This window comes from Parambassis ranga, chromosome 13 (genome assembly GCF_900634625.1).
Source record: "Parambassis ranga chromosome 13, fParRan2.1, whole genome shotgun sequence".
NCBI lineage: Eukaryota > Metazoa > Chordata > Actinopteri > Ambassidae > Parambassis > Parambassis ranga.
The window spans coordinates 5087998-5230301 of record NC_041033.1 but is presented as its reverse complement, the minus strand read 5'-3'; the positions used below and the strand labels follow the sequence as shown (position 1 = coordinate 5230301).

The 142304-nt window shown below is 41.6% G+C and overlaps 12 protein-coding genes across 14 annotated transcripts in view; 5 read left to right on the top strand and 7 right to left on the bottom strand.

Annotated features, from left to right (window-relative positions):
* The window catches only part of sirt2 (sirtuin 2 (silent mating type information regulation 2, homolog) 2 (S. cerevisiae)), a 22008-nt gene extending 16491 nt beyond the window's left edge, over positions 1–5517 (top strand). Inside the window, exon 17 of the transcript XR_003671546.1 lies at positions 5497–5517. The gene's annotated coding sequence lies outside the window, so the exon portion shown is untranslated. The remainder of the gene's footprint in view (positions 1–5496) is intronic.
* On the bottom strand, positions 2888–11605 carry meis3 (myeloid ecotropic viral integration site 3). The gene is made up of 13 exons (XM_028418786.1): positions 11329–11605; positions 10905–11012; positions 7868–8004; positions 7426–7600; positions 7289–7339; positions 7154–7204; positions 6918–7067; positions 6671–6776; positions 6296–6441; positions 5590–5666; positions 4693–4751; positions 4506–4592; positions 2888–3917 (listed from the first exon to the last, which is right to left on the bottom strand). The coding sequence occupies exons 2-13, from the start codon at positions 10914–10916 to the stop codon at positions 3718–3720; spliced, it is 1251 nt and encodes a 416-aa protein (XP_028274587.1). The 5' UTR covers positions 10917–11012; positions 11329–11605; the 3' UTR covers positions 2888–3717.
* Positions 11606–18489: 6884 nt separating this feature from the next.
* prss16 (serine protease 16) lies at positions 18490–23518 on the bottom strand. The gene is made up of 13 exons (XM_028419987.1): positions 23458–23518; positions 22879–23054; positions 22333–22432; positions 21901–22030; positions 21324–21447; positions 20495–20572; positions 20238–20285; positions 20026–20145; positions 19766–19930; positions 19423–19564; positions 19160–19339; positions 18932–19086; positions 18490–18561 (listed from the first exon to the last, which is right to left on the bottom strand). The coding sequence occupies exons 1-13, from the start codon at positions 23516–23518 to the stop codon at positions 18490–18492; spliced, it is 1551 nt and encodes a 516-aa protein (XP_028275788.1).
* A 1809-nt stretch (positions 23519–25327) lies between these two features.
* Positions 25328–26668, top strand: LOC114445238 (lysophosphatidic acid receptor 6-like). The gene has a single exon (XM_028420191.1). It carries the CDS (start codon positions 25388–25390, stop codon positions 26219–26221), a length of 834 nt encoding a protein of 277 aa, XP_028275992.1. The 5' UTR covers positions 25328–25387; the 3' UTR covers positions 26222–26668.
* Positions 26669–27116: 448 nt separating this feature from the next.
* lpar5b (lysophosphatidic acid receptor 5b) lies at positions 27117–29178 on the top strand. The gene has a single exon (XM_028419923.1). It carries the CDS (start codon positions 27841–27843, stop codon positions 28678–28680), a length of 840 nt encoding a protein of 279 aa, XP_028275724.1. The 5' UTR covers positions 27117–27840; the 3' UTR covers positions 28681–29178.
* Positions 29179–31193: 2015 nt separating this feature from the next.
* On the bottom strand, positions 31194–35303 carry itm2ca (integral membrane protein 2Ca). The gene is made up of 6 exons (XM_028419583.1): positions 35083–35303; positions 33513–33656; positions 33224–33412; positions 32804–32914; positions 32461–32611; positions 31194–32266 (listed from the first exon to the last, which is right to left on the bottom strand). The coding sequence occupies exons 1-6, from the start codon at positions 35173–35175 to the stop codon at positions 32175–32177; spliced, it is 780 nt and encodes a 259-aa protein (XP_028275384.1). The 5' UTR covers positions 35176–35303; the 3' UTR covers positions 31194–32174.
* Positions 35304–36249: 946 nt separating this feature from the next.
* cab39 (calcium binding protein 39) lies at positions 36250–45137 on the bottom strand. Of its 2 annotated transcripts, none has more exons than XM_028419931.1 (9): positions 44911–45137; positions 41706–41861; positions 41413–41577; positions 40842–40960; positions 39404–39572; positions 39091–39150; positions 38584–38649; positions 38086–38229; positions 36250–37907 (listed from the first exon to the last, which is right to left on the bottom strand). In XM_028419931.1, exons 2-9 carry the CDS (start codon positions 41817–41819, stop codon positions 37719–37721), a joined length of 1026 nt encoding a protein of 341 aa, XP_028275732.1. In that variant the 5' UTR covers positions 41820–41861; positions 44911–45137; the 3' UTR covers positions 36250–37718. The 2 variants fall into 2 exon arrangements, with proteins under 2 accessions (XP_028275732.1, XP_028275733.1); XM_028419932.1 differs by lacking the exon at positions 44911–45137 and adding an exon at positions 43457–44049.
* Positions 45138–48747: 3610 nt separating this feature from the next.
* On the top strand, positions 48748–50005 carry her8.2 (hairy-related 8.2). The gene is made up of 4 exons (XM_028420287.1): positions 48748–48864; positions 48981–49076; positions 49158–49236; positions 49638–50005. The coding sequence occupies exons 1-4, from the start codon at positions 48802–48804 to the stop codon at positions 50003–50005; spliced, it is 606 nt and encodes a 201-aa protein (XP_028276088.1). The 5' UTR covers positions 48748–48801.
* Positions 50006–52838: 2833 nt separating this feature from the next.
* On the top strand, positions 52839–55105 carry her13 (hairy-related 13). The gene is made up of 4 exons (XM_028419998.1): positions 52839–53199; positions 53470–53556; positions 53642–53723; positions 54124–55105. The coding sequence occupies exons 1-4, from the start codon at positions 53119–53121 to the stop codon at positions 54588–54590; spliced, it is 717 nt and encodes a 238-aa protein (XP_028275799.1). The 5' UTR covers positions 52839–53118; the 3' UTR covers positions 54591–55105.
* A 4949-nt stretch (positions 55106–60054) lies between these two features.
* On the bottom strand, positions 60055–77167 carry LOC114444322 (period circadian protein homolog 2-like). 2 transcript variants are annotated; one of them, XM_028418783.1, is made up of 22 exons: positions 77007–77167; positions 72940–73503; positions 71408–71500; positions 71030–71184; positions 70781–70902; positions 70498–70699; positions 69850–69901; positions 69273–69415; positions 65873–65951; positions 65655–65761; positions 65400–65553; positions 65188–65296; positions 64840–65110; positions 64544–64700; positions 64299–64435; positions 63939–64145; positions 63574–63819; positions 62350–63437; positions 62036–62255; positions 61676–61907; positions 61416–61566; positions 60055–61211 (listed from the first exon to the last, which is right to left on the bottom strand). In XM_028418783.1, exons 2-22 carry the CDS (start codon positions 73392–73394, stop codon positions 61056–61058), a joined length of 4536 nt encoding a protein of 1511 aa, XP_028274584.1. In that variant the 5' UTR covers positions 73395–73503; positions 77007–77167; the 3' UTR covers positions 60055–61055. The 2 variants fall into 2 exon arrangements, with proteins under 2 accessions (XP_028274584.1, XP_028274585.1); XM_028418784.1 differs by having other exon boundaries at positions 62350–63428.
* A 5144-nt stretch (positions 77168–82311) lies between these two features.
* On the bottom strand, positions 82312–120159 carry pik3cb (phosphatidylinositol-4,5-bisphosphate 3-kinase, catalytic subunit beta). The gene is made up of 24 exons (XM_028418972.1): positions 119852–120159; positions 111276–111355; positions 101139–101334; positions 99631–99859; positions 97957–98186; positions 95980–96159; positions 95167–95334; positions 93233–93322; positions 92848–93102; positions 92651–92747; positions 92415–92545; positions 92124–92171; positions 91091–91279; positions 90627–90748; positions 90189–90332; positions 89994–90093; positions 89400–89593; positions 89201–89310; positions 88911–88989; positions 87733–87900; positions 87502–87625; positions 87272–87417; positions 84325–84457; positions 82312–83952 (listed from the first exon to the last, which is right to left on the bottom strand). Exons 3-24 carry the CDS (start codon positions 101295–101297, stop codon positions 83815–83817), a joined length of 3234 nt encoding a protein of 1077 aa, XP_028274773.1. The 5' UTR covers positions 101298–101334; positions 111276–111355; positions 119852–120159; the 3' UTR covers positions 82312–83814.
* Positions 120160–127348: 7189 nt separating this feature from the next.
* On the bottom strand, positions 127349–129269 carry foxl2a (forkhead box L2a). Its single transcript, XM_028419172.1, has one exon. It carries the CDS (start codon positions 129042–129044, stop codon positions 128124–128126), a length of 921 nt encoding a protein of 306 aa, XP_028274973.1. The 5' UTR covers positions 129045–129269; the 3' UTR covers positions 127349–128123.
* Between the last annotated feature and the right edge of the window lie 13035 nt (positions 129270–142304).

The window sequence follows — 142304 nt, the reverse complement described above, 5'->3', positions numbered from 1 at the left end:
ATGAAGGTAACACTAGTGGAGCGTGGTCCTTACAGTATGATACAGAATGGGCTGTTGATACAACATTCAACAACATTCAGTGTCTCAATGTTGCACTTTAACTGCCAGCAGTGAAATATTTAGACAAGTTAGTGACAAACTTCAAACTCTCTGCACCACCACTGACAGTAAGCAGTACATTTTTAACATTAGTGGTTTTTGGCTTGCTGTTTTTTTCCACTTCAACTTTTATGCTAAGCTAGGCTAACAAGCTACTACAAAGCAGATAAGATATGTTTATGTTTATTTACGAATTCTTACTAATAAAAAGTGAATTGCTTTCATGGTTGGTACATAATAAAAATAAATATAATAGATTATGTTTCTTACAGCACATTCATGATTCAGTATGACCTCTGAGGATCAGGAACTGGAATATGATGTGAAAATAGTGAAATATTTATTTATAGTATTTATAAAAATGATGATACATTTCCTTCCTTTCCCACAGCTTTAGTCCAAACCAGAGTTCAGTTTCTGATTCTCAGAGGTCAAACTGAGACCAAAGCTGGGTCTGCTTTACATGACAGTGTTGCCAAAAAGATTACCAGGCAAAAAAGCCTGTGAGGGAGTCAGTGAAAGAGTAAAAGTGAGGGGCCCATCCAGACCAACATGGCCGAGCAGGGAGTCCATGGAGGGACAAAGAGAAAAGAAAAGTAGAGGGGTGCTGAGGTCAGGACCTGGGTGCTGGGGAGAACAGCCATTTCCTGTTGACCTCCGTCTGAACTCTGGCCCCTGACCCCCCTCCTGCTCCAGGCCGAATGGGGGCAGGGAGAGGTCGGGGGGGGTTTAATGTTAGTTGTGTGCTTGGGGTGCTGTGGGTGGATGAGGTGGTGGTGTTGCAGCAGCAAGAGTTATGTATGGATGTTTGATAGATAAGAGGATGGAGAGTAGGAGAGAGGTGAGGGTTAGGAATACATTTTGTGCATTACCAGCCACATGCAGGAGCAAAATATATGGGTGGAACTGCCCTGTTTAAATTTTTAGTGTTTGTTCTTGTTGACAGCCAATATTTAAGTGATAAAGTAATAGTAAATAAGAACGTGAGCTCTGGTCTGTGCTACAAAGCAACAGCCTCTTTGCTCCCTGTGATAATCCAGCTGGGGTGACAGATCACTGCAGCTGCAGCCTGAGGCCTCTGTCAGAGATAAACAGATAGTGAGAGCTGTGACAAGACTTATGGCTGTAAAAAAGGAGAAAGATTACACTATTTTTCAAGTAAAGGTCTTATGAACAGCTGTGCTGCTTTTTATGAATGTTTGAGTATCACAGGAATAAAAATGTTTTTAAGCCGTATGGATTGTTGTAGATCGGGAGCACACCAGCCGCTTTTTTCTGTCTTTGGCCATTTTTCACAAGTTTTATTTCCTGATTTTTTTCAACGATTGTGACTGGGATTTTTTTGTGTGTTTTTTTCCACTATGATGATAAAGGATTAGTCTGCAAGTTGGTTTCTTTTGGCGAAGATGTTTGGAAGTGTGTGCCCAGTATGCCTTATGTAGCTGCAGATCATTAAAGATCACACAAAGTGGATACACAAAATGTGTATCAACATATAAAGATACAAATTTTAGAAAATCTGCATTTTAAAATAAATGTAGATGAAGTCAAGGTGCATCTGTGTTTTTCTGAGGTGTGGTCATGTCTGATTAGTGTTGCAGCTCTATAGGTGGTAGAAGCAGATCCATACAACGAGACACAAGATGAACCACCTTTTTATATAATTTTTTTTCCTGTGTGCACAATAACTTTGGTAAATCATAATAAACTACAACTAAACCAGGTTTAAAGTTTTGTTACTTCAGCCTCAATTTTATTGACCCAAGGGTTTTGAATGGCCCAAAGGTTTGGTGCCTTATTATTTACCATCTTTCATACAACATTTATATCATGTTATCCAGATGATACACACACCAGCACAAACCTAAACTGCAGTCTGCATATAAAGTCTGTCAGGCACCTCTGTGTGAACCCAAACTGAGCTCACTACTAAATTTTAGTAGACATACTTCCTGTCATCCTCACACACTCATACTTTTTATTTGGAAGTTGTTCATATATAAAGAAGTCTTACTTTGGATAGAAAACCCGAAAAATTAAACAGGCATTTTACTTAGCACTTCATCATTTTCTTTATAAATGTCTACAATTGAAGAAAGAAGTAAATATTCAAACTTAGATATGGTCTGTTTAATGTTCCTTGTAGAACTGTGTGTTTCAGGAGTAAAACCCCTCAAAGTTTTATTTAAAGAGATTTGTTTCTGGCCGTGGTGTATTTTCTTTTGGTTCTCTTTCTGCTGACATACTCTGTCACAAAAACAAAACTAGACTGAAAGTCTGTTTTTGGCCTCTTCTAGTTTAATGATAATAAAACAAAATGCAGAGTTTGCATTAAATCAGAGAGGCTGTTAGTGAATGTGACTTTTGTTTAAATAACATTTGACTGATTTGATTTTTGACTAACGGTCAATGTATTTATTTGATATTGTTTATTATTGTGAATTATTCCAGAGATCTACTTTGAGGAAAATCAGTTTTCTATCTGTGCGGTGTGCAGATTTAAAAAGAGTTTTAATTCAGTCAACGTCTCCTTGTGAACACAGTTTAACATAGTAACTGACTTCTTGAACACCACCACCTGTACAAACAGACGACCAGTGACCAGTCTTACAAAAAAACATTTTAATACTTTAACTGTTTCCATCATTATCATTCAGAAATACTTCAGCAGTCCGAGCAGAGTGGAGAGAGAGCCGAATGTTTCAAGAGTCCTTTGGCTGCAGCTCCTCTCACACACCACTGTGACAGACAACAATGTACTAGAAATGCTTAAAGAAATGTGTGTGTGTATTGTGTGTGTGTGTGTGCGTGTGTGTGTATGTGTGTGTGTGTATAGGAAGGATCCTAAGGTAACGGACACCTGCCGGCGTCTTAAGGAGGTCAGTGGTACAAGAGCAGAGGCAGACTGGAAGTCATTCATAGTGTTTAGCTTCATGCTGAGGAAGAGCACTAACATTTTAACAAGCTCACATGAAGCTGCATCTGCCAGGAGTGGCACATAAATATAAAAATAGAATAAGAAAAACGTAAAAACAAAAAAGCTTTAAATAAGGTGTGTGTACTGGTGTGTGTATTTTTGACAGTGTGCAGGAAGACAGGGAATTGTAAAGAAGGCGTGTTCACAGGATCAAGTTCATTCTGTAACATCTGTGTGCTGCAGGATGAATCTGTCACTCCGGTCCATCCGAGTCTCTTCCTGTGGTTTAGCAGGCATGATGGGAAGTGTAGTTTAAAGCAAGTGTCTCACCCACAGGACACAGTGGAGACGTTTGAAAAGGAGGAAGCACTTCTACTCTGAAAGAGGTATGGCTTAAACCTGTGGGTCCAGACTGAAGAGTGTGTGATGTTTATGTCTACTGATGTGTGTGAGTGTGTGTGTGTGGGTGTTAATGAGTGGAACAGCTACATTGAGGTCAGTGTCTTTCAGTGGGGAATGTAAACTTTCAGAGCAGTGTGTCTTTTTTTCTTTAAATAGTGTACTGTATGTGTCATTACACATATACAGTCCACACACACACACACATACATATCCCTCCACGGACACATACACACATTCATACAGTAAATTTCTCTCTCTCTTGCTCACACACAAACAAACACACAAACTCGACCCCACAGCTAGTGTGCATGTATGTCCAGTCCTTGGGCGAGGAGCGGCTCTGCGGGGTGTGCATGTGGTGGCGGGTGAAGCAGCATGGCGGGGTGAGGGTGTGGGCCTGGGTACGAGTGGAGGGAAGGTCCTGGGTGGGGAGGGTAGCCCGGTTGGGACAGCAGTGCGCCAGGATAGTCACTCTGAAGAGAGGACATTCCCTGGAGACCTGGTGGGAAAAGAAATGTCAGTTAAATAACATACTTTTGACTGCCCGTATCCACAGTGTTCACATCAGAAACATTCTGATTACACAGAGCACAGAATCCACAGGTTCACACCAGAAACTACTAAAAAAAAACACTATTCCTTTAAAGTCATAATCCACACAAACTTTAACATATCACTAAATAGCTTTCTTTTTGCAAATGGCATAGTGAGCACAAATGTTTATCTATGTTTATAGTTCTTATATAGTTTATGTTCAACTCAAATCCTTTTGTTATTTTTTTAGGACAGTTCTCTGTGCTGACAAAGTGGACTTTAAAGTAACTTGAAGGTTATGTCACCTCCTTACTAGCTCAGCTGTGGCATTAAGCCCTAGTGACCTAAATAGTGCACATTTCTGGGATTATTTTCAGCAAAAAAAAAAACACATATCGGAGTGTTTTCAGCAGCAGCAGTCAGATCAAACATGGTATTTCTTAGGTATTTCATGCCCTCTGGTGTTTTAGCTTTGGGCCATTAATCAGCAGAAGATCAGATCAGAAGATTCCTTATGTGATAGTGAGCGGTATTTCCCTGGAGGCTACCGTACCTGCTGTTCGAAGCCCAAGGTGGGCCTGCCCGTCAAGCCCATAGCTCCCAAGAGCTGCTCCCTCTGGGCTGTAGGGACCACCCTGACCTGTAGGACAAACACACAGCTTCAGACACAACAAACATACAACCCATACTCATCATATACACACCCAGAGGTTCACTGAGCGACCACACAGAGCACTGACCTGAGCGATTGGACTGGTCAATCATCGGCTGGACTATTCTTCTCCTGGCGTTGATGAACCTGCATGCAAGAGAGAGACATAAAGAAAAAATATGTTCAGAGAAAGAGAGAGAGAGAAAAATGGACAAGGCCACCCATTGATGGAGAAAACGGCTGACCAGGAGACTATTAACCTTTTCCCTTTTACAACCACTTAACCCTTTTAGAGGGCAGAGTAAATCAACTTTAGGCCAGAGCAGGTATTGATCACCCCCTTGGATAATTGATTGATCTGTACTGATTGGGTCACTCTGTGTGTGTTGGTACAGCAGGAGTATAAATAAAAACACCGAAGCTATCAAATGACAGCATCTTATTTATCGTGTAATACACACTTCGTGCTTTTCTGAGTTTATGTTTGCCTCACAGATTCTGACGTACGGAAACACGGTGTTCATTTTCCATTCATACATGTGTGCCTGCTGAACAGGTCAACAGGACATTTGGGAGCAATAAATAAGCTGATTATTGAATATTGATTGGCAATTCTGTTTTACGAACATGGAGCAAGGAGATTTTATGATGCTGCAGATTTGAGAAAAATGCCTCGTCGGACATTTCTTCCAATATTACAGGGTGTGCTCCAATAAAGTAGATTATAGTGCTCTCCTAAAGTCTTGTAAAGCTGCTACCTACTTTTTAAATGTGCATTTAATTACATAGATTGTGCACATTAAAAAAATATAAGTGCAGAAAATTCATTTCTGCAGCAGACTAATGTATTAATAAAAAAACACAGCAGCCATGTTGTTCATTTGAAAGTTGATGCTTTACATTTACATCTACAAAGAAGACAGTTTAACAGATTATTGATAAGCCGCAGGGCTGGAATTAGTGTATTGATTAGAGGTACACTGACCAGTTGTTGACCTGTAAGATGGTCAGCCCCGTGTCCTGCGACAGCTGCTTCTTCTGCTCCTCAGACGGGTACGGGTGCTGTGAGAACACACGCAGAGCTGGTGTTAAAAAGACCGCAGGGCGTGAAGTCTGCAGCTTTCTCGCAGATATGTCAGTGAATGCATGCGGCTTTAGCTTAAACCTAGAATAAAGTAACGTCTGTGAACTCTCTGCGTGCATACTAATAACCTTCCTTCTGAATTCACATCTGCACATTTTCAACCTCGGCAACCCCTCACTCCATCTCTGTATTTCTCCTTTACACACACACACACACACACTGTAATAATTGGAGTGAAGCAACATTTGACCTGCCTCATTTAGTAGCTAATTACCAATCTAACCACCTCACCAACAATTACTCACTCCATTTCTATCACTTCCACAATTATTCAATAGCGAGCATATTCACATAATCACTTAATCCCCCCCGATTTTTCATTTAATTTAATTGACCTCCATTATACACTGATTTCCCCCTTCCGTCTATTCTTGTCAGTGACGTTACATCCCACACTAAATCCTCTCTTTCAGTAATTATTCTCTCATGCAGGGCAAATACAATACACAGGCTTCCTTTGTTTGGTTACATGTCTGCAAGGACGCTTTTTAATTACAGTCCTAATTTAATATTTTCACTTTGATGCAGGAACAAGGAGCAGACTCACCGACAGGTGCTGGAAAAGCCACGCTCTCAGGATGTTTGTGGCCACTTTAGGGAAGATGCCTCTCTTCTTGTTGTTCCTCCTGTCTCTGTCACCCTCGTCCTCCTCCCCTGTGCTGGGAGAGGCCACTCCTCCATCGAGTCCATCACCTGCAGGAAGACCATAGTTTGGACCAAATAATTAGATTATTACACATGCAAGTGTTTGAATTATAAAATACTCTGCACGTTTGTGTATGAATCTTGCATGTGTTGTTTGATGCCTCTTGCAGTGCAGTGTAGTGTTTTCTCACACATGTTTTTTTTCCAACTTGTGAGTACATATGATTGTGTGTGTCCATGTGTGTGTGTGTGTGTGTGTGTGTGTGTGTGTGTGTACCTGCATCACTACAGTTGTCTGCTGTGCTGTGTGAAGGCAGGCCACAGGTCCCTGGAGTTCCCAGAGGAGTTGTGGCACATTCATCTGGTTCCCGTAACCAAGCATTCTGCAAGGAGGGAGGTTGGAGGTAAGAACAGCAAGTGAGACAACGAGGAATCATAACGCACAGAGGGGTCATTACTTTACATCTTCAGCGTGCGTGTGAGTGTCGGTGTTGCTGCATGTAGTTTGACATTAAATATCTCACCTGCTCTGACAGGCTGGTGCAGGAGCCGGTGAAGTCCTCCATGTCGGATTTGGAGCCGCCCTCCCGCTCATCCAGGACCAGGTCTGTGGGCATTTTGCCCTTCAGACAGGTGATGTAGCGGTGGCAGAAATTATCACACAATTCGTGCACCTGAGGAGACACATCAGTTGACACCACTTAGTACAGAGAATACATGACCACACTCATAAAATCCATCCAAACGTAGCAGTACCAACCTTCTCTAGCTCCAGTAAATGGAAGCGAAGAACCTGTATTGCTTGGATCATCTGTGGAGAGGAGGATGCAGATTAGGCACAAAGACATCTCATACACTGGAATGTGTGAAAATGTGTGCTGTCGTTGTGACATACCAAGTTGTCCAGCTCAGGATTGGAAGAAAATATGGGTTTCTCTGAACGAATCTGCAACACAAATTCATTGAATTACGACAAATCTGATGACAAACGTTAAACATCTGTCCTCTGATGAACTCAGAGCTGTCACTTACCTGCTTCGCAAAGGCGGCGATGTCGTCATTGAAGGATTCAGAGGAACAGACATCGCCGTGACCGGTCATGCCGGAGAGGTGGGAGGTGGCTGAGAGAGAGGCGGAGTCTCGAGGGGAGCAGGTGGCCAGCTCACACTTCTCAAACACTAAGGCCAGCAGTGGAAACAGTGGGTGACTGTACACACACACACACAGACACACATATACAGTTAACATACTATACATAAACACAGTAACAGTTGACATAATGTACACATGATACATTTACAGGATGTGTTACAGGAAACTTTAAACCACAGTATTTATGAAGCAGACAGCTGTAAACACTTCACATGTATTTTCACATTCAGCATACAAATACACTCCACGTTAATCTGCTGAGAGTGCACGCTGTCTTTTTTTTTTTTACACTGATGACAGGCCACATAAATCACAGTCTCACCCATAGATCTGGTCTTTGTGGTGTTTGAGGGAGTCAGGGATGGTGGGTCCGTACTGTGGGGAAGGAAGCGCCCTGACATCCCCATACCCCCCCATCGACATGCCCTCCGACCCTGAGTAGTGCACCAGCTCTTCATACTGAAACACAATTAGGTGGAAAGACAGAAAACATGAGACACGTTCGACATCTGCGGCTGTCTGACATCAAATCTGACTGTGATTTTATTATGTGGCTGAGCTGTCAGGACAAACACACACACATAGACACACACACACAGAGTTTGAATATCTGGTGTGGTTTTAAATGTGTACAGCTGCTGATTTAGTCTGTGTATGTGCAGCTATATGGTTGACTGTTGCTGCAGATTTGCATCTCAATTTTAAGAAAAGAAACAAAAGTGGTGTTTATCACTCACATTACAAACAAAAAAAACATTTTTGTTTTAGTTCTTAAGAATAGAGTATGGTGCTTATAGGAGAAGAGCAGAGGAGGATTATGCGAGCAAAGATCCTTGGAGAAGCCAGCGAGCCTGTAGCTGCTAATATCCTCTCCTCCCTCCTAAACTCAGACTAGACAGGAGCCGTGCTGAGACGTCCCTCACGACCCGCTGTGACAGCCTCACACACACACACACATTAATACAGTGAATCAGACACACATATGGTACATTCACAGACACAATGACACATGCACATACACTCAGCAGCACTCAGGATATGTCATGAATATACATGTCTGACTCCCATGTTTCACTCTGCGTGTATGTGTGTGTTATGGAGCTAATTTGTGCATCACTGCAGCTTCTTGTCTCTAAGGCGGCACTGCTCAGGTCAGCAGATCTGCTTCTGTTTCTCTTTCTGCTGGATTAAAGAGGGCTCCCCTCACTGTCCCACAGGGCCACAGAGATCACAGACAGACAGCACCTGCTAGGTGGCCTGACACCTTTAACTTCAGTGTTATTTTAAACACACCATAAAAGTTATGATGTGCCGAGATTTTCTGTAGATTCTCCAAGGCAGACAACAGGTTTACATTCTAAACCCTCATATTTATGCCACCATTTGCTCCGAATGACTCAAAGACACTGAGATTTTTGCCCAGATTTCCCTTTTTTGATATTAAATACAGCATAAAGGCAGTTATCTTTGTCTAATGTTAAGCTTTGGAAATTAAATAAAAGAGAAAATATAATTATTTTCATGTTCATGTACTGCCCCTCTGCAGGACCTCTGGAGGTCTCTCCGGACCCCCCTTTGGGAACCACTGTCCTAAATGGCTTATCAAATTGTTGTATTTCAGAGTCCCATATGGCCACCGGGATCACAGAAAGCACCTGCTCTGAGGCCCTCTCCCCGGACACCTTCTAGTTTTTATGGAGGCTGGGCTATTAACACAATCACCGCTATCGGATTGCGCGTCTCCCTTTACGCACGGCCCCTATCGAGTTTCTGTGCGTCAGGCGGATCAAAGCGCACAAGTTGGGATGACAAATTCCGCGAATTTTCCCTTTTTTTGAAAGTCACGGAGCTGGTAAACAGGATTCAGATGGCAAGACAACAGTTTATCTACAAGTTTTAATTGTATTATTTAAACAGAAATATTAAAGTCATGAGACGGCATGTCACGAGTTGAGTTAAAGTTCCACAATAACATCAACATTTATACCAGTTCTAAATTTTATGAAAGAAGTACTCCATTTTCTATCAATAGAGTCAATAATCATCAATAATATGTTACATATAAATTACTTTTTAAACACTTTATTAATTGTAAAAGTTAATATGAAACTGAGTGAATCTTCTATATTTAGAAACAGCAGCCTCCGGCGAATCATTTCAGGCGTTTTCTCGGTGCTCAGTTTAGTGAAAATGTGAAACAGCTCGTAAGTAAATTGGTAAAATACAAACCGAAAAATTAATTTGTGGCGTTGCTTTTCTTTTTTTGACAATAGTAAAAAAAACCACTGGAACAAGACAGCAGGATGTGCGTTGTGTACGTTTACCTAAACATGTCTAGGTTTAATAAGAAATTACGCACTTTCTCCAATTACGCACAAAGTTGCATAAAGTTTTAAATTGGTGACTTGGATCACTTAAACATTTTTGAAAATAAGTAGAAGGATACCTGAATTGAGTACAGTAGATATATCAACCTTAAAATGTTTGTTTACCTCACAGAGCAGAGCTCTGTTTGTTTTTTCAGTTTTAGCACCAGTCTTTTGTTCTTTAATCAGCGTAATTACTGTAGGATAATAACATCCATGCTCCTTCAGACCCATCAATCCTCTTATATAACCTGTGCTTCTGAAAGTACCCATTTTATTATTACAGTAGAATCATCATAAAGTTAAAGCTGTTGTTGGCATACAGGTGGTTGTATGTTTGACCTATGCTCCTCAGCTTTCTCTGTGGCTTCTCTGTTTTCATCCTGCACTGATTTTCTGTCTACATCTCTAATTGTTTTTTTTTCTCCACTCACAGAGGTCTCAGTCCGCCTGCTGCCCCTCAGCCTCTGCCTGTTCCTCCTCCACCACCACCACCACCACCAACAAGCCTCTGAATCACTGTAGCAAAAAAACTGACCTACTTACTGAGTTGAAGAGCTGCATCTCCTCTGCCTCCTAATGATCCACACTCTCAAACCCCTATCTGACATAACATTGTAAACTCCTATTTATTTAAGGAGAGACTGAATCCAAATCAACAGATTTAGGTGTATAGTCTCCACTTCATTTACATTAGGAAGTAGTGGTTCAAAGTTGCTGTTTCTTTACATCATACATGTGCTTAAAACTAACATTTGGTGGTATGTGCAGAGCTTTTCTTTTTGACATTAGAAACATAAAAATAGTCTTTTACTCTAAAACATGCAGTCAGCCTGCTGTGTTTCTACAGGGCCTTGTGTTTGTGTATGGCACCTAACCTCACTGCAAAGAGTACTCCCAACCATGTGCTCCTCACTACTGATATACCAGCGCATCACCACCAGCAGGCAGTTTACTAAATGGCTCTTCTAAAATAAAGCCAGCCAGACCTACCCTCTTCTCCATGCGACCAGACAGCCAGACCCACACCGGAGATGATGATGCGCTGCTCGGCTAGTCCAGCGAGCTCTGCTCCCTTCTTCTGTCTCTGGGGGTCCTGTCCTGGAAATTAAAGTGTATTTGTTTTACATAAGCATCAGTAATTAACCAGTAAACACGATAAACCTGGTGGTTTGAAAACAGTGAAGACCTGCTCCTCCTTCAGTGTGTTTACTCCGAGTCCATCGCGTTTTATATTACCACATAATGATGGGACTGGAGATTTTATGGACGCTGATGCCCTGATACCCTATGTACGCCTAATGGTTTATGATACGCTAAGAGGTAATAAACGCACAATTCTCGCAGCCTATTAAATGATGTTAGCTGATGAGGAGGAGGAATACAAGGCTCCAGTAAACGGAGTAAAATGTCCCACCGAGACGTAAATAATCGCTGTATCCTCCAGTCCTGTTCGGGCCGTGTTCGGTGTAGTCCAAGAGCCCGGTGAAAGGGAGCAGCGGCTTCCTGCAGCGCCTCGCCTCCGCCTGGTGCGCCTCTCGCTCCGGTTCGCAGCGCGTCGGGATGCTCGGTGCCGCTTTGGAAGACAGATAGCCAGCGACCCCCTCTTCCTTTTTGGCTCCTTGCGCTCGCTGTCCGCGCAGCATACGGCGACAGGCTGGAAAATGTCACGGCTGGGAATGAGCGATGGTGTTTTCAGCCTCAGGAGCAGAGAAGAAGAAGGAGGAGGCGGAGGAGGAGGAGTGATGATGGTGGTGGTGGCGGTGTGTGGGGAGGTTTCGGAGGGTCAAAACGCGACGGGGTCTCTTGGCCCCCCTCCCTCCTCCCTCCTCCCCCTTCTTCCCTTACTCCTCCTCCTTATCACACACACACACACACACACACACACACACACACACACACACACACACACACAAACGCCAGAGAAGAAGACCCCCTCGACCGTTTTATCTCCGCACTGAATTCTCTCCTCCATCATCTCTCCATCTTTCCCTCCCTTTGCCCTCATCCTCCCTGCAGCTGCGCTATCGTCCTCTCGGGATAACTTAGGAAAAGAATCTGATAACTGACTCTTACTGTGGAGCATGTTTAACACTCACAGAGAATCCTGACTGATTGCAGTGATCACGTTGTAAATCCCTCACACACTGTCCAAAAATGTAAAAAAAAATAATTAAAAAAGCAAGAAAAAGTGGTTTCGCCGGAGCAAAGTTAATTTTGAGGCTAAAATATAAAAGTTTTATTCAAGCTGGCCCTCATGCTGGGTCATAAATAAGTTTGAAGCGTGCGTGGTGACAAGGAATTTACCGGCTGATAATAGCTTTCAAAGTGTTTTATTGTTTTTGTCGACATCTATTCTCTGGTCGACCTTTTGACGCAGCCCTTTGGCCCTCTTTTTTTGTTGATTTAGAGCAAACAAATCCATTACAGTGAGAAAGTTTAATTTTAACCAGTGACAGAGAAGTGTGAAAAAAACCTTTCACATGTTAGTGGGATAGCTAAACTCCAAGTCTTGTGTTGTAAATGACACCTAAATAACATAATAATTATCCAAAACGCTCCTCTCTACCGGCTCCCGCTGTGAGGGGCCAACAGGCGGCTGCACTTCAATCAGCATCGGCTTCACGGGGATCAGCAGGCCGGGGCAGGCGTCTCCGTGGGCGGCATGGTGTTTGGCCGTGGGGCCGCCTGTGAGGGCCCCGCACTGTCACTGAAGCTAAGGGGTCTTTCAACTCTGCAGGGCGCTGGTTTCCTACAGGGGTGATCACAGAGCTCGACCCCCTCCTACACTGAGCCATGAAGCTGTGTCAATGGGCTGGAAAAGGCGATCTAAGGCGTGTTTTCCCTTTAACAGGTCAAATGAAAAGGATTAACAGTCTGAAGAATTCATGTTTACAGGGATTTCCTGTAACCTTTCAGTTCACAAGCGGATTATTAAATGGTGTTAGAAGTAGGCCTAACTTCAGATTTCCGTGTTTTCCTTCAGATTCTCTAAGTGTTGTTTGAGTTGGACCATAAATCTTTAGCTTATTTAACGTCTCTTATCTAAACAGGTAGATTACAGTCATTTACATCACAAACACTTATAGGACCTGTCAGTTTTATCACATCACCAGCTACTTTTAAACACAGCATAACAACACTTTAAACACAACATATGTTATCAAGCACATGCTGAAAGGTTTTACTGAAGGCACACAGATGTCCTAAACAACTCTCAGGTTAGATTTAAAAAAAAACTCTAATTAAAACAACAAGCTGGCACGATGAAGAGTGAAACACACAATGTTCACTTTAAGAATCTAATGCAGGAAACTCAATGTGATGTAAACCACACTTTTTTGTTAAAATATTTTATCTATTTTGCTAATTTTACAAAGACTGTTGAGAAACCTGATTGAAATGAAAACACCACATATGTTGGAAAAGTTCTAGTTTTCCATTTAAAACCAATAGTAAATTCTGTATGCACGACAAATAATACAATATATTAGTAGTTATTTTATTATCATTAGAAGCAAAGCTTTGATGTCATGTTTTTAAACTTTCCATGGGATTTGAAATTCAACTTGAAAATTGAAAGTTTTCTATTCTTATTGTCTAAAAATATGTTGGAATAAAAAAAAAGTTATATCTTTTTACATTTTGATTATTTATGCTGTTTCATTCACAGTGTACATGTAGGTGTGGCAGCTGATTAAAACATACCGTGAAGTGGAGGCTAACTTCAGCTTTGAGTGGCTGCCTCCTGTTTTAAAGACCATGCTTGTTTTCTGCATTGTGTATCAGTCAGGGCCAGGCAGGTTCACTGTGAGAACACTCTGCATGTCAGGGCTGCTGCAGTTATTTGTCACTCCCTGTCAAGGCTCAAGCGCTCGCTCCTCTGCATCCACCAAGGCCTGGTGAGCGTGAGCACTCAGAGTAAAACATGTGTGTGTGTTCATGGAACACAGGAATGTACTCTGTGTGTGTATGTTTGTGGCATTTACGGCTTCATTCAGCAGGTTGAAGAAAGGCATCTGGACTTGTAGAGTTTTCTTGAAGACGTTTCGCTGCTCATCAGAATCAGAATTCCTTTATTTATCCCAGAGGAAATATTATTTTTAGTTACAGACATGCAGATCCAACCAAGAATCAAAAATCAAAGATGGCATGGAGTTGAAAATATGTAATAAATATCTAAGTAACTAAGTAGCATTTAAATCCCTGAGGTGTATGTAAAGAGAACATATTTACTGCAGTATAAACCTTTACATTATAACGTGCATGATGAGTATACAAGTATGAATGTATAATCTCTGAGTGACTGTTACAGTTCAGAGTTCAGTAGTTTGACTGCGACAGGCAGGAATGATTTCTTGTGTCTCTCAGTGGTGCATCGTGGGAGTCGGAGTCTGTAGCTGAACGAGCTCCTGTCAGCATGTCCAAAGTCCATATAGTCTTTATTTTGCACAACAGCCTCCTCTGCTTGGATGTGTGAAGAAAACTCTACAAATCCAGATGCCTTGCTTCAACCTTCTGAATGAATATGACCTGGATGACTGGGAAACATCTACGTCTTCCTTACTTGTTCGCTTGCATGTTGGACGGTCACTGTCAATGTTCTCTTCTTTTTAGTTGGGCTTACTGCAGGCGATGCCCAGGGCTAGAAAACAGGAAACAACAAGCAGAGAAGTATGTTTGAGTGTGTGAAGCTGTGTAAGTGTGTGTCTGTACAGCTTTTAAACTGGTTTTATAAAGTTCTTAAGTGAATACATAAGGTTTTCCTCTTCTCTTATTCTCAGTGGATTTACCTCAGCTGGATGCTGTTGCTGCAAACATATTGCGACTCATTGCCAGCTGTTGACTCTGTTCACATGGTGATCCATCATCTGCAAGATGAACCACCTCTAAAAAAGTGCTGCTGCCTCCCAGTTCAGTCATCCTGCCACAAAAGTATAGTTTTACTTGACTTTAGAAGGCTATCCAGCCTTGTTGACTTTGGTGACTCTGCCATTAAGAAAATATGGCTGCCATGACCTCTGGGAACCACACTCACAGCCGCCCAAAACATCAGACAACTGTGACCCTCCGCCACCTGCTTCAGAGAGGGCAAAAGCAGAGTGATGGAGGAAAATTAAAGGAGAAAGAGAGGATGTGAAAAGAAACACAGAGAGGTAGGGGGTTAAAAGTGGGGGCAGTCAGAGTGTATTTTTATGAGCCTGTGCCTCTCTAGTTTCTGGGTCGTCTGGCTGCATAGACATAAATTTTCTCTCTCTCCCTCCCTCCATCCCTCTGTCCCTCCATCTCTCCTGTTTTCCTCTGGCACGCTCGCCAAGCAAATCCACCCTTATCGACCTGCTCTTGCAGCATGTTTGCAAACTTTCCCCTCAGTTTCTCTCATTCTCCCAAACCCAGGTCATTCATCTTCCTTTATATCCCCACTGTTTCTACCTGTTTAGGCATGGCATCTCACCATCTTTCCTTCCCCCCTTGCCATTTCTTTTTGTTTACAGTGCAGACCAACACTACCTTTCCTCCTTCTGTTATTTTCCTCTTTTCTTTCCCTCCACCTCCTTTCCCCCCCTTATAGATGGAGATTAACTGGGGAGTGCAGCACCATCCGTCGTCGTGACTGTTTGTTGTTAAGGAGATGGATGGAGGCTCCCTCTGCCAGCCCCACGCAGCCGCAATTACACCAGCCGCCATGATGGATGGAGGGGAGGGAAAGGGGTGGGGGGTGGAGAGAGGGAGATACAGAGAGGGGCATCTATCACGCCCCTTAATCTACCTGTCACTGCACAGGCGTGGATGGGGGGGATGGGGGGGGGCTTTACTCTGACTGCTGGTCAAAGGTTTATTTCTTTACACTGAATTTGTTTTTTTTGCCTTTTCCAGAATTGCGCCTTCAAGTGTTGGACTTATTAAATGTTCTGATCGGCCCAATTGATTCCCCAGAGGTTACTGGATTCCACTGATCAAATGTGTGTGTGTGTACGCTTGAAATATGTGTGTATGTGCGTTCGACAGCCATCAACAGGTAATAAAATACACTTTCAGTTGTAATTGTGAAGAAATGGATGCTTTGAGGGAGGACACATTTTCCCCACACACATATACACAACAAATAAACATGCAAAACTGTGATCAGCACACGCACACACACTCCCACACTGAAGTTGTTTATCATCCCATCTGTAGATATTGCACTCCACCCACACACCTCTGCAGCATCTCATACCTGTTGAAGGTACCAAAGCTGTGACCTATTATTGAGTAAATTTGCATACATCACCTGCAATGCCTCATCATTTCCCCCACAATGCAACAGAAATGTTATGAAAAGTAATCGGAGGTCTCCTACCCTCTACCCCTCCTCCTCCCATCCCCATCTTCCTCCTCCTCATCTGTCCAAAGGAGTGAGAGATGGGATGGAGGGATTAATACTCTTCCGCCCAAGCCAACCCTGGGAATGATAGATGGACAGATGCAGGAAGGGAGTGGAGGAGGAGAGAGAGATTAAAGGAGAGAAGTCTGAGGGTTCATAAATCCAAAGAGGGAGACCTGGTCCGCATCACACTCTAATAAGATCTGCAAGAAATCTATGATGAGGGAGAGAGAGAGACAGAGGTGGAGTGGAGAGGAGAGAGAGAGAGAGCTGTAATAGCATTAGATGTAATCTAATCATGGCAATAAGATGTGAATGGATGAGTGTGAGCATGGTGATTATGCAGAAGAGGGATGGTTGTGTGTTGATGAAGCTTTGAGGTGTGAGGACAGGCCTTGTTATTGGACAACAGAACAGTGTCAAAGTCCTTGTTAGGGAGGTTTCTGCTGCTCAGACTCCACAGAAATACAGTTCATGGTACCTTGTGTCACTATATGAATGTAATGAGTGCCTCAGTTTGTTAGAAATGTGAACCACGAGCAGTATGTGTTAATTGAAATAAATTGTTCTGTATACTGGTTGTGAAACCTGTGCACTCACTTGTGTGTGTGTGTGCGTGTGTGTGTGTGCGTGGCTGCCATCACCATGTTAAAATCAACTATAAGTGCAGTAAGTGCAGTTGTGCAGCCGTGACCTGACTCAGATCAGATAGAGTGCTCCTTCACCTCCCCTCCTCTTCTCCACGACCTCACTACCACCACCATCACCACCACCCCTCCCCTCCCCCCTCTTCTCCAACCTCCCCTCCATCCACAGGGCCACATTTTTCATGGCCCAGCTGTCTGAGGGCCGTGATTGGTTGGCCCAGCAGACAGATAGCCGATAGGCTCTGATTAATAGTTGAGGCCCAAGAACTTCCTCATTGATCAACAGGACAGGCTGCAGGAGGAGGAGGAGGAGGAGGAGGAATAGTGGAGAGAGAAAAAGCATGCCCTGTCGCTCTGCAAGTGCCGGCTGATAATCCGCATAGTGGCTTGTGGAGTTTGTGGAAGTGCGTGTGTCTATTTGTGGGTGTGTAAACAGATGAGATTTGATAGAAACAGCATGAAATAACAAAAAAAAAAGACTGCTTCAGGGTTAACCTTTTCCTTCTGCTGTGCTCTTATTTGCAAAGGTGTGTGCTAGCATCTGTGAGTTTTCCATATAAGTAAACATGCAAACAAATATGTGAAAGGCCTCATGCATGTAACTGACTGTGTGACTGACTCAAACCAATGTGTATCCAAAAGAGAAATTTGGATTTTTAACGATCTTTTTAAATATAATAATTACTTGTTACATTGATTCAAATGTGCTATTAAGGCATTATACACCCAGTATTGTTACAGTATCTAGGTCTGCATGTGTGTGTGTATCTCCTGCTGTTCTGTCCAGCCCACAGTTGATTGATGATCTCCACTCCCATGGGGTCAGCAGGGTCATGACCTCCCACTTTTGACCCCCTATGGAGAGGTTCACACACACACACACACACACACACACACACACACACACACACACATGGAAACAGATGGCCTTGGGTGCTTCCTCACCTTTTTCACACAAACACTCATGACTTCGCTCACTGTTAAAATATAAGTACGACAACGCAACTACCGTGCATCACTTCCACATCAACAGAAACACAGGATCATAATTCAAAATGTGGAAGCATGTTTTCTAAGGGACAGAAATGACAGAAATACATTTGAGCCATTGTTACAGATTTGCAAGTTTATTGCCTTACATAGTAAACAACAGCTAAACCCATCTGAACTTTGTTTTGCACTGCTTCATGTAACAATACCACATCCTAGTGGCAGAACTAGGCAACTGATACTGCTGAAAAAACACACCAACAAAATTAAGCACTGTATGTATATATCCAGTTTTTGTTATTACAAGCATATGAGCAGAAGCAAAAATTAAATAGTTTTATATCTTCATTAACCACACAACTAATCTAAAATAAAAACAGCCTGTAGGAGTGCACAAAAACTGTGCTGCAGGGCTGTGAGACTGTTCTAGATGGAGAGTGAAGAGGCAGAGACTGAGAGAGGAAATGGAGGAGGAGGAGGATGAAGCAGGGCAGGCAGGCCTGATTATTAACTGTTCCTTATCAGTTTCAGGGGATGGTGATAAGAGCTGATCAGGAGGTTATAATGTATCTGATCAGATGGCTTTTTTCTTTATCTTCTCCTGGACGGCTGTCTTCAGCCAGCTGGCCACATGTTTCTTAATCTCCTGAGAGGTGGACAGATGGGAACAGTGAGTTAGAAATGTTTGTTTCTTGTTATGTTGATATATCACCTCACTAATCAGCACACATTTTATTTGTAGAAAATATGGTTTCGAAATGTGGCTGTGAAGTCTGAGATTGGTGTGGGAAAAAAAACATTAAAACATCATGTGGCTTCATAGCAGCTACTTTTAAAACTGAGCAACGTATTTGAGACACAAACACATGCTGCAGCTTTTCCTCCTCTCTCTGACGGTAAGAGTAACGTAGAATAACAATAAGTTTGGTTGCTGGGCAACCAAACTAATTACTCTGTCCATCCCTGCTTATGACATGTGCAGGTGAATATTGTAGATTTCATTGTGCATATTATACCTGTCTGGCTTTTGTGAGCATGTGGCGGTCTGTGACTCTTCCACTCATCATATCAGCACAGTGAGCCGTGTCCTTAATGTAAACTGTCTCAGCCTGCTCTCCTTCCTCAGTCCTGTCCTGGATCACTGACAGCGCCTTCCATGGGTCAATGCCACCTGATAATAAAAACTTTTCAATAGTCAGTGAAGTCCTGCTCTTTTATTATCTGCACAGAGAACGCAGTCTTACCATTAACATAAAGGACTCTGTGTGTGTGTGGGTTGTCTCCACCATAGAAAGTATTCGTGAAGGCAACACGTGCAGGCAGGGAATGCTGGGAAATGCCAAACAGCATGGCACAGAGGTCAGTCTGAGACTGCAAGGTCAACATCCCAGAGAATGGACAAGTGGTGTCCTCACAAGTCTGGTCTACATATAGATACACAAAAAAGGTGTCAGGACATGGAAAGAAAGGTGGGTGAGTTGCTGTGTGTGTGTGTGTGTGTGTGTACAGAATCCAAACTCGGTGCAGGTCTGGTAGATCCACTGTCTCTCTGTCCTCCTGCCAGAGTGGAGAGACGTGTCCATCAGATCCTTCACTGTTTTCTCGTGGGAGATGTCCAGACATGGCTCCTCACTGGTGGAGCGGTAGATCTGCAGAGTGCATAAACACACACACACACACACACATTGGAGACAAAACATAGACATGGTTGCACATTCCCACTTTAACTCTAGGGGCGCTGCAAGTCCTCCTTTTGTGCGGACTTTCTAAAAAATGGCTTAACAGCGACATCTGCTGGTACACATGCTGCATGACAGGGACAAGTGAGGTCATCAGGGTTGTGTTCATACTTGTGAAAGTTTAATGAGGCTGTTGTAACCCTCCATCGCTTTGTCATATTCCTCGCTTGTGTTGGTCATAACGCCACAGAGCTCATTAATAGACATGAGAACTCCCTCTTCATTGTACTGCACAGTTCCCATGAAGATGTCAGCCAAGTTTTGCATCAGCTCAGCCTGTAGGAAGAAAATTGCTTCACTCAACACACAGTTCAAATATTTAGCTCATATAGTAGGTTAATGCTCGGCCTTTCCCCAAACAGATCCATCACCTGATCATCAGCAGCACTGGGGATCTGACAGCAGTCAAAGTCTTTGGCCACCTGGCTGGTGTTTCCAGACATCAGTGCTGCTTCCACAGCAGCAAACGCTTCCCGGACTTTAGCCTGACACTGAGGGGATAAAAGTGAATTTAACACAAAATGTAACAGACTAGAGTTAAATGGCTGCCATATCATGTACAGACAGGTGGCAGCCTTCACACCTTCTCTGAGCCACCAACTGCCTCAGTCGCCAGGCTCACGCCAACTATCTGAAACACAGGAAATGGCAGACGTGCAAGTGAGAGAGAAAGTCAGATCACTAGACTAATTAGAAGCAAGTAACATTTGTGTGTCATGTGTGGGGACGTGGGCACGAGTTAGGACACTGAGGACTCTCACACTGATTTTTGTGTTATACCCAGATTTTCTTCATTCTCTGTGTGTTTTTGTTTTGTAACTATGAATTGTGCTGTTTTACATTGTTGTAGGCAGAAAAGTCCAGCATCGCCTTGACCGGAGCAGAGGAGGCCACAGCACCATACACCAGATTTGGATACTGCAGGAAGGACAGAGGCATGGAAGTGAGAGAGCTCAGAATGAATTCTTATCTATATGTAGTTGCATTTATGTCATTTTTTTTCATTTGGATTCTAGGCTCATTTTAAAGGTATGCAGCAAGAGTTACAGGGCGTCTGCTGATGCTGTTTTTGCTGGCAGTCATGCTTCAAATTTGAGTAGTGAAAGCAGCCCCCCCCCAACAAATAAAAGATACACTTTATTAGATTTACTTTATGTAGAGTAAAAGCTAATATGCCTGAATGATATATTTTCAGTAGGATGGAGCTGCAAACATATCAAAGACAAAGATATTGCTGAGTTCTGTTTTTTCATTTGATTTGCTGGCAATAGGAAAACTACAGAATATAGACAACCCTGTCCTTTAAAAGTCCCACATACAAGTTAAAGTATTGCACGTGTCTGATGTCTTGACAGACAATTCAAGACCTGTCTGAACATCTTGTATTTTCACTAAGTATGAGAGTAGGTGATGAATTCATGTATTGTTTAGAAGGAGATTCAGAGTGACCCTTCTTATCTCAAACTTTATGAAAAATTATTTTTCCTCTATTGTGCAAAAACACGTGACTCACACTGTGGTTCTCCTGGAGCTGCTGATTTCTATCAGTGGGTTTAGTGCAAAGATTTTAGTTTTATTTTTAATGTTTTTGTGTAAAATGAACAAAATAATCTCAGCACTAGGCTAGGATAGGAGTATATATATCTTATATCTGAGCCTTGTACTGCACCTTTCCTCTGAACCAGGCTGACAGAGCTCCAGAGTATGAGCCCCCAAAGCTGATCCAGGTGTTCCTGTGGCTCAGATTGAAGCTGCGGCTGATGTACTGGTGAAAGGCAGCCAGGTCTGCAAGGCTGAAACATGAGGAGAAAAATACAAATGTAAGTACTTCTTACACATACAATCAAACACAGACAACTGTAAATGGGGAAATAGAACACATGCAAACACTTTCTAACACTTACCTATACATAAAGAAAACTGATGAGACAGGATAGGAAAGAGACAGGTTTACATTTACACCTTCTCTGTTTAAGGATGTCCTTATTTATTCATAAAAACTTCTGCTGAGAGTTCAACCCAAAAGAGTTAAACCTTATGAATATGCAATGAGTGGTGTTTTTTTATTGAGTAAGATTACTGAGGTGGAACTAAACACTCACTAAAACAGAGGAAAATATTAAAAGAAAAAGAACTTTAAAAACAGATGAACATGCATATGCAATGAGAGACAGGAAGGAGGGAGAAAGGGGTGAAAGACAACTCTACACACACACACACACACTGGTGAGAGAGCCAACACTAACGCCTGCTGGCTGCTCAGGTCTGCCAGGTTCTCTGTTTTGAGGCCGTCAGGGTTAATGCTGTCACCATAGAAACGATGTTCCACAGCCAGCAGCAGAGCCCCGTGCTCCTTAGCCATGTCAACATGGTGACCTCGGAAAACAAAATATGTTGGGCAAGTTTTATTATTATAAAATTACTGCAACTACAGTATGTGATGCATATATTTCTACTGGGAATACAAATTATTTAACAACACCACTTTTTTCTTGTGTTTTTTCATATATGTGAGGGATGACAATATTTGTTTTGCTTAATAGAGGAAAATTCCAAACAGCTTTCACTCATCATGTTGCACTTTTGTTTCCAAAAAAATCACATATACAGTATGTTTGGGAGTCTGTGCTACCTGCATGCTCATAGAAAGTGTATGGAGACAGGTCAAAACAGCTTACCTGCCAGAACATCAAACTCAAAGATGGGCCCTTCTCCTCCAATGAAGAGAAACACCGGACCATCAGGATGCTGCCAGTGTGCCTCATTCACAAAGAATCTCTAAGACGGACAGATTTATACAGAGAGCATACAAAAAGAAAAGGTTTGCCCAAACCAGCAGCAGTGCACATTCACAGCCTTAGTGGGAGTAATCCTTTACTGCAGTGGACAAATTTGCACTTTGGCAGCCTCAAATGGCTCCGAGAGCTCAATGAAGCTAAACATTTCAATTCATGCTGTCAGGAAACGTCATCTCATCACAGCCTACTGGATTTGGAGCAGTGCAAAGGTTCATCCTGTTTAGAGTTCATGGCATGCAGGGCTCACCCACTGCTGCTTAAGTAAAAAAAAAAATCATCAAAAAGAATATGTGATGCCGGCTTATTTGATGGTTTGAATAAATTGCAGTCTTGTAAGATGTAAGATATGTTTTCAAAGCTGAGTAATTTTTACCTTTACTGAACTCATAAAATGAAACATTATAGAAATGTAGAACATTTTCCTACCTGAGGGAAGGTCCTGGCTTCCTGTCTGTTGAAGTGGTTCAGCGGCTGGTGAATCCATGCCTCCTTTATGTGTTTGTGAGGCTGCCGACCACTGGCAGTGAGAGCCTGGAGGAGCTCCTTGTTTTTCTGCAGCTGGAGATCACGCACACGCTCTTTGATCGTCCTCAGAATCCGCCCTGTCAGCAAAAATAAGAATGAACAGTCAACCTTGAAGAGTGAACAAATCAGCAGTGGCCTCAGAGAGAGTCGTTTGCATCTAGCTCTGTTCTTCTATATGAGTGGCACAAGCAGCTACTGCCTATTCACCAAGTTTTTGTAAGTCCAGCAGACAAAATACTTTAAACTATTCCAATACAATGGGAAGAGATGATATCTGAAGTTTCCCCTGAGACTTACTGTTTGTCATCTGTTTTGTTTTCAACTTTGACAACTGCAAATACGACTAGACTTACAAACAAGTCGAGTCCAAAATATTCTCAGTAATTACAGAGCACCTTAGTCTAGTTTTCAAAAAATATAAATAAATCCTCCAATCACAACTCCTTTTTTACATTCTGTGGAATATTTATATCAACTCACCGGGGTGAACAAAGCTGAAGAGCAGCAGAGGGATGAGACAGCGGGCTGGAGAGAGAAACATCCTGAACACTAAAATAAGTTACTGACAGAGGAAGATGTCAGCCCTCTGCAGCTGCCTGTATATATACAGTCCCTGTGTGGGGCTGTGGACACTGTGATATGACCTGTGTGTTGTGATGTGCATGTGGCACATACTATGAAAACATACTGAGACTACGTGTATGTGCATGCTAGACAAAGAGTGTGTGTTAGCTGTGCAGTATAAACTGCTCAGCAAAATATAGCATCAGCTTGGTGATGTCATTCGATCCATCTGCTTTGTAATGGCTTTTTTTTGGGGGGGGGGGGTGAGTTACCTCTGCTCATCCTGCTGCTCTATGTACAAGCATTTAAAGACACACACACACACACACACACACAAAAGTAATTTAAATTTAAAGTAGACATGTATCCATATAAGAACATTTCCAGCCAAACAACATAAAAGTCAGACAGAATAAATCTACAAACTCTCATATCTGGAAAATGTGATGGGCTTTAAAAATTAAGGAAAGGACTTTTGTACATGTGCACATTAACACTGTCAATTGCAGAAACTGAAAAAAGGAGGGAGACTATAAAATAACTAGAAAAGGGCATTTCCTGAAGAAAATGCAAGTGCTGCAGCTGAAGCATTGCTTTGAACGCTGATGTGAAGGATTGCTCTGAATTGCTGGAGAATCAGAGCAATTCAGAGCTTTGTATGCCTCTGTGTGTCAGCCTGTCACCATGGTAACAGCAGAGGAGACCTTAAAACAAAACACTCCAACTTTGAGAGCCTGGCGCGCGAAATTAGAAAATTCTGAATACAAGTTTGATAGAGCAGAATCTAATGAGCGTTTTAAGACTAAATGGAGTCTGTAGCTTGAACTTTGTAGGAGGAGATACATTTGGCAGATGACCCTTGTTGAAGGGCTCTCTCATAGACCAATGTTAAAAATGAAGCAGAAATTGCTTAATATTTGAAAAATTATAATTTTTTGAAAATGTCCTCTGTGTGATGAACAGTTTGATTGTTGAATGGCTGAAATCGGTCAATGTATGCTGAAGATACGCTGCGCCAAAAAAGTATGGAAGAATAAGATTGCTGCAATCAAACTAACAAGGCAGAGTTGACTTCAGTGGGCGCCTGAGCTCACAAATTAAGCTCCACTTATCTTGTAGTGGTGTGTGAATACACAAATGAAATACAGCCAACTCAGGGCCCACCACAGCTTTCTGTGGATGAGCTGAGGATTTTCTAATGCAGACAACAGCAATACTTTTAGGCACCAGGCATGCAGCGCAAGGAGCAAAGAAGTTAAATGGGGCACCTAGGATTTTCTGTGCAACAGGAAAGTTTGGACATACAGGGTTGTCATCTGCACATCACACTGAATATGTTCACATAGGTTCCTACAGTACGCACAAAGTTGTAGCTTCTGTAGCAGCATGCAAGCACCTGCACTAGCTAAGGTTATTTTTTTATTATAGATCCAAGTTTCTTAGTCAAGTGAAAACTTCTTAAATTAAAAACAAAGATTTCAGTGTCATAACTGAAGTTGTTTCTTGCCTTGGCTTAAACTTGTTTCCTGATACACTTTTAATAGAGTGACATAAGCAAACCTCCAGGCTGTTAGGAGGCCTCTGACTCTATGTCTCTTTGGTAATCAGTGATTTGCAATGAGATGTTGCAACAGCTATCTAACAGCTAGACAGGCATGATATATCTGATATATCTTATATCTGCTATCAAAGCAACAGTTCCTGATACTGATACCGATGCATGTTACAGTGACCACAATTCTTGATTTCCTGTTACCTCTCAAGCTCATCTCACTTTCACACAGAGCAGGGTTAAGAAGTACTGAGTCTTCTTGGCTACAAGGAAACAAAAGGATTTATTTCTACAATGACAAACGGCACTCTGGCAAACCCGGTTTATGCTGGGGTCTTTGGCTGCATTATGGTGCTTGGTCTGCCTCTCAATGCTCTGTCATTGTGGCTTCTTCTTCACCACCACAGCCTCAAATCACCCACCGGTGTCCTCATGGTCAACTTGGCAATCTCAGACTTGTTGCTGGTCATCTCATTACCAATGAGGATCTATTTTTACGCCACAGGTAGCTGGCCTCTGGGAAGACATGCGTGCACTCTACTAATAATGCTTTATCGCAACAACATCCGCTCCAGCTGCTTTTTCATCACCTTCATCAGCGTGGACCGGCTGCTGGCTGTGGTCTATCCTCTGAGGTCACGCCATCTCCGAACGTCCACCAACGCCTGGAAATCTGTGGCACTCGTTTGGCTGTTTATGTTGGTGCTGAGCATCCCAGAGAGTGTGGGCTTTTTAAACTATCAGAATGAAAACAACATATCCACCTGCTTTGAGAATCGACGGCAGAGTAGTGCAATGACACTTGTTTATCTCCAGCTTGTGTGTATGATTATCATGCTGACGGTCAACGTTGTGTGCACTGTTTTGGTGTCTTGGACTCTGCGCAGACATCTCAGTGACTCTGCAAAGGTAAAGAACAAAGTGAATGTAATGCTGATTTTTGCCATGAACCTGCTTATGTTCACTGTGTGTTTCTTGCCTGTGAACATTACTTTGGTTACCAACATCAGAGAAGTCAACATGCCTTTATTATGTGTTGCTTCTATGAACTGCTGTCTGGATCCTCTGCTGTATTACTTTTCTTTTGATGCCTTCTGGAGAAAACCTGAAGACGTGGATCATTCATGAGAACTTTAAACAAAAGATGGATTTGTTTCATGAGGTGTATCAGGATTTTTTGGTTTGGTTTTGGCAGGTCACCTGCTCTCATGCCGTTGGTATGTCATGCTTCTGTGAACTGCTGTCTGGATCCTCTGCTGTATTACTTTGCTTCTGATGCTTTTTGGAGGATAAATGAAGATGTGGATCAGGCATTAGAACTGTATCCTTTATTAGTCTGCTGACTACAAGCTTCATTAGGTGGCATCAGATTTTTAATTGGACGTTGTGGTTTTTGTATTTCTCAGCAAGATGTAGTTGTTAGTGAGTTTTGTTTGGTTTGGTTTTTAGCAAGAAGATTAATCTAAATTCTAAGCAGTCCTATAAGTCTACTAGAGTAGGAAGTAGCACAGACATTGAAAGTGTTAATCTTCTTAAGAAAATACAAATTAAATGATATAAAACAACCAGGTTCACCTTCCACGGGAAACTTAAATGCATTTATTTTCTTCATACTTAAAGGTAGGGTAGGAGATTTCACTCTGATGCACTTTTTGTTTAATTAGTGGAACTTCTCTTTACAATCCGATAGCAACCGATTTGTTCGACAGTTTCGCATTAAAACGAAGAATATGAATCATCTGTGGAAGCTATAAAACGCTAAAACATCAGCCAATCTTTCGGGTGGACCCTGCGCAGAGTATTGGCTGGTTGTCACTCTCTTCCTGCTCTGCGTGCACCAGAAAGGTACGTGCATGATGGCCGAAGTCACAGACCACAGTAATGCACGTCCATGTGATTAGAGGCGTGGCTTCCGGGTGAGCGCCGAGAGAAAGGGGCGTGTGTTTACTTTGGAATTCTGGTGATTCTCACTGAGTTTTCCAAATCTCCTACCCTACCTTTAACACAAAAACAGCACCATATGCTTCAACTGGAGGAAGACAAGTTAGCTCAGTGAAAAAAAGAAAAAAGAAAGTGTAACAGGTCATTTTTACATTCATTTTTCGATGGACAAGGCAAACAGAATCCATTGGCTCATTCTAAAGACACATAATAATAATCCTTATTTCAGTTTTTTCCTTTTCTCATATCTTGCAATAGCTTCACAATAGTGAAGTTAGAACCTACCCCTTGTCTTCATTATGGAACAAAATGTGTTCATGCAGTTTCCTCCCATGCCTATAGTTAGAGAAGGAAGTGGTTAGATGCCAGAGTTCATCATAGTTCATCCGTGTTCCTAACATACCAGCTTCTGTACCGTTAAGTTTATGTTTCTTCTTTCAGATTCATTTGAAGTGATCAACTGTTCTGTTGTTTTAGTTGTGACCTTAACCTTTCTATTACCTCAAAGTTTGTCTGTTCTTTCTGATCTAATTTCACACTTGAGCTGGGGACCTAAGTGCAGTGTCAACATTGATGTATATAAAAAGAAAATGCATGTTCATTTAGGTTGTAGGAAAAATTATTTCAGCTCATAAAAACACACATTGCTTGAATGGGTAAATGAATGTACGTCACAGTGACCACAACTTTTGAGTTGAATTTCCTGTTACCTCTCAAGCTCATCTCACTTTCACACAGACACAGAGCAGGGTTAAGAACAACTGAGTCTTCTTGGCTACAAGGATACAAAAGGATTTATTTCTACAATGACAAACGGCACTCTGGCAAACCCGGTTTATGCTGGGGTCTTTGGCTGCATTATGGTGCTTGGTCTGCCTCTCAATGCTCTGTCATTGTGGATTCTTCTTCACCACCACAGCCTCAAATCACCCACCGGTGTCCTCATGGTCAACTTGGCAATCTCAGACTTGTTGCTGGTCATCTCATTACCAATGAGGATCTATTTTTACGTCACAGGTAGCTGGCCTCTGGGAAGATATGCGTGCACTGTGACCACAATGCTTTTTCGCAACAACATTCGCTCCAGCTCCATTTTCATCACCTTCATCAGCGTGGACCGGCTGCTGGCTGTGGTCTATCCTCTGAGGTCACGCCATGTCCGAACGTCCACCAACGCCTGGAAATCTGTGGCACTCGTTTGGCTGTTTGTGTTGGTCTGGAGTGTCCCAGAGAGTGTGGGCTTTTTAAACAATCAGAATAAAAACATATCCACCTGCTTTGAAGTCCCTCAGCTGACAACAGTGCAATTAATAACTTATTTCCATGTTGTGTTGGTGATAATCACGTTGACGGTCAACGTTGTGTGCACTGTTTTGGTGTCTTGGACTGTGCGCAGACATCTCAGTGACTCTGCAAAGGTAAAGAACAAAGTGAATGTAATGCTGATTTTTGCCATGAACCTGCTTATGTTCACTGTGTGTTTCTTGCCTGTGACCATTGGTTTGGTTATTAAGAACAGAGAAGTCATTGTGCCTTTAGTATGTCTTGCTTCTGTGAACTGCTGTCTGGATCCTCTGCTGTATTACTTTTCTTTTGATGCCTTCTGGAGAAAACCTGAAGACGTGGATCATTCACGAGAACTTTAAACAAAAGATGGATTTGTTTCATGAGGTGTATCAGGATTTTACAGTGCTTGTAATTCATCTTCTATTTTCTGTCTTTGTTTATTCATTGTTTTTTAATTGTACGACTGCTGATTTGAAGGATGTTTCTACGGTGTACATGTCCTTGTTTATATTTTGCCATGGATGCTTTGCTTGCCAAAACACGCTGCATTTTGTCTTTTCATTGATTAAGTGTGTACACATTGGTTAGCTCCAGCTGTTTTAATTGTGCTACATAAATAAATTTGACAGTGACATTGTAAACTGTTCTTTTTAAAGGTACATAAATAGATTGTATATACTGCCATTTTGTTATTCACAATAGCCTTGCAAATAGCGTAAAAACTAAAAACATAAGCTCTTTTTTAGGTAAAACTAATGAGACAGGACTGCAGGTTAATACCAGAAACTAAAAGTTAAATTGAGGAAGTTGCTACTCTGACCAACAAACAGACAAACACATGGACTACTCTCTCTTGTAACCACAATTATTACAGCACTGAATGTGTAGTGTTTAAGTTTTTATCATTTAATTCTTCTATACCCCGTTATGTTCTATATCTCACGTGTCCTTTCACGTAGCTCAGACCACTGTCTTATTTGTGCCTGGCTCAGTTGGACACTCAGCAGCTCGAGTCCTAATCACACCAGATGGAAGGGCGGTTGTATAAGCCCACAGCAGACTGTGAGGATTTCATCTGCAGATCTGAAATCATCCCAAAGTAATCGCTGCAAATGGCAAATTAGGCATTGAGGTCTGGCAGAATTTTCTACAGTGGAGAGTCTGAGTGTCTTTATATCGGACCTACTGACTTGTGCACTAAACCTCAAGATAATATCAGGACAGCTGCAGCAGTTTGGTGCACGAGTTCATAACTGATGCAATACTTAACCAACAAGCAACCATTTCACTGCACAATGAGTAATCAGTGAGACACCTGCTGTGTTGTCTGAATATGGAACAAGCTGTGAAATAAAAGTTTCCTTGTGCTTACAAAACAACAGGCAGGCAGAGATAGGGGTGTCTCAAGAGCTAGGGCAGTTTAGCTTCCTGTAATGAAATAATATCAATGTATGTACTGAAATGACTTGTTTAGCATATTGTTTCTATCTGTAACATGATTATATTTGAATGTCCTCAAACAAAAGGTGGAGAGATCAATATATTTATATATTGCCTTGATAAATATGCTATAATGATTAAAACTAAATCATACTGGAAACATGAGGAACTGATCTGCTGATGTTATAAAGCCCAGTTTAAAACTATTTGTAATACTTAACAATAAGTGATCTTACATTTTAAAGCATTTTATTCTTTTACTAATTTTACAAACTAGTTTTGCATAGCAGGTAACTTAAAGGTATTGGTGAATAAACTAAGGGTCAATAAAATATATACATCAAAAGCATCGGAATTTTATATAAAGCAAAACAAGTACTGGATACAAAATCACTTCATACACACTACTGTTCACTAATATGAAGCTCTTAGTGCAAGTTCAATCAGGAAGACTCTGCTCTTCATCATCGTCTAAAGCACCAATCTTCTCTCTATCCGCCTCCCTGATCTCTCCCTCTTCACCCTTCTCTCACTCTCTCACTCTCTCTCTCACACACACACACACTCTTGCTCTTCTCTTTAACCTCACACTCTGGCCAGGTTATTAATAAAGAGCACCTTTATTACCAATCAGCTGTCGGTCAATCCCTCAGAAAATTTAACAACCCTCTTCCACCCCAGGCACCACCAGATTCACACCAGTTCAAGGCCTCCTCTCTCCAGCCAGGTCTAGACCCAGGGGGGACATCTGATTCAAAGGGCCTCTCCTCCTGCTCCTTCCCCTCTTTGGATGTAGTCATTGTGTTTGTATAACAATAAAGTCACTCTCATTCAGTCTCTCCTGATTTGAAATTGCATGATCTCAATTACAGCACTGAGGCCTGGGGCAATAATTATAAAACTGTACTAAATTCACTGTTCATTCTTCAAATAAGAGAAATAAGAATAATGAATCATGCTGGGTATAGAGACCACACCAACCCATTATTTATGACCTCTAAAATACTAAAACGTCATGATCTCATAAATCTCCACAGACTTTTCAAATTATGTTTAAAATCAAAAAATAAACAGCTGCCACCAAACACACAGGAGTTGGAAACATTTTAAGAGGGTTATAGCATTTTAAAACTAAACATGTAAGGACAAAGAAGAAGAGTTTTTGTGTTTCTGTTTGTGGGGTAAAACTATGGAATAGACTGAATAATGAGATAAAACAATGTTAAAATATGAAGCAGTTTAAAAAGGATATAAAGAATTTTTTTTAATTATATCAAAGAACAGTGATTTGATTATTTGTTAGTATTCACTTACTGTGTAATGTTGCAAAAAAGGGGTTAAATAAGCATTTGATAATAAAAAATAATAATAAAAAACATTTGCTGTGAAGCCCTGACAAGAGATTCATCCAGATTCATCAATCAATACCTGATTCAGTTATTTGTAGTACTTTATTCACAGACAGATTTCATTGGCAGACAAAATATACAGATCAAACTTGGGTATTGTTTAGCTAACATATATAATATGCTCCCTTACAGCTGTACTGTCTTTAGTCCAGTGTCTGACTCTGGACTAAGGCTTTAACGTTGTTTAACAAAACATTCTAAGAGTGCTGTTTTCTCTTATACATAAACACATGCAGGGGGAAACATAGACTTCTGTAAAAAAAAAGCACAGAGGATGTAAAAAAGCAAGAAAAATAAGCGTCAATGATGGAGTATTATGTAAAAAATGGTAGCAGTCTAATGCCCAATTTGGCCATGTCTATTGTCTACTGTGTGGTAATGCTTTTTAGCCAGACGAAAGGAGAAACAAAAGGAGCGAGGCAGCAACAGGCAGGCAAGAGGATAAAAGCAAGCAACTATAGTCATCAACAGTTATTTTCATCTTAGAGAACGTGACAAAAATAAATAAATGAAAACAATGGGCCATGTTTGCTCAGGAAAAAGCGAGACCTCATGCTTTGCACAGATGACTGTAAGTAGAACTCAGACACAACATCACCTCCAGGGCAGCAGAAAAAAAAAACAAGGTACAGTCACCTTGACGACACATGGAGACAGTCATCTCCCCAATGACAGTAATCATTATACAAATCCCCAAAGAGGAAGAGGAGAGGTCTTGAAATTCAAACAGATTATTGGCTTTAGAACATTTGCTACATGGAAAATCCTGTGACAGAACCAACAGCTTAGTATTGCATCATATTTAGTGTAAATATTATCTGTGGGAAAAAGGGAAAAAAAACAACAACAAGCAGGTAGGGAAAAATATTTTCCAAAAATACATCAAACAAAATTAGAAATAAAGTGCAACTCAGACATGACCAGATTCACAGGAGGGTGCTACAATGGCTGGGGAAGTGACCGGAGATGTGCCTTTAGGTGGGTGCGATCAACAACGATGACATTTACGCTTCATCGCAGATAACTGTCTCCACCACAAATGTATTCTCAAAGTGGCGGATGTGGTGGCAGTCCTTGGCCTCACGCTTGTTAATGCCTGTGAAGAAAACAGGGAGAGACACAGAGAGAGGGGGTGAGCTGTGCTGCTTTGTTTGGTGCGTGCTGAACTTCAGCTCTCATCATTTTAACCAATACAGCTCCTTCTGTCTGAAGCAAAAGCACATACAATACCACTATCTATCAGCTTTTTTTAATGTGTTTCCATTGATCGTTCAGTTATCCCAAACTTACGCCTGCGGGTGACGCGGCGGCTCAGACGGTACGTGTCCTTCCCATTGCACAGGCGATAGATGAAGGGTCCCAGCTGACGCATGTTGTGCACTTTGCCAGTCACCACCATCTCTTCATGGATGATGTAGGTCTGAGGCAAGTATGTTCCCTTCTGTAAAAGACACAATAACAAGCTCACTGGGACCTGTTTTCCTTCTTGGCCTGAAGGTCCAATCAGGATTTAAGCATTAAAAGGCAAACCTTTGCCACAAATTACATCCATTTGCTACTGTTATGAGACTAAAAATACAGGGTTTTAGTAAAGATGCTGTGTCAGGGGTAAGCTTTTATAAATATGTGTTACCTTGACGTTGATAAGAAGCTCCCAAAGGTTGCGTGGAGGCATCACAATAGTGGTGTTGAGCTCAATAACGTAGCACTTGTCTAGAGCGATGTCATGATACGCAGTCAGTCCCTGGGAAACAAAAAGCTTTATTAATGTCCAGCTCTTACAACAGTGCATTGTTTTAATGTGTGTTTCAAATCATGTCAATGTTTAATATTTGGAATCATTTTCTCCATGCCCACTGCAGGGCAGATATATGTAGCACCACAATCAGGTGGAAAACAAATGGCAACTTGGTATGGTGCTAACATTTTAGCATGCTAACAACCACAAGGTCATCGGCATGTTCATCTTTTAAACTTTCTTGTTTTAGTTTCTTTTAGTACCACACAGTGTGTACTGGTACATATAGAATTTGTGCATGCATTTTGTCCTCACTCTGTGGAAGTCGTGGATTATATCGGCGGGGTCGCTGCCTCCAAAGTGAGGCACGGGCACAGTGATCTTCTCGTAGTTGTCGGCCAGGTAGATTCCAACATTCTCCTCCAGCTCCTGACGTCCACGCAGTGGGGCGTACACAGAGTCTTCATACAGGACCCTGCAGTGGAACAGGTTCTCCTCAGGGATCTACATTCACACAAAGCAGCACAGCAGTGTTTTAAATAAAACAGTAAGAACTTTTTATTTGTGAAATGTATAGTATTTGGGACACACTGTATAGTCTCACATGAGGTATAAAGTAGTAACGGTAGACATAGATGGAGGCCAGAACCAGACCAGCCATGAAGACTACCAGACCAAACGTCAGGCAGCACAGCCCATTGAGGGGAGACTTCTTGGGTCGGAGTGGCAAGACCAGCTCTTCCTCATCCTGGAAAACACACACACACACAAATAAATAAGCTTCATTTCAGCTTACTCATCTCCACTGTGATGAGCAGGCGAAAATGATCTGAATTAACCAAGTGTATTTTGAGCAGCAATGAGTAGCACTAAGCCACAGCCAGAGGAAGACAGAAAGCCTGGTAATGAAAACTTGACTGAGATGGTGAGTAATCTTCCCCGACGCCTCCAGTCTCGCAACCCATCTGTTGGAGCCACACGCCAAGCCTGTATTGGCAGGGTGGCACTACACACAGATAGTAGCCGCTCATTGTGTGCATCCATTTACAATACTGAGAAGTGGCTGTAAAAGCACTGCTGAATGATTGCAGCAGGTAAAAATGATCTTGTATAAAGTCGGCTCTGCAAGGTGAGAAACACAACAACAAAAGGCTATTCTATTCTTAGCTGGAGAAAATAACAGACAGTGCAGAAGAGGAAACTTGAAAGAAAATTGTGACAAGATGGTGACAATCCTGCCTCAACATGTTATTATGTTATAAAAGGTGATGACAAACAGCATTTGATTCATAATGCCTGATATGAGGATGCAGAGTACCCACTGTACAAGCAGAACTTGATGTTTCATGCTGTTCTTTGTGGAAGCATTTGGAGAACAGAGGGTGCGTGAGGACAAGGAGACAGCAGTGCATGTGTGAACACACACTTCTGTGAGTTCTTTGTGTTCTCCTGTCTCACTGAGTGAAACTCTTTCACACCAACTGAGAGTGTGACACGCCAACCAAGCCTGTCCGTCTCCTCTTCAATACATTTGGATGAGCAGATTTTGGTATTCGCTTTATACGCATGCCTGATGTCCCATCTATATTCCATCATCTTCAGGGCTCATGCATGTATCTTTGATAAGGGTGGTGCTGGGATGGTGCCACAGCAAAGTTCAGGACTCCACTGCTCTGCCTGTCTTAGAGCTGTGACAAATATTACTGCAACCCATCTGCCATTTTGTCAGCCAAACCGCTGCATTTCTTGAATTATACCATTTTTTTTAGCTTGGAGGATGCTCACTGAAGGGAGAAAAAAAATCTAGGCCATTACATTATTAAGGCAAAATCCGACCCCCTGAACTGTTAAAATAGCTTTAATCCAGAACATGAAATCCTGAACAAAGAGCATGCATCTCATATTTTAATAACTTGCAACGAGCCTGCAAAGGGCGCACTCGCGCAGAGGAAACCATCACAGCCCTGACATGTTTTGTTTCCAGCCAAATGGCGACAGATGCTGTCAAAAATGCTCTGCCGTTCATGACCGTGCAGGTGCAGGCGCAGGCTGCCCTGCAGAGCCACCAGGCAGGAGAGCCCGGGCGCATCACATTACATCAGGATCATTTTCAGACAACGCGGTCAAGCCTGATTAATAAACTAAATAAGAATAAGCGACGCGCTTATACTCACCATCTGATGAGGAATGAGGATTTCGGTCTTGTCGCCATCATTTTCTTTTTCCACTTTCTGTCCCGCGACAGACTGGAAGCTGATTTTCACCATGGCTCGGTGTTGCCCTCAACTCTTCGTCTGCGTAAACGATGGCTGGCCACCTTTCTCAAAAAAAATGATGCTGTCAGCTCGTCGACGGACCGCCCTCTTCTCTGTTGTCACTGCTGGGCTTCTGGTCTGTTTTTGTCTGTATCAACCGGAAGTGTGTGTGTGTGTGTGTGTGTGTGTGTGTGTGTGTGTGTGTGTGTGTGTGTATTAATCGGCTCTTAAAGGACCACTCCGCTGCTTTCCATCCATCTCCATATGAACGTCCAGCGTCATGACCTCCTTGACATATCAGGCCAGGTAGCGCCTCACCTGCACCTCACAATCAAGCAATTGGTATATAACGCACACAGAGGAGGAGGGATAGACAGGCAGAGAGGCAAAAACAACACACAGCCCTGGCCCTGCCCATCCTGTAACAGCTCAGTGATCCACTAGTGTTGTACTAGTTCATAATTGAACATGAGCTTCCATGTTGGATCACATGTCGTACTGAGATCTGCAGGGATTGTTATACTTCCATTGCATCACTGCTCAATAAATCACACATCATCAATATGTATGGTGATGTTGGAACACGGAAAGAAAAACAACCACAGCTGTTTATTCCAAATGTTTTTCCTCTTTATTTGGATTGTAGGGCCCAGGCCTTTGACACCTCTGAAAGCACCCACACACACACTCTGTGCTGAAACTGAAGCCAGTGTCAGCGTACAGCTTAGAGTTCAATTTGACATTTCAATGTTGTTAAATACTTGGAATAAAAGAAACAATTCCAGTACAACATCTTTAGTACAGCATCATGCACAGCCAGTGGAGCAACATGCTTGTTCATGGAGGAACTGTGAGCTCTTCGAGTAGTGCCGCTGTCAGTCTGCACTGAGATGGGTTCCATTTGGATGCACTAACATTGATGTCACATTCGCTGACCAGGGAGTATGGGTGGTTTTAAGTTTTGCGCAGCACCGACATTGCTCAGAATAATTCAACATGCCCAAAGTACTACCCACAATGCTTTGCACTCATCATTGTACTGGAATTATAAACCATCTGAAAAAACAGAGGAGGAAGAGGAAACCATATGGATGATAAAATGATGTGTCGGGTTACCGACCTCATAATGTGTCACCCCTGAAAGACACTCACTTGGGGCGACAGAGTCATATGGTAAGAATCAATGGGGGAAAACCGTTGATGAAGTAGAAGGAAAACTCTCACTGGCCTCAACTCCAGCTAGATGATGCTGCTCATCAAGCACCTCACAAAGTGCACAAGCACACAGGCTTTAATGTTTCAGTTAATGCTCTGCCTTCCTCTCCCCTCCCCTTCCTGCACCGCTCACATCTCGTCACATTTTCAGCAATCCCAAGAGATCATTAAAAAGCATGGAGAATAAAGAGAGGATTAACAGATCCAGAGCTAATACCATGACATTCCTCTGCTGTACAAATTGTTAATATCCTATAGGTTAGCTAAATGTGAGCTGGCCCTTTAAGTTATGTACAAAGAAACCCACCAGCAACCATTTCAGCAGTAAAATGAAATGCAAAAACAACGTCACTTTAACTTGTTTTTTTTAAAGGTTTAGAAAGTAATTTGATTACAATTAACCAAAAACGTGATGTTTAAGGTAATATATATATATAATATATATTCATATGTCAAGGTTAAACAAAAATCTACAAAGCAAAAAAAAGGCATATGTACATGTTCACCCTGTCGCAGAAAATAATAAAAAGACCCAAATCTTGGGCTTTACCAAATGTATACTTTGCATCCCTCCCTCCAATCTTCATGTGCTTCAAGTGCTGTGTGGTAACGAAGCACACAGGAGGTAAATGGTTCTGTGTGATGGCATCTGAGAGCATTTTCACTGTAAAAATGGAACCGCCATTGCTGTGTTAGATGAAGGCATAGATGCGAACTATAGCAGGTGTTGTGATGCGCATGAATTTCCAAGTCCGCAGGTTGCAGACTGGACAGGCCATCGCAGAGCCAATGCCGGGTACAGCCCATGGATCTGTCACATTTCAAGGCATGCAACAAACACACCAAAGTCCAACCTGCTCGTACCATTTTCATCACAATGTTTTAGCTGACATTCTTGCAGCAATGTGAATGCATGTTTTTTTTTTTTATTAATGTAATACATATGTGTAAACGTGTCTACTTTTGTTGTTCCTTGTGTGAGTGTCTATCAGGAAGTCTACCTTATTTTTAATGTACAGTCACTATGTTTGTTGGACTGTTGTTATAATATACCTTAAACGTCTCAATGTGCAAGAAAGCAGCAGCAACTATTATTTTCTTATTTCTTTTGAAGGAAAAAGACAGAAAAAAAAGAAAAGAAAAATCAATGTTCTGAGGAGCAGAGGAACTGGCGACTTCCTGATGAGCGGATACAGGTATGTTGGTTTTTCATTTGTTTCCTTAATTTTTGTTCAGAAACCAGAACAGCAGCTGCTGATGGGTCCATTAAGCAGATATCGTCTAGAAGTTGTCCAGACATGGTCCTGGTGGCTCCCCCCCTGCACCTCTGCACTTTTGTCTTAGGCCTCTTGGGGTGCAGGCCTCTTGAGGTCCCTGATCTGTTTGACCAGGTAAGTCTTTTCGTCATTGAACTGTTCATCTTCTGTTCTGTCATTCTGAAACTTGCTGAGAAACTCGATGAGTTTAGTCTGGTTCTTCAGCAGGATGTCCAGGATGGGCTGTGTCTTGTTAGGATTGGCCACAAACACCTGGAAGTATGGGACAAAAAGAGAATGTATATGTACAAATATGTTTAATAATGATCACAAGTTATGTCTTGGATAAAAAAATAAACATTACAAAACCACTGGTAGCATTACAGCACTCTGCTTACAGTACACCAGTAACACCTAAAAAAGCTTTAAAAAAAAAAGCCTTCGATTTTACCTTAAAAACATGGAAAGCCTCAAACTGGATGTTGCGGCTCTTGTCCCGTAGCAGATTCATCATTAGTTTGAGATTCTCTGGCTTGCTGATGTATTTTGTCATTATGGTGAAATTGTGCCGATCAAGAAGCAACTCCCCCAGTAACTACATCCATTCAGAGTGAGAAAGAGAAATTATTTCAATAAGATATGTCAGTAAAAATGTCTAATGACCACACACACATATATATAAAGTACAGGGTCATCTGTTTGATTAAAAATTTGCACTGAAGACAAATTAAACACAAATTGTAAAATCCAACCTTTCAGGCAAGTAAAGAATACTCTAAAGAGTCTTTAAAGGTTCCCACCACTAGATGGCAGTCATGACAAACTAATGGGAATAGAGTGGTGTACAGAAACACAACACTCACCACTAGACACCATCTTTAAATAGCTCAGTGAACAGAGTTACACCACTACATAAGAACTGTTTACTGACACCATCCGGGCTTCTTACCTTCAGGGACTGCCTTTTAGTCACGTAGTTTTCTGAGTGGAGTAGCTTCTCATATTCACTAAAGAACTAGAGTGACAGAGAAAGAGGTAGTGAGAGAGAAGACGGAAAAAATAGAAGTGGCAGGGTCAACGGGGGAGAGCATGTTATATCAATTGAATCGATGCCTTGTATCAAAACACAGTGACAGGAAAATAAAAGATTTGTCCTCTCACAGATTGACAGCTACTTTGTGTTCCTACTCTACAATTTGAGTCCCAAATGGCTGGTTTGAAAGGAGCCTGCCAACATACTGAACAGCCAAACTCACAATAACAGCTTTGATTCACATATAACAGCTAAACATGGTTTAAAATTTGTATAGTTATTATTGTATAGTCTAATACTTGATAAATTACATAAAGAGGTCTTAGCATTTGACATATTGCAAATAACATAAACAGCATAATGAGATAGTGTTTAATTACTCTTTAGTAATAAACTATGAAAAAATGTTAAATGTGCACTTACTCTGTCATAATGTTGCTCCAGAAACTCAGCACTCAGTAGCTTGTGTCTTGTGAGGAGGTCCTAGCAAAACAAAGGTAAAAAAGTCAAAAGACATCATTTTGACCATGTTATGAGCCAACATGGTCCAGCTTGCCTCCCTTTCTGGATACTGTGGAGGCAGAAACAATCCTAAGAAATTTCTGTTTTGTCAAAATACAAAAACCCTGAAGGTAAAGGTGTACATGTTTCTGTTCACAAATGTACAAATGTAATCTGTAGTCACAAAGGTTCCTCAAAATGTGCTGCCGACAGCTCAACAAATTTTATGACTTACTTTGAAAGTGGCAAATGCATCTGAAGCGATGTCAAATGTGGACATCTCCACGTATCTGAAGAAGTCATAGAACTGTTCTGACCACAGTGTGATTTTGGCCAGTGGTTCGTGTCTGATGCACTCCCTTAACATGATACCACAGTTTAGGGCAATCTCTGGAGACTCATACCTGCATAATACAGAAAAAAGGAAAAAGACAATTGTATTATTACCATGACACGGTACATCACACACAAAGTAAATTGACCACCATTGACCATTGACTACCATTTGAGAAGGGAAAGTTTTCCTATACAGTAAGTGAGCAGCCAAATGTTCCACAAAATGACTACAGACAGCATTAAACACTGCAAGCTACGCTACTGAAAGGCCACTTATTAACCTTCTTATGACAGAAATGATGTCAAACAGTGAAGTACACTGAGGGATATTTTTCCATTACATATTACTCTTGATGCTTCAAATAACCACATCATCTCAAAGGAAGAAACTCCTGTACATAATGTCTTGTGGTTTGATGATTTTGATCTACCCAGCACAGCCCTCAATTGTCCACAGTATATTTAACAGAGAAAAACCACACACTTCAAATGTTGAAATCAACATTCAGCAATGACTACTAAGTATTCACTGGAGAAAAGTAGGTGTGTGTGTGTATTTGCCTGCATCCTTTTTTAAGACAAAGTGTACAGACAGGTCGACCTCTTCATCGCCTCTTTTCAGAATTGCCTCTGGGGACAAAATATACCTGTCATGGACCCACAGGTTCCTTTGCATGAAAGCAGAAATTCACCATAGTGCTGTTTTTATGACTGATACATAAGGAGAATGTGTTTAGATGATGCTCACACTGTATACTACACAAGAGGACAGTCCCCATTAGCTAAAGTTGTTTGTTCTTTTTTAACGCCATCCCTTTTACTAAAACAAGTGCAGCACTCTCACAGTGTATTGTTATACTATATGTTATTATATGTTTCAGGATGTGCTGATCCATGGATATATTGTTTCTGCTAGTGTAAAATGCAGGTAAATGGTACATCCTGCTAGTGTGCACTGACTAAGGCCTGAATACTGCGAGTGTATTTTTAGAGTGTATTTGTTGACGATTTCACTAATTTAGGCTCAGTCATAATACCAACAACACCACAAACAGCCTATTCACAGAGGTTTAGTTTCCAGTTTTCTTACTGACTGTGTTTCTAATCTGTACTGGATTGCCTTATCCATTTTTGTTGTTCTTGTACAGTATTGGCAGCAGTCTAAAAACAGCTGCTCTCAGTTCCCTTATATTAGGAAGTTACTTAGCAAGTTGCTGGCTTTTTTCAAAACAGAAACACAGCCTGTACTGTGTACAGCAACAGTCATAATCAAACAATAATTGGGAGCAGGGTTACTCAGAGTGTGTACGTGTATGTGTGTGAGTCTGACAGCTTACCCTTTAAGCAACATGAAGAGGATATTCTGCTGGGTGCACAGGTATTCTACAGTGGGTGTCCGAGTGCCGATTTGACGCCTCAGGATGTTGTTGAAGATCTGAGCCACATCTTTTTTACCCTGGTAGTAACATACCAATAATACATGATATTTAAACACAACATCGACACCCTTCAAACACGGGTGTAAAAGACTAGAGGGTGTATTAGACAAGTTATTATTCAAAATGCAGAAAACAAAAACTGATGCATTACTGTCACATTTTTATCTTGCACACTCTTGTGATTTGCCCTCCTAGAGAGGAAGGATGAGCGAGGGGGGAAAAAAAGGAAGAGAGAGATCACACAACACAGTGAGTCATGCTGTGATGGGGTGAGTCAGGGAAGCCTGCAGCAGCAGTTACCACACAGTATCAGTCTGACATATTGCAGCGAGACGTGCGTTTGCCCACATATCAACACAGGCAGGTCTATTATGAATGGTCAACTGTCTTATAACCCAGGTTTCTTTTTCCAGTTCTTTGTGTCTTAGTCACTATTTTTTACTCTCCTACAAAAGACATGAAGTCTCACCTCAAAATCGATGAGCTGCAGATCTGCTATCAGCGTGCTGAGTAGGCCACTGTTGTAGAGCTCCTGGGCTAGTTGTGCCACTGCTTCGGTCTGGGGCTCTTTTTCATTAGTCCCATATAGGATCTCCTTCATGGCCACCAGACTCTTTGACACCTCCTCTGTAGCCTAAATACATGTACATGTAAGTAACCAGTGATATACAGAGTAATCTAAAATAGCAGACATTACATTATGAAGCTTCAGAACGCTTTCTTACAAGCTTAAAACAAAGGTTGTCCAAAGGTTCGGCCTACCTTTTCTGCTTTTTTATCTGAGATGTCGTGTTTCTCGAGCACTGTCATGCTGTCTTTCAGGTTCTTGACGATGTCCGCTGGCGACTTGTGGGACTTGCCAAAGGGGAAAGGCATGGCGGAGAGTTACCACGAGCAACCAGGCAGCGGACTGTCCACCTGAAAAATAATTATAGAGTATAAAATTGATCAGTTCTTCAGAGGTAGAGCTATTGCTGTGGTCAAGGAAAAGGTGAATGCCATATCTACATCTGAGAAGTGGTACAATCTTATGAATCTTCTGGTTATTGTACTAAATTATTAACCATGCAATGTTTACCTTTGACACACACCTTGTTGCACCTCAGACCTTTATATGACCCGCTCTCTGTACAGTGACTAACATATCAGAGGTGATACTAGGGTTGGGCAATATTGGCAAAAAAATTAATCATGATTGATTATGGATGCATTGCACAATCTGCTTCAAAATAATAATGAAGCAAACATTTAAATTAACTGTGTCCTTCAAATGCTCTTATCTTAAGGTCGGAGGTTCTGTCGGAGCTCACCCCAAAGCCACGCCTCCCAACCAGTCTGTGACTTCGGCCATCATGCACGTACCGATGCGCACAGAGCAGGAAGAGAGTGACAACCAGCCGATACTCCACCAATAGTTGATCGTAGCCGTTAATTTCAAAGGATACAAACATTTAAATAACAATGACGTCACCAAAGGTATACCTTTGATGACTTGAAAGGACTTGAATTTTTAATATAAAGATCTGCATTTTTTATGGTCAATCAGCCCGACCACCATTCAACTACAACTATTTTGGCCCAGCACAATGACACAATAATGACGTCATTGTAACACTGACATCATTAATGTGTAATGTGTAAGTCAAGTCTGAAGTCATGAAAACCAAGTCAAAGTCAAGTCGAGTCTTTTATCAGAGTTAGTCAAGCAAGTCTCAAGTCCTCAAATTTGTGACTTGAGTCCCCCACCTCTGCTATATACTACAGCTGTAGCCGGTGTTGTGGCCTCGCTGCGCTTTCTTCGGCTTTCTTCGGCTTTCTTCGTGCTCCGGCTTATGGTGACAGATGTTGAACCTCTGTTAGGAACGTGCTGCTCCGCATCATTTAACTGAACACCACTGCCTTCCGCCATTATTGTTATTGTGGGCTCACGTGCGCCTTTGCGGGTGATAGTGAGAGCATGTCGCACACAAAAATGCGTCATCATGACCAAACACTATTCGCCGCAATCGATAAGTGGCAAATATTAATCGGTGACAGTTTTTCCTGACCATTAATTGCACACGATACAATTTTGCACAAGCCTAGGTGATACACAGTCACATTACTGGTCATAACTCATCAGGTGACAAAATTAGATTAGTAAAACGCTTCTATACATAAAACCTCTTACTTACTGACGTGAAAAAAAAACAGAAAGACCTAAGCACAAGATTGGTGATTCAACTGACCTATTTGACAACCATATCTTACTAGTGCTCAACTTAACTGAGAAAACTTAACAAGGCCCCTTATCTGCACAACTCCCTGACCCACCCAACCAGTTTGCATGCACTGCAGGGCAAAAGCCAAAGTTTACTGAATGCACAGGAAGAAAGCGAAGACAGAAAAACACACCAATAACCTGATCACAGCCTCATCTAACCTGAAAAATAATGTCATAAAGCGGGCTGCACCTTTAAATGTGTCTCCAGTACTAGTGTACAGCAAAGTCTGTGTGACAGTTTGACACCAACCTGTTGCCCTGCTGGGATCCTCTAAACTCTGCAAACAAACCTTGGAGCAGTCACACACTTCCTCTTATGTCTTGGCAGGGAGTCCACATTTAGAAGGCAAAGTCGGAGCCAGGAATATAAACCAAGCAGAAGCTAAGTGGGAGGCGCAGTCCACCCTTCATATATGATGTGTCATGTGTGACTGAGCTGGAATACAGAAATGGCTTTCACTGGTGTCACCGTACTAAATTTGCTTGCTTACCTCTGTATTATTCTAGACACGCCTAGATTTTGCCAGGTGGCTAAATCCTTCTATAGCTCAGGCTAATGCTCGTTAATGTAGCCAACAGACAGCAGAACCGCCTCTTCGCTGCTGACCCGCTTCAGTATCGGTGACGCAAATAAGAAGCCAACACATATGGCAGGTTCAGAATCAGCAGGTCACCGCTAACCCATAATGACTCTGCCACTGTCACTAATCAGGCATCGTATGCCGGGGCGATGATAGAGGTGCTGACCCGACACGGCCTATAAATACGGAAATAAAGTCCCAATCCGTGCGGACTCTCTCGAGGGAAATTAGTCGAAGCAGACCTCACATAACCACAGCTAAAATGTCACAGTTAGAGGTATGCCAACACAACACCGGTGGAAGACAGTTCAAACGTCACCCCCCACCCTCCAGACAGCAGCCGATGCTCTGCTACCACCTGACAGTAAGCTAGCAAACACCACGAGAAGCTAGCCACAGCCAGACTAGTCATCATTGGACTTATTAACAGACGCAGCGGACGTTTTCCCTCAAACGTCACGTTGATATATTAAGATTTTCATAACGTCAAAAATAACTTGCAAATCTTCGACCCACAGAGCTGACTTACATGAACCTGCCAGTGAGCACCGCCCATCTGTGTTATCCATGCCTGGTTTGTGATGATGTGAAGCCTGCCAACTTTGCGCAATGCTAACTAAACGAATACTGAACTGAATAAAAGGACAGTAAACGCAACACAGACAAGCTCAAAGCTGCAGTCCTATGTGATTTAAGTTGCCAACAATACTTTTTCTGTCTGTTAGGAAGCTAACGTGGCCTATAATATTTCAATCACTGTCCTCCAAACAACAATGCTACTGCTGGCTGGCTTGTGAAAGTGTGTTATCGACACACAGGCCTCGACAGGCCTAATGCTTATACACCTTTTCTAAACGCATACGCTTTAGTTAAAAACAACTGAGATTGAATAGACTACATTTACGATAACTCATTTTGTAACATATTAGCCTTGGTTAGCTAACCTAGCTTAATGTTAGCCGGGCCTGGCAGTGGCTCCTCGCGCGAGTGCTATGAGACCCATGCCTGACATCAGCCACCATCAACAGCAGGCTAGGCTAAAGCGACTCCAGCCGCTCAGAGATGCCCACCAAGCTGGCTGCAATATTAATTCATAACACCCTATAAATACACAATATATTACCTTGCAAATGGCGTTTTCACCAGTTCCTCGCGGTTTGTCAAGACAGCAAAAGGCAACTCAGGTGCTGCTTGGAACAAATACTGCTTTGTTTTCCTTGTTCGTCGCCTCCCCTTGTTTGTACTGTTGTTAATTGTGCGGCCCCAGTTTCCTCCTAGTTCTTTCTCTGAGCCAGACTGGTAACGCCAGCAGTGGAGTGGTTGTCACTGCAGCAGCATCTACCGCCTCCTCCGGCCATCTGATGTCACTGCACCGGTGGTGTCTGCACGCTGCGTGGAGGACGTGCGGCCGCAGGGGGCGCGCTCAACTCACTGTCACAGGCTCACAGCAGGTTAATGCTGCTGGAGGGATGTTGATTGACTTTTATTGCTTTCAGTATATATTAAAGATATAACTCTTGTGATTACATAGAGAAAAAATATGTACGGGATTCTTATTATTATTATAGAAGTATCTAAAATATGAAACAATATCTATATTATTAAATATCTGGGCATTTTCTTCACCAGGCTGAAGCTCACAGTCTGAAACTACAGGCAAAGTCTGGCACTGCATCTTAGTGGCAGTGACTGCATATAGAAAATAAATACTGCTGCTCAAAGAATCTTTCATACGCTTAAGGAAAACCTGAGGATACAGCAGACAGAGACTGCAGTTGCCTAGGTGACCTGAATGCTGACAACAGGTGGTGCAAACTGCAGTGGAGCTCCATGGATGTTAACCCTTTTTTTTCTTTTTAACCAAATCCCTGTTTATAGGACACACTTGTGTGATGCTGGGGGTCAACGGATGGAGATGAATGCAGTAGAATCTGATTGCAAGGGGCTGGCTGGCAAAGTCTCATGAGAATGCAGTAAACTTCATATTAGTAATTAACACCACCACTTGTAGTTTTTTGGTAGAATGTTCCCTTACAGGCAGCTGGAGGTATAATCAGCTTCTGGATGTTAATAGTGGAGTTCTGAAGGATGCAGCAGAAAGAGAGTCTGACTGACCAAACCTGCAGAGAAGGGCTTAGGAGTCCATCTGGATGTGAGACCACTTGCCAAAATGTTCAGGCAAAGGATGAGATGGAAGCCTGATGCCCCATGTTTCTAGACACCTGCACGGCTCCACCTCTGAAGTCAGGAGCTTTGGTGACAGGTTAGGACCACATGACATGTTGATTGAAAAAAATGTACACCTCGTTTACATAATTTAACTTTAACCGGCGAGCCTGAAGGACAAACTGGAGCAGACCGGGGTGGACCACCTGCTGTCAGAGTGGATCAGGGACTACCTCACAAACCGACCACAGTTTGTGAGAGCCCAGAACTGTGTGTCTGACCTGCTCACCTGTAGCACGGGTGCCCCTCAGGGGACTGTCCTGGCCCCCTTCCTCTTCACCCTCTACACGTCGGACTTCAGACACAACACTGACGGCTGTGTGCTGCAGAAGTTCTCTGATGACACTGCGATTGTTGGTCTCATCAGTGACTACGACGACGCAGAGTACAGAGGACTGACGCATCCAGGGAATGGACATTGAGCAGGTGGACTCTTACAAATACCTGGGTATTCACCTCAACAACAAACTGGACTGGACTCACCACACAGACGCACTGTACAGGAAGGGCCAGAGCAGGCTCTACCTGCTGAGGAGACTGCGGTCTTTTGGAGTGAGAGGGGCACTCCTGAAGACCTTTTATGACTCTGTGGTGGCATCGGTCATTCTGTATACTGTGGTCTGCTGGAACAGCAGCATCACTGAGAGGGAGAGGAAGAAGCTGGACAGAGTCATCAGGAAGTCCAGCTCTGTCCTGGGCTGCTCTCTAGGCTCAGTGCAGGAGGTGGGTGACAGGAGGGTCCTGACAAAACTGACATCCATGCGGGAGAATGAGTCCCACCCCCTGCAGGACACCCTGTCAGCTCTGCAGAGCAGCTTCAGTGGGAGACTGCTCCACCCTCAGTGTGTGAAGGAGAGATAGAGAAGGTCTTTCCTTCCTGCTGCTGTCAGACTGTATAATAAACACTTCTGATAGGTGCAATACTCACACACCACAGTGTACAATAAATTATTTATTTAGTTTTTGATGCACTGTGTACAGTTTATAAACCACTTCTACCTCCACTCACCTGTGCAATAACTGTTAATATGTAAACTGTTTTTTTTATTCTATTCTATTCTATATTTTATTGGTAGTTTATTTTATCATGTATCTTTCCTAACTTATCCTTTGCTGTCTGTATCTGCTGTTGCAAAAATGCAATTTCCCCACTGTGGGACTAATAAAGGTTTCTTAATCTTAATCTTAATCTTTAACAGTGCAAGTTTTGTGTAACTTCTTTTTTCTCCTCAGATCTCAGATAACAGGTGAAAGATCAGCTGCATGAAGCAGGTGTGGCATGGACGGTGCAGAGCTGCAAAAATACCCCAAGTCAATTATTAACTTTAAAGTGTTTGCATAAAAACTCCATACATTTTTTTTAAAGTGCGTTGCCTAAAAAATAGCCTAAAGAAGTGAGACATACAGGCTATGCAGACTTAAGCTGGATCTGAGTCTGTCTCAGCTTTGAGGAACTTTCAGTTTGTTTGTCTTTCTCAAGTATAATCCTATTTTTTTTAGTGAAATGCTCTGCAAACATCACTGTACACTACCTGACCTGCACCACAACAACATGAGACATAGTAACACACTGAGAGACATAGTGGGGCATCTAGCAGTTAAACAGGAGATGAATATTAGACTTTTGCTGGTGGCCAAAACCTGACTTTAAATGAAAAAAAATAGTTCACATAATAATTAATTAATTTAATTAGTTTACATGAAATGCACAAGGAGTGTGTGATCAGTTGTTCAGAGGCATTAATTGGTGAATCAATACAACCTACTTATCAATATTAAAATTGACCAGTAACGACCATGACCCTCTAAATAAACCTTATTAGTGCTCTCCTAAAGGCTGCATATGTAACACCTGCATGGCCACTGGTCATCCACTGGTCCCCTGCCAAAGCTTCAGCGTCCTCCTTCTCCTCCCCAGCCGCAGTGTCCACCCACTCTAGAGGTTATTACTCTCTTCATGCCGATTAGGTTTGGATGAATAGCGGCCTTTGTTCGGCCCCGTTTCCCACGACCCGGCATTCGCCTGGCAGTCGCGTGGCTCTGAAACAGGGGCCCTCGCTTTAAGGGACCCAAAGGTTGGGGGACATCTGGTCAATCTGACATCTGCTCGCTAACTGTTTATAGCAGATGTCTAACATTTGAAAAGACGGAATGTGATCAAAGCTTCAAACTGAGATGTGATGTGTTCAGGTTCTCCTCCCGCAGCATCTCTTATGGAATGCTGAATATTGCGCGTTTTGGAGATTAAAGCAGGCTTTGGTTGCTAATGGCTGATTAAAAAAATCATCCTGCATGTGAACAGATATATTCTCAGGTGATTTGTCCGTGTATTGTGTGTTCCTGTGAGCTTTGGGGAAATAGGTTTGGCCTTTTTGCAGGTAGTGTAATGTTGCTCTTGAAAAGAATGGGCGAGGGGCTCCCCGGAGTAAAGCGCGGTAATTGCACACTCTTGTTCATCCCTGGGAGAAGAGGAAACTGCAGTTTTTTGTTGTTGTGTGGAGGGTTGGAGGGAGGGGTGTAGTGCATGGTTTCAGGCTGGACATCTGTCGCTTGTGAGCACTTTTTTCTCTTTCTAGGACGGTTCTCTCTGTTATTGAATGGAGCCAGTGACCTGTCAGTCTTGACTGATGGGACCCCGTGTGTGGGAAAATCCCACAGCCAAAGAGTTGGAGCATTCACATGCTAATTGCGCCCTATAAATAAGAGGGTCGTGCCGCGCCGAGGACCCTAGAGACGCGCTGAGATTCAGAGGAGAAGGGACAGAAAGTGCAACCAAGGAAAAAAAAACATGACTGCTTCATCTATGGCGCACAACGTGGAGAAACATCCCAATGCCAAGGAGGAGAGAAAGGTATTTTACACAAGGAAATACTACAGATGAGATTCTTTCTTAGCTCGCTGTGCCTGCGCGCTCCGGCGTGGTGCCTCTCCACCTCTTATCCAAGCGTCATTTCGTTACTCTTACAGCTGAGGAAGCCGCTCATTGAGAGGAAGCGCCGGGAGAGGATAAACAATTGTTTGGATCAGCTGAAAGAAACTGTGATTGAAGCGTTCAGGCTTGACGTGAGTATATTTACCCTCACATGTCTTTATCTTCTCTATGAATCAGGTTGACTGACTTTAAGGTCGCTGTTCTCTCTACAGCAATCCAAGCTGGAGAAAGCGGATATTCTGGAGATGACAGTGAAACATCTACAGAACATCCAGAATAATAAACTCAATGGTAAGAAACGTGGCGCTGTCTTTGTGTCACGTGGTTTCACGTACTGTCTTCAGTTTTAGTTTCATTTACCAGAGATATTAAAGAAAAACTGTGCGTAACAAGTGGATAAATACACAGAGGTATACAGGGTAAAGTCTATTGACCTAGTTGGCAGTCAGACAGCAGGGGGCAGCATCGGCACGTGCAATTCAAAATGTTCCACATCTCATCAAAGAGTAACGATCAGAGACAGGTCACTGTTAATGGATAGAAGTGGAAACGTTTTCAGTAAACCCTGGACTTATGCATTTTGAGCCATATTTAAAAACTCACACACTGTTATTAAATCTAGGCCTTGTCGTCACCACTAGGGGTCACTGTGACACATGTAGCCTCACTCCTCCTGTCTTCTTCCCACTCAGACACCACATTAGGCCTGGAGGCCCAGCAGAGATACAGCACAGGGTACATACAGTGCATGCACGAGGTCCACAACATGCTCCTCACCTGCGAGTGGATGGACAAAACTCTGGGCTCCCGTCTGCTCAACCACCTCCTCAAGTCTCTGCCCAGGTCCACTGAAGAGCGGACCCTCACTCAACCATCTCCAAGACATGATGTCCCTCCTCCAACTAGCCAAGCCATCCCAGGCACACCCCTCAGAGGTGACCCCCTGGCTGGGAGGCAGCCGCGCAGAGAGGGACCCTCCTGCCACGTGGCTGGACGTCAGGAGAGACCAGCACTGCACAGCTCCCACCTGGGGATGCTGGAGATGTGGAGGCCCTGGTGAACTGTTGGATTATTGATCTCAGTTTTGTTAGACCATCCTCTGTTATGTATCTTATAGATATGCTGCTCAGAAGACAAACGTGTGGGGCAGTTTTGTTCCAGTTATTATATTGTAGGTGTGCTATAATGATTCTATACAGACCTTTTCTCAGTACTTCCCTTCAGAAGTCGACTTCTTGTAGCCTGCATTATAGAAGGCTCTTATTAATCTTTCATGTATTTATTGTATTAACAGCTTTATTTATTGGATATTATAAAGCATGACGTTGCTTCTTAGACCACTTACTTGGCATTGCATAGGTTTCTATGTTTTCCTACTTTGCTGTATAATTAACCTAAATGATGATATGATAATAATAATTAAATAATAAAATAATTATACACTCACAGTGACTTGGAGAACTTCTGAATTATTATTATTATTATTTTTGAAATATTTTTGAAATAGTGCTTTTTACAGCTTGATATTGCTGTGATACAATGTCTGTTTGGACTTTGTAACATAACATTAGGTAGCAATAGACATTTACTAGTAAAAAGCTATAGGTGACACTTTTTAATGAAATGAAATACCGTAAAACCAATTCTGCTGCTCATTGCATCCTAGCATCATCCAGCTCATTGTTAAGTTTCTAGTGAACAAACTCAAGTCAACAGACTTCCTGCAGCAAGATAAAGTCACAGACACTGTGAGAGTTGGGCACATAAGAGACATTTCTGACCTATGTGAGGAGCACGGACTAAATACTAATGTGAAAGAAGGCTCTATTCTCCATGAGCCTTGTGTGACAGTGAGCATGCACAATAGACTTTATGTACATGACATATGGACATATGGGAAGTGTACCAGTAAGCCATTAAGTGCAGGCACAGCAGCAGAACCCTGGAACCAGCTCACTGATAAAGAATGGAATATATTTTATATTATTAACCAACAAGTTGATGACAGGGTGGCACCATCATATTAGAACTGTTGTTTCATGCCTGTTTGCTGCCGCTTCAGCAGCTTCGGTTAAATATGTGCAGCTGAAGCATTTGCTTAATGATACATCATCTTCTTGACACATATTCTGACACTGTTTCAGTATAACTTCATCCTAAAGGTTGCATTGTGGGTTATCCTGCATAACCAGGACAAAAAAGACATCATGCTCTCGAGTTTTTAAAATTCTATTTTTTGATCAATACTTTGAAAGGAAGTGCAGTCACATCTTTAATCATCTTTAATATCAGAAAACCTGGGTCAATAAAACCACAAGATAAGTGAGGAGAGGTGTTTCTGTGGGAACCATCCCAGTGCTTGTCAAAACTTCTAAGAGGTGTTAATTATAACAAATAATTTGTAATTAGAAGTCATTGCCAGTAATGTGTGATTTGACGTTGAAAAGACAAGGACAATTTCAAGGTTCAAGTTTTGGGCACCAATGCCTATACCTCTGCAGGCAAAAACCATCAGGGTGGCTCATATGGTCAAAAAGTCTTCTAGTGCGCTGGCGTTTTTACAAAGATGTTATTCATCATCGGGTTCAGGGAAGTAGAAGGGTGCATATGGCCCATTCTATTATTACCGTTATGATGGCCGCCACATGGAGCCAGGCGGCGGGTCTGAAGACTGAGGCAGTGAGAGGGGGACGTCTGGTCCCCTAGCTGAGCTCTCCAACAAAAGCGAGTCGAGACAGCTGCTCTCTCCACAGTCCACACACCATTAAAGCCCTGGAACACGGATCTAGGGGGTGGCGAGGTGCCAAAAAACTCCACTTCAAAGGTCTGAAGCGCTTCCTTCATTTGGAGTACAATATACAGTTTAGCACTGTTTTTGTGCGGAAATGCTGCGTAATTGTGGAAATGCTGTGCGTAAAAGAACACCTGGAAATACATCAGTGCCTCTACCTGGAGGGCTGTACAGAATCATGCGCGTTTCTCTTTAGAGTACACCGAGCGGCCTTATTGTATGGCTGATTTGCATGATAATAAGGTTCAAAACATAAACAAGGGCAGGGGGGTTGAGAACTCTTACTAGACAAATACAAATGGTCATTGTGTTGCATCCAAACGCAGAAAACCATGCTTATCAAACATGTCCTAACCAGTGCCATGTTGTTTTAGTTATTACCACTTCATATTTTGCAAGTTTACACATGCATCACAGTCACTAACAACATCATGGATGCTGGAGATTATAGGAAAAAACAACCAGATATTATAATCTCTCGTAGCAGAGCAGGCAACGTGAGAATGCAGTTGCACACAAATCAGAAGTCACCAAACAACGGGGAGAACAAACGAGGCGCAGGCCAACACCTGTCGTTTTCTTTGGAGAAGGGCCCTTAATTCCCCCGGCTGATTCAGTTTAGGCCGAGGGGCCGCCAGCAGCAGCTGCCAACTGAAGGCATCGCGTTACATCCGCCAAACAGCCGGGTAAATCTGCTGAGGCACGGACACAAGCGCCGACGGAAAGAAGAATGGGTAGGGCAGGAAAAAAAATCTGATCTGAAAATGTGCACTGAAAGTGAGCAAAAAAATGAATTATAAGCTACAAATATAAAGTGATACTTCTTATTTTAAGGGCAATTTTATTCGATTATTCCATAACCAAATCTTCAGTGGCGCTTCAGAATAAATCAACATTAAAATAAGCTACATTCAAATGCATCACCATCCTCCATTCTAATGAATGCTGCACAGTTGAATGAACAGTGCGCATTGGCACCAAGGAGCAGAGGAAGGAAAACAGTGCAGTCGTTCCCCAAACACAACAAATTGTCTGATTAAAGCCCGTCCAGCTCCTCAGGGCGCAGACCGGGCTGACCGCAGACAAAGGGAGTGAGCGCTCATTGGCTCCGGCCGTGTGCGCTCTGTTGTCCCCCAGCGAGAGCAGCACAGCCCCTATTCACATGTTAATAAGCCCCTATAAATACTAACAACAGCCACTCAGCGCCAGCAGCACGTCTCACTAGGATTGAACAATAAACACAGGGCGCCTCGCCTTGTCTGCGAGTTTGTCGATTTTTTTTCTGCCTGTAACCGGTTCCGTTTGCCAGCTGCCCCTCGCGGAAGACTCAGGAGGCAGAAAGCAGCAGTGGGAGAAGCCACAGAAACGCTGATCCAACCAACATGGCTCCCTCGGCTCGGCCCAACAGTACCGGACTGGATGAGGATGAGTCCTACTACGGGATTCAGAAAGCGGACAGAAAGGTACCTGCTGTGGGACTGATGATGATGGCACTCTCTGGACACAATGACGCACTTGTCACTCCACTTGTGCGCTGCGTCTGCGGAGTTTTAAGCCTGGAGTGTTTTGCTCCACATGAATACTAATGATGTTTTCACTCATTTACAACTCATATTTGCAACTTTAATCTGCCAGAGAAGAAGGAGAAATGGCCGTGATGTGGACAGACGGCCCTTTCTGTCTTTGAGTTCATTTTCTGTCACTTAGGTCTGATCCTCTCTGTCTTTCTGCAGACTAGGAAACCTCTGGTGGAGAAGAAAAGGCGAGCCCGCATCAATGAGAGTTTGCTGGAGCTGCGGACTCTGCTGGCAGATGCAGACGTGAGTACAGAGGCGCACACACTGCACCTTATTTCAACTGGCCCTGGATTCTGATGAAGCTCATGTCATATGCTTGTTTCCACAGTCTCATTCCAAGATGGAGAATGCAGAAGTGCTGGAGATGACAGTGAAAAAGGTGGAGGACATACTGAAGAACAGAAATCAAGGTCTGGACACATTCACAGATACAATTAGGTCCACTGAACCCCACTAATCTGTAGAGGTATTAAAAAAACCCATTATCAGGATTATGATGCATACAGGTGTTTAACTAATCTATACAGAAAGAGTCAACATCTTCTAATTTCCAGGTGATATCCCACCAGTGAACTGACATCAGCTTGTATAATCTGTATTTGAAGAAGCTGACTCAGTTTGGATTAAAGATCTTCTAGTAAAATCACTCACAGGCAACAGGCTAATCTATAATTAATTCATCTTAAGGGGGTGGTGCCCAAATAATAGCTCATGTCACCAACTTTGCACATGTTTTTATGTTGTAGCTATAACATTTTTTAATAATGAAATTATATAGTTTTTTAAACAAATGTGAAATGTCTCCCACAGAAACAGACACACTTAACCGAGAAGCCAGTGAGAGGTTTGCAGCTGGCTACATCCAGTGCATGCACGAGGTCCACATGTTTGTGTCCAACTGCCCTGGGATAGACGCAACAGTGGCAGCCGAGCTCCTGAACCACCTCCTGGAGTGTATGCCCCTGAACGAGGACCACCTCCAGGATGTGTTGATGGACCTAATCACAGACTCTCCAGGGAACAACAGCAGCACTTGGAACGGAGGCAGCGAGGGTCTCTGCATGAACCTGGCTTCTCCAGGAGGACGGAGCATCTCCAGTGGCTCGTCCTCGGCCCTCTCCCCGGCCCCTTCCACCATGTCCAGCGAGGACTTGTGCTCCGACCTGGACGAGACCGACAGCGAGCACAACCAGAGCTCCACAGAGGGCATGGAGAACAGGGAGGCCCTGAGCATGCCTACCATGACCTATCCTCGGTCCATGTGGAGACCTTGGTAGGCAGGGTTGGATGGATACGTTTGGGATATGATGAAGCAGAGACTGTGGGCTTTCTTTTTTATGATTGGTACACTAAAAAAATTCCACCCTACAACATGTGAGCATCATTTGGGGCTGTAGGATTTCTGGACTCATATACCCCAGCTAAGAAAACTGACCACTCGCATGGATTTTCATCTGGGTTCCTGCAATGATGACCAATATTCAGATCTATAAGAGACAAAAGAGCTTCAGTTATCCACACTGCATTGGAGCTGATGATGGTTTTATGAGAAGACCACCACTGTGGATTTTGTCTTCACCCATATACAGAATACAGCAGCCTTCCCTCTGTATTCTGGGAAATAAAGGAAATTAGTAAATGAAGTCAACAGTTAAATATTACACAAAATTATTAATGGAAGAAAGTGGATTTTTCCTTTGTCTCATCAGAGGGGCCATGCATCTCCCTGGGCTCCTCTGGACATTGTGGCGTCCCCTCTTGTGATGTTTCCTGGGATTAGAAAAAAAAAACTCTCAACACACTTATAATTACCCAACAAAGGACAGAAGAGGAACATTCGACACTTGTTTTGTCTATATAACTCTGTGTATATGGGATTTGTATGAGGATAAAAGCTCTTTTTTTAGAAACAGAAGTTCGGCAATGCCTCCGATTAATATAAAATTTTCTATTGTATTTCATAAATTCATGTAGTTTATTGGACGAGTAGTCTCCTTAAGAATGACCACTTTATGTTGTAATGATGTGTAGAAGTGTCTTGCAAGTCAAATGTCTGAATTTGTAGAATAAAATAATTAAGTGAGATGATATGTCTGGTGTGACTGAAACAGCCTAAAAAGGTTCAAATTGTTATAGTTTGGTAAGAAATGATTAGACATTCCCCATAAAAGATAAGAGAATAAGATAATAGTAATGAAACTCATACACAGACAGAATCAGACTTTGTATTCTGCACAGTTCTTAACCTTTTCTATACTATTGTTTTGGTATTTTTTGACTATTTAATCAATGACGTGTAATACACGACACATTAAAAGTATCCCGAACATTCTCTATATTCTACCCCTCAGCACTCTCCTCTGTGTGTGCACATGAAAGACACGTCGCACCTCTCTAAACGTGTCTTCTCTCTCACTTCACTTGTAATGACCGCTTTAACAAATGCCTGTTAGATCCTGCCTGGACCAGCCGTCAATACACAGACCTGCGGTTTCTCCTCACATGGCCCCTCAGTCCTGGTAGAAAATCTGATGTAACGGATTAAGATTAAGAAACCTTTATTAGTCCCACAAGATAAATGTTTCCACGCTTAGTGACGTTCTCATCTCTCGATATCATAGCTGGAAACTACACCGTGATTGTTGTCAGATGATGTCGGACTGCTTGAAGTGAGGGCAATTGTGTCCCAGGTGGAGGGGGTGGAGGAAGAGGAGGAGGACCTGGGTGTGTGAATGTCAGAGGAAACACATTGAAATGGGAGCGGACGAGACACGGTGATCAAAGCTGCTGGTGACCATTTGACAGAGGAGCGTCACAGTTTAAAAGGACACAAGTAGGCTCAGATTCCTCAAAGACACACACACACACACACACACACACACACACACACACAGGGCCTCATGGCTTTTGACTGACGCCTGATTATCAAGACCTACAGACATCAGAGGAGGCATGGTTAGAGTGGGGAAATAAAACTCAGAGGAGGTGTTTTTGTAGCTGGTTGAAGTGAAGTAAGAATCTTTCAGCATCCCCCAGTCTGTCAGCTAATTGTCCCACTAACTCTTTTAGAGTGTGCAGATATGTTTACTTTGTACAGCAGAAACAAATATGTGCAATTTTGGCTTTGTGGCAATGATGTTCCATGATAAATGTTCAAAGTTTAGTCAGTGGTTTAGCAGCCTGATGGCCTGCGGATAGAAACTTTTTTTTTTCCCCATGCAATGAATGCTTCACTGAAGTTCACTTTGCCAGAACAGAGTGACAGTGAACAGGCCACTGTCATTGTCACCAAACAGCAAGCTGGAGGAAAAGAGCTGCTTGTTTTATGATAAGATCATCATTAGTCCCCTCAGGGAAATTCACAGTGTTACAGCAGGAAAAGCATTTGTAAGAAGAAAAAAATATACAATTATTAAAATTAGATCAATAAAAATGAACACAAGGTGAATGAATGTTTGAATAAAGAACAGAATAATGTGACTTCAGTACTGAACTGTTACTGCACATTATGATCTGGTGAAAATGACAATGAACGTTATTTACATAAGAGCTGTGACACAGACACACACACTGACACACACACTGACAAACACACAGACACACACACAGGCACACACAGACACACACACACACTAACACACACACCGACACACATACTGACACACACACACAGACACACAAACTGACACACACGTACCGAGAACACACACACACTGAGAACACACACTGACACACACAGACACACACTGACACACACACACACACACACACACACACACACTGACACACAGACACACACACACACACTGACACACAGACACACACACTGACACACACTGACACACACACTGACACTGCCTGTTTGTGGTGATATGACATAAATGTGTATTAATTAGAATATTACCGCGCTTAATTAGATAATCCATAAAACGGGGGGTGTTTAGGTAGGCATACAGATCAGGCTTAATGACTGTGGGAACTCAAACTAATGCATGTCACTATAATCTGCTGAGTGAAACTGACAGTCGACAGACTGAACACATTACCAGGTTTAGCTTTCGCGGGTAAAAAAAAATCAGAGATGAGGGAGGACTTGTCTGACCACATGCATTGGCTGTGTGTTTGTGACTGTGCATATTAATTCTGAGGTTAAAGGTCGGTGCAGTGCAACAGTTGGCGTGAGAGAGATTCAACGGCAGAGGCGAGCATATGGTGCTGAAAGAGATCCCCCCAGGGACGCTGCCATCCTTCGGTCCCCTCAACTGTCTTTGACTGTGAGAGAACAATCGGCTCTTATTGGGACAAATATGTGCCTCACACAATACACTTCACGATTTTATCTACTTTTTACATGAAAACATTGTTTTGAAATGTCCCATGCAGCTCTTTATGGATGACAAATGCACAACCGGAAACTACCAAGGACACAAGAGCATCAGTAGGCCTGGAGCCATGCAAGTTTTACCAGAACAATACAATAAAACATAAACTCCGAACACAAACACAGCGTAGTGCAGAGGGGATTACAGTCAACACATGCCAGATTAAAAAGCCTGGAAGGGCTACAGGTGAGTTGCTGTTAATCACTGGCATGCTTTTATTCTTGCAAGAAGTTGCAGTCAGTTACACAGACGGAAGTCTCTGAAGAAATGCTCAGGTTGTCTCTGAGCAGCTCCCTTCTTATACCCTCTGTTATCTGACAATCACAAGCCATAACAGAGCCATACATAGTTAATGATAGGTAACACAAGCATAGGAAGACACAAAGTCAGCCCTTTAGGGTAAGGTCAAAGGCTTATATGTTTTACATACATACATTATATAAGTGCATAGTTCCCAGAAAAAAAGGCTTTCTCTGAGAACACATGTATAAGAACTGGAATTTTCCAGAAATCTCAGAAACAGTTGCCTTAGCTGATGACCTTCCTGTGTCAACCCATTGACCTCCAAGAAAAGCAGGACAGCTTCCATGTCAAAGGGAAGGGGCGTCAAAATCTCCCTCAGGACACACTGGTGTCCTCCATTCTCTAAGATTCTTACTCATGAACTGTCAACTCAATTTTGTTTGCAGCCAGTAAGTTCAATATGCTGATTTGGATATACTTGGATACACTTAGTAATTGCCAAGTTTGGGTGCAATCAGGTTAGCTGCAGTCGTAACAAAGTCACACATGAGTCATACAGGTTGTATTTCTGTAGTTTTATTACAACATTTCTTCCATGTTTCAACACATCTCACCTACAAAAATGCACAGAACTGTGCTAGTTTAATATACCACAGACGGTGGCAATGAGACAAATTTACATGACCATACACACAAACATCATATGTCAGTACCGTGTGTATACAGTTAGAGATCAGGGCGCCTCCAGCGGCCCACCAGTGTGCTTGAAAACGGATTCCCTCTTTGCCACGCCTTATAAGAAAAGTAAGGCTTAATCACAACCAGCTTTCTTTGTTTTTTTTCACACAATTTTTCAAGATGAATAAATGGTATTCTGGGTTTATACACAAGTGAGCGCTGGAGGTCCCAACAGGGATATTTTGCACAGAAAGAGACAATAGAGATAGACTGCATTTCCTGGGGAAGGGGTGGCAGGAGCCTGTGCACTCATTCGTTCATACAGAAACAAAGCAGTTAAACTCTGCTGGTCCCAGGATCAACTTTCTGTACAATCATTCACCAGAATCACTTAGGTATGTGACCATTCTGTCCATTGCGCTTTGCCCACATGCATACAGTCTGCTTACAGTAACACGACCTGGGATTTATTAGAGGTAGGGTTCGTCCCCATTGACACTCAAAAGCTCTTTCTCTTGTCAAAGAAAACACACGCACAGAAGAAAAAAATAGAAAAATAGAATAATAAAAAAAAGTTCTGACAGGAAATTAAAAAGAAAATCATGAAAACAGACTAAGTCAGTGAGATGCTCTTGGTCCAGTCTGTGTTACATTCACACCCTGCCCCAACAGTTTCTCTGCCTTAGCACCAGAGTTGTTCCCAGTTCTCATACTGTTTACTTCAACTACACCTACAGCCAATGTGGATCACAGTTTTCTTAATACTTCATGTTAGGTTGTCGGGGTTTAGCATGGCTGCTGGCTAACACCATCCCCTTTGCTACACTCATAATGCTGTTTTCCTATTGTACTGCAGTCTTCAGTGCTGATGCTCAGTATCAACCTCAGTGTAATACAATGCTCCTAGCAACAGCTTTCAAAGTACTCAAGGATCTGTATTGCTGTACACAAACCTGCAGAGGCTTATGATTTGGAGTCCTTTTGTTACGGCGCCTAAAAAAGTGTGTTTATATATATTTTATAACCAGAAAAATAGTATATCAAGAAAATGAGGAAATAAAATCAGCAGAATTTTGCATAACATATAAATCCCTAAAACAGCGCTGCTTTGTTCTAAAAGTGGTGTGTTGTCATAAAGCTGCACCATATTGACAGAAAGAACATTAAAAACATTTTTGCAATATTGTGCAATCTGTGTGGATATAATTTTCTCTTTAAAAAAAAAATCTATAGAGTATCATGTAAAGATACAAAGTGGAGACAAAAAGAATTCTATGCTTGAATCATATTTCTTCAATCTGAAGTTGACTTGTAGCCTGATTACCATATAACCTTAACCTCGCTTTTGGTGCATCTGTTGTCTCAGGCTGATTGTTTTGCATTACAAAAATATTCAAACACTTTCTTTATCTGTTACGACACCAGATTCTTTCAGGCACTTCTGCTGCTGTAGTTTCTGCAGAGGTTCACATCACTTTGAGGTGAAAATGGACTCACTGTCCTAGGTTTTAGTGTCCTGTGAAGTTTGATGTCAGAGTTGGTGGACTTTTTTTTTTTTTAAATCATTACACTGAACTGATTTGGCTTTAGCTTAATAAATCTGTACTAAATTCAGTATCTGCTAGGAAATAAATAAGGAATGAATAGCCTGTATTCTGTATCAGATTGTCAGCATAGAGAAAAGTTACAACATTCTGCTGTCTGTTCAGCCAAGTGCTACACCTGCCGTGCAACTGGATACTTCAAACACTCAGGTAGGAGGAGAGTAGTGAAGTGAAATGCTAATCATATTACAAATGTAGGAGTCACCACCCTTTTGACCTGGCCTACATCATCCAATAATCACCACAACTACTCTACATACACCATGATGGGGAAACAACAGGGATTCTAGGGTTGTAAAAGTTTTGATGGGAACATGTGGCAAATAAAAAAAATATAAACATGATGTTGGGAGCTGAGTGTTGTAACAGCAGTGCAGGGCTGCTTGTCATATCCATTTTAGGTTATTTTGTCAAAAGCACATTTTTAAAATAAAATATACTTAAATTTATAAACTGTACAATATTATCCGTCAACTCTTGGTTTAGAATAAATGCATTGTCTCTGACAAGAAGGATGGGAGAGAATTACACTTAAGAAACAGGCAGTCACACTTCAGTGCATGTACGGCAGGAGTAGTGCTATATGTGGGTCATGTAACCCACATTAAGCACTGCTGCCCCCTGTCAGGATGCATTAAGAACTGCACAGTAGCATTTCTACATCCCAACACACACATATGAACACAGCAGTGACACACATTATTATAACCATCACACTGGCAACATAGACTTCTGCTCGTTTTGTGTGTGCTTGTCAGGCGCACAGCAGTTTGTGTCACATCCATAATGTGTGTATGTATGTGTGCATCATGAAGGTCCATGGCTGTGATTATGTTCAGGAGCCAGAGTCTGCCTGAGGCTGAGACTCCTCTGATTGGCTTTGGGCATTCTGACCCTCTTGCCTCAGTTCCTCGCCCATCTCGCCCATGTCCATGTCTGGCAGGTCGTCCTCAATGGGTCCTGCCGCGGTGTCCTCGCAGTACACACACTCCTGAAGACATGATGACATGATGTTAATGGTCACCCCCACAAAACACATCCTGATGAAAACAGTGAAGTTGAAATCAAGAAGATGACTATATATATATATATATATATATATATATATATATATATATATATATATATATATATATATATATATATATATATATATATACACACACACTATATATTGATTATGCGTTATCCTTACCTTAACATTGATAGCTGCAGGCAGACCTCCCCTCCTCATCCAGGGATGTTCCTCAACTAGCTCTCGTCGCTGGTCCGGGGAGAAGTGGGGTTGGCTCTTCTGCATCTGCCTCAGCCTCTCCTTGTCTTCTCGCAGAACCCTCTGAATGTCCCTGTTTGTCAACATACAAATCAGACGTTTAATGGCAATAATCAAACATAATTATTAAGTCAAAAGGAGCATATGGTATCCGAACAAAAACAAAAACTGCATTCACTCACCTGGATGGCATTTGATATGTCATCATGACCTTGTCATCAGTATTGGCCATCAGCAGCCAGAGGGGCTCCTGTAAAACATATTTGATGAAATGCTCTCCCTCCCCTTGGCTCGAGACCTTGGCCTGAGACTTCCCGCCTTCAGAACCTCCTTCACTTCTCATCTTAGCTTTAGCCTTTGTGTCATGTTCCAGAGAGTCAATGCTGCCGAAGTACTTGCTGGTGTTGCTGCTCCCTAGTCACCAATTGAGAAGGAGAAGAAAACATCAGTAAAAACGTTCCAGCATATGTTTGTATGTATGTAGCAAATATTGATAAAGGAGTTTCACAAGGCTTTTCTTATCTGGATGTTTATGTACTGACCTGTTCTACTCCCCGAGGCTCCACTAGCTGAGGTACCACAGCCATTGCACCCCGACCCCGATCCTGAGCCTGATCCAGAGCCTGAGCCTGAACCCATGGAGCCAGAGGTGGCCGATCCGGTGCCGGAGTGGGAGTCCTCCTGCTCCTGCAGCAGGATGTCCATCAGGTCACATGATGAGGAATTACCGTCACTGTGAGTGCCATCTACCAGAGAGTCCATCTGAAACACAGGATAGCAAACCATCAGAGATCACTTTGACACAGCCCTTCACAATTCCCAATATTGACACCATTATTATGTTATTATAACTCACCTGTTGGTGATTGTCATTCTTCCCTGTGCCTCCATTCTTCTCTCCTGCTGCTACGATTCCTCCTGACCCTGTTGCTGTACTGCTGCCCTGGCCTCCAGCAGAGGGTGCTGTGCTGTCCTGACGCTCCACTGAGCGCTGCCCCTCCTCCATGCTCAGCAGATTGAGCTGCAGGGGTGAGCTACAGCGTGACTCAAACAGTGGTGGGGATGTGGCTGGCTCTCGTGCACCAGAAGCAGGGGTTGAAGATCGTGATGCTGCACCCTCTCGTGGTTCCACAGCAGGGGCTTTGGGAGGCTCAGGGGCTAGACTGTAGGGGAAAGGCTGAGGTGGATAAGGGGCCTGAGCCACAAACTGAGTCTGCACTGGGAAAGAAGGCTGTGCAGCAAAGGGCGGCTGAGTAGTGTAGGCAGTCTGAGGGGCCTGGAAAGGCTGTGGGGTAGTGTATGGGGTCTGAGCGGCTTGGAATGGCTGCTGGGGGGTAAAGGCAGTCTGCATGGAGAATGGCTGTTGGCTGGTAAAGGGTGGTTGAGTTTGCATGCTGTAGGTGGGCTGTGGGGGCTGAAAAGGCTGCTGAGTAGTGTATGCAGGTTGCACCTGGGACTGCTCAGGGAAAAATGTTGGTCTAGGAGCAGCTCCCAGCTGCCCTATCTGACCTAACTGTCCTATTTGAGGGAAGATGTAATTTGGGAGCACCAGGGCCACCACAGGTGTCACAATGGGTGCAGGAAAAGGGGTGGCAGCGGAAGGAGCCTGGGTGCTCTGCGCCTCTGCAAAGCCCGTGGAGAGTGATGGGTCAGGCCGGGGGGCCTGAGCTGGAGCAGCAGTTGTTGGGGGGTAGAGCGGGTAGGCAGGCACCATAGTGGGGTAAGAGACATTAAATGCTGACTGGGATGCTTCTGAGGGGGACCATGAAGTCTGGTTGAGACCCTGGAGAGGAGGTCGAGGCTTGCGGTTGGACACAGCACTGTCTGAGGAATCAGGATGCTTCACCCGTGGCTTCTTGGACTTCCTGTTGCGGTTGCCCTTCTTAGCAGTGGTCTCTGGCCTGGTGGTACCTTGTTTGGTGGCACCCTGTGGTCCTAATGATTGAGACAAAACAATTTAAACGAAAAGCTTTTTACAAGCTACTAGATGGCCGTACATTGGTTTAACCTACAGTTAAATCTAAATGATATAAACTCAGGCAAAAAAATCTAATTAATAATAACTTTTTCATTTGGTTACCTTCGGCGTTGGCTGGACCTCTCTGCTTGTGCAGATATTTAGAACAGTCCTTCTGAAGAGTCATGGCATTGCGGAGCTCTCGGCAGCGATTCAGAAAGGCCTGCTCTTCTTTCTGTGTGTGTGCTGCCAGAACCTGCTTGGTCAGTCCCAGCCTCTTGTAGGCCTCCTTCTCTTGGCTGGGTGGGGACACCATGCTCACCGGTAAAGCAGGGGGAGCTGGGCTTTCTGCAACATCCTCGATTATCTCTGTAGAACAAAGCAGTGCCATAATCATGAGTCAAACATAATCTATTATCAAAAATTGGACCTATGTACTCCAAGTGTCAATTTAGGTAAGTTTCTCTCTGTGTGTGTGTGAGATTCACCAGATTCAGGCTGAGGCTTCTTGTCTCCCACATGTACGATGGTGCTGCTGTAGCTGCACTGTGAGGTGATGGATACCACGCTTTCAGCCTTACTTGGGAGAGCGAGTGGCGCCAGAGGTCCTCCCACCACAGCAGCTGCCCCCGAAGGAGGCTTCTTGAGAGCTTTCATGTTTGATAAAGCTGGCTGGGCACCTAGCATTAGGGGATCTATAGGAGAGCGAGCATTCCCACAGTTAATTTCAGACCTAATTACAGTCTGTTTTAGAATACTAAGTGAATTTGAGTCCCTGACTTTCATTGGAGTAACAAAGATCGACTCTCTTTATGTACATAACTTGCAGATACAATATGTCTACATACCTGAGGTGGTACCCTGAGGCACTTGCAAGCCATCCTCTGAGCCTTTCTTGTCATCATCTGAGTTGGAGGAAGTAGTGTTTGAAGAGAACTGGTACTTCCTTTTCACTGTGATGGGTATATTACAACTCTCCAGATACCTAATAAACAAAAAGGGTTCAAATCAAAGAGTGCAAACTTAATGTATGTACACTGATATGTTATCATCTAGGTGCCATCATTCATAGACACAGAACACCAGGTCTTACCTGATGACACTGTCAAGGCAACTGATCTGTTGGTAAGAGCAAACGGTCTGGTCCTTGCAGGTGAACTCTTCCATGCTGGCTGTAGTGCTGTCTCTGACCTGCAGAGGGGGTGCGGTGTCCTTCACACGCACCACTGAACTTTTGTGAGCTGCCGATGCTGGAGAGAAAGAAAGAGGGAATTCTTCAGCAATGCACACCACAACAGGCAGGTAACCACCCAGAGGAGAACAATTTGTTTTTCTCCGATTGCATAATTTGAAGTAGAAGTGGTTTTAGCTGTATTAAACTGAACTCACTGTCAGCGGCCTTCTTATGCTCAGGTTTGGATGACGAGGGAGAGGGGGAAGGAGAGGGCAGGCAGATCTGAGAGTCCTGGTTTTTCAGCATGTGGACCCCCTTACAAATCTCCTGGAAAGTTCTGGTGGGCTTGGTCTTGCCTGTCTCCTCTGTTGCACCTGTTATGTTATTCCCGTTGCTTTCGCTGGATGAACTGATGCTCACAAGTTGCTCATGTGAACCGTTGCTGCCATGACTACCATAACCACTGGAGCCCATATTGTGGACAGGCTGAAGAGAGAAAGATTGTTAAAGCAACTGACGAGCGAGTAAAGAAACATCTTGTGTGTGCACATTTATTCACATACTTGGAGTAGCAGCCTGTGGATCTGTTCACTAATTTCCTGGATGTCTGAATCCATGATCTTCCCTCCATGGAAAGCGGGTGCTGCAAAAACATCTTCGTTCACAGGACCCCTGAAACACAGACATACAGTTGTTATCTAGCATGTTCAAAGTGGGACATATTTGATTGTACGCCTTGTGCAGAGAAACTAAGCACCAAGCTGTGAATACTCACATTCGGACTTTATGTCTACCGATGACAAAGGAGACCTTACGGCTCCAGGGATTGACAAAGCTGGACCAGCTGGTGTCAAGGGTGATGTACTCGCCATTTCTTGCACAGAAGCGGATTGAGGAATAATCAAAAGGCTGACCTGCATACTGCAGAACTGTGGGAAATAGAAGGGTGAGTATGTAAGATTGTTGTTATGTAGCAAAGTATATATTGTTAAATCTGATTTTTATTTTATTGTTTTGAGAGAGAACTTACTTTTGCGATGTACAGCCAGCATTAAAGGTCGGTCACTTGGGTGCAGATTCAACAACACGGGGGTCCCAATCAAGTCCTGAGGCAGGTACCCCAAGAGAGGCACAGCCCTAATAGAAAAACAACCACCACAATCAGTATAATGCAAAACAGCAATGAGTTCCAACATGCACTGACAAGGATACTTCTGTAACTGTTACTGGGAGCCTCATTGCACTCACCTCTCATCCACATCCTGGAACACACAGTTAGGAGTGTGTGTGGTGGTAAAGATACGCTTATCTGGAGGGATTCTGGGTGCTGTGGATAGAACATTATTAAAACATAAACAGATGTTGACATTGTAAAGTTTATTTTAAACTTTGAATTAATTAAATGCCAGATGCAATGCAGTTAAATAAGACGCCTTATCCCATCAGCCGCAATTTTTTTTAGTTTCTTGCTTCTCGAAAGGTTATGTGTATCAGACCATCTGGTGCCTTAGCTGTTAAAACTGATATTAATTAAAAACGATATAACAACCTAACATAAGACTCACCAGCTGTTCAATATATCCAGAAGCAGTGTACGTGAATAATGATGTTAATCAACAGTAAGCTAATTATAATGGAGCTCAGCAACAGAGGCTCATCTGTATTTTTTTAACCCTCATGCGTTGTTCGGGACATTTTTGTCCTCTGAGAGAAATTTTTCTGTTTATTTTGGCCATAACTTTGTCAATATGTGGACAAATTGAATCATTTTTCCTCAATAAGCTTAATTTTACATAAATTTTGTTAATATGATTTTAAAATTTTTCATAGGTCAACGGTACACTGTGGGCAAATTTTACCCCCTAATGTGTTGTTCGGGGACAAAAACGTCCCCTAACTTTAACGGTTTTAAAAATATATTAGATAAATATTTTTTTGAATTTTTTTTGCATAGACCTTTTAATTAACTTCAGTTCTAATCAACAGTAGTGAAAAAATCATTTTCCCCCAGGATTTTAACCCTTTAATCACCAATTTTATAAGGGGTGGTACTGAAAATTGAAAAAAAAAACACACAAAATGGCTCATTTTTAATAGAAAAGGTGAATGTGGACTGGATTCTTTTTAACCTTTATTATAGTCTTGGTCATGTCAAACATCAGTAAAAAAATTGACTTTATTGCATTATTAGTTTTTGCACAGCACTGGATTTTCTTTTTTTCTCCCATTTTGTCCCATAGACTTACATTATAAACACACTTTTTTTGACTGCACAGCCATGGCACTAAATAATCATGCATTCTTGATTGTTGGTGGTTTACCCTGTTGGTAGGAGGTAACATTTGTGATTTTTACAGTTAACAACTTAATTACCATATTAACCCTTTACCTGCAGGCCTGTGCTCATGTACTGTAGTTTCTGGCTTAAGTATATGGAGTTATAGGGAGTATTTTAGCACATAATTGTGTGTCTACACACTGTGTGTGTATGTTGGAGAGGAAGAGAGCCATTTGCACACTGTCAGGGAAGGAAAGTCAGGAAAATAAAGTTACTAAGTAAGTGAAGTGTACCTAATTCAGACGTACAACGGCAATGCATAAGCATGTAAAATGAAAACATCCAGGAGTTCTGGCGTCTGAAGTTGTGGATGGGTAAAATAGCTGTTTTTTTTTTTTTTTTTAGCTTTCGGAAAACACGTCCTCCAGTAGAGTGACTTTACTTTTAGGTTAGTGTCTCAGTTGAGATCACTGAATTAGTCTAAGTGAGGTCTAAGTGCCCCTTTTCCATGGTGTGTTGCGCTCCACACGACCATACGTACATGTGCATGTTACTAAATAGACACCATAGATAGATAACTTGATAACATAATAAATAATCATTGACTAACCAAATCTAATCTACAGTTTAGTCCCCTACTAAAATTAGTATTAAAAGTAGTTTAGTAAAGTAAAGTAAAGTAAATTTGTTGCAGCCCTAAAAGTAAGTGCCGGGCCCTTTGATGCTGAGAGGTTCAGACTAAACAAAACAAAAACACTAGTGGACTTGCATGCATCCTCCTGGTCATTTAATGGTGACAAGAGCAGCAAGCAGCATGAAGAGAGGATTCACCTGTGCATGAGTGAAGGATTCACTTGTGAACGAATGAAGGATTCGCTTGTGAACAAGTGACGGATCTACTTGTGCAGCCTTCACAGCTTCACAGCCTGGCCCTTCATAGAGCCAGGCTGCACAATCATTTCCAGAGATTGTGCACAAGTGAATCCTCTCTTCATGTTGCTTTCTGCTCTTCTCACCATCAAATGACCACAAGGTCACATGTAAGACCACTTGCCTTTTTGTTTTGTTTAGTCTGCACCTGTAGACATCAAAGGGCCACACGTGCATAGCAACACTTTCTTTGTTTTTGTTTACTATGAAGACTCTGTGGTTGTGTGTACTCACAGACAACCAGATCAGTGTGCAAATGGCTCTCTTCCTCTCTAACATACACACACAGTGTGTAGACACACAATTATGTGCTAAAATACTCCCTATAACTCCATATACAAGCCAGAAACTACAGTACATGAGCACAGGCCTGCAGGTAAAGGGTTAATATGGTAATTAAGTTGTTAACTGTAAAAATCACAAATGTTACCTCCTACCAACAGGGTAAACCACCAACAATCAAGAATGCATGATTATGTAGTGCCATGGCTGTGCAGTCAAAAAAAGTGTGTTTATAATGTAAGTCTATGGGACAAAATGGGAGAAAAAAAGAAAATCCAGTGCTGTGCAAAAACTAATAATGCAATAAAGTCATTTTTTTTACTGATGTTTGACATGACCAAGACTGTAATAAAGGTTCAAAAGAATCCAGTCCACATTCACCTTTTCTATTAAAAATGAGCCATTTTGTGTGTTTTTTTTTCAATCTTCAGCACCACCCCTTATAAAATTGGTGATTAAAGGGTTAAAATCCTGGGGGAAAATGATTTTTTCACTACTGTTGATTAGAACTGAAGTTAATGAAAAGGTCTATGCAAAAAAAATTCAAAAATATATTTATCTAATATATTTTTAAAACCGTTAAAGTTAGGGGACGTTTTTGTCCCCGAACAACACATTAGGGAGAAAAAAAGAAAATCCAGTGCTGTGCAAAAACTAATAATGCAATCAAGTCAATTTTTTTACTGATGTTTGACATGACCAAGACTGTAATAAAGGTTCAAAAGAATCCAGTCCACATTCACCTTTTCTATTAAAAATGAGCCATTTTGTGTTTTTTTTTTTTTCAATTTTCAGCACCACCCCTCATAAAATTGGTGATTAAAGGGTTAAAATCGTGGGGGAAAATGATTTTTTCACTACTGTTGATTAGAACTGAAGTTAATTAAAAGGTCTATGCAAAAAAATTTCAAAAAAATATTTATCTAATATATTTTTAAAACCGTTAAAGTTAGGGGACGTTTTTGTCCCCGAACAACACATTAGGGTAGTGTTTGCGAACAATGCATGAGGGTTAAAGGTGTATTTTATGGAGAGCTGTGGTTGGTATGCTAGGCTACTAATGTCATTTGATCATTTTGTTTTTAACTTATATACTGGCACTTGCATATAGTGCACGTAATACAGTCACATGTTAATGTGTGTGCCAGCCGTTTTTACCTTCATATCCAGAGTGCACCCTTTCAGCCAGCAAGAGGCAGCAGAACTGTTCCTCAGCCAGCTCAGCATCCTGGACTTTCATCAGGTATGGAGTCATGCGGAAAGGGTAGTACTGGAGATCCCCTTCACGCTCCTTCCCACCACTGCAGCACAAACGCACACACACAAACACACACTGTTGTAATACAGAAGCATAACAACTGGGCTTTCAAAATAAAACTCACATCCTACCTTGCATGCTTTGCTTGTACATAAAAAAGTAACACTCAATATATGGACAAATACTGTGTTTAGGTCAAAGTCATACTAACAAATAAACAGTCTATAATAGTGTCTTAAGTTTCAGGTATGTAACTCAAACACTCATGTTTAAGTCCTGATAATAAAAAGACACTACATTACTGAATACAAAAGTTCATTTTAAATTGGGAACACCCTATCTGGCCACTAGATGGCGATACAGTTCAAAAGCTTACAGCTGCTGACTTCCTCCCCCTCCTACTAACACAGTCCTGACTCAGAGATTGTCTGAGCAGGAAACCATGGATCAAAGAAGCTGCCAGCCACTGTCACTCACCTGATTCGGCAAAAGAAGGATTTCTCCTGCATGCACTCCGTGGGAGACGAATCTGAATAAGCAGAAAGAAGGTGGGATGAATATATCTTCTAATGAATTAGCTTGACTACTTCCCACCAATCCATCTGTTGGTCATCAACATTTAACACACAGTTGACATGATCTGAGACGTTTGACTCTCATGTAACTAAGGGGGAAATGCAGTGGAAGCCATTTGAAGAGTCAAAGCACCGATATAGCTGCTCAACACTACCCTATTCTGAACTACAACACCTAGAGTGATACATAAAACAGACTAACAAGAATATAACTTTAAAGCAAAAGACGAACACTAGTGCTGTCTAAAAATGATAACACGATTGATGATAGCGATAATATTGTCCTTAAAAGAGTCACAGGTCGCGTGATGCATACATGTTGAGCATATATGTAACAGGTGTGCCTGAGTAGGTGAGCATTAATGTGTGATTGAGCATGTTAATGAAATATGTGCTATGTGTGTATGAGCATGTGTGTGTGGGTGGATAACGTGAAGGAAATAGAAGCTTGTGGATCTGCAGCTGCTATGAGGTGTTTCATGTGGGTCCATCACGTGCCCGTGTTTTGGTGGAAATTGATGAAAATCAAGCTATGAGTAATGGGCTGTACCTGCTCCGGTGCACATGCTCCATGAGGGCAGGCGGTATGGTGTAGTGAAGCTGTAGAACACGCTGACATCCTGAGGTGTCAGAAACTCCACAAACTTGGCATTGTTGAACACTTCTCTCTTGCAGTTTAAGATGGACGCCGCCTGGTCCGAGATGTATACAATCTTCCCCGTAATTAGTGACACAGCTACAGCAAATATATCCTGAAAAAGACAATATTAGATGGTTAGACGTGTTATCAGGCTGTTTTCTGTTCCTGTCAGATGAAGAGAGCTTGTACTTACAGTGTTTTTTAAAGTGTACTCTGAGGTGATGCTGTTGATTTCCTCAATGGTGTAAGACGAAACATCGAACCCTGGTGGCTGACTATCATTAATCATCAGCATCTGATAATATTCCTCATTGGCTGCAAAATATAGATAAACACACACATGAGAAAGCTTTAAAAACTGTTTTGTTTCCCAAAACTTTAACAATGTGAATAAATGCATAAACATGTGCATGAAAACAATGCCAACAAAAGTCATTCCTACCTTTCACCTGTTTAACACATCGCAGTGCATATTTGAGTGTGTTGACGGTGCTGGACTTCCCCTTGCTCCTCTTTTCCAATGGCAAATTCATCTTCAGCTCCTTGAGGGTCTTGAACAGCTCCTTCTGTGTCTTAGCTTTGGCTGATTGTTCACTGCTGCAAATCATGCATGAGACAGATACACGTGTGTCAAAATGACATGGCCTCATCAGCACTGAATGCCTCCACACTCATCGTTCCAGCATGGGAAGCAGAACAGGAGGGGATAGCTTCCAGGAGGGACTGATTGGCAAGTGGATGGATCTCGTGTGGCTCTGACTTTGAGACCTATCTACTGTTGCTCTCACTTTGCATTAGGCAGTTTAATAGATGTACTAACCTGCAGCCACTGGTTGAAGGGTTGTCCTGCTCAGAGCTCACCAGACTGAAGGCATTGGAGCTGCTTGGCGGCGAGGGGCTGTGAGAGTTTGAGCTGCAACCATCAAAACAGAAGATGTTACTGAAGAAAATGCAGACGGACTCCATAATACACTGCAGTTAAGGTCACATAACAAACAAACATATTAAGAGTCAAGGACTGCTTATACAATGTACCCGGAATGTCACAAACACACCATCTGTGCAAGTCTTTACAATCATAGACTAACATTTCTGTCCTTGAGACAGAGAAGGTGGCCCACAACAAGTGGTTACATGGTTGAGCGTGAACACACAGCTTTAGTATGCTACTTAAGATAATTACTCAGAAAAAATACTGAAAAGTGGGACTGAGGGCACTATTTTAGTGAAAGGACAATTGGAAATTCAATGGAACAATTTAACAACAATGTCCCATTCACACAAAAATTGTATTCGATAAAATCACTTTTTAAGATGCCTTAAGTAACAAAACCTGTGCTGTGAAAACTATAACCTGTTTATGGGTCAGCATCACTTATCTGGGATGGAAGCTACACTATGCATATATATATACATAGCTTTGCCAGCATCCGCCGATCTCCCACCTCCTCCACAAGATCAAGTGTGCTCCTAACTATATATATGCTATCCTCCCTGATGGAAAACACCTCCCACCCTGTGCACAGCACTGAGCAACTCCTCTAGTAACAGGCTAGGCATTAAACTGAAGCTGCTGGTCCATGTCTTACTTTGCACCTACTCAATCTGTCAACACATTTTAACATGTAATATAACTAGTCATTAGAGAGTAATAATATCGATATTGCACCTATATAGTGTGATGAAGAGATTATGCAGATATAACAGATTATGTTTGCCTGTACATCAATATAGTCCCACACAACAGTTCTTTCAACACTTTTTACTTTGTGTCGTATTTTGGCTGTGTTGTAATCCACTGCATTGAGTGAAAGGCAGTTTCAGTATTTACTTCTCATCGCTGATGTAAACGTAGAAGAAAACACATAGGTTATGTAACAGCCGACCTTCAATAGGTGTGCTGTTGTCTGCAGAGATGAATATGGTAGTTGGACATGGTCAATAATGTGGACTAAACCCCAGTGAACTACAACTGTGGACGGGTTTTTAACCACATCTGGTGACCCGTCACTGGAAGAGTATTATAATGTTGCCTTAATTAATCTTATGACACCTGTGATGCTTTGGAAAAGATTATTTTTTATTTGTTTTGTTTCCTGTCATGGGTGATAACAAATCATTTTTTGAATACAAAACTATGATAAAAAGTATTGAATTTCATAGAATTTCCTTCACCTTGACAAGTCTTGGCTGGACTGCAGCAATGACTCAGACCACCATGACTCATGCAGCAGAAAATGGCCCCTCGATTACTTTAATGAACCTTACTTCCGTGACCTGTATGATCTGCTCCCCCATGGTGATGGGGAAAACTTCATTTACCATGATTCAGTGCATCTGACCTGCCCTCACCTCTTGTTGCTCCCCGAAGACTCCAAAAGGGCAGAATCCTTGCCATTGCCGTTTGAGCTGCCCACAGACTCATTGCCATGGGACTCATTGCCGTGTGACTCGTTGCCATGGGATTCTGTCCCACTCCCACTTGAGCCGCTGCCACCCATCTCTACATCCTCGTGTAAAGGTGGCCGTGGCCGCTTCCTCTCATCATGTGGGGAGCCCGGCGAAGCTGGGTGCTCATGGCTGCTGTAGCTCCCCTCAGAGGCGAGTCCTAACTCGGGTTCCAGTTCCACTCCATCCTGGCCACCACAACCCTCATTGTAACTGCTGGCCATGCGGTAAGGTTGGCTGATGGAGTTGCAGGGATTCCCCTGCTCCTTCTCCACTTGGAAGCCGACCCTCTCCCGGATCCGTTCACGCCCGTCTAAGGTTGGGTAACGGTAGTGCTTTGGATCACTGTCCTCAGTCATGGGATGGGCCAAAGGGTGAACAGTTGGAAATTAAGTTATCTTCCACATGGCAATGCCATGAAACATGGCAGTGACTGAATAGACGATCCCGTTGGAGTGCAGATATAGTCTAAAGAAAGATAAATATTATAGTTTTAATTACACACACCTTACCTTTACAACAGTGCACTATTAAAAGCGGATTGATAACAATGAAACACCATCAATAGAGATTAAAACAGTCCATACATCAAACACACAGTGTAGTCAATCTGGTTAGAACAGCCAGTAAAGACTTTGATTTTGAGCATTTTTAAAAGTCAGTCAAAAATAAAAGGGTAGAGCGGCACACATGAAGTGACCTTGCTCTTCTGCACACACATATTCACACCAGGCTGCTGCCATCCGCCCTTCTAAAGGTCTGCACAGTAAATAGGCCGACGTTTGCCCTTTTCGGGTAGACTTAAGCCTCAGACCGGTGTGATCAGGTTTATTATTTCAAAGGAGCTTCTTCACATAAAAGGTGAGCCTATAGCTGGAAACACACCTCTGAACACAGACGCACACAATCAGACAAACTTAAATGCTGAAAAAACACTATTCCAGTGGTCCCCTGTTCCGATGGACCGGAGCCTGGCCACAAATTGAACAGGTAGGATGAAACCCTGCCAGCCAGGCTACGAGGAGAAAACACATGCTCCTCACTGATCACGTTATTATTATTACTGCCAAGGATACAGGTCCAACATAAACAGCTGTGTTGATGCATTGTGTATGTCTAAATCAAGTGCAGATAGCCTTATGTAACAAGTGGTGCAGTGTCACTGTGAGCAATAGAAAAAGAAAATGTGTAATTTTTCTCTCAAGGAACCTTTAATATCTGTTTACATTTCTACCTGTACCCTTAGATGACCTATGCCATCTATTAATCAGTCAGTCATATTCATGCTGGAGCTGCTGTAGTTTTTCACTTGGTTGTGGAAAAGCTACATTACATAAAACTATTCAGAGGACCTTGTCTATCAGTAACCCGGTAAAGCCGCAACAGCAACAGTTTTCATCATCTCTTTAGCCTCCCCCACTTACTCCCACAGCCTCACTGCCAGAATAGGTGATAGAGTTATTTATGCCCGTTAACACCAACCCGGAAATACCGGCAACAAGTACTGAAGCCAAATCCAAACAAATTTCACAAGTTTCCTGCTTTCTGGTACCAGACTGCAGCTATTTATGTAAGTGTGCACACTCAGCAGTGTGTCTATTCTTCACTCTTTACATAAGCAGTTTTACATAACTTCCTAATGTTAGAGAAGGACTTTTATGTTTTTTAAGAACCTCTAAAACACAGCAGACTTTCCAGCCTCCCACATGCTCACTGCCACCTTTAGGATGACCCACTCTCCGGTTTATCCAAGGCAGTAGCCAAGCGCTCTAGCGAAACTTTCTATTGGCTGCTGGAACCAGCCAATCAGGAGAGAGCAAGGAGTAACAACAGGTTACAATGATATCAGCCAATCAGGGCAGACCATAAGTTATAATCATGTCAGCAGAAGCACAGACTTTTTTGTTCATGCTTCCAGAAAAGATCAAATTCCCCTGGTAACAGTATTTTTAAACTACATTTTAGTGCATGTTACATAAAACCATGACATTGGATAGTGGTCATCCTTCATTATTGCTCTGATTTTCTAATGTTTGCAGCAGAGCAATATTGGCCTTAACATCCATTAAATGCTACAAAATGTGAAAACTAGGTTAAAACAATGAAAAAGCTTTTGACTGGATAAACTGTGGATATGTAAGAGTTCTTTGTTTGGACACTCAAGTTATCTGAAAGATATGAGGCAGGCAGCAATGACTTGTAAATGAAAATAAAGGAAACTTAAATGAACCTGTCCTATCATGAAAACATTACCAAACAATCCAAACAGTCCAAACAATCACAGTATTAGCTTTCCTGTAGGTGTGATATACTGCTTGAGCAAATCTGAACAACACATTTTGTATTTTCATCCCTTGAAACCTCTTAAACTGCAATGTGGATTTGAGCTTACCAGAGACCCCACCCTCCATGATCATTACAAGAATCAGTCGCAGCCAAGGCTTATTAATAGCTGAAAATCAACCTTCCCTCTGAAATAACATTTAAACTAAAACATACAATGGCTACATGCAGTCAAACGTGTAACTTTCAAAACAGAGAAGAGTGACATAATGAAACTCAACCCCCCCCTCCTGCCTTCAGCTAGAGCACAGATACACCCAACACACTAGCACAGATCTGAGGCATTATACAACCCTGCTCCAGTCACATGGATTTCACTATAGTGCAGCACAAAGCTGGTAGCCTTGTTTCATAAAACCACATGCTTTCACTTAACCAACCACTCCAAAAGTGCCTTTTTAACACACCTGAGACAGGGATACCTGGTTAAGGATACAGTGGAAGATTATGGAAACTTTATAGTATAAAAATGTTACCATTTAGGTTAGGTTACACAGAGAATCAGTTCCTTTATATCTGATGAGAATAAACACAGAAATGCTGGGCATGTGTTAAATATTGAGGGGCAAGTTCTGCTTCAAAAAGGGCTCAAAACTTACATCATATTTTAAGCCACTAGCCTACTTTACAACTTTGTAATGATTGCTTATCATGTATCAGGAAAAAAGTTAAAACAAAAATACCTCTGTTACAATGTGGCCTATTCGAAGAGTGGTGTTACACAATGTAGCCTCACCGCAGCAGAAACAATGCAGCCCAGAGGTTATCAAGCTTTTGACTTACAGAAAAACTCCCCCCACCTGCTAATATGGAGCACTCTCTTGTTATTATAATTAGGAGCAGATCAGGATCTAAGTCCTGCATAGCATTCTGAACATATATTATGTCTGATGATCAACTTCAGTAGTACAGAAAGTGTGTGTTCATGAGGAGAATAGGTCTTGACTAGTATTGTGTAGAAATAAACCTGTTGGTTTGGTCATTTTTACATCATGCATTTGTATACATCCCATATATATCTTGATGATAATCTACTTAATATATTGAAATAAAATCTTTTTTTACAAGTAAGAATAAGGTTGCCAAAGCTTTCTCTAAGATGTAGCAGCTCCAACTTAAAACTGGAAATCACCTAATTTTATGCATCAATAATTATACCTCAATATATATGTATATATATATATATATATATGTCAATACGCTTACATAACATAATTAAATTAACGAAAACACAGTAAAATTTCTGTAATAGAAAATAGGAACCCTCCCTCCCCCCCTTCTAACTCCCATTGACCTGCTATTCAAAATCCACACACACGTTGACCTGCAATCCACAGCACGGTACACTGACACAGTTATGTAAAAGTCAACATATCGCTCAAAATACAGCCACAAAACGACCGCAGCCCGCCCGCAAACCGCACATCTCACAAAAGCAGACATTTTTCTAACTATGTGATTCAACAGATTCTGTCGAACCGGCATTTAATCGTTATAAAAGTACAATAAGTAGAGCAAGCAGGATGTTTCGCGCATGCGCACATCGCATTTCGTTATGCAACTTATTTTTTTACACTCGGCTATTCATTCTTACAACAACTAAACAGCGAAAATGAAGAAAAACCAACCTGTATTGTGGAAATAAAAATCCCCTCTTCGGTATTCCTGGTTGAGAATCAAACAGAAAAGCGAGGAGTGGAAAAACATTCAGTTAGGCGCTCCCGTTTACCTCAATGAGAGACGACATTCAGACGGGTTGACACAGTAGTCTGCGGTTCCTCCCCGGCTCTCTCCGGCAAAGCCTCACCAGCGAATCAGCGACCTCCGTGCGCGACCTCAATTCAGACTCCTCCCCTTGCGTCCTGCTATTGGCTGGAAGCAAGGGGTTTCCATGGAGAACGTGACGGAATTACAATAACGTGTGTTTATTGGTCCAGAGCGCTGTCCGTCGTTTTATATAAACAAGTCATCCACTGCACGTGGAATCCCATGTTGTGTGTATCGTGCGGTCTGAGATTGGGCAGTTACGGCTACGTGGTGGGTGTAGGGTCCAAAACAACGTATCGAGTGTTGAAATTACATAAATGCAAAAAGCGTGATTAGGAAACGAACCGAAAAACAGGCGAGATGTTTAACACAACGCGCATCATCACGCGAGTGCATACAAATGCAGGTTTTTTGCACACGTAGCAGCGAAAACATTTAACAACACACACCGGCGTGACTTTTAAACAGAGAGAGTGGCAGCGAGGGCCAAGCAGAGCAGCAGAGCACTGTGGGACAGACATGTTTTCCATAGTTACCTCCGTCATATATCTGTCATTGCACTTTGGTGATGCCGCCCCTGAAACAACACGGATGCATTACGTGGGCTGTTACTATAGGCAGAGTTAATACAGTTCCAAGGCCAATAAACGAGGCGTATCATTTCTGAAATCTAGTATAAAAACATCCTCTCATATCCCATCTCTGATTGCGTCATCACCTTCTAAAACAGTCTATTTCTGCTCCTGAGCTTCGTCCAGCACCGTGATGAATGGGGCTCTCTGCCATTCATCGCTATGAGTAGAACAGGAGTGCGCGTAATGATTTTCACAGGCTGGCACTGGAAGCCACAACACCATATTTTCTCATGTTTTATTAGCCAACAGCCCGGAACAGAAGTCTGGACTCAGGCTTTTTTGTAATCGCCAGTTTTAGGTGGCAGCCGCCTCCCTGCTGAGGTGCCATCCCACTCAGCAACACAGCCTGCCGTCTGCATCACAGGGCCGGTTCTAGACAGGCATGTATGAGGGGGCAGTCAGAATGTGAAGGGGGCATCATGTGTACACTTCATGTTAAAGCTCTTTTTTCCTCTGGTCTTATAGTGACAATATTTTTCTTGCTGAATTGGGTTGTTAGCTGTGTCCAAAGCCAGCCTGGAGAAGTGGATTGCACTTTGTCAGGCCTTTATCTTCAGACCTGTCCAACTTGTGAGTCCCACCTGAAGACTAATCTTCTGCTGGTATAGCACTGAGGCACGGAATCCCCCTGACCACTATAAGGTGGCGATCTCTCAGGGGTTTTGTCAGGGATCTCACCGGATTCCCATTATATCCTATGAGGAGGGTTATGTTAGCTTAAGCGGCTTGCCTGTCAAAATGATAAGTGGCCTGGACATGGGGACTCAATATGTCAGAGGCCTAATGTTTATCTACATTTTACATTTTGAATGAAGGTTCTGTGTGAAAGCATGCCCAAACGCCATGCGTTCAAAATTTTATAGTGTTTTAATGCCTGTGGGGAGGGTTGGATTTTTTTCAAACACAGTTTATCCGATCGCTACCAAACCTCAGAGGGTAGTAGTCCCGACCGAGCCGGTTGATTTGATGTTTAATTTGTAGGGGTGGCTAGCGCTAGTTAGCTGTGTAATGAATTAGAGGCTTGTATTTTGAAAATCAGTGTGTGTCTGTGTAAGTGTGTGTGTGTGTGTGTGTGTGCGGGGGTGGGTCTGGGGACACTCCTTAATGCATGTGAAAACATGTTTAGGTGTGTTATTTTAAAAATCTACATGTCAGCCATATCCTGTTATTGTGCAGGGTCTTTTATTTTGAAAATCTATGTGTGTGTGTGGGGCCATGTGCCGTGCCAAAACTTTGCCAAAATGGCAAGCCAGTTTTGGCCCAAAAATGCCCGGACTTTTTGAAATGTGTGTGCAGAATTCATACAGACCTCTGACTGCACCGCGCAGCGCGCACACACGTTCATATTTCCTGGAGATCTATTTTTTGGACCTTAGTTTTTCTAAACTTTTGACTACAGCCCTGCTAGGCCCATCAAGTAAACAGTAGATGTAGCTGCAGATGATGAGAGAAGGTGAAAAGAACTTCTGTGTTAAGATAGATGTCAAGTTAAGGCCTGATCCATAAAATATATGGAAGGCGATTAAAAAACCAACTGCTGTGTGATGTGTGATGTGGTGCACCTAACCTTTGGTGGATCTATTTATATTTATTTAAAAAAATGTTTTCATAAAATGCCCTGAAATGATTGTTTTGTGTCTCTGTATCCAGAGCTGTTTTAGCACTCCAGTCACCTTGGCACCATGAATTTAGCCGACCTAATGCAAGAGATGTCCAAGTACTCCACCTTCTTCGGTAAGATCTGGCTGACGGTGCTCATCGTCTTCCGCATCGTGCAGGTGCCCGGTGTCATGATCCTGTGTTGAGCCGAGGGCGGCCCTTCCTGTGCCGCTCCTAAGGGACCTTCCGCCAAGCCTGCAGAGGCCCCTCCTTTTGAACGTTGAAGGGCCTTCAGCCCGAGTTTCCAGCCTGGGCCCAGATGAGCCCTCAGCTCCGGTGACCAGCCCGGTCACCGAAGGACCCTTAGCTCCAAGCCTTAGCCCTAGCCCCGGTGGGGCTCCATCCCCAGGTTCCTGTCCCGATCCTAGGGGTCCTCCACTCCCAAGCTTCTGTTCTGGCCCAGGTGGTCCTCCATACCCGAGCTCCCGCTCCGGCCCTGGTGGTCTCGACATTCTTCTAATAAATTTGACTTCATTTTAATAGTCAGAATCTTAAAAAGTGGCCCTTTAACCAGTGGATTATCTCCATCTAGGTTATCTTCAAACTGGATGTGAAGATGATGCAGGAAAGGAGGGTCTGACAAAAAGATGCTATCAGATCCAGAGGATTAGACTAAGCATTTTTGGATAAGCATTAGGTTCAGTTTTTTAGCTTCCGCAATAACCATAAAGTTGAACCATATACACACAAGACACTACTTTTGCATTCATCCGTGGGTATAATTGAAGGTGGATCTGGCTTGACACTGTGAAATGATTCATGGATCACTCCCTTTCATTTGTTGGGGGTGGCAGCGGACAGGGAGATCCTACAGGTGGGTGGAATTTCCTAAACAAGAGTGAGTCATGCTGTGGGTGGCTTTTTCTGGAGGTGCTGGAGACTGTCTGCCTGATTATTATGATTATCTAACCAGAAATCCTCAACATGTACTATACATTATACAAGTGGTCTTGCTGTTGTGCACTCGGGGGCACAATGCTGAAGAGAGATAGATATCACATGATTCATCCACCCATGTGCTGCACACTTGCTTTGTTACAGAGGGCTGAAGCCTGTCATAGCTGTCATTAGGCAGGGGGATTTATAGGGAATGACATTTCCACCATATCCCAGTAGCAAAGCTGTGAAGATGCTACAGTGTTGTTGAGCCACTGGTGGAAAAACAAAGCTTAAAAAGACAAACGATAAAAAAAATCCAAACAAATACTATGCCTGCAAAATACATCCAGGTCCTTGAAGAAATCCTGCTTCAGAGTGCTTGAGAACAAATCTCTGATGGTGGAGACACTTTAAGAAGGCACTTCATCCATCCAGCGCGAGCGTCTTCAAGCAAGAGTGGGATAAACTGACCAAATCCAAGAGTGCAAACCTTAAGACCCCGCCTGTGTAGGCCAAAGCAGCTTCTACAAAACACTGAACTAAGGGTCTGAACACCTCTGCAAACTAGACATTTCACATAAAAGGTGACTGTATACATTCTGAATTTACTGTTTTCATTTAATTGTTGCGTTTCTTGCATTGAGGTGATATTACAGAATACCCTCCACTCCACCCACTGCAACCTCGCTGCCAGGTTACAGTATTATGTAACTACAGCAAACTGCAACACATAGGCAGATGAATCACACTGAGCCATGATTGTAGCTTTGAGTGACGCAGAATCAATAAAAGATGGAGACACTTTGTTAACATTCCCCACTGTGTGAAGAAGAAATTCATTTCCTGACTCCTACAAGTAACAATAAAAAAAAGCACATTTGTTCAGTTCTCTCACACACACACAGGAGCTTCATAGTGAGCAGGGTGGCTTTTCCGCATATCCCCCTTAACGGCCTATAATTCTACTGTAGATATAGGAGGTTAGAACAAGCAACACTGACACACATACAACATGAAAACACACAATACAAACCCTGTGACACAGGTGAGAAATAATCTTGTGCCATATTCTCTAGGGGAGACTCTCATTCCCTGGGTCTGATTGAGTTTCAGAGACCTCCACTGTAATAAATCATAACATAAAAGAACATCAATATTAAATGATGATAAAGTGTTTCATTTCAGGTGGAATTTTTCTGAATCTTGTATTTCCATTACATGCACATCTATAAATCCTATATATCAATATATTCCATAATGCCATGCCATAATGGATAAAATATGAAACTTTTATTTTGTCATTTTGTTGTCCATGCAAAGCAAGCTGAGCATCTGGAGCGAGCTGGAGGGACAACTCATTTTTGATAATTATCTGAGTCTACAACTGAGATTTTACACTCTCTAAAGGATTGGCTTTTTAGATGTTTATCTGGTATACCTTTAGGTCTTCTGTTAAAAAAAACATAGCCACAATCCTGAAAAAGACTTCTTGAAGGATGTGAGAGTGATTGTAACACAGACTAAAGAGGGTAGGTAACAGTGTACTGTTCCACTATATTACTTAAGCAGCTCTGCTATTGGCTGATTAAATGTCCTCTGCAGTGCTGTGTGTCCTTTGTGTCATAGAGCTGTGTCCTGAAATACTGCATCTAGCCAGATTGGCTTGAAGACAGAAATATCCTTAAGTACAAATTGATTCTAGGTGGTGATATTATTCAGTTTCACAGTAAAAATAATAAAAAAATAAGGAGAACGTTGCTGCTTTTCACTCGCTCTGTACTGATTTAACCTCCTTCCATTTGGCAGTGACACTTTCTTTTCATTAATACAGCAGGCAGAAATAGATCAGGCTACATATCTGGCCTGTAATCAATAAAAAGGCATCAGAGCTCTCTAAACAGAGACACAACCTACAGTGTTGCTGGCCTGAGTGGGTGCACAGTCACACTAGTTATGTTCACAGCAGAAAAAAAAGGAGAAGATGCAGAAATGCTGCGCGTTGGAAAATAACTTTAATAAAACTCCTATGAAAACAAAAACCAGCAAAACAATAAAAGCCTGTACATTTGACAATATCCAGTGTCTGAGACTTCTGAAGGCCAAGTGGTGCAAAATACAGCATCACACATAAACCAGCAGACAAAACCATTATAGGCTTGGGCCTGGGCCCAGGCTTTTTATAGAATAAGATATGGTTCATATACTCGGATATTGCACACACACACACAAAAACCTCAAAACAGAGATGCAGATGCTATTCTAGCACCATATGTCAACACAAGGAAGTAGCTTTGCATCGCAGTGTAATGGCCCTATGGATAAACTCCATTCAAAAAGGTCCTCAGGCCCCGCCCACACCTGCTTTTATAAAAACAAATACACTTAAAAAGAGAGCGGCACATTTTCGCACATTCAATTTGGAAAGTGATCATTAAAAACACAGTATAAACAATAAAATTACATTAATGTCTGCATGATTTTGGTCCTAACATGTTAAAAGCATCAGTTTATTCTCAGTGATGGTTGCTAGAATGAGCTAAATGGTGTGAATAAAAAAGGTGGGGTAGTGATAATTTCATCCAATAATGCTTTTTGATTTGATAATGTTAAAAGAAACAAAACACGTCATCATTTTGAAATAAAATAAACTAAATGAAAAATGTTTAGTTTATCATCATTTCTCATATGTCTCTAAAAACATTCCAGTGTACAGTGGTCCAACTGAACTGAGATTTCTTCAGTGGACCAAAAGGCTCAGAGCATCTTTAGTCACTACTTCTCTTTCACTGTTATTCCCTCACAGGTTTTTGTTGTGGACTAGTAAAGTAGTCTGGCACATAGACATCTCATGATAAACCCTTAAACGTGAAAGGAAAACCTCATGATCAATACAATCTTCCTGCAGTTTTGAGGCACATCTTTGAGAGAGAGAGAGGGAGCGCGTGTTAAGACACTTCCTGTGGCTATGGTGCTTTCTCTTCCGTTTCTCTCTTTCAACACCCATCCGTTACCTCCGCCCTACTTAAAACAGTCCAGGGGTGTAGGCAAAATATAGTCCCCCCATTAGAGTCCATTCAAGCAGAGTTTCAAGTCCATCTGACAAAACTGAACCATGCCTGCAGTTTATCTCTGAAGATTTAGTAAGGGAAGAGTAGGTGCTTCACTTCCCTTCCTTTGGCTGCATGCTCCATCAGCTGCTGTGCCTGTGCAAAACTTGCAATGACGTTACCCACCATGATTCCAGGGAATGTCACAGGACCATAAATTTGGATGTTCAGGAGGCACCGTGATGGCAAGGAGGGATACAGTCAGTCAGGGTGCAGGGTAAGGAGAGAGAGGGTTTACTATGTATAGTCCGTGGAGGGTGAATCTGCTCGTGTTTGGGATATTCAGTTAGATTCCCTTCTTTAAACCAGGGTGTCTCTTACCCCGTCTCCTTGGCACATCCTGCCTCTGACACTCACTCTCCTTGCTGGACCATTAGCCTCAGAGGAGGCTATGAGCGGTTGTCTTTGGCCACATTGTGAGCCATCCAGTTGACTTTGGTTGTCCAGCTCTCCCTCAGGGCTTCGTCAAACTTCTGGCGGAACTGCTTCAGTGCTTCGTCATCCGTTTTACCCAGAGCCAGAGAGTCCTGGGGAGGGACGATTGCAGGAGAGGAGAGGAGTTAATCAAGAGGGTCAGAGGACAGTGTATTTAGACATGCTTTTAGTGCTGTTCATTCTAAATTGCAGCCAAAACCAAGGCATGCAAAAACATGGACTTCTCTATGTGTGTTGTATCTGGCACAAATATGTAGCTGTGTCTTGCTCCTCTGTTACAGAGTCATGGTTTGTTCCCGTTTAAACCCGTTGGTAGTAATTCACCACTCTAATGATCACCATGCATTCAGGCCTTTACACCAGCCCAGTCCACCCCCTCCCAATACACTACTGCTTATCTTTGTACAGAACTCCACTTTCTGTTTCTTACCCTCAGCATCTCTGCACATGTGTGTTTGTATTACCTTTAAGTACTGGATGTCTTTGACAGAGGTGAGCTCAGGCAGTCCAGCAGTAAGCATGAGGGCAAACAGAGTGATGAAGAGGTTGCCATTCTTCCTCAAGACCAGATAAGCGTCCTCACAGTACTGTCGAAAACTACAAGAACACATACAAGACAAGTCTTACAAAACTTCATTTATAGAAAGTAAACATCCACAAAATGTAGTATCACTTCTTTGCTGCACCCACTTGATTTATGTGTGTCCCTCATTTTTACCAAACTTACTCACTGATAAAAAAAGGGATAATGTAGCTCTGACTAGGGATGAATATGTAAGACTCTTTGCTTTCTTGTTTGTTTTCAGCAGATGTAAGACTGCCGTAAACGAGGTTCCACACTGTTTATACCACCTGACAAACACTTCCTTTAAAGGTCTACCATGTAGTGACTTGCTGCACTTCTGTCTGCAAAGGGTGGCTTCAAGATCCTCATTACAACCAGTGACATTCAATGCTTGCTCATTTTCTTTGGACAAAAATTCATTGTTAAAACTTTCATTTACTTTAAAATAAAGTGCTTTGAATCCTCTGCATCATATCCAGAGGACGGTTTCCACAAACTTACTTCCAGTTTCAGTGTTTTGTTTTTACATGTTCTCAGATCTGGTACACCATGTACCATTTCTTGAACCCGCACATACCACATCTGCTGACACAGCAATGCCTCACCACTGTACTTCTGTTTTTATAGATAAACAATTCTCTAGATTGATTTAAGAACAGTTTCAACCCCATGCTCACAGACAGGATGTAATCCTGCAGGCTGCACTATACTCTTACCCTGCTCTGAGGCTTAGACATTGGATAACCTGGCAGTATAAATGGTGCATGGGAATTATACATAAAGCAGTTGAGTCAGTTTATTTTTTTTAACCTGGGCAGCTCCCTGTGATGATATTTCGTGTCAGCCCTCTGCCATGACTACCATGCTAATGAAACAACATACTGCATGTTGTGCTCTTGCAGATTAACTACAAAAACATCAGCTGCAATAGTAGTTACTGTTTTCTTGACTTGTTTACAGATATGACCCTCTCCTGTGGTACAGTTATGAATGTAGATATGAATGTAGGCCACAATGACGAAGATCACTGTACCACACGGGTATTTCCACTTTCATGAAATGATTAGTCTACTTGTTCCATCACAGGTCTCTACTTGGTAAACAATGTGTTTTGCTTCATTAAGCCTTGCGTGTGAGCTTACATGCACTGCTGCAACAATGTGCCCTCCTTTCATGTGCTTACAACAGATTTCTTCAGGTCTGTACCCATGTGATTAAATGAAGTGCACAGTGGTTTTTAATGGTTTACTACAATTAAAACAATAATAGAGAATGTTATAAAGACTCAGAGCCCGGTGGGTAGTCACGCGATACAACGTCCTAATCTCGTTTGGACGAGAGTTGGTCGAGGCTAAGACGAAGCCGCTAGTCAGAGGTTGGCATAGTTTCCATGTGTGGTGGGAACTCATCTTCACTGACGTTCTGTGGTTTAGTCGCTGACGAGACGTGAGTGTCCTTGTTATGTGTCAGTGCTGTTGGAGTTATGCTTAGATTCGAAGCTGCTATGTTCGTTTATGTCCCTTTGCTGCGCCCTTGTGTTCGCTATGTTGCCGTCTGTGATTACTGGTCACGAGTTACTCCTTAGCATGTAATGCAGCGCGTAAACGTGTCTGTTCGTTGTTGCTAATAATGGGAAGGGTTACGTGAATGACGCTGTTCATTATTAATGCGGGCGTTCAGACATATTAATGTAAAGCAGACGGCGTTATTACAAATGTTTATGTTATGATAACGGTTATAAACTGTGAGTTTAGGTTTATGTATTATTATTTACTGTTACAGACTACTTGCTGATACTGCAGAAATCAGTGAATAAATTCCTGATAACCCACGCTGGACTCCTGCCTCATCTTCCTGTGCTCTGACAGGCACCCCATCTTGTTGGTTATTTACACCTTTAACTGGCGCCGATTAGTCTGCTTCCCTACAGAGAACTATATCAGAGCAGGTTGTCCTTAATAAAGAACCAACTGGGCTGTATGATAATGCATAAGGCAAAACATCCCTTCTTCATGGAAACAGTATCATTTTACTTAAACATCCATAACATCCATCAAACACTGTGTTCCAACTGAACACATTTCTCCTGTGTGAAACTTGCTGAGATATTCACCAGTATTTAAGTATCTACTGCCCACTGCTGGTAGGAAAGGGTCCTGCATGGACCACAATGAACTCACTGTGTTGTGACTAGACTGTCCATTTATCTTCTGACAGCCCAACATTATTTCATACGTACAGTCTTTTGGTCTATAACTCATGTCACACTCTTTCTCCGCTCCATCAACAAACAAACATCAAAAAAGTCCTTTGTTTACATCTTGCTGGATGAATAAAATTTTCAGCTGATGTGACATAATAAAATAATAGTACAAAAAGGTACAATTTTATTGTCTTTTTTTTTTTTTAGTAATAATGTGATTTTTAACATCCTCATCCACAACTTGACAGACAACTTTTAGGTTGTATAATTTGCAACCAAACGTACCTTACTCCAAAACAAAAGGCTCTTTGTTCATCATTGCTCCATGTTTACACTTTACACTAAGAGTCAAGATTCAAAGTGTTTAGTGTCATAAGTAAGGAACCAAGTTTCCCTGCACAATGAAATTCTTACTTTGCTGTCCACACTGAATGCCATGAAGATTAAGATATATAAACACAGCACTTTCTGAGTCATGGCATTTTAAATTAATAGAAAATTAATAATATAGACAACAATTAATAAATCAGATATGATCAATTTATGTTTAACAGTCTCAGTGAATTACAATAAAAGGCAGTAGATTTTTAATACTTCCCAATGACCAAATTTAAACAAGATACGTATCTAAAATAGAACCAACCTGCCAAATTTTTCCGTGTATCCCGTCTTTCCCTGCTGTATGACATGGATGAAGTCATGTGTGAGGATAAATGGTACACGCTCCCTCTTGATGCCAAACTTTGATTTAAAGTTGCCCAGGATGTGGCCAAAGTCTATGTGGAAGAGCTGACAGACAACAACAATCAGTGAGAGCAGTGCAAACCAGAGAAGCCAAATGGATCATTCTAACATACAAAGTGTTTGCCCAACCTGTCCGTTGCTGCGGACCATGATGTTGTCGCTGTGACGGTCTCCAATGCCCAGGACGTAAGTGGCTACACAGTAGCCTGCACATGACAGAGTAAACTCCTCGATGGCTCGATCGAGAGCATCACTGTGAACACACAACGTTCAAAACGTTGTGTGTATACACCTCTTCAAAGTATACAATAAGATAGTAGAATATTAAGCAGCTTATTATATAAGCAGGGACCATCTTACCCAGAGTTTCTCTCTTTGAGCCAGTTGAGCAGCGCATCTTTGTTGAATGCTGCTGCTGCTGCAACATTGCTGCTGGTCAGCTGGATGTTCGCAATTGTGTCTGCTGATGAGACTACCTCAATCAAACCTGCCCGGTCACCCGTTGCTAGGCAACCATATGGAACAATTCTGGATAACAAACAAAAAACATGGAAACTGTTATCATATCCATCAGAATTAGGTTTTTTATTGCTGTGGACTTAAAAGGTATGTGTGTATGTGATTAAGACATGAGGCAGAAAAGTTCAGATCACATAAAGCTCCTATAGGTGCAGTTCACCATCAGACTGTATAAAATATCTAGTATTCATGGAGAATGGAGACATGACAGATGGGAGAAACCTGTGGTGATAAAATGATGGCACGCAGACCAGCAATATAACCATACATTTCTTATCTAGATGACCTGAATTTTGTTTCTTCCACTAGATGGCAGCAGGTCTATGTGAACCTGCACAAATCCAGCCCAGAATTAAGACTTGACTGTTACAATGTACTGACAAGCTGCCCCCCAGTAAGAAAACCATGACCCAATGCTCAAAGAGACTCTTGTTTCTAGATTTCATTTGCAGTTTGACAGAGGTTGAATGGAGACCAAATGCCTTAAGGTAGCTTCTTATGCAGCGTAATGGTTGTTGAGTTTAATAAGAAAAACGGACAGCTGACAAGGGAAGTTACATGCAGTAAGATTTACCATATCATAGTGGTTTGCATTACACTGTCCCTGCTTGTATTCCCACCCTCCCATCACTGTGTTCGAACTCTGAACCCATGTCCCTGTAATCTGAAGCACCGTCCACAAGCTCAACTGTCAAAACAACCCCCTCCATTGCCTAGCTCCAGATGTCTCAGTGTACGGTGAAGGAAGAAAGAAGGTCTGTCAAAGTGTGAAAAGTGTGTATTTGATTAAGTTGCTATGCATATATTGTATCTACATGTGTGTAAGTGTGCATATGTGCATGAGGTATGGAGTGTAAAAAGGGTTGGAGGTCAAACTAGCATGGGGTAATTAACTGTCTCCCCTCCTTTGCTGCACCCCACCAGAACTTCCCCTTCCCCACAGAGAGCAGGAACAAACAAGACTGACAGTTTGCCTATTAAAGACACACACACACAGATGGATCCACACAAATGCTAACCTGAGATCCAGATTTGCCTCCTTCCACAGATGATCCATTAACCTCAATATCTGAAGGGTCAACATGTCTTGCCTTAGGTCTATGAAATGAAAGTGAGTAAAGAGGTGAAATAAGAAAACATTCTGTAATTTGAAACTGATACACCTGTATTGGTTTACTAGGAAATGTATTATTTCTTTTGTTATCAACAGGGCCCTCCGGTTTCTCTGCCTCACCTCCCCAACTCTCTTGTTGCTCTCATATCCTCCCTCCCAACTCATCAAACTTTTTCCAATTTCTCTGATTCCTACCATCCCCATTCTTGAAGATTATTCCCAGGGTGTCTCCACTTAGCAACTTGTTGTTGTAAACGATCCAGAGTGGCTTCATCTTAGAGTCCATGTAACGACATCTCTCCACACTGATGGAAGGGTGACAGAAAAGAAGAAAAGTTTATGCCTGATCTGAAACCATCAGCTTCTTTTCATAGGAACAGCAGTGTTGTCTTACTTGATGCCAGACAGCAGGACGTTGGGGTTTAGAGGGGAATGGAGGTCCGATAATGTCTCAGAGTAGCCACTTTGTCTTAGACACGTCATCATGGCCTCCTTGGTCAACATTGCCTCCTTGTTTTTCTTGGCATTCTTGATGGTACCCAGTTTAATTAGCTCATTGACCGACTTAAGCTTGCTCAGAGCTTCCACCTAAGAAAAAAAGAAGAGAAAGATTATGTACCAGAAAGAAAAACATGCAGTCATGTCAGTGAGAACTAAACTTAGTCTGCTTAAAGCTGATGATGTCAGCACTGTGATCCCAAGGCAGTGCGTATTCTATTCAAAACAGGAAAGTGGCCAGATAAATGATGAGGAAGTGGCAGGAAGTGTCCCAAGGAGTGACTGTGAAAAGCAACACTATAGAGGGCAAAGGTTAGAGGCCAGAAATGATGACACTGCTGTCACACAAATAAGCCAAAAATATCATGAATCTAGGCCCTGTGTGCTCAACAATAGACCAGTGTTAGGTATCATTTTAAGGGCTTTAAGCACTTCCCTGTAAATGAGATGGTCAATTTTATTTATTTACAAAATGATGCGTTTGGCTAACCTGTTTCTTTAGAACCTCAATATGAGGGATGCTGCCTCTACAGTAAGCTTCCAAGATGAGTGCAAACTGGACCGAAACAGCTGGCATGTGAATCTCTGACCTGTAGTGGGCAGCAAAGAGGGGTCATGGGACAGATAAAAAAAATTCTTAATGTTGTCTTAATAACTTCTGCGACTTTAGAACAGCGCTACCCACCGTAGATGCCAGAAGAGGAAGTGTCCAATTTTGCGGTTCCCTTGAGCACGCTCCAGCAGGAAGTGGGTGAGAGCACAGTCATAGTATGGCTCATAACGCAACACCTGCACCAACTGTAACAGGTACTGCAACAGTTCCTCATCACTGATAAAGAGAGAAAGAAACAGGAGCAGAGAGAAGTAAGAGAGGAGATTTTCTGGCAATAATTTATCTGTATATCATTTGATAACTGCTTTAATAACTTTAACTAATTTCTCTTTGGGAAAAAGGCAACAGCACTATTATATACTAACTATATACTACACTATATAATGCACATAAAGAAGCGTACTGAATTTCAGGAATAATGAAATAGGTGTGGTAGCGTGAACTTTGGACAAAGAAAACAGAGAAGTCTACAGAAGAAAAATATATGTGTGTGTGGATACATTTAATTACCTCATATCACGTAGGCAGCGCACAGCATACTCCCTGACATACTGGTCAGGGTAGTTGAAATCAAGAAGCTCCAGAGCATCTCTGGGACTCAGTGTGGGCCAAACCTGAAGCAGTGCCTGTAACTGAAACACACCACCACAAACGTATGTAATGTAATAAGTGAATCAAGTGCTTTTTAATAAAGGTTTGTTTACCCATAGGATCAGACATAATAGAGATGCAAATTAATCCTTCAGTAATAACAGCTGTGACCCTGTAAATTAATTAAAGTTGATTACATATGAAACTAACATTATATAGATAGGTTAAAGAAGGTATGTTGATTTTGAAGAGATAAGATCAATGGTTTTGACATGAACGTGAGGATTTTGATTTAACAAAGCAAAACAAAATACAGACAAAAAAAATATAGTACTCGACTAAAATTGCTTTTATTTTTGTACCAGTGTATCTTGTTGGCTAACCTGGGCCATGTCCTCATGTTTGCTCCACTTGACAGAGAGTAGCAGCTTGGGCAGCGACTGAGGGAAATTCTCATGACAGTCGTGGCGTAGTGTCCAGATCAAATCCTTCTCGTTTTCACACAGCTGAGAGAGCGGGTCACGTTCCATGATCTCTTTCAGTTCTATGTGGAACTTCTTACCACCTCGACCCTGAGAGACAATAATGAGTGAAGAAAAATGGAAAAATGGTTCAGCAGTTTGACAAGGGAGCAGTTAAGAAGGTGAGGAAAGGGGAGGGGGTGAATGGAAATTAGTGGAGGATGTGAATAAAAAACAGAGCATAAAGATAGGTAAGAGTAAAGAACCACAAGAGGGCAGTGTGTATCAAAGTATCCCTTAATCTCGCACTACCAAATGAATCCAAACTAAAGACCAAGTAATACCATTCAATTATCCCTAATAAAAATTCTATCAAAATAATTCATATATGATTTAAAGTGCCAAAAGAGCCATGATTGTTTTTATTTACTCTGGGTCCTGATATGCAAACAGTTCTTATAAATGAATAACAACAGCCAAGCTGTGAAGAGCTCAAATGTAATGCACAAGGTGACACAGTAAATACTAAAAGCTAACTTTAAGTCAGCATTAATCTGTAGCTTCACACACATGCACCTTATACTGTATTAAGTGGCTGTGTTCAGGCATGTCCTCGGTGTAACAGAAGATTATGCAACCAGCTGTAACACACCCAGTCAGAGTGGGTTTTTATGTCGAGGGGTGGTGAGACAGGAAAACACACAATCTATTACAGTCTCTAGTTTTGAAAGGTCTTTAAATATTTTTGCGACTGCTACACATCCGCCAATGTGATAAGAATGGGTTTCCAAGGAAACCAACAAAAGGTGCCCGTTTGACAGGTTTTAATTATGGAGAGTGGAGAAGAGAGATAGCAGGAAATGATGCAGTTCCAGTACTTGTAAAGAAAAAAAAGTCTTCTAAATGAATACAGTCACTTAAGCATGTTCATACAATCATCATCTGCTTAACTCACAGGCAAAGAGTCATTTGCTTTGGCGATCTCTGCGGCTTTTTCCAGAATCTGTGGAAAAAAAAGAATAAAATGTCATGAATCACATGAAAACACGGCCCCTTATCAATTGTTTTGCTTGGAAGACAGTGCAGGCATCCACACAGGGTGGTAGGTATGACTGCAAATGTATAGTTTATATTAGCTTATAGTTTATATTAACACTAAAAAGCTAAGCCTGATGGTATTTCTAGACAGTCAAACAGGTATGTTCCCTTGTGTTAAAATGGACAGACTGAGTGACGGCTATCTGACCTTGTCAAATGGAGGGAAGATGACAGCGTGTGATGAATACTCTGAAAAATGGATGTGTAGTTCTGTCGCGTTCTCAGTGTACGGGTTGGTCTGAATGGTTCCAATGGGGTTCAGCATCTCTTCAAGTTCATCTTGGTCAAACACAAAGAAGCACACCATGAGATGACAGAAGTTTCACTGTATTGTAAAGCCCATTTAAAGGCTTATTAACAGTAAGGATTAGTGTGGCTGTATACCGGGAAAAGACGACCAGCAGTGCAGTATGATGTCTCCAGTCTTCAGCTGCCCTTTGTAGTCAAACACCATTGTGTTGACCCAAGCGATGGGATAGTGCTGGACCACACAATTAATTATTAGTGAGGATAGTGTTTATGCTTGAAGAATGTTTAACTATTTTTTTAGACCTTCTACAAATAGTGTGGGTCCCACTCACCACTTTCCCTGCTTTGCGGATGGTCTGGTACTTGTTTATGTGAGCATTTTTGGTGGACTTTTGCTTCTTGACCTTATCCATGACAGCATAGATGGCAAAGCAGAGACGGGTCATGCGTGGCAGATCACAGACAGCAATTTCAAACTCCAGTGTGTTGTCTTTCCACATGTGGTCTGAGCGGCCGCTACTCTCACTGCTCACCGCTGGCTTGCACAGCAGCTCTGTGCCATGAAAGAGCCCGGCCCTTACCTGGACCTGTGTGGAAAAGTTGATATTTAAGCGTCCGTGCAGGAATGTAGTCATGGCATAATATTTTTAGTGGTGTGAAACTGAGTGTTCCCATTTATGCAAGCACATATGGATTAAGGGCAAAGCACCATCTTACCTTGGCAGTCTCCTCTGCATTCACCTTGCTAGCTTTCACGAGGGCTATCTTAAACGGGCTGGACATGTCCCACACATACGTCTGTACTTGCTGCAGATGCAAAAAGAAACGAGAAACAGACCTGCCATGAATGAGCAGTATTAGCACAATGTACTGCAAAAATATGTACTCGACACATAGCTGCCTCCTTACTCCACCAGTTCCCTACACACAAACACTATAGGAGGTCAGGCAGGTCATTCTGATGTCAAGCCAAGTGGATTTGCGAGGGTCAGCAGTCAGCAGAACAAACAGCATCACATGACACCTAGAAACTATGAACATGACTAACGAGCACACTTCCTGCTGCTGTCCGCCTCCCTTTTTTGTGTGCGATTGTTTGCTTGTATGTGTTTAAATGCTCATGTGTGTGTAATGTGTGTCTTCTTATCGGATAAAGGGCTGTGTTTTTGTTCATCTCTAATATTGCAGGCAGAGACAAAGGCCCCCATTCACAGTACCATCACAAAATCAGCCTGTCCTTTTGTTCTCTTGCTTTGGTTTTTTCAGTCAGGTTTCCTATTGCACAATATTGGGGCATCCAATAACAGGTCCCTTTCATGAAAATAAATCTCACTCCCAGTCACGGACAGCTACATTTTAAAAGAAGGCTTTTTACCGTCTGTGCAGCACGTGTTTCTGTCTATGTCTTTCACTGCACTGCTTTTTAATAAGATACAATTTCAAATGCTCACCAATGTGACCAATGAAACTTTTATATCATCATAAAGGTTTCTTAACCCCAGTTAAACAGCAACTGGTGAGAGTTATTCAGAAGAAAACAAACAGTTACAGAAGTCTAGTCAGGAGGAGCATTTAAGGGATAAATCCCCCAATCTCATAGGTGTTTGTTGCTTAAAACAAGGCTGAACATAAGAAGTTACAAAAAGGAAAAGTAAGTTTAGACAACTTATTTATCATTGCTCAATCTGGTGAAAAGACTAAAGAAATAATTGATTAATCAATCAAAAGTTTAATCTGCAGCTTAATCAGAAGTAAAAGAAGCAATTATATTCAACTATAACCATCTGTCTGGATGAAATAATAATTGCCAGCAGAAATAAGTGGTATAGGGTGATTTGATCTCAAGCTCACCTCCACATCTGGTATAAAGGCAGGAGGATTAAAGTGATCATTAACCGTTATACACACTTGTTGCACCACTTTGTAACTCCTTGAGTTTCATTATACAGTCAGTGTATGTGTATCAACAAAATGTGGAAGTGAGATGAAGTGGGAGGCTGTTTTTACTTAACAATGTTTCGTCATGGCATTAACAGTAAGAATATAAATCTGTTCCAACATTGCTATTGTTACATATTAAATATAATGTGTTTGCAATTCACATGATGACTCAATATCTATCAACTTTCCAACCCACACAGCACTTGGGCATCAAAAGGCTGCATAGAATCTAGCAATTAAAAACACAGGACTTGCTAACAAAGGCCAATTAAATTCCACCTGACATTTATATGCGCACACTTTGAGCAGCGATGTCTCCTGGAAGCACCTGGAAGCAGCAGCAAGGAGCAGGCATGGAGCATGTAATCTGATGTGGCAAACGCTGAGCTACTGCCTCATAAAAGACAGCTGGCAGTGGCCAAGTGCATGTTTACTTGGAAAACCTCCACACCTGCTTTGTTCTGCGCAGGTAAATCAGGCACACGGCGGAGCATTTGCTATTTTGGTGCAACAAGAACATTGCTTGGGTAAACACCAGAAGATATTGAGCGACTTATCTAGTGTACACTCACTTTAGTCCAGTTCAGTATAGTAGTATGAATTGCATACAGTATCAATTAGCACTGTTGGTTTAGAAACACCACAGATGTTGACTATATGCCACAGGTAAATTATGCAATTCACACAGCCATGCATGTTATTGGACTCACTGTGGGAACCCTTCTTTTGGGAGGTAGTGGTAAGGGTGGGTTGGAGGACTTGCGGCTAACTACGGCTCCAATGGTACAGAGTTCCCGGTCAAACATGGCCTTTACGGTGCTGGTGTGAACCAAGGTGAGGTGGGGCGTTTCCTTGGCCTGCAGACATGTGCGGATGTACTGCGCACAAGACAGGAATAAAAAAAATGGGTTTTAGTTATGTGTATATTCAAATCATGTCCAACACACACAATTTAGTTCAGCGATTGATATTCAGTGATATCTGAATGATATTTCTGTATACTGAAAGCTTATTACTCATTATGCTTGTTAAAAGTCTTATGCACCCTCTAAATAAATAGCAAGATGGCTAATTGTAAAACAATTCTTTTCAATGATGGCTCTGAAAATAAAAAGAGTAAAGACATCACCACTAATTTAACGTCTAGAGATAGTAGAGACAGAGAGTATGCTCCTGTATTTTTAAGCTGCTATGGTTATCTTCTCTCTTGAAACAAGTTACACATAAGCATGCGCATTGTAAACATAAAATCTATTATCATCGACTCTACTAAAAACATTATTGTTGAGCCATCAACAGTGCACTTTAAGCCCATGTTATATACACTTGAAATCTTTGACAGTGACAGCTCGGGTTGCCAACATCTCTTCTTGGAATTAGAGATAAGGGTATTTTTTTTTTTACACTGTTGCTATAGTGCACATAATACAATAAAATCAAGTTTTGAGAGCACTGCTAAGTCTAGTTCCTGATACATAAGACAATGATGGACATCCAATAAGGTCCAGTGTGTAGGCACTGACCTTGTACTCAGTCAAGGGATGGTCACCACAAAGGAATTCCAGACAATGGCTGACCCTGAGCACATACTGTCCTCTCCATACCTCCTCCTCAGGACCATGGGTGGTAAGCCACTTCCTTACAGCCAGCTCCATTAAATCTGTGGGGGTGAAAGACGATGGCACCCTCAGACTGGCTGAGTCCTGCAAGATGAGAACAGAAAACTCAGACTAATTCAAGAGTTTATTAATGCTGAAACCCTAAAAAACAGCTGAACAGATGTTCTATAATCTGTTTTTTGGTCAAATCTGGACGTAAAAGATAAAACATAAAAAGCACAGATTCCTGTCTTGCTGGGGGAACTGATGTTGGATATTAAGACAAAGAAGAGAAATGTTTGTAATGAAATACAGAGATACAGTTTTTGTACCTGACAGTCTAGTTAAGTGAAGAAAAGGAAGAAAAGGAGAAGAACTCTTTGTGAACACTCTTGTAGGAATTGTTTGCAAGAACAGACTCACTACAAAGAAAAGTTACTTTCTGTGTAAACATGCAGATAATGCTGAAAATCATACAGCTTAAAAAGACCCCTCTGATTTCTCTGTGTGAAAGCAGCACACATCCATTGACAGAGTTCAGAATTACCTGGATATACTGTGTGTGCATTTATGGCTGTGTGAACTCAAGCTGTGCCCGAAAATGTGTTTAATACCTGTGTGCCCTCCACACATTATTGTGGCCAGTCTAACATATTCCATGTCTCACTCCGAGGCTCGCCGCTTCATGATATTTATAGCACACCACTGACCTGATACCTGAGATTATAATTTCCACGAGGTTTAATAAAATCTCCATTAATAATTAACAGAAACGGCCATAGTTACATAATTGTGGAACTACAAAACTGACATGCAGCAGCAACCCTTCTTTTGATAGAAATGTGTATTTTTCTATAATGGACTGCTTTAACACCTAAGTTGATATTATGAAGGCTCACACAAACCCATGGTCATATTCAGTTTTGAACAATAACCCAATGTCTTATTGTGTCCGACCGCCCAAATAAGACTTCCTGCCAGTGGCCACCTGAGCACACAGATGTCCAGCCTTTGCGTATGCATGTGTCTCTGATGTTGATCAAAGCTGATACACAAGAGTCTGGAGGGACATGACCATGTGTTTTGTTATTAAAGAAAATTATTTCTATAACAGAGGCAAAGAGAATGACACACAGCGTCAGAGACAGATAGAAGGACACAGCTCAGAGAAGGAGAGGGAAAGAGAGGTTCATTTTAATCAGTGCTTTGGTCCCTTGAGCTAACATGCTAATGTGTGTGTGTGTTTGGGAGAATAGCATAATTTCTCTGATGGTTTTGACCCACTTAGTGTTGTCACATGTCTCGCTAGTTGGCTTCAATCACGTGACTTTTGTTGAGCTGCCAACTGTGATGAGAAAAAGAGGCTGAGCTACAGTACATGTGCCTGCACTGGTGGAGTCACATGGCTACTTTTGCTACTCAAACAAGTCGGTTTTGTCTTCTATTGCAGTGCTGTAAATCACATTGTTATTCAGCGTTCATTATGCATGCAGAGATGTTGACTAGACATGCGCTATGGATTTGGCTAATGGGTTTATTATTATACCATTTTGTTGTTTTTATTTCCTTTAGCTAATTAGGAAAATTAATGTGGACAAGCACACAAATGAGCCATCATTCTTTGTAATTGCCAGCTGTCTGTCAAGAAGCAATCCCCTCCAGCATGATGTAATTTATTACATAACATACACCATTAAGGACCCATTATGTTTAATTAATTCATTTTAAGGATTTCATTGTGTTTGACTGATGTGTTAAAAGCTCTACAAACCCATAGGGAGGGTATAAATCAAAATCTACTAGTGTGATATTTTTATTATTATTCTTTTATTGTTTGTATTATAAAAAAATATTTAAATGTTTTAAAATTAAAACTTCTAGTGCTGGGTAACAGACCCTCACCTGGGACTGGTCAAAGTGGATGATGACTTTCAGATCTGCTGGGCGGTCATTGGCTCCGTCTGTGATGGCCGTCCCTGCCGCAGGCTCCAGCTGTGGGGAGAAGCAGGCCTGCAGCCACTCTGAGCAGTTCAACATTTGCAGTCGCTGCATCCTCTCCTCACTGATGCGAAACATCTTACTGCGAAAGTCCTTCACTTCTTGGTCATTTATTGCATCCAGTTCATGGAGACCTGCAGAAGATCAAATAGTGGATGATTTAAATAATTTATCAGATTAAGATTAAAACAACAACAAGCAGGTAGATATTGTGCATTCTTTGGTGACATACTTTTAATGCGAAGGATTCAGGTAAAGTGCAAAACCACCTTGATGCCACACACTCATAGCAAAAGACTGTGTAAAAGGACATGATGATAGTCTCTCATGGGATTAAAGCAGAGCCTCCTAATATTCACAGTGATGCCAGAGGTATCATTTACAGTGTGGAGGATCACACTTACCTCCCTGCTGAGCTTTTGTTTTTGCATTCTATCAAAGGGCTGCTATACAATACTCCTTTGGTAAAACCACATGTTGACATTTAGAACCGTTTAACATTCATATGACCCTCAGTATTCAAAGAACAGCTCTGGCCTGCATTAGCCGTGTGAGTGTGTAGCCCAATTTAAGTGGCTGTATTTCTGGAGGGGGAAAACACAGTTGGCTGTGTGAGCAGTAACCATTTGTTACTGGGCTCTGTCTGAAGGAGGGGTGTGTGTGTGTGTGATGGACTATCCACAGGAGCCTCTGAAGTTCCTATTGAAACGCCACTTCACTCTGACAAAAGCCTTTAAAAGATCATGTCAGTCCAAAGTGGAGCCAGGAGGGGAGAATATCAATATCGTCTGAGTCTCCTTCGATTAGACTCAGAGAACCCTCTATTCTACTTTGCCTTTTTTTCTGTAGAGGTCTGCTGTGACCAAAGGACTTTCATATCTTTGTAAGATGAGGAATGAAATAGCTGATCCTTAATTAGGTTTTATGCATGACAGCTTTCACATTCAACATGATGGCTCTACATTTCTTGACATAAAAAACTATGTAGGTCATATGATATGTACCCCAACAAGATAGTATCTATTAGTTGATTTGCCAGTTCACAGCTACTAGGATAATAGATACATTTTTAAAAACCTACTGGTTCCATCTAATTTGTCTGCATCTTTGGTATCCCTTGTGATGTTACAAAGACAAAATGAATGATTTGTTAATGCCTTAAATGGCACCTCAGAGGCCTGGGTTTTTACACAGTAGTGATTGATTCCCTCTGCTCCTCTAAAAGAGATAATACAAAGTGACATGATGGAAGACATGTCCAGAACACGTCCAGTCAATCATCACGCTTCTCTATCAGCCAGCTGGGCCGCTGATGGGACCCAGCTGCACGAGGCAAAAGGCTGATGGGTGAATGTGCTGAGTAGGAGAGCTACTTAGTATACTGGAGGAGGTGCTAAAGGCTTGTTGTGTGTCTGGAAAAGATTTAGTGTCCCACTTACCAAATCTTAAGTGCCTTTCTTTATTGAAAATGTCAAACAGGCACAGCAAAAGGATCAATCAGGGAGGGAGTAATGCATGTGAAAGCTTGTATAATAATGTACCACTTAAAATTGAGAGTGCGTCTTAAAAGTGTCTTACCCTTGCCAATGAGAACACCAATTTTGGAGTCCAGCAGGCGCTCTGCTCGGCCACAGTTGCGTGTCACTAGCTTGAGAACCGGCAGGAAAGGGCGAACATCGCACAACCGCCGTGTTTCATCTTCCAGTTCTTCGTGTACGGCTGCCTGGTTGACACATTCAAACATGTGGCTCTCCATTTCTCCCAGAGCAGGAAACAGAGGAAAGGTCTGAGCCTGCTTCCATAAGAGCTGAAGAGGACAGAAAGAAAGGAACTTTCACTTAAGTATTTTTGCTCTACAAAAGCTCATAGGGTATGTCCATGGCCTCCATTAGATTAAATGACATAAATCATACTTGAATGTATGTTAGAACTAGAAATCACATGAATTGTTGTGTTTGTTTGCATCACTGCTTTTACAGGTGGCAATTACAAGTGGCTATGGTTGCACTCTGTCAAATAAATAACATACTGTGTCATTATGATGTAATATATTGATGAAGTACATGTTTCATGTACAAGAACATAACTGACTCATGGAAACATGACACAGCTTCTGGCTGAGGCAAGCAGGATATGAATACTATGTCCACCAGCTAATGCTAGTATGATTCATGTCCCTGTGCCCCCACAGTGTGATCACAGGGTTGAGTGTCAAGTAGGGTGTCTTCGTCCTGAAGATACAGATCCATTTACCATAATACAGCTTCTTCAGAATGTCTTGCAATTTCAGGCTATTCTGGCTACCTCAAATCAGTCGTGAGGCCTGGAAAGGTGAAAGAAATATTTGGCTAAACTTATACCCCCTGCTGGCTCCCTAACATAGAGTACATCCCTTTTTCATTAAAAAAACTAAACAAAAGCATCTTGGTGTCACTGCCTCTTGAGGTTTTGCTGTTTCTGTACTTATTTACTGTAGAGGATAAAGATCTTTTTAAGTGTGTTAAAAATGTACGAGACAGACATGTTTTATTCACCACATATTCCTGTGAAATTGTTGCTATGAATATCAATGAAAGAGAAATCTGTCTTTTTCCCTGGTTATGTTACAGTGCTGACAGAGCCCGGCGTGTTGTTTTAGAAGGCTTTTTATTCACAGACAAGACTGACTTGTATATTGACCATCCAGAACAACCTCCTCGGGCTTTATTAAATGCTGCAACATAAGAGAAAAACATGCTTGTGTATGCGTATGCAAAAATGACAGCCAACAAATACTAAACTATATCTTCAAAGCCTCAAAGCTATGACGTCTACTTTAAATGTCATGTTCCAACAGCAGGCACACAAAAAAACACCCTGAAGCCGCAACAATCACCTCTGTCACAACACGCATTGGATAATGTCTAAACGACTGACCTGCTGTCTAACTGTGTGTGTCTAAGATAAGGAAAACATCCTTGTTATCACATCAGGCCTAGAGTCATAGTAATTGGACAAGTATACAAGACACTAGGTGTAAACCCAAATGTTAAAGGTGATGTTACTAGTATTCATTAAACAACAGCTCCATCACCAGTACCACTCACCAGTTTGATGTGTTGAATTGTAGCCTCGCGTGGAACATCCATCTGGATGTAGATACCGGTGGGTAAAAGAAAATCCACAGTAATCTGGTCCGGAGCATGTCCGGCCAGTGGAGAATGGGCTGCCCATATATCCAGGAGGTCTGTCATGGCAGGAGGCATGGCAAGGCGCACCTAACACCACCTTAATCATAAGGACCTGGAAGGATGGAGAAGAAAAACCACACACATTCGATGAAAAAAACATTTTTTTTCTGGATGTGTCATTCAGATGATTGAGGGGTGTAGTGGTGCGATGGGCGCAAAGCAAACACTTAAGTACTGAGGAGACAGTGACAGCTCGGGTTGAAAAGATGACAAATAATATAAGAAATCAATTTTAATATATATTAATAGAGGTCCATTGAACAAACCTCAAAAAATATTCAATATATCAAGCAATTACAAAAAGCACTACCACTAATAACCAGCATTTTAGTCATATACACCACCACTGTACTGTTTTTTTAATCCTTGTGCATTCATTAAAAACAAGTCGACAGGCCCAAATGATTCAGTGTCACAGTATGCCTGTGAGGGCAGCACTGTGCTGTGTCCAGTGGGAGGCTGCTGGCTTTAATTTGGATGAGGGCCAGTGCTCAGAGGAATGCCCACTAAGCAAACAGAACAAAAGTTCAGCCTGCTTTTCTCTCATCTAAAAATCTGGTCCCCCCAGGCACAGGACACACATACAATGAAGACACTTATAAAAGCAGACCGTTTGCATGTGCATACAAACACACAAACACACATGCATCATGCACACTTATGTTAACGTAAACACAGGCTGCCGCCTAACAAGGAAGAACAAGGTTATCCTGTCATGGTTCCACTACATACAACACTCGCTGAGATGTTTGCCGATGACAAATGCAAAACCCTTCAATCTCATAATTCAGTGCATCTTATGTAACACTGAGAATGTGAAGTTCAAGGACACAAAACTAAAGCTTAACACATAAATGCAAACACATGCAAACTCTGCATGTTAACTGCACAGAGTTCCTTTGAGATGCAGTAAGTGGCTTCCCAGCTGCTGGTGTAAAACAGCCTGGTTTCCATCTGGGCCTGTGTCTCAACCACAGCTGTACCATCACACCACTTCCACCTGCACTTTTTCTCATTACCTTGTCCTCAAGTGGCTGAGTACATTAACTCTTCCACTAGGCCATAGGTCCATCTCCATTTCAGCTCAATCTGCCCATTAAAAATGACTGTCCTGATTGCCTCTAATGGTCTATTCCCTCCAAGTTAAGTGCTCAAGCAACCAGCCGATGAGCTGCTGTTGTCCACGTGCAATATCTGCAGTGCATTTGGAGCCACGATCTCAGCCACTTACTATTATCACCGTGCAAATGGAAACAATCTGCTGTGTGTTTCTGTGTATATTGCTTTCTGAACATCCCTCTTAAATGGACTTGCATGAGATAAGGACAAAAAAACACAATAAACACAACCACGCCACGTACTACACAGGAAAGCAGCTACATACAGAGAAAGTGACACACACACACACTATCACAAGAAGCGATTCACATTAACAGTCACAGGGCAGACAATGGCAAACTAGTCACGTCACAAAGGTGCCCTGTTACATACATGAGAAGTAACTTTACACCATGTCTGTCTGAAACATTGAGAGCACTGTGTTATCACTGATGGATGATTGAGCACATGTGCAAATACAACTACACAGATAAACACATCTCAGTAATTATGGGTTTCATGAATGATGTTTTACAGTAGACTAGACTAAATACTGTCTCATCCTGCTGTGATGTTGATACAAATGTCCCCCTGTCTCCCTCTGTCCCTCTCTTTCACACACACATACACTGTATATATGCAGGTGAGCAGGGTTATTGAGGATATGGTGGCATACAGCCAGAGCCAGGTCCGGTTTCAGCGGGAGGATCAGAGGGGAACAAGTGGGTTTGCAAGATCAGGAAGAATAGACAGTTTCTTGTGGCAGCAAACAGAAAAGCCTGAAGGGATATGTGCAGTTAGCCAACATTAGACACAGTAAACAGTGAATCACAATGTAGCTCCCGAGGCAGACTTTGATGACTGTGTTTGAAGGTGCAGAAATATGATCTCACTTAGATGTGCTCTGTTTTCTGTAAAACCTGAACAAGTTTATTTCATTGTTAAAACTACTTTAAGACATATAATAATTGGATAATTACTGTCAATTTTTATGCATGTGATATGTCATTTTTCTTCTGGAAAAGTACAAGCATGCAGCTTGGAATGAAAAGTGAAAAGTCATCTATTCACATCTTTAAATAGTCTGTGTGCTCTGATCAAACAGCTGTAGATGCTCTGGGAAAGGGTGTGTCGGTAAAATCAAAGGCAAGATAGGATATCAGAGAGAAGTAAACCTGACAGAAACTGGTTGAGTTGAAAATGCTGCTCATTATTGAAAGGTAACCAAACTCCCTGGGTTTATAATCTCAAGCATACACTACACTACAAGCAAACCAGTTATTAAATTCATATAATAAATACAAAGTGATTCCAGCGACATGTTGTGATGGCTTTCATGCCCAGATGCATGTAACAGTAACACTAGTGTTACTCAGCAGTCTCTTTCTAAAGCTCTCTGTCTGACAGTAAGAGGAGTGTGAGGCCTATCTCCACAATGGAGTGAGTGTGTCCACACGTCTCTGTGTGTGAGTGATTGAAAAAAAAGGGGCTTAAATAAATGGCGTGTGTGTATAAAAGGTTATCATTGGTGATTAAGGGTCCTGTGACACATTTTCTTACATGGCCTAAAAATAAGGTTCACAAAGAGGATCTAAGACCTATTCACCTCTCCTTAACCACCGCTGTACTCCAGTAAAGGACTATGGAGACACACATACAAGCAATACTCAGACTGACTGAGTCAGCGTTTCCACTTCTGGGAAAGCTGTGTGTGTGTGTGTGTTTATCGGTGGGATTGTGTATATACAAAGATGAAAAGAAGCTTTTTAAGGCTTCATCTTGTTAATATTTATTTATTTATAAAAGGTGTATATTTTAGTTGACACACTAAAAGCGCCTCACATAACCTAATAGGAATTGCTCCTATTGTCTATTATCAACACATATTTAAAAATGAAAACACTTTTAGTTGCAGCATTTGTACATGTTTGAACAACTAAGTTAGTGTCACCAACCTTATATCTAGTTGTAGTCTAATTTGACCACTAACCATAATGGCACAACCGGCTAAGTTGTTCATGTTTTCTAAGTCCAGGACACATTCAAGCAACACACACACATCATACCATGCCAGAGTGAAAGAGATGAATGAACAGGACTCACAATCCATTCACTGTAACATCTGGCTAAAAAAAACTGTGTGTCAAGGTTAACAGAAAAGCTGTGCGGAGAAGCTGGGGCGTGTGTTCCTACTGCATGCAAGGATTTGAGTCATCTGTCAAGCAGTTCAGTGTTTACTGTATTGAAGAGTAGATGTAGGCGGTGGCTGTAGACAGTAAACACAAATTCAGGAGTAACAGTCATTTTCACTCTGACATTGGGTCAGATAGTGGCTGGGTCATATGTGTTGCTGGGTCACATGTTTGCAACTGCATGTAGAAGTGTGTATGATTGTGCAAAGTGCAAAGTAAACATTTTAGCTCAGGGCAGTTATCTTCTTCAATTAATTAATTCATTTTTTAAGCCCCAAAGGAAAGTTTCATATTGACGCTATAAAATGAAACTATTATATGTTTGCAGAAAACATATATGCGTCAGGCTCGGAAATAAAACTGTGGAAGTTCCTGGAAACAAAATCCCCTCTAGAAATAGCCTTACAGCTGCTAAAAATCAACGTAGACACTGTATCGGACAGGAAATGTGAACAACGTGTCTATGTGTGTGTGTGTGTAGAGGTCAACCACATCCAGGCAGCTGACAACTGCTCCATCACACCAGCCACCTCCAGTGACACACACCCACTTCGTAGACAGGAAGCAATGACTTTACACAGGAAATGAGTGGCAAACAACAACCAGTGAAAAAGTCCCAAGCAGTCATTCATAAAAACCTCATGTACAGTGAATCACAGGCTGGGCCATTTTTTATTATTATTAGCAGGTTATTTTTAATGGTGTCTCCGGCCTCCTTGTCAAATGATCAGAACCTTTTTAACTGCACGCCTGGTATGCCCAGCAATGTTGTGGTTGTTATGGGTGATTTGTATAGGACTTTGTAATTCCACATCATGTGGAAACATGACAAGACAAGAGAAAAAACTGCTCTGCACAAAATATATTCGAGGCAATTTGTGCTGAGCATGGTCATACATCCCATTGTATTAAAATAAAAAGGCTTATTTGCAATCAAAGCGACAGTAGCTGCAGCGCCATTAATCCACTGTGACACTAATCATATTTGAGCCATAGCAGCAGTGTTACATCACAGACAAGAAAACACTACATACACGAATGAATAGCCTCGTCTTCGAATCTCTTGTGACACTAACACATCAAACTCTATCCGTGACATCAGGATGAGCCATTCTGTCACTGCATTGTGACCATATTAACTTCAAATTCAGCAGGCAGTCTAACATGCACTCATTGCCGTCTGTTTGTGCATCAGTGGGACCGGGTTCATAAGATGAATGGAGGATAGATGTAGCAGGGCAGACAGAGGGAGATCAGGAGAAGAGACACTCCTGCTTGCTATGAGATGAGATGATATGTAGATGTGTGAAGAGGTGATAACACATTAGTACCATCTGCGATAACCGCTGTTGTATTTACATATGAAGATCTGAGAATCAGATGTAGACACACAGAGATAACAGTTGTTCTGCATAGATAAAACGTATCCGTTTAGAAAACCTACAGCCCAAAGCAACTTTCTGTGGATTAAACCCTGTGTGGATGAGTCACAGCAAGGGTTGTTGTTGTCGTCTTAAAACTGATGGAAAACACCTGGAGTGACATCACTGACTGATGTCATGTGAACATGTGAAGAAGCCATCAACAGAGCACCAAAATGCAGAGCACACGCTCAACACTTTTGAAAAAAGAACGAGGCATGTTCATTTTGTGAATTCAGTTCCCGAGCAACCAAATTCTCTTGAGTTTAACACATGAACACCGAGGAGGTTATGTACTAAACTTTCCAAGATGAAAACATGAGCTCACAAGTTCCACTTAAGAGCAGCATCAATTTAAACCTGCCTAGAACACAATGAATACACTAAACTATGCTGTGCACCAGTTAATTAACAACAGCAGCAGTGTATATTGTGGTTATATGCTCAAGGATGAACCTTTCAACTCTCCTGGCTTTTCAACATTGGCTTCTCTGCTTTATTAATTGGCATGTGGTAAGAATTCCAGGTCAACTTAAGACCTTACTAAAGTAAAATAACATATGGTGTTATGACCAAGACAGATGGTTAATATACTGAACAATGATCAGGGTATCTGTTAAAAAAAAAAAGGAAAAAGGAATAATTCCTAAATTATTCTCTGCCTTTTCAATTTTATGGCCTTGCTAAACATGCATGGCTTTGTACGCCATCTTGTAGTTCCAAAGTCTTAAACAGGCCTTGCATTTTTTCTTCAACATCAAACATCGTTGAATTTGAGCCAACTGAAAAAAATCAGGTGAAACAATGTACGGAATGTTCTCATCTGTCTTCATACCATACACACAACACATGTATGTTGTTACTTACTAGTCATAAGAGGAGAGGGCAAAAGAGAAATTAAAGGCTACTAAAGAGAATAATTCCTCTAAGGAAATCAGATAAATTAAATGCATGTACTAGCATCACATTAAAGGTTATTAATAATAGTAATATTAATAATAGAATGGAGTTCAATGATAACTTCAGTGTGAGAAGAGATGGGAGAGGGAAGAGGGAGCCAATCAGATGTGCAAGTGTGATGTTCCACAGAGCCTGATTCACTTCACAAGACACAAGACAAGTGAGGAGATGCACACAGGCTACACACATTTCTGTTACAAGCAGCGCTAACATGGATCTCTCAGTCCATGGCTTAACTGTAAGACTGTTTACACCTCCTTCAAGGATGGGAACAAAAAGGCGGATTGGAAAGAGTGATTCAAGAGGATCAGAGAGGGAGTCTAAAGATGAATGATTTGCAAATAGACACACACACAAAAGAAAAAAAGAAACAGGACAAAGTAAAGCAAATAAGATACTGGTAAAATATATAAAAAAAAAATCAAGAACAAATTTAATTATTCAATTAGAATTGAAATGATAGAGAAGAAAAAAAACAGTAATTTGGAATAGAGAATGAGGAAGGAGATAAGAGAAAGAGTGACGGGAAAGCAAAATGCGATACAATGTGTGACTGTAGTGGGTGGACCCAACTGCACTGGGTGTTCACAATAAGCCTCTGTTTTTGGCAAGTGTGTGTGCATGTTTGTATGTGTACGTGCGTGCCACCAAGGACGGTCCCGTGCCCTGCACAAACACTGCCCTTGTGTTGCCCTTGTCCTGCCAGCTTGGCCTCACAGCGCAACAGACACACACTGAGGAGTAAAAACACAGAGACTGAGGGGAGCAGTCACATGGTGCTGATCATATTTTTTTTCTGTGTGGGATTTGTAGCTTCAGGCAGCTTACTCACACCTTCACTAACTTCCACACACCCACATGGTCATCGGGGTCAGTGACACAGCGTAGACAAATAAGCAGCTTTGTTAGTCTAAGCAATTCTCATTAGACTTAATAGTACATCAAATACACACCTCTAACTGACAGGCATGCAGCACAGTCAAACCACCATACTTTTACTAAAAAGTCTATGCAAATCCATATTCAAATTAAGCTCCGACAGTACAAACACTTCAGGCTAAAACAAGCCATACAGGGGAAAAAAAACAAAGTATGCAAAGTTTGCCTTGCCAATCTGATTCTGTGAAACAGGAAATGAAGCAATTAAATGTAGGCTTATACACACACAGGTTACTAAAGCTCTTGACAACAGATTAAACAAGACACGGCTATTTCTAGGAAGACAAAAAATTACTGGAGAATTACATTTTGAGGTCCGCTTTCCCTTCTCTGAGGATTCAGTATTAACAGATGATACACATCTGAACAGAAGAGGCCTGGACGGCCCTTCTTGTTATGACGTTGGATTGTGTGCCAATGGCTAATCTATATGGGGGTGTCATGAAAATTAGCTTTGGTTTCATCTGTAACAACAGCTTCTTTTTTTTGTAAAGAACAGATAAAGCCTTCCCTGGAAACTCTGACAAACAGGAAACAATGCGCAGCTATCATGAAGGAAAGAACATATTGCAGACACCTGTTTTTCACTTGGGGTCATTATTTTTCCACTGAACATTAACTACATCCACTTCTTTACTGTAGTTACTGTAAATTAAATTACAATTTGCATGTTTGTATATTTATTAATCACTTAAAAACAACTGCCTTTTTAGTAGTAGCCTACTGCATTTCAGCCTTTGCATTTTTAGTTGCTAAAGAGGGCAAATTTGACTTGGAGCTAATAACAGACACTAATAAATTGACTTAAAGTTGTGACAACAAGTACAGAAACTTCATCAATATTGTGTCATATTTGGATCAGTGGATGAACAAACCATCTGCTCTGAGGTTCTCACTTGTGTGGTCTGCCGCCATTTTAGTCAAAGTAAATTTTGTGCAACTGCTCCAACATGACACATTTCAGAGTTTTGGTGAAAGAGTTAGTGACGCTACTGCAAAATGGAACATACAAACGTTGCTGACCAGTTGCATAGACTATGGTGTAGGCTTTGTCTAAAAATTCGTGAACTAAGACCAAATTTGATTAAAATAGGTTGACGTTTGAAACAAATTGCAGCATCATAAAGTACCTTCATTTCCTGCATGATTATAAACAAGAAAAACGAACAGGGAAGCAGCAATAACCAGCCTCCTGTTGACTTCAATACCTGCGTGTTGCTGTCTGTTGCCTTAAAGGTAATACTTTCTGTACGTATGTCTTATGTATGTATATTTTCCTCCACTGCTTCCCTACAACTCTCCAATGGCCCCCTGGAGAGGTTTAATTGTTTTTAGCTCTACTTAAGACAAGTGTCATGTATATTTGTAAGTTTTGACATTTAAGCCATAATGCATTTAAACCAACACTTTTAACATTGTCAAATCCAATCAAATCAGGCTAGAAAGAACAACTGACTGAAGTTTGTTTAAGGTCACTTTCAGAAGAACAGCTGGCTGCAAAGAGACTCTTCAAAATAAGGAAGTTTGAAAATAGATTTATAGAAAATCCCAACTTGTCACACACAGCCCCAGCCTCCGATCATATCTTAAAACAGTGTAAAGAACTGGACAAAAATAACACTGAGTGGTAGCAGGGATGGCTCCCACACACTCTGCTGATTTTTCTGTGCTCGTCTCCCAGCATCTTGCCAAACCACCATTTATCTCCCTCATAAACAAAGGGCCACACACTGGCACTGAATGACACATACACAAGCTTGGAAATGGGAGACATTTCTTGGCTCCAGCTATCATTTCGCTGTATAGGTGACTGGGTTGCTAAGAACACTTAGCAGTGGTAAATGACACGCTGATGTCCGCCTCTTCAGTTTATACGTCCATTAATCAGTCTGCACTGCTCAACTCTGCACACTGTTTAACTAATAATATAGCCACGTGAATTAATGTCAGGCCAAGCATACTGCGTTATCTTTATTACCTATGGACACAGACAAAAACAAATCAGTTATTATTGTGGGCAGAAAACACAATGTAGTGCGTGAGTACACTGCTTTTCTTTACTTTTCATCTATAATTAGCTCCACTGCACCAGTACATGTTCTATTGTCCAGCTGAAAAGACAGACCAGCCTAATTATATGCCACCTCTGTAATACTTCGGGTGGCAAGGTCAGTGCCATGAGGAAAATGCCAACCAAACACGCGCCTGAGAATGAGCCCATGGGCAGGGCTTCCTAGGATTGTGCGAGTGAAACAGTTCCAATAGACAGCTTGATGTTAATACATAAAGCAAGACATGGAACACTTAAGGTCACTTCTCTAAGTACAATAAACGGTATAAACATAAATAAACTAAAAAAAAAAGCACACACTGGCTCTCATTTGGCTTCTTAAGAGCAGTCATGTGTTAATATTAAAACTCCCTCTGCTCTGTGGTAATAATACAGCGTGAAGATCACCGGAGACAGAATATACCATGAGTAATTGGATCGAGCTATTTTTCCACATTTGAGTAGGAGTGCAGGAAGGCGGAGAAAAAAAACAGAGCACAGGTGGGAGGCAGCCGTGTTGATTATTGCTGGGTATTGGCCACTGGCACTGACTGACAGCACAAGAATGTGGTTATTATACTGATAGATGCACCTGTACGGCCACCTGTTTGAAAATTGCATCCGAACAGATGAGGGAGTTAAACCAATGTTTTACTCTGCTGGCACAAAAGTCATTGTGAAGAAGACCAGCAGAAAATATTTGGAGCTCTATAAACACAAGTGGAGGTATGCACATACGGTTTCATCTGCAAATTGTTGACATTGGGTTGAATCAGTTGTAAGCAAGTAAGTATGTTTTTAAAGTAAAGGGAGAAAAAGTACAGGGCCCAGGCTTGGGTTGACATACTGGAGTAATGCTCAGAATGGCACACTTGTTTTTTTTTCATTCATCAATTCACCACATATGTTCTAAAAGTGGGCCTGTAAACCAGCTACTACTCAAAAGATTTTACATTGTTAACTTGAGAAAAATCAAGAAATGTTAGCTTCTTTTTAGCTGTAGTAGCATAAAAATGGAGCTTACACCATGTACCACAGGACCTTTTTGTTGTAATGTCTGGACAGGTTTCTTGCTAATCTTGCTAATGAGGAGGATATAATGCATCAAAAATAAGGTGGTGAAAGTGTACTGTGATGGTGGTGTAACATGCTGGCTGACTTCCATACATTCCTCGCCTGTCAGGACGAGGCCTACTCTCCCAGATTCCAGCTAAGTCAGCGCTTCATTCCTCCCACTTTCACACAACACACAACACACACACAATGTGGCATTACAGGTAAAGTAGGTCGAGAAAATTACAAGAAGACTCATGTTCAAACAGACAAGGTTTACCTGCTGCTTCCTGAAGACTCTTATTTCCTGTGCCTCTGCTCCTCAGCGGGGGTGTGTGGACAGTTTCTGGGAGACTGCATCTGATGGATAAAACAAAACAGTTAGCTGTGGCACATGTGGTGCCTAAATGTAAGCAGTTTATTCGGTAGTCTATGTTTGTAGGAAGAGAAGGTTTTAGAATAAAAGTGTAGCGAATGATGAAAAAAGAGGACAAAGAATTCTGTAATGTAGAAACTATACTGAACACAAGACCTGGTTAATCTGACGTTCCATGGCCCCCAGATGCCCCACCTTTCCAGATAAGCCTACAGAAAGCATAGCAAGTACTCCCTTTACTGTCCTTCTTTTCTTACAATCTATTCCCTCTGCATCCATTTTCTATGACACCTAATTATTCCTTCTGCTTAAGGCTATATGGGAGATTTTAATATTGCCTGCATAAGGATATTCATTTTTTTCAAGCCTGGAAAGACTGAAAATGCCACGAGCCTAAAATGATTAGCAGATATGTCAGAACGAAACACAACTGTGTGATTCACTCCATTCTTAGTCAATTTAATGCTCTTACAGGGAAAATTATTGCATTTAACACCCGCTGATAATGGCTTAATCACAATGTTGTTCCATAGGTGTTTTTAAAAAATTATTAAATCCATAGCAACCAGTAGGTGTGAGTGGTATGAGTGTTGAATGCTTTTGGCATTTTAAAAATAAAGTCTAACCCCCTCAATGCCAAGTAGGATCAGGTAACTTTCACTTTGTGCTTAACCAGAACACAACACAATAAATTATGCCTTCAAATTCAAATATTTTATTTTGTAAACCCAAATTGTGAATACGAAGAGCATCAACTGCAGCAGAGGAAACAAGATCAAACAGGATAGCCAAGGATATGACCTCTGTTCAGACACTTTCCATCAGAACTGTCTGACAACAGTTCAAAGAGATGCAACTATAGAAACCAAGATGAGAACAGAGTGATATGATAAACAAATATACTGCAGGCAAAAACACACACAGTAAGGCTATACACACTAAAGACACGCAATGCACACAATGACTGAGGCCAGTAAACTTCCTGTTTTTTCCCAGTGGTTTAGATGCTCTATCTTGTTTACCAGGGTGTAACACAGAGAGGCTTGCAAGAGTGGGAGTGTGTGAGTCAGAGATGTTTTATAGGAAGGCTATACATTTAGGATTTTATAACAGAATAGAAGATAAATTCATTGGAGTAAGACTTGGGTTTTTCCCCCAAAGAAACATATTTTCTTAAAATAATTGTTTGAAAAAGAAAAAAAACATATGGGGTGACCAGTTCCAGGAAGTGTGCTGTTTAACACAGTGATAAAAATCTCAGGCCAGGCAGTCAATGTTTAACTCGACTCAAAGCCTCACATGATCCACAACAAGTGTGTGCGTGTTACAGAGATTTTAGGAGAAATTTCTAGAAAAACATAGACAGAGGGTTCACTGTAAAGTGGTTCAAAGATGACATTTTTGCTGGAGGGCCCATCCCAAACTTAGCTCTGCCATCGTACACTGTAACATCAATGGGTTTTTGAGTTTGTATTGAGAATGGTGTTCAATCACAGGCTGCAAAAACAATCTGTGACACAGTGAAGGCTTGATTTATTACAGCCTGAAGTGAAGTATTCAAACCTTTTCAAAGCAGTACTTGGACACGAAAAAAACAACACCACACACACCAAGAATGTACACAGCATGTACATTTATGTGTGATACTGGGTTTTTACATGTTGTGGTACTACCAGATGTAGCACAATACAGTATGCAAGTACTAATAGCATTTCTGGTGCAAGCAGTAAGAAAATGTTTATATGGCAATATCCTTAGAACAAGAGCAATGCATGATTACAGCTGACAAACTGAATTATAATTTTTTATTTTACTAAAGCACTTTGTTTACATTTACATTTAGTTTTTTTCCTAAGCATTGTTTGACACCAATACCAAATGAACCTCCCTGTGGACTGAGCAAAGACTGCTAGTTAACATTTTCACTAATTAAGCAGTGAAAATAGGCAGCTAAAGATGACGCTACATGAGTTTGTTTATCTAATTCAATATCTGAAGTTATTTTAGAAGTGGAAAAACAATTTCCAGCACAATGCACAGAGAAGGGGTTAGTGACGTTAGCCTCAAGTGTAATGCGTATCTGGTCTGGCTTCTTGCGCAAAAGGAATGAATGCTACTCTGCCCTGCAGGAATAACTGTCCAAACACACAGGGGATTTTTTCATTTTCAGAGCCTCCATGCAAATTGTTGTCAGTTATAAAACACCACAGTGAAAGTCTCCCACCACACACGCCCTTCCTCTCCTCCACCCATCCTCCGATGGAGGAATGTAAAGAATGCACAATCCTTAAATGACTGGGGGATCCATCAGCAGCCAAGACTCTCACTGTCCCTCACCTTGAGTCACCACCACACACCCCTTATCCTCCACTATGCCTTCTGTTTCTTACAGCGTGGGTCAAGTGCAGCAACAATGATTTCACCTCTCATTATTCTCATAAATATCCCTCATTTATCTACGACATCCAGTCTATGCTAAAGTGAGCTTTTCTTTTTGTTATTTTGGAGTCCTGAGGGTTCCATTATTAACCCAAACTCCTAAAGAGACACTCCAAGTCTGACACTGCCCCTTTGTCTCCAAGCTGTAACTTGTGATGACATAACCTCAGGGTCTACATGCACATAAGTACAGTGTATGACATCAACACTGCTCAAAAAACATGGAATGGATAAAGCCTGCTTATGAAGACAGAAATCTTTTTAAAGTCAAGTAAAGCCAGTAAGGAGCTAAACCACGCAAAAGGAATGCATTACTAGTGCACATACTTCATGCAATCCCCAAGCAAAGTGGGGTATGAGGGGCCATTACATTTGACAATGAGTCATCACTGCCTCACCGTAAACAAAAGGCTACTGTCTATCCATTTCTAAAAACAACACACACCCACTCATTAGCACAGTGTTTATAACCTTCCGTCACAGACAAACCTGAGAAACACATGTGTAGTTCAGTTTTACATTTCTCAGAGTAAGGTTTAAAGTACTTTACATCAAGTCTTTTAACCATTGTCTTTGAGACGTCTCTGTCTACCTCTCCTTTACCTGCACCTTTATTTAGCCGTGTGCTTCCATCTCTATTTATAGCAGCTACTGTGAGGTTACCTCTAATAAGGTAGAGTGCAAGTGTGTCTGTGTGTCTATGCTTCTTAGACACTGTAAATCAGTTACCTTCTGGCTGCCTGACTGAGCAAAGGTCTATCTCAGCTTGGGGCATAGCACATAATTTAAACACACACTGGCACAACCCAGGACAAAGCTGCTGCACCATAATTACAGCACAGACAGACATTGTGGTGTGGTCACACAGAGGTCATGTAGGTTTACAGGAGAAAGGAGAAACAACAAGAGATGAAGAGAATGAGAAAGAGAAAGTATCTGTTAAGACTGGTCAGACTTGCAGACCTAAGTATAAAAGTTATAGATATATTTTTCAGCCTATTTGTCCTAGCTCTGATAGTTCTGTATCACCGTCCTGACGGTAACAGTTTAAAAAGCGAGTGCCCAGGGTGTGATGTGTCCCTGAGGATGTGCTGTCCCTTCTTGAGACAGTGGGGACTGTGTAGTTCTTCCAGTGTTGAAAGAGGGCAGATCTTCTGGGCCGAGTTTATGACCCTCTGGAGCACTTTTTTCTGTGCTGCTGTGCAGCTGGTGAACCATACGCTGAAGCAGTAGATCAGGGTGCTCTCTATGCAGCACCGGTAGAACAGCAGGAGTCTCTGAGTGGTGTTTTTCTTCCTCAGCACCCTGAGAAAGCAGAGTCTCTGCTGGGCCTTTTTCAGCAGTTCAGAGGTGTTTGCGTTTCAGGTCAGGCCTTCATCTATCTGGACTCCTAGGAACCTGACTCAGCTACCCTCTCTACACAGTCCCCAACTGATGAAAAGTTGAGATATGTCTGTTTTCTTCCTCCTGTAGTCTATTATCAGCTCCTTGGTCTTTGTGGTGCTGAGGAGCAGGTTATTCTCCTTACACCACCCCGACAGCCGCTCAACCTCATCCCTATAGGCCAACTCATCCCCCCCAGTGATGAGTCCCACCACTGTGGTGTCGTTTGCGTACTTCACAATAATGTTACTGTGGTGGGCGTGGGTGCAGTCGTGCATATAGAGAGTGTAGAGCAGGGGGCTCAGCACACAGCCCTAAACTCTATCAGTCTGTAAACAGATAGTCTGTATGTTTACAGCTTTGTATGGATACATGGGGCAAAATGGGAACTCTCCTCAGTATATATATGAATGCATCACAAGGCTCAACTTGTGCTCAACAAGTGTGTGTTGGCCAGTGTGTGCATGTATCTTCAGCCATTGCAGCGGGGGGACCTGTGCTGTTTCAAAGTGTCGCCATAGAGATGTGAGGCTGAGGTTTTGCCATCTCAGGTTACAGAGAGGAGACCGAAACCCCCAAGGGTGGCAGCATAACCCAGTGCTATATGCATGATAACGTACATAGCGTCAAGCGATCAGCTAGGAGACAGCAAACAACCACAGGGGCTCTACACCAGATGTCTGGTTGTTGACTTTCTGACTGGTTTATGGTTTTAATAAATAAAGACCAGTTCAGTTATATAGGTGGGATTTGGTGTATTTTAATTTCTACCACCACTGCTGTTCATTTTAGGATCGAATTCAGCTGAATGATAGCTTAGGCGTCTCCGTGTTTTCATTTGGGCAGCATCTAGCCAGGAATGTGCTAGGCAGCTTATCTCAGATAGGCTGTCAGCCTCACTAACCCAACGTAATCAAGCTTGTTTTTGCACGGAAGTTAGGAAAGTGCACACTTCATGTAAAATCACTGGCTATAAAAAAATATTAATTTACTTTGTGTATGATTGACTAGACTATATGTAATCTGACGACATGTTTATTCTCCTATATTGTTGATTGTCTTAACTGTCTGAACATCTACCTGGCTTGTTGCTATCATTGCTTATAGTACTGACTCTTAACTGAAGTTGTTTCAATGACAGTTATAGCCTTTCAAAAAGCAGGTTAGATTCACTAATTAAATGGAATGGAGAGATGTTGTTTAGTCCCTTTTTGGTCAGTCTGAATAGAGCCATTAACCCTACTCCTAACCTAGAAGAAAAAGGTTTGCACTTTGTGGCTTTCACTTCCAGCTGCAGAAAGTTTCTAGGTCATTTTGGCTACCATGGCCATAAAACCCACTGCAAGAGTTTGTATGGATTTTATTCACACAACTACAGGTAACTACTGTTTTGTTTGACAAACTCAATTCCAATTCTCTGGTACTGATGCTGGAACTGGTTCATGGTCATGTTTAGGTGCACGAATATGAATAAACTACTTCACTGCACCTTTTCTGGCCTTTATTTCTCTCTCTCTCTCTCTCTCTCTCTCTCTGTTTATTACATCTCCCTCTTACCCTCTCCTGCTGTCTCCCTTGCATTCCTTGGCAGGTCCTGGCCTGCTGTGCAGCAAAGTGGAGAATTCCAGTAGGTGGTTCTCATCTCAGCCACATTCTTTGTTATGGCAATTGCCATTTCTATGTATTTATGTTTATAATAATCAGGCAGCATATCATGTACTTGGTTTCTGCTAATACTGATCATTGCTCTCCTTGATCAGAGGATGAAATGAAATACAAGACCTTTACAGGCTGCCTTGCGTTCTGCTCTTTGAGAGGATGTTATGCAACCCTTGCATTGTAACAAGGGGTGATTACTTTAAAGTATAACAGCAGGAAGTGTGAATGAGTGAAAGGGGGAAGGGCACTGGGACAATATTGACAGGGGGAGAATTGGAATTGAATGGAACAAATGCAATATACATACAGTGATATGCAAAAGTTTGGGCACCCCTTAGGGAAATCACTGCATCAGTTTGTCACTTGCTGAACATTTGAGGCAGCAACTTTATTTTAACATACGTTATACCTTATGGAAACACAAACATTTCAGTACAGAAATCATTTTTATAGGCCCAACAGAAACCTTTTCATGTGCATTTAAACATAACATATGTTAAACTGAAGCTGCTGCTTCAAAAGCTCAGCAAGTGACACACTGATGCAGTGATTTTCCTAAGGGGTGCCCAAACTTTTGCATCCCACTGTATGTGTTTGCACTTAGAGACACTGCCGATGATTGAACAAGCCATTTAGACCTTAAAAGTGGAACTTTAAGAATATTCAAGCATTTCTTATCTGTGTGAAACGCTAAACACTATAGAGTTTAAGAGTTAATAATGCCACCATTTTCAGCATAAATGGCATTTAAAGATAGCTGGTAATCACTGACAATGGCATCTGAAAAGATGAGAGGCAGAAATCAGTGGCTCAATCAGATGAAGCATCCTGTATGCACACTTATCCACTTCATATTCTATAACTGGAATGTGTACCCTCCTGTTCTGTCTTGATGCAATCGCTTCTGTGGGTTATCTCTTCTGTCTATAATCACTGATATGCTGAAATATGGACTGTGTACTGCTGCATGTTGAATTTGAAGTAAAACCTTGGAGTGTTGACATAGAGCGTTCCCACACTGTTCTCCCAGTATGGATGTGAACACCCTCATAGTCATTGTTTTACTTGAAATTCAACTTGGTGGACTCCAGCCAAAACAATGAAAAACATATCATTGTCTAAATACATGCAGATCACACTGTAACTAACCATGCTGCTGTATGCCATGATATCCTGATGTGTGCACTGATCTAAGAGCTGAAAAGTCATCACTCAAGCTGAAATTAGTGGATTAAGGTGAAAATATTGTGACAAAACGCATGCCTTTCCTACGCCAACCACAGTATAAAGGAAGCCTGGCCTCATCTGACACAAGTATTCTTGCTTTAGACTTTTCCTTGTCACATGACGCTGTTTGTAGCTGAGATCAGTTGCAGGCCACCTTTGTCTGTCCCTGCTTTAGCCCCAAATAACTATTTATCATCAAACCTCCTAAACCGTGTCACAAATCTGTAAATGACCTTACTTTACAGTACTTGGAAAACTTTTTCTTGTAGTGAAACCCTTGTTTAGAATTCTGCTGTCATTTGTGCCTAGTTTCTCAGAGAGGCCTGCTTTGGGTCTAAATCTGGCCTGGAGTAAATAGCTGCATTGTTGGCTGATGTCTGTAGAGTGACGTCAGTTAGTCTTATCAGTGTTCTCTAACTTTAGTGGGGACCTGACAGAAGACCCCGCCCATCTGAGGGAAGACAAGACTGTTGCCTGATTGAAATATCAATATATCAATCAAATGAGTTAAATAGACAATAATAATAATAATAATAGCTAAATTAACACATACAAAATTGGAGTAGAAAGTAAAGATTGGCCAACTCACATTATAGCTATAATCTCGAGCATGTATATGTCACCCCATCATAGAGCTGCAATATTGCGATAGCAATAGAAATCTATTCTCTGTAAGTCAAACAGGGAAATGGATAAATGTGTACATTCTCTCTAACATGCATTCAGCAATATGAGCAAAGCCTGTGATATTAACACCACTGACCTGCTGACTACTTCTACCGAGTTTAAACTAAACTCTGATTCACAAAACCATTTCCTGCTGTATTATCGTTAACGCTGATCAGGGAGGCTGTTTTTACAATAATTCAGCACAGGGATGTGAAACCATTATTGGCTTTAAACAAACATGCAAACACACACAAAAATAAAGTTCTGCTAAGTCAGAAGGACCAAAACTGTACGTCTACCAATGTGGTGAGAATGACATGAAATGAAAGGCTGATTATGATTATGACAAAAAAAAAACCTGACTACATGTATTACTCCTGAAAGTTTCACATCCTCTCTGTGTGGCTCTGTCTGTCCATTTCTCAAGAATATAACAGCTCGGACACAGCTATCCACACACTCAGATTTTACTCGGTGTCAGTGTTTCCTGGAAGTTGGAAGCAGGACTCAAGAGGTTAACTAAAACATCAAGAAGATTTTTACTAAAATAAGAAATACAAAAAAAGTCATTTTTTTGTCAAACTAGGAAAAACAAACACACCCTCTCCAAAGCAAAGACACAACACTTCAGTTACAATAGAGGCACTTGAAGCAGGAGATCCAGAGGTATAATCACTGCGGAATGCTACATTCCGTTCTCTGAACTCACTTTGGAAACCTAATGAGCGTGTTGTTGACTTGCTTGGAGGCTAAAGTCAACGCCAACCAAAAACAATCATGTTTAACATATTACTAAAATCTACTAAATCAGGTGATAAACTTGGCTTGAACGTCACACAACATAATGGCATCATGGCTGTATGGGAAAAATCGATAATGCTTTAATGTGGGCTGCATTAGGCTATTTAATGGGTGCCAGTAAAACGTGGATGCTAGACGTAGAGTTCAAGTTTTAAGTTGACAGTGAGAAGGTCATGATGTTTCATAGACATAACAAACAATTTAAGAGGTAGATAAAGAGTTTGGTGTGACAATGTTCACTCCACGACGCGCACGGCAACATCCAAACCTTAAAAAAAAAACAGGAGCAGGCGATGACTTACCTTTATTGACTGTGTGGCGTGAGGTCGCTGATGAAGAATGTAGCCTACAGGACGAACAAGACAGCTGAAAGTCGCTGCCGTGTCTTCAGGACAGCGTCGTTTGTCGGACGGACAGCCTGAGTGACGACAGCTCGGCCGACACGCTCTCCTTTGAGGACAGAGACCTCGCAGGTGGACAGCAGCGCCGTGTGCTTCCTGTTTGTCTCAGAAGGTGAACCGCCGCCGCCGCCGCCGCTGCATTTCCCTCCGCCAGCTCTCCCTCCGCTCCCACCGTCACCACCAGCCCTATGAAGTGCGAGGGAGTAGAAGAAGAGCAGCACTTCCGGTCAACGCTTTCAGAATTAAACCCCCTTATTGACAGCAGACAGCAGTGACGACTACTGGCTGTGACTGATGTGAAAACATTATGAGGGTTTTATGATGCTGTTTCAAAACAAACATCCCTCATTTCATTATAAACGCCTTGACATTTACATTTCACACTTTGATTTACATATTTGTTTAACAGTTAGATCTTTAAGATTCAGATTTACATATATTTACATGTAACCTTTATATTTACGTTTAATATATGGATTTACATTTAATATTTGGCCTACATTTAGACTTGGTCACATTTAGCTAAATGTGAGAAAACTTGTTGTAAGTGATATTGTTGCACAACCAGTGCGCAAACATTCAAAAGATTTTTATCTTTATGTAAAGTGGTAGCTGCATCTTTTCATTGAGAAATGAAACATTACACAATAGCTGTCACTCTGTCAGACTGAAATATACACACACACTTTGACCAGGGTTTCACATGCATACAAAAATACCTGGATGGATCAACAGTTTATGCAACATAAGAGAGGGCAGCCTCTCTTCGAGGCTTTTATTGTGAAGGACACGCTTCTTTCTTGTACATTTGCGCTGTCTGTCTCTAATCTGACGCAGCTCTACACGGCGCAGGCATGAAAGACAACCGGCATTCCACCAACAGTTTCATACAAAACTTCTGAGGAATGTATTTATGCACAAACACAATATTTTCCATCCTCGTTCTTAAGGCAGATCGGACTTGAACGTATGATTCAAGCTGGGTATTTCAGCAACAATCAGGTTATAGTCACTGTTCAGTATTGGCCATTTACCACCAATTTACGTTCGTATTCACTGAGATAATTCCCCCTTTGAGCGGCATAAGATATTAATGAGCTCTACTGCAGCCTGAGGTTTGGCTGTAAAGTTTGAGTTTTGCTGCCATCTGGCGACGACATTGAATTTTACAGGTTAAAAAAACATTTTTAGTTGTCAAAGGAAAATCCCCGTTTTATTTTGGTGTCTCAGTCAGCTATAAGTTTGTGATTGTAGTAATTGGAAAGGCAAGCATAAGGACGTACATCATTCAACGTGGTGTGTACTGTGGAAAGTAATGCATTGGGATCTTTGGACATATGTACATTTTCATATCATATGTGTTTATATTATAGAACACATTATGCACCCTCCCCTCACCCCTTTCGAGCCTATAATCCAAAACCCCTATTAATTTAATGTTAACTCATTTTATCTCACATACTGAGGAACAGTGAATCACATAACGCTGCAGTTCCCAACATTTGCCGCAAGAGAGCAGCAAAGATCCTTAGAAAACACACAGAAAGATTTACTGATTATTTGTCAGAGCAAAGAAGCAAAGATGTTACTCAGTGTGCATTGAATAAAAGTTAACTTATGCTATTCGGTTCTTTGATCAGATTCATCCCATAAATGATTACTGTTTTGTCAGGCTATACAGACACTACACCCACGGTCATGTTTGTAAGACCTATAATCAAAGACTTGAATTTAGTCATGTGCCATGTGCTTGACCTGGGGTGGGCTGGGGTTAAAGGCTCTCCCTTAGAGTTCCCCTCATAATGTTCTCATTGTCTGAAATGTGCCAAACATAAGCTGGGCTCAAAGGGAGCAGTGCATGCAGTGCAGTTCTGGGTCCAGCATGCTTCCATTACTGCTCCACTTATTCGATTAAATGTACCCTAACTCAGTCCAAACCCACACTGTGCATAATCTCATCACAGACGATAAGCATGTAATAAAAAGCATATTTAACTTGAAAGGGCATCCTATGCGAATGCGTATAATTATGGATATCAAAATATAATCATTTGTTTAATTGTGAGGTCTTGCCAAGAGGTATGTAATTGCTTGAAAGAAATATGGCTGAAATTGGATTGCAGTGTCTCAGATCTGACCTGGGACTGGGTTTGGCATGTGCATAAAGGAGGGATCAGGGTCAGACCTAAGGCCAACTTCCTGTTTTCCATGTGTACGTTTTAGCCAATAGGGAGAGCCTCACTTCTACAAATCTTATTATTTCACCATCAGACTATAGCATTGCAGTACATTTGATGATGAAACATTACAATAACAGTCCTAATAACTGAGTGGATCATCCAGTTAACTGAAGAATATGTCATTAGAATTGTGAATAAGCTACATCTCATGCAATTTGTATCCTAATAGGTCTACACTGACTGTTATGAAACTTTAGGAAATCCTTGGAGTATAAATCGGAGGGCATGCTGGAATTGTTTTGGTTTGAATAAGCTGTGTTTGGCATTCATATCCGAATGAGGTTGTATTTCTATTACTGATAGTGGGCAGATGTATAAGTGACTTTCAGTGATTGTATGTCTCACACCATCCCTAGAGGTCGGCCAAAGCCTGACTGACCATGAAGCTGCACTGGTTTATTATATGACCTACAGTATCAGAAGAACAGGTGCTGGCCCCTTAATGATCCCAGTGGGAATTTGGTTTCATCTTTGATTAATTGGAACGTTAAAAGGAAAAGAGTTGTCCTAATAGCTTCTTGTTGCCAACACTGCGGAAGTTTTTAGAGGGGCGAGAGAGGAAAGGGCTTTAAAAATAGACTCCATCAGTGCACGATGGGAAAAGACCTGCCATTTAAATCCCGACAAAGCAATTTGCAGCTCATAATCAAGAGACCGGAAACATTTTATCGCATTTCCCTTTAGAGAATAAGCTGGCCAGTTCCGCCACATATCCACGGCAGAAATTAACATCAGCCAAATGCTAGTAAATGTTGACTAGTGCGCTTGTTTGTTTAACCAATGACACATTGAATGCTCGGAGGTTTTACCTCATTACCTGTTTGGTAAAGTGAGCTAGAATGAAGAATTTAGGTTTATTTATGTTGTATTTATTTTATAATCAATAAATTGTCCAAAGTAAAAAAAACAACACATTTTTTTTAATCCTAACGCTTTTGTGATCTCAGACATTCTTCATCACCTCTCCTCTGAAGGTCAGTCAAAGTCATGGCCCTCCTCAGACTGTGCAGCGTGTGTGTGACACTTGAGTGGCCCTGCAGGGTAAAGAGAGGTCAGTGCGTGATGATTTTGTTTCTCCCACTGTGAATAGATGACATGTCCATCTTTTCCTGAATAGATGACTCTCCTGTGTATTTATAGCTTCGGTATTTCTAGACATTTGATGGACCTTTGTTGACCATGAGGCTCCAGTTAACAAACGCACTGTTCCTATTTATAAACTGTGGTCGCGTATCGACACACACCATTGCAGATATTTTGGCTTATTAAAAAAAAAATTATTACATGTAATCTATTGTTTCGAATGGGCTGTCATTAAGATAGGAATCAGCGGTCACTGAAAACATCACGTAGATCACCGTGGACACGTTGGAGATTCACCAGAGGACGCGCTGAGAAAATAAACAGCTCTAAATTTGGTAATGCCGTAGAAACAGCAGAGAATTGCAGCAGAAACCTACAGTATTTCTGCTCCAACAGGAGAAAATGAAAAAAAAACGCATGCTGATTTGAACAATTGCCGGATTTTTCTGCGAATCAAATCTCTGCATATTTTCCTGTTTGGAGCAGATGTATACCAAACAGTGGTGACCCCCACTCTCCTTTTCAATGGGTTCGGGGTGATGTACGCCGCTTCTAAGTGGAAACTGTTGCTCTTCAATCTCAAACATTACCGAGAATACCAGGAATTCAATTGTGTGCAAGCATTGGGAAACCTGCAACCTGCGTGTGACTTGACCGGCCGGGTCGCATCGTCGATGCCCTGTGGAGCATGCAGACTGTCATCCCCGGAACGCGCCGGGTTAGGTATACGCTTCTCTGAGTGTGTATGCGTGTGTGTGTGTGTGTGAAGACGAAGAAGTTGGGGTCAAATGTGTTGCCTCTACAATGAGTTGACCTCATTCGTCTTGTTGATTATAATCTGTCATCTCTGAGAGCACAACAAAGGATACAATCACGCGTATTCAGAAAAGGCTCTGCGGAAAAGACGCGTAAAAACAAACCGCACACTGCGCCAAACCTGTTCATCACCTGGAGAAATAAATGAATATTGATAGAAATATTCACTCATTATTGCAAAAAAACAAACAAATAAATAAACAAAACTGCAGTTTATGTTCAAGTTTCAGCCACAAGAACCTAAATGATGAAGCACTTTTTAGGATGTTGATGAAGATTCCCAGTCATCATCACTTGTTAGGGTGTAAAATAATATTTGGGCTATTTAATATAATATTATATTTGCATTTTTATGTTTGTCTATAATTACATTTATATATAATTTTGTCTAATTTGTTGTTCACTGATTATTTTCTGCCATACTGATGCAGCTATAACCAAAAACTCCAATCCTCATTGTTTCCAGCCTGAGAGCAGGATGCATTCAAACATGTGAAAGTTTTACTAGTCAAAAAAAATATCACGGTTTCGTAATTTTGACAGCATTAGGTTGAATATTCTAAATACCTATAAGCAGTAGACTGCAGCCCTGCTTCATACAGGGAACAAGCAGAGTGAGGCAGCCGTGGATCAGCTGACTATAACGCGACTCAGGCCTGTGTTGCCATGAACCTCGGCTGGTCTTACGTGTCTCAGTCCCTGAGACATCCTGTACGCAGGCCCATTGTTTCAGCAGCCGCTCGGCTCAACCGACAACCTTTCTGCGCAAACGCACACCTGCCGCGCCCGAGTCCAAGCAGATATTTATCCTTTAGAAATATTTGTGTTTATATTTATCTTTCAAGGGGAAATGGCAGGGTATCTCGGTAACAAAAAGGTACACGTGTATATTTATAGTGTGTAGGACAGCTGTATAACACAGGGCTGAGGCAGCACAGTCCACTTTTCCAGGCAAAGAATAGAAACAAACAAACAAACAAGAAAAAAGTCTATCATTACTTTCACTCGTCAGCTGCTATGATATGGAGTATAAGCACATCTAATGATAATAGAATGATTAAAACTTATTTGATGCTATGTCAATAAATCTTTTAGGTCTTACAAATAAATACATGCAAAATAAATAATCTGTCCTGCTTTTACATCATGACATCTCTCTACAGTTTATGCAAAGGTTAGTTACAATCGTCGAAACATTATTTTCTTGTAAAACACTTGTATTTATTATTTTTCGGGAGCGTGTTTAGAATACTCTTGCCTTTCAAACTCATCCTTATCTCCTTATTGTTTACAAAACATTAATGTGAGGAAGCTGAGAACGTACACAGCTACATTTCAGGCTCCCCGTGCGCACAGAAGGATGGAGGAGTGTCACTTATGTGGCGTTTTCATTTTCAATGCGTCTTTACGCAAACGATAAGGTCATGTGACGTCATCTGAATGAGTTTTTAATCTCACTTAGTGTTGAAAATAATTCATTAATGAATGTCCTAAAATACTACACAATAAGCGTGCACCTCAGTTGTCATGTGTGACCAATGGACAATCAACTTTACTAGTTATTATTTTACTTCTTGGGTTTTGTTCTATTAAAAAGTGACTTTTAAAAATAGAAATATCAATTTTTTTTTTACTTATAAAGGCTGGTCAATATTATGGCTGCAAGGTTACAAACACACTTATTTAATCTAACGTGTCTGTTAACCAAACAAAGCAATTAAAACGGAATAATTCTACCGCATTATAAGTAATCATGGTCAGTTCCATCAACACATTCTATTTCGTATTTTGGTTTCAGTTTACTGGCCCAGTTCCTGAAAACAGCAGTGTGTTCGTGTGTCTTTGTTTTGTTTTTGAAGCACTTGGTTGATGAGTGTGTGTTTGACAGACGTTGCGGAGAACAGAGGGTGTGTAGTGAATGATACACCTCTCGGTGCTCTGTAAACTCAGCCCATCATTAGAGGGAAACCCCCATAACTTAATTTACTCTGCGCTGTTGGGTGTTAAGGAGTAATTTCTTATAACTTTGAGTAATGATTCATATTAGCTGTGATGTGTTGTCAAAACAGTCAATCTTTAGTACCTTTACACACCTTAATATGAAAGCCTGTGAGTGGATTAATAACAATAAGGGAGAGGTTGAGTTCGGATCGAGCTTCACTAGTCCCTCAGGGGGACGTGACGGTCCTCTGGGGTCAGGGCAGAGTATTTCACAGACTCATTCAAGAAGAGCTGTCTGCCTGAATTTACTTCCATCCTTCTTACGTCACTATTGTATTTGTAAAGTAGACTTATATGAATGATGTTTTTCTGTGTGTGATTTTTATTATGCCCACATACAGCCTATATATGATTTTGCATTTCATTATTTTGTAACACTTCCTCTCTTTGTCGAGTTTACTTCCTACTGAATCAGCATTATTCTTGTTTTAGATACTGACTGATGTCTGGTTGGCGGCCCCCACAACAAAGATGGAACAACACTAATGGCTTAATTCAGCACGCAATGTTATAGTAGGCCTGGTAGTAGTAGACTTGTGTCATCACACTGAAATCACAGTTAACTCTTGTCAGCATCACTGCAGCTTTTTTTAAGTAGGCTATATTTCTTGGTTCCTTTATTAGTTATGCGTATTTTTATTTTTTTTACACGGGATAATTTTTTAGATAAATAATAACCCATACATTTATGCTACAGTGTCGTTGGGTAAATGTCATGTAGTGCCTTTCTACTTCCTCAGTAAAATAAAGACATAAATAAGAATAAAAATACAGTTAAAAATGCTGCATGTAGAGCATTTATAAAGTATAGGTAAATCGTCAAGGATTAGCAGCAGATCTTTTGTATTCTTATTATTGTTCAGGTTTTTTTTCCTTTTATCTTGTAACATGTTGAAATAATATGTCTATTATATAAATAGTAGGAAGTTGACTAAATTGAGTCAGTAATGAATAAAACCATGCCGTGTACCCGAATATGTGCCGTTTATGCGGTTTACAGTTCAGGGCAGCGCCAAACTGCTCCCCGATATACAAAGTTATTTTCTTTCTAAACAAGCGTTTCAAATAAAAATCACTAAAACATTATACTCTTATGTTGTATAATCTTTATATTCGTGACTATTTTATTGTTGGTTTCCTGTCTATTGCAACAGTGGTTATTATCACTGAAGCATAAAACAGATTACTTCATGACCACTGTATTATTTTAAGAAATACAAGTTTATTAAGAAATTCACAAACCTAGAAAAGAGGGGAAAGTGCTAATTAAAATGAAACATGGCCCCAACACGAATGAGACATAGCTAATCACATTAATAAAAAAATAATAATTAGAAAGATTAACAAAACCTCGCACTGGCTGGAGTCATATTGGAATTTACAACATACATACATATGTAATCACAAAATATGAAAAGCCCTGAATTGTTTTTTTTCTGTTTTTTTTTTTGGCAGGCTGATGGATCTACCCACACGTTTTTAGCCTAAAATGTTTCCGTCCATGACAGGAGGTGAGCTGCACCGTGCAGGCCGTGCCCGGCGTATGTTACTAAGAAAGGCCAGAATGAGATCTGATTCAATTACATATGAAAGCACTGACTCAATTAAGGCATCTTCATTCTGCAATACTTTGGATAAGCCGTGCGTAAAGTTGTGACAAGTAATTACGCATATCAGAAATACAGCTGGAGCAACGTCAACAATGTCTCTCTCACTGAAAATGAAAAGTGTTTCATTTCACAATTATCACAACAATACCGAGTTATGGCCATCAGGGTAAAAGTAACACAGGCGCACGAAATGGCTCCCAGAGGTTGTGCTACCTGAATGATGACTCCTTTACCTCCCGTTTCCATTTTGTAAAACTTTTTTCAAATTGCGCATAACTTCCCATTTATGGATGTCAGCTGGACCCAAAACAGCTCAGAATGGTCTCTTCAAAATACTGTTGGTTCTGTTTTGAAATCACAGGAATTCAATATCTCACTCTTTAAAGTCTTCATTTTTTTTTTACACAGACGATTTGGTAAACTTTAAATATCAATCCTCGTGTGTAACGCCGAGTGTTTGGTCTCGTGTTCCCAGTAAGAGCAGTGCATCATGGAGAGCTCCGCGGGCTGACGGGAGCAGGCGAACTGAAGGCCAGCTCCGTTACTGGAGGACACTGGAGGCGGTGCAGCGGTGGCCGGACTCAGCTGCTGGGCATGGTGAGAGTGCGCAGGATGGTGATGGTGACTCATGCCGTTGTAAGAGTTTACCATGCTGGGTAGAGCCATGCTCTGCACCCGGGAGTAGGGGTTATAAGATGAGGGGGCAGACAGTCCCTTCACGTTCACTGGACTGACGTTGCCGCTGGCCATCTGACAAGATGTGTAGGACATCGGAGTGGGCGGCTGGCCTAACGACCACGAGTTGTTCATGAAGCTAGACTGCAGGTACTTGGGTGGGGACAGGTAGCCATAGCCGTCCCCACCGAACAAGGACTTCCCCGGCTGGAAGTGCGTCGGTGGGGGTCTGAAAGGCCGCTTCATCCTGCGGCGTCTCCTGTAGTTCCCCTTCTCAAACATGTCCTCACAGGCTGGGTCGAGTGTCCAGTAATTCCCTTTTCTTTCCCCGCCGCCCTCCCGCGGAACCTTTATGAAGCATTCGTTTAGACTCAGGTTGTGCCTGATGCTGTTCTGCCAGCCTTTTTTGTTTTTCTCATAGAAGGGAAACTTGCTGATTATATACTGGTAAATACCGGACAGAGTGAGGCGCTTCTCTGAGCTCTCCCTAATCGCCATGGCAATGAGAGCGACGTAGGAGTACGGTGGCTTCTGGGACGGATCCGGCTTGTCCGCGACTTTGTCCTGGACCGGTTCCTCTTTTGGTCGTTCTTTTTCCTTGGTCGTGTTGGTGTCATGGATCATTAAGGCCATTGCGTCATCCTCGGGGTTTTGGTAAGTGGCCATCATCGCGCACTCCAAAACAAAACAAACAAGTCCACTCCAAACGTCCAAATACAAACTTTTTTTTGCGCGCCTCACGGTAAAAAAAAAGCGGTGCGCTGCAGACCTCGCGATGCACCCAAGTCGAGTCTTCTAAACAGTGCGCAGAGAAATCTTAATTTTAAGCATAAGCGACATGCACCAGACCTCCCTCTGTCTTCAACTGGGATTTCTCTCTAAACTGGTTTCTGATGGAGGCGCAACCCAAGTTGTGGCTTGTGGAGTAAGCCCTGCCCTTCTCCTCTTTTTTCAGGGCCACTGACAGGCTGCTTCTGCTCCAATGCTCTCCCCGGATCAACGTAGTGCTTTGTGATTTGTGCGCATTTGAGTTCCGCCTACGGTGGTTACACTCAATGAAAAAATAATCAGCTCCTCTTTAACATGTTTAAAGTTGTGTTTGTAAGACCGGGGTCAAAACAGCACATTATGAACAAATGGAAGAAAATATGGATTCAGCGCAGGAAATATATGGATCAACAGCGTCATTGAAACAGATTGCAGGGAATTTTGTTACATTTAAGGATATTGACAATACTTTGTGTTGCTGTTTGGATTAGAAAGCTGACAAGCATTGTCAAAAAAAGGAAAAAATAAATGGTTGTGATGTAATAAAATAGATGGTTTTGCACATTTTACACACACATTTGTAGTGCACAGATTTAAACAATTAATTGGCTACGAATGCTGCCTATATGCAGCCACCTTTGTCAAATAGATACCCCCCCACATCATTTACTACATCTACCATTCGCAAAATGCATCCAGAGCTCCAAGAGAATCTGGACATCTAGTGCTGCTTAATTAGTTCACACTGGAGAGGGAAGTGCATGGAGAGGTATACATTTCCCTGGCCACCCATGAGGGTCTCCTTTGGCTTTCTCTGGGAGTGTATTTCCGTGCTCTGGGAGTCTGTGCAGGTGGAACAGCATTGGCATGTGTGTCATCACCCTGCACCCAGTCCACAGCCTGGCTGCAGCAGCTGAACCGCGGTGAGAGCCAACCATCTCTCAACGTGCAATTACCACAGACTCACAGTTTCAAGCGTTACAGCGCCATGTTATTTCTTGTCCCAATGTCTTTTTCACATGTTTTTAAGGCGAAGAGCATTTCCAGATAATCTCCACACCATAAGTATGTCTTTTTGCTTGGTGTTAGGCCTGGTTAAAACATGACATCATTCAGTATAATAATCAAAAACGATGCTATTCATTTATTCATTTTCTAATGTCAGTAAAACGAGTCTAACAATTTACCATCCATCCCAGCACGTTAAGTTTATAAAAGACAGGAACTCATAAAATAAAGAAGAGGTGTGACATCAGTATATTTTTTCTTCTTTTTAATCCTTGTTTTCTTTAAATCAACTTTATTTAGCTCACTAAAACCAACAGAAGCATTTTTCATCGAGCGGTTTGTAAGTTTGTGAAAGTAGTGAAAATAAAGTAGAAACCACAAAACACAGCCTTTTGTTGTAGCCCGCTATTTGTTTAGGTTTACCTCGTTATTTCGGAAGTTGTTTAGTCTTGTTTTATTGTTGCAGAGAAAATCTGCGGTCTTCTCCTTTTTCTTGGTCCTTTACTCAAACAAAAAAATAATAAAAGCATGAATCAAACTACAAAGTAGAAAGACCGCTCACACTCACATTTGGTTTGTTTTAACCATTATTATTTACATTCATAGAAATAAATATACATTTTAGAGTGAGACAAAAGTCAAATTGTACCTTAAGTAGTTAATTTATGAAATATATATTTTTTCAATATGCTATTTTACGGTTTGAATAGCCTATATAAAAAATAAGCCCATTTAAAGACCTTCATGGTCCCCGTGCACGATGCATTATTATCATACATATGCTAAAAAGCTAAAATCCTGGCAAACCTCACAGAAATATAAATAAAGCCACGACTAAAATGATCAAGTCTGTTATCTCTGTAATCTATCAGTTGTAAATTAAGGGGTAAATGCTGCTGTTATTATGACTAAGTTCTATATAAGATAGCTGTCCACAAATCTTTGCTAATTAGCCTAAAACATGTAGCCTTTAACCTGCACCGAACCACCACTACGCCATAAACCCAGTCTGACTAAAAACATTTGCTGTAATATTTTCTCTGTTCTTACCTGGCGCTACCTCCATTTTCTTGGTTTTACGGTGTTTTATTCTGCTGTTGCTTCTTCTCCGTGCTCCCTCCTTGCTACCTGCAGGCTAACCTCACTGGCTGCGAGCTGACGCATGCACGTGCGTAACGTCACAACAAAGCTGTAAACAAACATGTCGACAATCCGTAAACAAAACACGGACCCTGAAACCTGAACTGCTTGTAGACTTCAGTGAGGTGCTGCGGAATTTTAATTTGATAGCAGCCACAGTCTGTTTTCCTGAGCAACTTTATAAACACCAGTTTATAGCCAAACACAGGCTGCACAGGCTGCGACAGAATAATGCTGGATTTTAAATTTATTATTTATTATTTATTGATGTATTTTTTTGCCTAGGATTTTTTTTTAATTTAATTTAATTAATTAATTTTTTGTTAGGCTAAAACTGACAAAAATAAAAGCAAGTCTTTGCTCGTTATTGACATTTAATAATAGATTTGCACATTATGTTGTAAATTGAATTGTTAATTTTGAAGTGGTGGTCTGTGGCCTGCATGAGACCTGAGACAGAGAGAGACAGAGAGCAGGCCATCACAGAGTCTGTTTTCTTCTTAGATAAATACACATCCTCTAAAAGTCTTCTCAAGTCATGGCTTGATCCCAAACACCTCGTAAACAAACTTTTCAATAAAAGATCCAAGTCACTGCACCACGCAGTCAGACACACGCAGACCTCCACAGTACTGGAACATATGCTCTTGAACTCTTCAAATTTGGAATAGGAAATGTAAGAAGCCGATGTAGAATAACATATGTACACAGGCCAGGGTTGATCTAGAAACAAACTCCTTTATTGACATTAGGTAGAATAATCTCCCATAAATCACCGATCAAATGATAATAGTCTCAACATAAGTTTTAGGAAGTCTATAGTATTTACATGCAGGCTACCACAACAGGCTTTGCTGTGTTAGTTGCCTCCATATTTTATATTTTATTAGACACACAGACACACCACCCCAGTCTGTAGGAGCGTGCGTGCAGTAGGCCTACAATAAACTGAAGAGCCATCATTGTAACGGGCCGTAATGTAATTTGAAAGAGTGGAATTCCTGTTCTCGCGCACTTCCTGCCCTTGCAGGTCTGGGACTAGGATGTTTATGATTGCGCGTGCGGGTGGAATGCAGCGAACGGAACCAGTGGGTCAGGTCGAGACCGGAGAACCACCACCCGGACAGGAGACGATTCAGCCAGCCTGACAACAGAATTAGAATGCATTTCTTCTTCTTCTACTTTTTCTTATTATTATACCTTTGTCATACAAATTCAGGTTATATATATATATATATTACGTGAATTATTATTATTATATTAGGATAAGAATATATATATATAAATAATACTTATCCATATATTTTAATTTAATTATGTTGGAAAATATATATGTAAAATTCACGAAACTAATATTGCTATTTAGGCCTAATAAAATGCTATAAGATTTTCAATATAGCAAAATTGTATTTTCCTATGCCTAATATGTCTTTTTTTTCATTATAAATGCATTTGTTTTTACCCATTCTTGTTTTTTTTAGCATGCATTGGCTTCTGCTTTTATCAATGTACAGCCTATTACAACAAGGATACATCTAAATCGTCATGCAGCTGCACACACTGATGTAAAATATAACAATAGAATAGAAAATATTTTCAACCACCAGCTAAGGAATTACAAATGATTTTTTTACCCCATTAAGTTGTAACAGAATTTAATATATTTAAATCCTATGAAATGGAGATATTTTGTAAACTATAAGATCAATAAATGTTTTTGTTGTAATCCTTGAAGTCGCATAGGTTTGATTTATGGCCTATATTTTAACTGATTGTCAGCGAGTTAAAACTCATCACATCAACATCTGCCCTGACTGGCTGTCACTGCCTGTCCTAGGTTGATCTCACCGGGCTGGTTTGTGGTTCATATGCATCTGGCTCTCCTGCATCTATTAAACATCAACAACACATCCCTGCTCCTCAATGGAATCCTTATGAGGTATACAGGAAAGAAACGAGCGAAGGGGGAGGTGAACAGAGGGAGGAGGTGAAGAGGAAGGAGAAGGATGTATACCCTCAGCCCTCATGCGGCGTCTCCAACACAGCTCTTGTTCCTCTCAAAAAGAAGAGAGTGAGACAGTGCAAATAAACACTGAGCAGCAGATCTCCTTTACATCCCCACCCGCATGCTCCAAGGTTTGAGGAGGCACATACAAAAAGATGTGGATGCATATGCACCACACTTTGGAGGTGTTGTGTGCAGTGTCTACGCTTCTGTAAGAGAAAAACGTGTGTGAGGGACACTTCCTTACTTTGTACGATCCATCGCCTCTGCTGCCAAACATTCAGATCATTGTGTGAGAGAAGACCCCATTGCACCCCTACCTTCCAGTGCCTTCATTAGCTGCAGTTCTTTTGTATGTTTACGTTTCTTATCGGCTTCAGGAAGCTTATGGGAAGCTCTATGGCCTTCCACAGTAAGTCCTGTGACATGAACATAATCCATCAAAAAGTAAGAGTTAAAGCCCTGTTTCTGTCTTACCGCTTCAATACAGGGGATCTGGGTGTAGGACTTAATGCAGAGTTAATGCAGATGTTAAATATTCAAATGGCAAATTCAACTCGCTGAAAAGGTCAATATAACCATCAAATAGAATAAATAAATGTCTTCCTGCGTTTGGAAAAATAAAATGCAGTACATTCATAAGTGGAAAAGGATAAGAGAGTATGATTGTGAGGATAGAGGTGAAAACAAAGGAGAAAGCACAGGAGAGACTCATTGTGTTCTTGCTAACCCTTCACTGAGAGGTGAAGTGCCGCAGCCTCCTGCCAACAAGATTCTCTTTGAGGTTTTCTTGAACTGCTGCCAGGGCTTAAATGATTCACAGGAGCAAAAGTATGTGCGTACTCTATGTGTATTATAGCTGAAGGAGAACCTTTGAGTCAACATGTTTAGATAGATCCTGGAACTTTTTTTTTTTTTTGCATACGCTCCACATCATATGAGCCAAAATCCTAGAGATACTGAAAGCTCAATCCAAACTCACACCAACCCAATGTTCCTCCTCTCTATAAAAACCTCCTTAAAACTCACCAGCCGAACCTTTTCACCCCTTAAAGAGCTCAACCAGCCACAGCGGCAGCCAAGCTCCCGCTTCAAAATCCCCACGTAACCTCAGACCCATTTCCACATCTTCATCCCAGCCGGGGATTAAATTTCAGGCCAAATCAAAACAAGTCACTTCGTTAGAGGTAATTACACAGGTAGCCTACCTCGCTAGGCAAACAAACATGGCTGCCAGCTGACACCCTGAAGACAGATCAAAGCACCCGGCCTGACAAGGAACAGGAGAACATTCAAACACTAGCTTGTTAACCACTCTCATTTTCTCTTCTGTGTGCATGGGTAGCTGTATGAACACATTCATATGAATCTATCTTCTATTATTATTATAAACAGGAGGACTTTGCAGTTGAAAGATGGCAGAGGTGAGCAGAGGGACCTTTACAGTTGAGCTGTGTGTGAGGACAGTGAGTGTTAATGGTGCAGAACAGCATGTAGTGTGCTGGTGGCACTCTGCTTTGGTGGTCTCTGTCTTAACTCTGTGAGGAATGATATGGTCATGGTAGATGTGTTATCTGTCACTGTGACTCTTTTGTAATGACAAGTCTATTATAATAGTTCCATTAACTCCACGTTTCAAGTATCAAATTCTAGATGATTACTGAATATAATGTATACCCATCCATGTATTGCTCTGTCTGTTTCTCCTCCTTACCCGCCCTGCATCCTCCCTTTGAACCACACTGTTGTTAGGGGCAACCAGGCAAGGTTATTCTTCTTTTCCTCAACATGCCAGCCTACCCGTGCACAATGTGGGTTGCAGTGAATAAGGTAAGAGATGTTATCTAATCTACCACATGGAAAGAGATGGGAAGCTGGGCAGTCTCCACTGAAAGCCAGCTGTCCATTACGGTCTTTCTGTTCCCTCTCTCTCTCATCACCGTTTTTGTTTAGTTCTTGTGTTTCTTCTTTATCTGCCCATCTCCTGATTATTCATAAAGTATAGATATAGCTTAGGGTCCGTGCTATGCTACTTTGTTAATTGCTGTTGGTGAAACAGACACACATATAAAAAGAAGATGAAACGGCGCTTTATTGCAGACACGGTGAGAGAATATATTTTAGGATATAATTTTAAAGCATATGGCTAAATAAGGGCAAACGATCTGAGGGATTTGGCCAACTTTTTCATTCATCTATGATATTATGAATGTTGAGAGATCATCTTCAAGGCCACTGCAGCCGACTTCAAAGAGATCCACTAAATAGAGTTTGAAGATGAGATCTCCAAACCACACACACTACCAAAACACAGTGTGCTCAGCCAGCAGAGTGTCATTCTCTGCAGAATCTGCTTGCATACAGCACACCACACAAACCTCCCCAGCTCTCCCTCTGTTCTGACCACAATAACAAACAGGAAAACCAGTGAATGGGAAACACACACACACACACACACATGCACGGAGACACAAAATCCCTCATACATTTAAACAGGCACGCACATCCAGCAGATACAGTGGCTGTGGTAACCTTGACGATGGTTAAAGAGGGGGGTTTGCTGGAAGCAGAGGATGAAATAAGAGTGTGAGGTTACTGGTCCAGCAACAGACTGTCCTCTGTGGTCGCATTGGGTCAATCACACTTACATAATTACAGCTAAAAAATAATCAGAATAGAATATTCATTCATTATATGTTTACCTATTAAACACCCAATCCAAATACATACAGACTGTTTGTACAATAACCCATCTGAAATTGGAATAATATTTGTATATTTTATAGACGTGGCATGAGGGATCTAGTGCAGGCAGCTGTAAAGGATGGCAAACGGTCTAAAATAAAAAGTGATGTCCATACAATGAGCAAGATGTAGGAATAAATTTAAAACATGTATGAAAACATTGTGATTAAAAAATATATAAATAGTGCAGATATATAGATAAACATGTCAAAAGCATTAATTCACATTACAACTAATTCTTTAAAAATTGCTAAACGTTTTTTTTTTTTAAAAAAAAAACACTTTTAATATAGAAGAGTTAGAATGAACTAGTGTGTGTTAATGATAACACATACTAGTTCATTCTAACATTGGCAAATAATTTTGATTAACAGTTAATCAAAATTATTTGCCATTGTGTGAAGAGCTTGTGATGCATAATAATCTGCCATGCTGCACTTAATGGTAATCTACCTACATTCCAAATGGGCCTGCTTGATGTTTCAAAAGTTTATCTGCAAAAATTGTAAAGTAACACCAGAACCCTAGAGTGTAGCTAAATTAGCTAGCAAGCTATATACTTCAGTTGCTCGCATTATAAGATGAAGAAAGAGCACAATAAAACAGAGCAGGGAAACGACAAATCATTTTAGAATTGATTGAATCCATTGTCCAGGGTGCTCAATCACACACATCACCAAACAGGATGCTGACTGCAGTTCACTAAACGTCCACAGGTGTCACTATGCTTGTCTGATCTTTACATTTAGGACCTTTAAATGCTTTAAATGCACAGTACATTTATTACATTATTTAATAATTTGCTACAAGACTACTATTGGTATGAGATAAAAGCTTCCCAATATACTTCATAGCTTCAATAATTAGGCTAATAAGTTAGAGGCTATCCACTGATGTAAAACATGATTAGCATGATTGTTAGTCATTAACATATGATTAAAAAAACAGAAAAAAATACACAGCAAATATTTATTTTGTGAATCAAGTGTTGTCAGATGTTCGGATCCTGCAAGGTGGCACCCATCACTGTTTAATTCAGATAAAAAAAATGGGGGAGTATTAAAAAAACAACGACATGTCCCAGAGAGAGCAGAGCGAGGGTGGATAGAAACAGAGAGAGAGAGAGAGAGAGAGCACTTCCTTTGGAGCCTTTTCCCCCTGAGGGCAGAGAGGAGGAGAGGGGCTGCTCCCCTGACAGATCTGAAGATGTCCTGTTTTGCTTTTCCCCCTGCTCTCCCTCTTCCTGCAGGAAGCAACATCACGCTGGGCACCAAAGCCTTGGCAAGCGCTGGCCATTAAGATCTAGTACTGATGTGTGCTGTCTACAGATGTAATGGAACAATGACGGATAGACATACAGATGTGCAAAAAGTCAAAAGTAATAGACGTGAGATGTAGAAGATGGACTTCAGTTTGAGCCGCTACTTACTTTTCTTTCTTTCCTTTTTTTTCATCGTGTCACTTCAATCTGCAGATATTACTGAAACACAGGGCAGCACAGAGTTAAGTGATTTTCTGTGCCAGGTAACATTAGTGTCTTAACAAATTCCAGTTAATTAAATGAAAAGGGTGCGAAAAGAAAGAGTCCAAAGTAGCAATATTCCTTACAATACAACAAACTCAGTAGATGAAGATCAGACAGTTAATTGGGAGAATCATCTATACAGCCTTGCAAGAACAAGAAACAAGGTAATGTTTAGCCGTGCACATGACGTCTGACATCTTATGGTCTGGGGATGGATGAGAAACATATTGCCCACTCATGGTGATGAGCCAGAAGCTGCATTTTTCATTCATGGGGCAGTCTAATTTCAAACCCTGGCCTTTCTGCATCAAACATCACAGCCAGTAGTTTAGAAAACTGAAATGCGCTTGGTTTCATGTACTTCACCTTCTAACGTGTTCCATAATACATGTAAAGAATTTTTGGTTACACTTGTTAATTGAGTGAGGGCTTTGTGTCACCACACACATGCAGCCAGCTGCTGAAAATATTATTCAGGATGTGAAAGATGGACAAAGGTGAATCTATGTGGTACAGGAAAAAAGTTATATGGCTTCTATAACCTTGACTGACATTTTTACCTCACAACTAATTACACACCACGCCTCTTAACTGCTGTAAATAATAAATACGTGAACAAAGATGGATCGTTGATCAGTGACCACAAACTAAAGAGGATATTACAAATAACCAGCAAACCAGCAGACACGTCTCTCTTTCTCTTCTCCCTTTTTGGTATTCTTGACTTTGGACCACTCATAAATCTGTGTCATGGTTTTAAAGCAAACACCTTCTTCAAGCAGTGTGCATAATTTCTAGAATCTTTCCCAAACTCTGTGAGAAATAAATCAGCGACTGCAAGCTCAGATGAATGCAGGCCAGAACCATCCAGGAGAGAGAAAATACTGGCAGATAATGGGGGAAGTTTTGACAGACTTGTGATTAAAATGTGCAAGCAAGTGTGCCAGGACCACCGAAAAGTGTGTGTTGGTTTCCAACATTTATAGCTTTAAGGCAAAGATGTAAGAAGTAACGTATCATACACTTTGTTACAGAGCTTTGTGTGTGATAATCCAGCTTTTGTCCTCAGAACCCAGCCGATGCTAACTTCTGGCTTGTCCTACGTCACTTTGTGACTCAGACACGGGGACATGGATGTATATTCTTGGAAACATTTGGTCAGAAATGTTGAGTTATAAATTTCATACAGAGTATAAACCATAGCAAATTCACTGATGGTGTGGTAAAATGTCTGTGTATGCCCTTTGTTTTTTTTTCAGAAATTAAGTGAAAAAAATCTGCAATCTATCTGCCAGCTCTGTCGGATTGAAAGTCCTTGCTTTATTCAGGCAGTGCCAGGGCTGAATACTCAATGAGCTACTGCTGCTACTGAGGATGCTGGGACCCAAGAGCTGAACACCCCACTGTATACAGGACTTATGCAGGTACAAGACGATTAGTAACTTCATTTGTTGTGTGCACTCCTATGTTAGAATTATTATGCATATTTTTTTGGCTACAGTAAAAACTGTTGAGTCTGTTGCTATGCTGCTTTTTCTGAATAATGTAAATTGTGATTAGTCCAAAACTTGATAATGTGTTCTTTGCTTTTTGACTCTCCTATCTTGTCAGTGGCCCTTACATGCAGGAAAAACTACTAAATGCGAGGCTGCTGGCTTCCACAGGATTAACAGTGCATGCACTGAAAAACCAGAACAACCACTGATTCCTTTTTATTAAGGTAGGAAGTTTTTTTTGTTTTAAGCCAGTATAGGCCTGCTTAGAAGACCTGAAGAAATACAAAGAAAACAGTGTAAAATGCTCCACCTAGGTTTACTTCAAGAATTGTGCACACACATACAGAGGAATATTAAATGTTTATTATATGTGGTTGCAACCAAAAATCAACAAGTAAAAGAGCTGATACTTGAAATTTATTTAAAATGGAAAAGCTGATTTGATTATGTGATCAAATGAGAAATAAAAGGAGTTCAAGTGGACAAAAAAATTATTAATTTACCTTATTAGAAATCAACCAATAACATTTTTTCATTTAAAGAACATGGGTTTCCATTGAAACACTTTCAAGCTTCTTTTCACAAATTATAATATATATGTGATGTGAAACACCATCAATGCACCACACACACTCACACACATGTCCCAGCCATTCATAAAATTTGGCGACTTATAATAACACACACACACACACACACACACACACTGTGGCCCATAATGACTTTTGTTCTCATGTCTGTCCACACTGCATGTAATTCACACTGACATCATCACCACACACACCCAGTGTACGCTCTGTGGCCAGGGGTCTCCCAGGACCCGCTTCTCTGTCCAGATCCAGGGTTACTCTTTCTCTTCCTCTCTCGCCTTCATATGTACGCCACATTTTCTCCTTCTTCTCTGGCTATTCATTCACCCCGGCTGCCTCTGTGCATGTGCTTTCCTCTCATTCTTAGTGTGAGACTTTATCTCTGGATCAGATAAGGCTTCAGTACTGGTCTTAAACCTTCAGCAGATCTGTCCAAACACATGAGCTCATGTCAGAGCGCCGCTGCTGACTGTTAACTCCATGAGCTAATATAGAGCCCATGTGTTCGTGGTTCGGGCTACGTGGAGGTGTGGTGTTTTTGTCTTCAATCTCTCATCACTTTCTCATCCTGTGATTTCCTATTTACGAACACACCACTTCATTTTTATTCTTGTTGTCTTTTTGATCCTCCTTTTTTGTTGTCTCGCACTCTTATGTCTCCTGATCTGCTACATGGCTGTAACAGCTTGAATTTGATGATGTTAACACTATCAGATGTGCAGATCTCAAACACGGGCGTTGTCAAGACAACAAAGCTGAAGCCACACAGGCAGAGCTGGGCTTGACCTGCACGATGGTCTCTTTGGTAAGGTTTCTAGTGAGGCTGGGCGAGCAGAAGGGTGTGAGCGTGTAACACTGTGGTATATAAAGAACAATGATTGGGTATGTGATTTTTGTGTGTGCACGTGTATTTCAACACCCTGTGTGGCGTGTGTTTGGTGGCTGGCTTGTGTCTCTGTGTGTGTATATTACATCCCTGCGGGGAGGGGAGGGGGTGCGTTAGGAGGGGACTAAGGTTACCCCCTGATAGAGGCAGCAAGGGGTCATTCCGCGGCGGGACACTTCTCAGGGGCGACCCCGCCGCCCCTTTGTGGCCCCCCGAGCAGCCGGGACTTCTGAGGAGAGAAAGAGGAAGGACCAGAGGAGAGACCCCCAGAGAACAGGACCCCCGGTCTGCCCCTAGACCCCGGACCCCAGCCCCGTCAGAGCCCGACCCAGGCCCAATGTGTTCCCAATCAGGAGAAACACAAACAATACTTTTATTAAAGAAAGGACACCGCTGGGGCCAGCCGCACACACGTTCACGGGGGGAGAGAAACTCACATTCTGCATTTCTTCTCACCATACAAAACTGAAAGCAAAATTTATCTTTACCACACAAAAATTCTACATCAGCAAAAAACTGCCAAATCACGACTATCACCATCACCCATGATGCCAAATCCTACCTTCCTTTTCCTCCTCCGCCCGCTTCTTCCTCCATTCTTCTAGGTCTCTATCCGGGAAAACAAACGGAGGGATTAGGGATTTGTGGAGGGGTAATGGGAGCCAGGTGGAGGAGTGTGACTGTGGGGGTCTCCTGCCAGATTATAGAGTTGGACTGGTGGGGGGAAACAAGGCTCAATCCCTCACACTCCTTCCTAAAGGCAGCTAATGTTTCTTTTGAAGAAATAATCCCATTTTGCCGTCAAATAGGACTTTGCAATTATGGGCCGTTGCAGGGCATGTATGGTATTACCAGGGCTGGCTACCATGGAGGGAAGACAGAGAGAAATGAATGTGAAGTCAGGCTGATGATAGAGTGGATCTATTTCTGTATGAAAATGACTATACATATACACAAACGATGTTTTTGATTCCCTCCCTCCATTTTTGTCTTCTGTGTGCTTGAGCATTGAGACAAAGATATGTAACATATGTATTACATATATTTAGATATAGATAAGGCAGCCAACATGGAAGGTCTAAAAACTGTAGTTCTTCATGTAGCCACTTGAGGCTGGCTCCAAAAGTGAGTCGATCTTCATAAACCTCCATGTTAAAATATGAAACTTTACAGCAGAAATATGTAACTATAATATTTTAAGGCTTGTCATATGTAATTGTGTCATCTAAGATCACATTCTGCCAGCTACACTCACCTGTGGATCAGCCAGGTAGAATATGGCAACAGCTGGAGTCTCCACACTGAGGCTGTGCAATGTCCAGCCCGTCTTCACCAGGAAAATGTAACCTTACCTTAATATTTCAGTGCTTCAAAACTGAGCAGCCTCTCTATGTATTTGTGGGGAAGCAGAATCCTGGTGGTAGCTGAAGACAGCAACAGGAGCAGTTTTCCTTGTAAAATGTGTGATTAAAAACAAAATTTAAACACACAAGGAAAACAAAAGTAACACCATATGAAAACAAACCTCGGGCTCCTGAATGAAAGTTCACAGCGTTGAACCTCCACTGTCCAGTAAACCAATCAGGCAAATGAAAGGAAGACTCAGAAACTGAAATCATTCTCTCACCTTTTTTATGTGATTGCTATGGAACAATTCAAATGTACCAGATGTATGCAATTTCCCCATTGTGGGACTAATAAAGGTATTCTTAATCTTAATCGCAGCTGCCAAAATAACTATTCAGCACAACATATGATGGTACACG

Excerpts from the sequence above, each read along its gene's own strand:
- meis3 (XM_028418786.1), bottom strand. Across the intron at positions 7,601-7,867 it reads CACAAAGACCAGATCTATGG|TCACCCACTGTTTCCACTGC; the intron begins GTGAGACTGTGA and ends GTGTGTGTACAG. Across the intron at positions 4,593-4,692 it reads TGACCAGTCCAATCGCTCAG|GTCAGGGTGGTCCCTACAGC; the intron begins GTCAGTGCTCTG and ends TTTGTCCTACAG.
- prss16 (XM_028419987.1), bottom strand. The coding sequence starts at position 23,518 with ATGTTTCTCTCTCCAGCCCGCTGTCTCATCCCTCTGCTGCTCTTCAGC. Across the intron at positions 22,031-22,332 it reads TGAGTTTGATGTTCTGGCAG|GTCACCATGTTGACATGGCT; the intron begins GTAAGCTGTTTT and ends TTGTTTTCCGAG. Across the intron at positions 19,340-19,422 it reads CTGCACCGAGTTTGGATTCT|ACCAGACTTGTGAGGACACC; the intron begins GTACACACACAC and ends ATCTATATGTAG.
- LOC114445238 (XM_028420191.1), top strand. The coding sequence starts at position 25,388 with ATGACAAACGGCACTCTGGCAAACCCGGTTTATGCTGGGGTCTTTGGC.
- lpar5b (XM_028419923.1), top strand. The coding sequence starts at position 27,841 with ATGACAAACGGCACTCTGGCAAACCCGGTTTATGCTGGGGTCTTTGGC.
- itm2ca (XM_028419583.1), bottom strand. The coding sequence starts at position 35,175 with ATGGTGAAAATCAGCTTCCAGTCTGTCGCGGGACAGAAAGTGGAAAAA. Across the intron at positions 33,413-33,512 it reads GTTACTACTTTATACCTCAT|ATCCCTGAGGAGAACCTGTT; the intron begins GTGAGACTATAC and ends GTGTGAATGTAG. Across the intron at positions 32,915-33,223 it reads TAATCCACGACTTCCACAGA|GGACTGACTGCGTATCATGA; the intron begins GTGAGGACAAAA and ends TTTGTTTCCCAG.
- cab39 (XM_028419931.1), bottom strand. The coding sequence starts at position 41,819 with ATGCCTTTCCCCTTTGGCAAGTCCCACAAGTCGCCAGCGGACATCGTC. Across the intron at positions 39,151-39,403 it reads ATGCATTTGCCACTTTCAAA|GACCTCCTCACAAGACACAA; the intron begins GTAAGTCATAAA and ends TTGTTTTGCTAG. Across the intron at positions 38,650-39,090 it reads TGGAGCAACATTATGACAGA|TTCTTTAGTGAATATGAGAA; the intron begins GTAAGTGCACAT and ends CTGTCACTCTAG.
- her8.2 (XM_028420287.1), top strand. The coding sequence starts at position 48,802 with ATGACTGCTTCATCTATGGCGCACAACGTGGAGAAACATCCCAATGCC. Across the intron at positions 48,865-48,980 it reads ATGCCAAGGAGGAGAGAAAG|CTGAGGAAGCCGCTCATTGA; the intron begins GTATTTTACACA and ends TTACTCTTACAG. Across the intron at positions 49,077-49,157 it reads TTGAAGCGTTCAGGCTTGAC|CAATCCAAGCTGGAGAAAGC; the intron begins GTGAGTATATTT and ends TTCTCTCTACAG.
- her13 (XM_028419998.1), top strand. The coding sequence starts at position 53,119 with ATGGCTCCCTCGGCTCGGCCCAACAGTACCGGACTGGATGAGGATGAG. Across the intron at positions 53,200-53,469 it reads TTCAGAAAGCGGACAGAAAG|ACTAGGAAACCTCTGGTGGA; the intron begins GTACCTGCTGTG and ends GTCTTTCTGCAG. Across the intron at positions 53,724-54,123 it reads ACTGAAGAACAGAAATCAAG|AAACAGACACACTTAACCGA; the intron begins GTCTGGACACAT and ends TGTCTCCCACAG.
- LOC114444322 (XM_028418783.1), bottom strand. The coding sequence starts at position 73,394 with ATGACTGAGGACAGTGATCCAAAGCACTACCGTTACCCAACCTTAGAC. Across the intron at positions 69,416-69,849 it reads TCCTTCTTTTGCCGAATCAG|TGGTGGGAAGGAGCGTGAAG; the intron begins GTGAGTGACAGT and ends TTTGTGCTGCAG. Across the intron at positions 61,567-61,675 it reads ACATATCAAATGCCATCCAG|GGACATTCAGAGGGTTCTGC; the intron begins GTGAGTGAATGC and ends GTTGACAAACAG.
- pik3cb (XM_028418972.1), bottom strand. The coding sequence starts at position 101,297 with ATGCCTCCTGCCATGACAGACCTCCTGGATATATGGGCAGCCCATTCT. Across the intron at positions 96,160-97,956 it reads TCCACTTTGACCAGTCCCAG|GACTCAGCCAGTCTGAGGGT; the intron begins GTGAGGGTCTGT and ends CTCATCTTGCAG. Across the intron at positions 90,333-90,626 it reads CGCTGCCTACGTGATATGAG|TGATGAGGAACTGTTGCAGT; the intron begins GTAATTAAATGT and ends TCTCTTTATCAG.
- foxl2a (XM_028419172.1), bottom strand. The coding sequence starts at position 129,044 with ATGATGGCCACTTACCAAAACCCCGAGGATGACGCAATGGCCTTAATG.